The 121,896-nt window shown below is 44.2% G+C and overlaps 6 protein-coding genes and 1 long non-coding RNA gene across 10 annotated transcripts; 5 read left to right on the plus strand and 2 right to left on the minus strand.

The window, feature by feature from the left end:
- Positions 1-41,517: 41,517 nt before the first annotated feature.
- On the plus strand, positions 41,518-43,246 carry foxl2a (forkhead box L2a). Its single transcript, XM_089014038.1, has one exon. It carries the CDS (start codon positions 41,712-41,714, stop codon positions 42,705-42,707), a length of 996 nt encoding a protein of 331 aa, XP_088870164.1. The 5' UTR covers positions 41,518-41,711; the 3' UTR covers positions 42,708-43,246.
- An 8,481-nt stretch (positions 43,247-51,727) lies between these two features.
- Positions 51,728-76,572, plus strand: pik3cb (phosphatidylinositol-4,5-bisphosphate 3-kinase, catalytic subunit beta). The gene is given in 26 exon segments (XM_089013800.1): positions 51,728-52,027; positions 55,360-55,439; positions 62,169-62,364; positions 62,578-62,806; positions 64,556-64,776; positions 66,716-66,895; positions 67,691-67,858; positions 67,980-68,069; positions 68,747-69,001; positions 69,177-69,273; positions 69,356-69,486; positions 70,008-70,058; positions 70,720-70,908; positions 71,686-71,807; positions 71,948-72,091; positions 72,191-72,290; positions 73,015-73,211; positions 73,307-73,416; positions 73,500-73,578; positions 73,824-73,965; positions 73,967-73,992; positions 74,096-74,219; positions 74,334-74,479; positions 75,194-75,326; positions 75,415-75,581; positions 75,935-76,572. Coding segments are annotated over 23 exon segments (3,231 nt in total). The 5' UTR covers positions 51,728-52,027; positions 55,360-55,439; positions 62,169-62,205; the 3' UTR covers positions 75,553-75,581; positions 75,935-76,572.
- On the minus strand, positions 76,034-80,511 carry LOC148888857 (uncharacterized). Its single transcript, XR_016117170.1, has 2 exons — positions 80,377-80,511; positions 76,034-78,623 (listed from the first exon to the last, which is right to left on the minus strand). It is a non-coding gene; the product is annotated as an uncharacterized LOC148888857 (long non-coding RNA).
- Positions 80,512-80,650: 139 nt separating this feature from the next.
- On the plus strand, positions 80,651-98,810 carry LOC148888858 (period circadian protein homolog 2-like). Its single transcript, XM_089013804.1, is given in 24 exon segments — positions 80,651-80,802; positions 83,343-83,821; positions 84,987-85,079; positions 85,368-85,522; positions 85,665-85,786; positions 86,731-86,932; positions 87,765-87,816; positions 87,951-88,093; positions 88,715-88,793; positions 88,869-88,975; positions 89,087-89,240; positions 90,134-90,242; positions 90,331-90,589; positions 91,476-91,599; positions 91,670-91,809; positions 92,495-92,692; positions 92,839-93,072; positions 93,631-93,774; positions 93,777-93,969; positions 94,010-94,472; positions 94,781-94,955; positions 95,038-95,260; positions 96,061-96,211; positions 96,297-98,810. Coding segments are annotated over 23 exon segments (4,104 nt in total). The 5' UTR covers positions 80,651-80,802; positions 83,343-83,393; the 3' UTR covers positions 96,453-98,810.
- Positions 98,811-99,742: 932 nt separating this feature from the next.
- On the minus strand, positions 99,743-105,421 carry LOC148888859 (transcription cofactor HES-6-like). 3 transcript variants are annotated; one of them, XM_089013802.1, is made up of 4 exons: positions 102,924-105,421; positions 102,778-102,864; positions 102,570-102,651; positions 99,743-101,918 (listed from the first exon to the last, which is right to left on the minus strand). In XM_089013802.1, exons 1-4 carry the CDS (start codon positions 103,014-103,016, stop codon positions 101,539-101,541), a joined length of 642 nt encoding a protein of 213 aa, XP_088869928.1. In that variant the 5' UTR covers positions 103,017-105,421; the 3' UTR covers positions 99,743-101,538. The 3 variants fall into 3 exon arrangements, with proteins under 3 accessions (XP_088869928.1, XP_088869927.1, XP_088869929.1); XM_089013801.1 differs by having other exon boundaries at positions 99,743-101,924; positions 102,924-103,638; XM_089013803.1 differs by lacking the exon at positions 102,778-102,864 and having other exon boundaries at positions 99,743-101,924; positions 102,924-103,680.
- Positions 105,422-107,555: 2,134 nt separating this feature from the next.
- Positions 107,556-116,220, plus strand: cab39 (calcium binding protein 39). 2 transcript variants are annotated; one of them, XM_089013325.1, is made up of 9 exons: positions 107,556-107,781; positions 111,390-111,550; positions 111,629-111,793; positions 112,396-112,514; positions 112,596-112,764; positions 112,920-112,979; positions 113,073-113,138; positions 113,218-113,361; positions 114,156-116,220. In XM_089013325.1, the coding sequence occupies exons 2-9, from the start codon at positions 111,437-111,439 to the stop codon at positions 114,342-114,344; spliced, it is 1,026 nt and encodes a 341-aa protein (XP_088869451.1). In that variant the 5' UTR covers positions 107,556-107,781; positions 111,390-111,436; the 3' UTR covers positions 114,345-116,220. The 2 variants fall into 2 exon arrangements, with proteins under 2 accessions (XP_088869451.1, XP_088869452.1); XM_089013326.1 differs by lacking the exon at positions 107,556-107,781 and adding an exon at positions 107,968-108,436.
- Positions 116,221-116,532: 312 nt separating this feature from the next.
- Positions 116,533-121,574, plus strand: LOC148888861 (integral membrane protein 2C-like). Its single transcript, XM_089013327.1, has 6 exons — positions 116,533-116,750; positions 119,019-119,165; positions 119,273-119,461; positions 119,819-119,929; positions 120,465-120,615; positions 120,704-121,574. Exons 1-6 carry the CDS (start codon positions 116,658-116,660, stop codon positions 120,793-120,795), a joined length of 783 nt encoding a protein of 260 aa, XP_088869453.1. The 5' UTR covers positions 116,533-116,657; the 3' UTR covers positions 120,796-121,574.
- Positions 121,575-121,896: the final 322 nt, after the last annotated feature.

A 121,896-nucleotide genomic window follows, 5' to 3' on the forward strand; every position in this document is an offset into this window, starting at 1 on the left:
TCAATCTTAAACGAGATCCTGAAGGTTTTGTGTGTGGGGTGAGGGGGGAGGGGGGTGCGCCTGCACCCCGAGGAACACTCCATAGCCTTTGACATATTGTTAAATTGAAGAATGTTTGAAGTATGATGCAACATCAGCTGCTCTCACTTAGCTTTGAGCTGCTTTCCTTTGAAAAGTCCTCGCGGGTCTCAAGTTACCACGAAGACAAGCACTAGAACCACACTGTGTGTCTTTGTGTGTGTTTGTGCAAACTGGAATCTGCTTAAAATGGCGTGTTAATGTGGCTGTTTGACTGACATGCAATCTTCATGCGGTCCATTTGACCATTTCGGATGTGTGCCTTTAACATGTAAGAGCGGAAATCCACGATGCGGTCGAGATAAGGTCCACAAAATGTTTGGGAAATTTCTCGCTCACTTTAGTGCACTGGTGCTGTTGTGAATAATAGCCACGTGTGACGGGGGATGTTTGCATTGGTGGATTTCACAAACTAGGATTGGCTAGTCGTTAGCCAATCATAGTATCACTGGCCGCGAGTGACAAGAGCATACTGGCCAGAGCTAGCACATTGTCTCTGTGGCGAGCCGCACGAGCAAATATATAGTTGTGTTAATTTTAAGAGTGGTTTTGTCAAGCCAAAATGGCTGAAGGAGGAGAAGAAATGGATTTGGTTGCAGATTTACTCTTCAAGACGGACTTTTCAAGAATAGGACATCATTCACAAAGGTTGAACAGCTCCGAAAGCTAGCAAACAATATTGACATTTTACGAGGTTACCATGAATAGTAAAAATTCCAAGCGTTTACTGACAGTATTTCTTAAGTTATTTCCTGGCTATCGCAGCTGTGGATTGATTCAGATGTAGCACTACTGAAGGCCTAGAGTTGACATCCAAGTTGAATGAATTCCTCAGAGCATAGAAGGTGCCCCCCCCCCCTCAACCACATCAATCACTATATAACAAGCGTGATAATTGGTATTGTCTTTGACCTCTGACCTCGACACCGTAACCGGAGGCGGCGCCCTTGTCTTTCCACTCTGCGTGCAGGGTCGAGGTCTGGAGCTGTCAAAGTCCGTCACAATTCTCCAGGATAGGAAAAGGAAGCAGCACGCTTTGGGTTTGTTTATGGTGGAACTTAATGGATTCCCACTCATGCTGGCATGTGCGAAGGTCCACTTCCGTTAAGCGGCGGAGGTGGACGCGCGTGGTCAGGCGTGATGCCTGGGGGGGACAGGATGGGCACCCGCATATATGCCCACGTTGCTCGGGGCCCTTTTGCTCTGAAGCGTTGGCATCCCCAGCACAATGGAAGGATGTGTGCTATTGTTGTAGCTTGTGGGGCCGGGGCGCCAGATCTACCGCAGGCAAACGTCGAGGTTCCACACATGTGATGAGGCCGATGACTGACGGCAGAGTTGGTCGCGGCTGACCCCAATCTCAACCTGAAAGTTGAACTTCTCAGCGCCGTCTGTCACTTTGCTCAAGAATAAAGTTTTCGTGACAAATAATTCTGTTGGACTTGAAATGCGGGGGGAATCAAATGGCATTGTTTGAACTGTTTTCACTAGATTTATATTAACAGATTAACTCGTTCACCGCCAGACGATGTGCAAAAATGTGGCCGCTCCGGTGCCAGGGTTTTTGTCATTTTCACTCAAATTGCAGGACCCGCAGAATCTTGACTTTTCGGACTACATCAACATTCAACGCAGTGAAAGAAACCTCAGCCTCTCTTATTTCGTCAGAAAAAGTTAATTCCTAAATTATATGGTTATCTGAGCTTGAAATGGGGGCGGCTGTACAAAATGCAATACAATACATACATATTGCGCTTTAACAACAGCCGACTGCTGTAACAAAGCGCTAACACGGACAAAAGGCAAATGCTGCCCTCTCGTAGGAGGGAAAAAAACCATTGCCGGAGGTCTGACCAGCGCTTTATCGACACCCCCAGCAAGAAAAACCCAAACCAGAATAACATTCGGGCATGGAGGGTCTCAACGTCACACTTTTCAATTCCCAAATAAATTCGGGAATGAGTTCATAAAAATGTAATCTGGAACGTGCCAGAGCCAATCAGGCGTCTCACGCTCAGGTCAGCAGCCAATCACATTGCGGGGCGACGACAGGACCATGATCATGAACCTTTTACTCCAAGTCTCCTTCCATCAATGTATTTATTTTTTCCTGTCTTGGGAAAGTCTCCCAAGCAATTGTACTTTTACTGGTCCCGAATAAGAGCTGCCCCGGCCCCGCCCCCGACGCCGTGATCTCTCTGTCTGTCTGTCTGTCTCTTTGGATATTGGATATGCCTTTATTAGTCTCACAGTGGAGAAATTTACATTTCACAGCAGCAAATCCAGGACTGCGGTGCATTGGCATGTGTCCGAGCGTTGGGCCAGTGACGGCTATTTACATGAACGAGCGCAGAGCGGGCAGCACTGGGGCTCCCAGCGCTCCATGCTTACATTAAGTGAAATAGAATCAGTTGAACTCTCACCACTCAACACGTCTCGGTCTTTCTGTCTTCTATTGCAGCTCAACAATTTTCCTACTTCTATCTCTCACTTCTCTTTCCATGAACAGCGTAGTTGCAACATTTCTGTGGTATGAGTAGAAATGAAAAATGAACCATAATCTATTTATACATTTCTATCTATCTGTCTATTTATCACACCTATCTAGCTAGCCAGCTAAATATCTCGATATCTAGCTACCTAGTTAAATATCTAGATATCTAGCTAGACAGCTAGCTAGCTAGCTAGCTACCTAGCTAGCTAGCTAAATAATAATAATATCTTTCATTTTTAAGCGCCTTTCAAAACTATCAAGGTCACTTTACAGTTAAAGGATAGGTTTCTCTGTGGGATGCCGCGGCAGCCACACGCGCCAGCGCTCACTCAACCTGGAAGTACTTCAAATAGAACGGGAAGACAAAAGCCGATAGACGGCTAATAGCTTGCCAGTTGGATAGCTAGGCAGCCGGCTAGCTAGCTTTCCTCTTCCTTTGCTGCTGTGTTACTTCCGGGTAGAGTGAACGCTTTTGATTTCTTCTCTGAACCTGTTGATGATTTTCTAAAGCGAAGATGAGGAAATCCCTCCATTGCCCTTAAGCCGTTCCACTATTTTCTCGTGCTGTTCTTCACAAAGAGATGAACATTGCCCCATCTTTGCCTGTGACTCACTGCGCCAACAGGGAACTTCCTTTTAAGAAGAAGCATTTAATAGTCCCACAATGGGAAATATTTTACACTCCGTGAGGGCACCCACCTGTTCCCAGTTAGCCTTGGTTTTTATATCCAATAATCGATAGAGAGAAAGCGAGAGAGCGATTTTCTCCAAGTAGCCATTCTATTTTGTAAAATGGCTAATCCATGCATTTAATCCAACAAGACGACTTCTCCCTACTCTCCAGTGGCTGTCAATGGGCAATTTCAAGCGTTTCGGATATGTAAAAGGGCTTCCCAACGTTTTGTTGCAGTTCAGTAAAGCCTTCATATTGGGAATGTGTGCGCTTTTTGGCTTTGCCCCCTTTTTTTCAGGCCACTCACAAATGCCCTCTCTATCGGGCGGGAAAGACGCACTCGCGCACGTCCGCGCGCTTTGGCTCGCCATGACTAATGGCGTACATCTTGGCACGCACAAGCCGGGCTCAAAGGTCACTCGTGTGTCAATAAACAAGAGAAGCAAGTGATTGGCTTGACTCTGACCGAAAGCGTGACTGCGGCCCTCCTTTTGGCGCTTTTTCAAGGCAGGATGGAGGTGACATGATTATTGCACAACGCGCTCGACTTGCACCGACCGGCGAGCCAACGTTCACTTCCACTGCAGCAAATCTTCATCTGTTTCAGGGTTACTTTGCAATTGTCCCCTGATGTGAGTGGAGCCGAGGCCTTCCTTTGACCCTCTGGAGATCAATTTCTTGCCTTTTTATCCAACCGGTGGCTTTACCCACGGCTTGCTCCCCAAAGACAAGGATCGTGTTTCTTCCTGAGCCTTACACTGTGCTTGACCTCGCATGCATAAAATACACCTCAGATAATGGACACGGTTAGCCGCCTTGGTCAATTTGCAGGGTTGGATCAGGAAGTAGGTGGCCTGCTAAGCCTTCTCTGCTGGCCTAAAAATATCTGAATCACGGACTGATGTTAAGTCTATTTTGTCCATCAATTCTTATGGAATAATTCCAAATCGTCTTTCGGTTTCCTTTCGTGACTTTTCCCCTGTCGCGCTGCTTCCAGATGTGTGTTTTCGTATTTACGCATTTAACCAATCATATTTCAGCCATCATTTGTTACCAGGATCAGAAATCTACCTAGACGCCTTCACCATCATTTCTGCAGGCCCTGTCGCATCAAATGTGTCGATCAATGTGCTGCGCTGACCAATCAGATGTCGAGTTGGCAACCCAAAAGGGGTACCTGGTCAACTGGTCACTAGCCAATCATAGTTTGCGAAAACTGCTCTGATCACAAGCCACTAGTGTCAAGAGCATACTGGCTAGAGCTAGCATGGTGTATTGTAGCGAGCCGCATCAGCAAATACAGTATATTGCTGTGTTGATTTAATAGCGCTTTTGTCAAGGCTGAAATAGGAGAAGAAATGGATTTGGTTGGAGATTTATTGTTAGTCATTTTCAACATGGACTTTTCAAGAGAAAAATGGACATCTTTAAGAAAGGTGAGGTGGGTCAGTTATTTCCTGGCTAATGCTAGCCCCCAGTTGATTTGTAGTAAATCACAACACACTTTTTTTTTCAGTCTGGATCGATTTTGACTCAGCACTAGTGAAGGCCAAACAATGACATCCACTGCCTGCCGCTGCGTATCGGTGGTAAAGAAGCTCTGTGATGATTACATTTGTGTGCGACAGTTGTGGAACTGCCGCGGCTCTGAATTGAAGTGGATTTACGTGGGACAGGAGATGTGAGACGATCTCTTTCTGTCAATGGATGCTACAGCTTCATGTTTGTCGTTGTCCAATCCAATATACGAGACTTTGTATGTTTTGTACACGCTTCCATCTACAACGTCACTTCAGCATCAAATAGGCCTCTGTATCTATGATCGATGAGCTGAATTGAACATATCGGCAAGGTTGGGAAAGATCCGGCTAATTGCGCATTGATTGTTTACACCATCCTCAGACGTGCTGCGGAAGGTCCTTTATTTTGATTGTGTTTTTTTAGCCGTGCGGCTACATTAAATAGCAAACAATGTGTCTTTCTTTAGGTACCTTGAAAGGATGGAGTCCAATCTGATGTGGCGGCCTGGAAATTCACCAACCCGAAGACTGTAAGTAGATTCCGGTAGTCGGGAATGTGCAAGCATAACAAACACGTCATCTCCATTTTATTGAACACGTGTTGTTGCCGTGAGGTGTATATTATTGTTAATTAAGCCTTCGAACATTCTCGGCGCCTCACTTTCTCACAATTTACTTTGTATTCATCAAAGTTTGAAACATTTAACTTTGGCACATCCCTAAAACAATAAATTAGGCTTGTGAATGGAATGAATCAGCGAGCTACTTAAGAGCTGAGCTTCAGCCATTTTTTTTCCTCCGTTATGACTCATCATTATTAGGTTAATAGAATTTTTGCGGACTTTCTAGGGTACCATTTCTGGTTTATTTATTTTTTTTTCGTAGGTAATTGCTTTATATGACACAGATCCCAGTCAGTGTAGTTCTAAGACTTCAGCATGTGGCTCCCAATCTATTTTCACCCCAAAGGTCATCGATATGGATATCAAGGCAGGACATTTTATACCCAAACACCTCACCCCCCCCCCCCCCCCCCCCCATGAGATATTGAACAAAAGGGAATGGTTGTGCGACCATCAAAAAGCAAGCACGCCGATAATTTCCCAGACATCTGTGAAAAATGTAACCTTTCCGTTGCTCTCATGATGTCAGTTGGCCGTTGTGTTCAGCAGGGGATCGCGGCTAAAAGGCTTGCGAGGCAGCCAAGGCGAAGTAAAGACGCACGGCGCAGGAAAAGGGACACGGCGGCGTTGCAACAAAAGGACTTAGATATGCATCATTGGTTGCGCGCTCGCAGCTTGAGCCAATTATCGGTGTCATCTTGATCCAATTTAGCCGTGAGGGAAGGCTTGGCGTGCATGGCGCGAGGGTGCAAACCGTGGTCACTTAACCTGATCTGACCAAGAAATGAGCCCACCTCGCAACCGCTGTCACTCCATCAACACGCAAGTACAAGTTCTCGAGGTGAATTTTCCGAGAGGCCTCTCTCGACCGCTTTCTCCACTTTTGACCGGGATCAGATGCAACCACAACACCTTGACACTCGGACCAAAACCAAATGCAATGCGGACATTCCGCTCACACACACTTACTTACACCCTAAACTAAGAATGGACTCTGTCATAGCTGAAAGGTTGTTGACAATCTATTTTAGGTTATTGCTATTGATTGGCCTTTACTTGTAGAAATTTGTGCTTACACACACACACACACACACACACACACACCTCACAAAAGTAGTCTTTTTTAATGTTGATTCCTGTTTCCGAAACTAATATTCCAAATTAAATCATACAAGATGCGTTCTTATAAGCATAAAAAAAACTTAAAATGTAAATATTTCACAATAATACAATAAATAAATAAAACAATATCACAACAAAAAGTAACTTTATTTGTCTCACAATGGAGAAATTTACAATTCCCTTATTATTCATTGATTTGTTGATTTTCCGATACGCTTTATCCTCACAGGGGATATAGGTAACAGTTTATAGTAATAATAATAATTATTATTATTACAGTAAAGTCTCGTTATATCGATATCGGATATATCGATAGTCCCGGTTATATCGATATTTTTTTCGTACTCCATTGAATATCGATATAACGAGACTTTACTGTATTGTTATTATTATTATTATTATTATTATTATTATTATTGGATTAGCCTTTATTAGTCTCACAGTGGAGAAATTGGCATTTCACAGCAGCAAAGTTATGAAAGGAATGAAAGTAGAAAAACAAAATACAGGAGCTGCTGCAAATTATTATTATTAGTAGTAGTAGTATTAATAGTAATGATTATTTTTATTATCATGATTATTAGTAGTAGTAGTAGTACCAATTATATTTGCATTATTTTTAGTATTATTCATATTATGATTAATAATAACAATGGTTATTATTATTATTAGTAGTAGTAGTAACAATTATATTATTCTTAGTGGTGGTACTAGTAACATTAGTAAGAGTTAATAGTGACTATTAATATTATCATTATTATTATTATTTGTCGCAATTATTATTCTTAGTAGTAGTAACTATCATTATAATTATTTTTTAAAATAGGAACAATTATGTTATTGTTATTGTTAAGAGTAACAATTATTATTATTATGTAGATTGAAAACATCAATTGTTCACGAGTGATGAATATTTCATTTCAAATTTCATTCGTATCTTTACTTTAGAGAAAGATCTGAAACTCTGGTGAATGGGCTTCCATAAACTCAATCATGTGTGCTTGCAATTTGAAAGAAATTGATTTTTAATCAAAGTCACAATGACTACACATCTTAATAATAATAAATCAATTAATTAATAATAATACTAATACATTTTATTTCAAGCGCCTTTCAAAGCTCTCAAGGACACCTTACAGTCACAGACAAGGATAGATATATCTCTAATAAATAGAATACAATTACAAATAGAATACAATTGTAAATAGAAAGGAGAGAGATAGCGACACAGAAAATGTATTAATATTAAATAAGTGGCTTTTGAGATATGTAAATTCGTTTTACTCTGACCAGTGAGAGAGTAACTCTTTTGCATATTTGATGAGTTCAACAATTCATCCTAAATTTCACATTTTCACATCTTATTCAATCTTTTTTTTTGTATGCCGATACGCAGGTTTTATTGTGTAATGAAGATTGTTTTGATCGGAATGGCATCCATTTTCCCTTTCCTTTCATGTTGCATATTTGAGGTGCATCACGCTGGATGCTCGCAAAGTTGGACTTTTTCCCAATTGGAAATGACTTCCAACCACCGTCCGCCTTTGTATCAGCTTTCCATTTTTTCTTCTTCTTATTAGGTTATTAACGCAAAGCCCCGAAAGTATCTTTTGAAAGACGGGAACAAATTCAATTAGGGCTTTTTACTTGCATAGCTATCGCCGTCTAACTCCTGTCTGCTCCAGATTATTTCTGACACTAAAAGTCAGTGAGAGAACCCAGACCTGAAAGCTTAGACAACCTTGCACGCTGGACAAGGCTGGGGGGGGGGTCGGCTCGGGGGTGCCGGGTTTTGCAGCACATTACCTCTTTATTGAATTCATTATGATAAGGATCATAACCTTTAACGTGGGGTGAGGCTGGAGATTGTTTTTTTTTTCTTCTTCTTTCTTTTCCGAAGAGGATCGCTCGGAGCAATTTCTTTGAGGAAGGCTTATTGGATCTGTCAGGCGTGAACTCTGTATGGCGTGCTTTGCCAAAAGCTAAAGCGAGGTTGGGCACAGTTCGCTACGCTGATCCCGCTATGACGGCAACATGGAGAAATTTGTCCGACATACTGAGCGAATAATAAGAGGAGAGCGCCTTGTTTTGACGGTGCGGCGGTTCAACGGCTCGGAGGGGTCGCGCCGGGTTCTCCCGAGGTCTCGCGCCATCTCCACTCGAAGCCCAATGCAAAGCACTGCACGGGTCATGATAGTTTCAAGCCGCTTTCCCTTCAATCAGCACTTCCTGGCTTTGAAGCTCTTGCTCCAACTTTGAATTTGTCTTGATTTTGTTTTTCCCCTTCCCATTGGGCTCATCTTCACTCCAATTGCAGGACCCACAGAATAGTAAGTTTTAGGACACAAAGAAACATTACACTCTCTTCTTTAATCAGCAAAAAAAGAGTTAATTCCTAAATGATATGGGTCTGGAGTTATATGAGTTTGAAATGAGGGTGGCTGTCCAAAATACATGAAATATTGGTTGATTTCGAGCTTTCACAACAGCGGAAGCTGGAAGAAAGCGCTAACATGGAAGAAAGGGAAATGCTGCTCCCTTTTGCATGGAACACAAAAAAACCATGGCTTTATCGGCACCCAAGCATGAAAAAAAAAAACAAAACCCGTACAAATTTGGGAATGGCGCTCTGTCATATTTTCAATTTCTGAATCAATTCATCAATGGCGGTGAATGAATTAAAATATTTAATTGAGGATGACTTTTGCTGGTTGACCTCCAGGACAAGACATGAACGATTTCTGCAATACGTGTACATTGTAGGTATAACATAACATACGCAGTACTGTATATTCATTAATATACTGCTCAGTTTTGGCAACCGTCAATATGTTGAAAATCCAATGATATGAATTTCCTTTGGCACGAGGCATGTTTTGGGTTGAGAACCTGAACCCTAAACCATGGAGAAAAAAAAGTCTCTGTCTTCCCCTCTCAAGACCTTATTGGCTAACTTATCTCTCCATCTACAGTCCGTTTGAACTGATCTCCATTTTTCATCTGATGTCCCTGCTTGATTTTCTCTTGGTCGGCATCTTCCAACCTTTTTTCATTTCGCCCTTCAAACGGTTTGAAAATATTTTCCTTGGTCCTTTTCTATTTGGCTAGAGATATATATGTATATAACAAAAAAAAAAAAAAAAGAAAACAATAACTTCATCCTAAAATTAAACACATATTTAAAAGTAAACAAAATATACTTTGGGTTATTTTTCGACTGTATTTTCCCTGACCTGTACCATTTTCAAAACCTCCTAGCGCTCTAAATTGGACTAAAAAAAAACTTTGAATGAGAATAATATATATATATATATTTTAATATATATTGTATTGGATTGGCCTTTATTAGTCTCGTAGTGGAGAAATTGACATTTGACAGCAGCAAAGGAAAGAAAGTCGAAAAACAAATGCAAGAGCTGCTGTAAAGGATAAACGGTGGAGTTAGTTTTTGAGCTTCTTTTTGATATCCCATCCTGCTAACAAGCATCCGATGCCCGCTCCCTCCTCATACCACCACAGGTTGAGGGAGCCTCTCACGAATACCAGCATGGCTGACATTGTCCTTCCACTGAACCCGGTCCCACCTCCCAGATGACTAAACTAGGTCTCCATACACACACACACACACACACACACACGCATGCATGCGCGTACACAGCGGAGAAATCCACAAGTTCACACACGTGTCCTTGTCACCGATATCATGGATGGTGCAAGTGGTTATTTCCTGCTTCGCTTACACAGATGCACAATATTTATGCATCATGTTTACAACCAGTGACACTACTTTATCCACATTATTGGATTAGACAGGAATGTTCTTCAGATCCCGTATGTGCGTGTGTGTGTGTGTGTGTTTTCATGGGGGGATAGGTAGATAAGAAGACAATTGAAGGAGCGCCTTTTATTCATTACATGCAGACACACATGAATGAACATGACGGTTGAAAGGGCAACTGCAAGTGGTGCTTGACAAGGACATTATAAGCTAATAAATAAGTACATAAATAAATACATTTTAGAATACCAAAATAAAATGCTGCAGTGGACGAGGACATGATGAGAATACATACATACATACCTAAATTTAGAATAGCAAAATAAAATGCTGCAGTGGCTTAGATTTTTTTTTTTTACTTTTAACGTAACTTTTATAAAAGAAATTGTAATCAATATTCCAATTCTGTAATCCTCAAAATATAGCAAGTGAATAAACCCAGAGAGATTTGTAATGCAATTGTGTGTTTCCTTTCAAAATAAAATATTGTCTTTCTTTTTTTTATATTTGTACACTTTTTATGTTTCCAAAATTATCTTGGAAAAAAAAAGTCATTCAGAAGAAAAATAATAACAGACTTGAACCACAGCCATGAGCGTATTTTCCGGTGTATAAGGTGCTCCTATAAGCCTTCGTTTACTTCAAAAGATGATCCTGCGCCTTATGCACAGGTGCGCCTTATACGTTATGTGAAGTGATATTGTGCCACAACAGGTCTCGCAACTACGGTCAGCAGCCACAGACTCCATTTCCCCCTGTAGAAGAAAATGTGCGTAACCCCAGCCTCTACTGTAGTGCCCTTTATTTGGAAAACCCATATTTATATATTATATTTGGAAATCTTTTTGTCATTCATTGAAGGTGTGCCTTATACTCCACTGCACCTTATTAATGGAAAACATTTGAAAATCCACCATTCGTAGGGGGTGCGCCTCATACTCCGGTGCGCCTTATATCCTTGTAAAATAAAGTAGTTAAATACAAAAATTGAAAGCATACAAAACGTTTTACTGGTGTGTTATTCTCATCATGAGCTGCGTAACACAATCATAGACACATGTCAATAACATTATATATTCAGAAATAATAAATTGTAAAGACACTCCGCTTTTTACAATGTGTGGAGGGAGAAGAACACCGGAATAATTTGGTTGACATATAAGGTCCAGAGCACTATATGCAAATAAAAGGTGGTGGTTCTCATTAAAAAAAAATAGAATACCGTTTTTAAAAAAGGTACATTTTCAGTGGGACTTATTAAATTGTATCTTTGTAAATTGCTTTCGCTTAAAAAAAGCAATTTAACAGCCCTGAATGTGTGCTATAAAATCAATAAAATAATGGTTTGATCTGCAGAGAATGCAAACACCCAGGCGCAGATTGTTACATAAGTAGCCCAATTAGCAATGAAGTGAGTGCCTGGAGGCAGTGAGTCTCCATCATTCGTGCTTGTTGATGTTTTGTCAATCTTGCTGAGAGAAAGAATAAACTGGCCTAACCTTTTAATTGAGTGATGACATGATGATGATGATGATGATGGAGATATTGTTCAGTGCTCGGTGACGAGCCGCAGCGCTTCTTTAATGTCAGCCGTCTGTTCATCCTCTTCCTGTTTGCATGGATTTGCACCATTTACAATGAACGTCCTTATTTTGACCAAACTAACGGCACATTCATGACTGCACTTTTTTGTAACTTTTTGTTGCAGACACAATCAAGGGAAGATTTTTTTTACTGTTGTTTTAGGAATACAGTAAAGTCTCGTTATATCGATATCGGATATATCGATAGTCCCGGTTATATCGATACTATTTCTATGCACGCACAGAGAAAATTACATGCAAACAGGGTCGGATATATCGATAGTCCCGGTTATATCCATATTTTTTCGGACTCCCTTGAATATCGATATAACGAGACTTTACTGTATTTTAGTATTATAATTCAAATGACCATATTTTCCAATGTATAAGGCGCACCCCCAATGAATCGTGTATTTTCAAGCTTTTTCCATATACAAGGCGCACCTTCAAGAATAAAAACAGTCTACCAAATATAATACAGCTAACATCCGAGTTACGACCGAGTTCCGTTCCGACAAAACGGTCGTAAGTCAAATGGTCGTAAGTCAAAATCCATTCTAAATGGCCAACGTGACGTTGACACGACGGGATAGTATACCATGTCAATCTGTGGTTTTTAAGCAAGGTTTTCCATTGAATACTATGACATACCAAACTCTTTATACTTCATTTATAAATTTGATCACTTTTAGTGTCATTTTTATCATTTTATATCCTACCTGCAAAACTGTTTACTGTACAGTTCATTTATAAATGTTATACTTAGCTTTTAGTGTCGTTTTTATCATTTTATATTTCATATTGTTGATTTTTATTACTATATAACTGTACCTGTCATGTAAAATGGCTCTCCCTGCTAACTGCCAGAAGAGGTCGCCCGACAGATGTTACCTGTATATGTACAGTATATAAATTAATATAAGTTTTCCATATATTAGGCGCACCACATTATAAGGCGCTATAGTAGAGGCTGGGCTTACACACGATTTCTTCAAAATGGAGTCAGTGGCTGCTGACAGTAGTTGTGAGACCTGTTGTGGCTCAATATGACCTGACGCACCGGCCAGCGTATAAGGCGCACGGTCATATTTTGAAGAAACTCAAGGCTCTTGGGTGCGCCTTACGCACCGGAAAATACGCTCATTTGAAAAGATGAAAGTGTCAATCAAAATGATTTTACAGTCCAAACAATAGAGAAGCGTGTTTAAAAATGTGAAGGATTTATATATTTCTTTATTCGTTTGTTTAAGTTTGAGATCCCACTTTTAAAAGTCTGTTAAAGGGGAAGTACCTCAGTGGGATCGTCCAGGAGCCACATTCTGCAAAATACAAACAAAGAAACATAGCGGCCTCGGTGAAAGGATTAGAGAAGAGTTTGTTTTCTTTTTCCATGAGTCCCCTTGACACTCGTCCACATTTATCTTGACTGCTATGAAATACATTCTTCACTCTGGCAGTATGTTACACTTTTCATGTGACACTTTCTCCATCCGATCTGATACGAAGGACACAAGGAATAAAATCAAAAAGACAGTATTATGTTACCAAGATTTCATAGCTCTGCTATCTGAGCCAAAATGTTGTTGCCGCTTGTATCCAGCAAATTTCCCCACTTGTCTGTGAACAATTACTGTCAGCGCCACATACGGTGATTGACGATCAAGGATGCCTGACTCCGACTTCCTTCTCTCTTCATGTTGTGAGAGCTCCTGTCGGAGTGCTGCCAGTACAAATTTCTGTGATGGAACGCTGTCTCTCAGTCCCTAACCTCCCACTAATCCGATTGTTTCTTTCAATTCCCTTTGGAACTATACAAAGCATCCATTCATTGCATTTTGTTTGTGGTACTGGGACTGGTCGGCAGTAAGTCATAGGGAACATTGAGACAACCGTTCATACTTTTGTTCATCCACCCCTCAACCGTAGTGAGGGGTGGACGGACGGTTTAGTCTTCAAGGCACTTCACGTGTATGATGTTGCGGTGTGGTGAAAAACGACTCCACCAGATTGACCAAAACTGCCACTTGAGGTGCTACGATATTTCTTCACGGCAGTCATCGAAGCAATCCGTTGTTCTTCCATCACAGTTTGGTTCGGTGCCGCCACAAAAATGGACCAAATCCAATTTCAACGGACAGTTGGCGGAATAAAAATCATGGGCATCGCCCTACCCACTCTCAAGGACTTGCACACTGCAAGAGTCATGATAAGAAAATCCTACTGGAGCCTGTGCACCGTGCACAGGCTCCAGACAGATTCCTTGTGGCTTCTGCTTACTTGACCAATAAAGATGATTCTGAATCTGATTGTCACCCTGAAACCAGAACTTTGTGAAAGTTCAGCTGTTGTGCTAACCACTGTCCCACTGTCTTCTCCAGTGAAGCCAGTTCCCATTTCAAGCCATTTGCTTGAGCAGCAAAGGTTCGCACATCGCAAATGAACATTTTGAAGATGTTCAAATTCTCTTTGCCGCCAGGAAAATGCATTCAAGACCATTCAAACCGATTGCTGAGGTCTGGTGATCATCTTTGCTCCCTTTTGCAACCATGAATGAACCGAACGGAAAGGAACGGTCGCTAATGCTCACAAGCCTTCGCCGATGGACGGAGAACAGAGAAAGACTTCTTCATCACGGCTAGAGTTTGTTGTGAATGGATCCTGTCAACATACACCATTTCCCGTTTTTTCCCATGGGAGTGTCCCATGGGACTGGTGCAACTGGTTTATTGTCGTGTTGTTTCTGGCCCAAAGAGGACCATTCTCCCTATCGTCCAATTGGGAAAAACGTAAGCTAGGTCACAGTTTGCATTCAATCCATGCGGCGGAAAATCAAACTTGGCTTGTTGGAAATGTGGCTGAAGACGCTGCTCGGCTCACAGTGACGGTGAACTTTTGTTACCCTCTTCCAAAGGAAAAGCCTCAACAGAGCCGTAGACCTTAACCTGAGAATCTACTCTCGGGATACCTTCTTCATGTAAGAAATGAGCATGTATGGAAAGCATGTGTCACAAAGCTGAACAGGGATCATCTGAGGTCAAAGGAAAACTCCACCTACAGCATTTTTATGGATTCAAACAGCTTAACGTGCAGAATCGCTTCCAAAGTTGAGCTTTCTAAAGACGTTCTTATACCCACAGGATGAGACCGCAGCATAAAACATGACAGATTGTTCTCCTCGGAACACCACCATGATTTTCATTCCGCTGTTTCTTCTTTAATTTTCTTTCAAAATGTCGCCACGCATGGAAATAAACGTTGGATGGACGGCTTGTCACGCCAACTTCATACCTCACACGATTGAAAGGCAATCGGCACAGCTGTTCAATAAACTCGATCTTTCAATGTTTTCACAATCACCACAAGTGCAGTGAATGCGGAGGAGGTCCCGGAACCGCAGGGAACCAATGGCGGATCAGGATTGAAAGGATGGATGGGCGGGTGGGTGTTTGCGAGTCTATTAGAGGGCCACAGAGGAATTCTCAGTGAAACGGAGACCAGACGACTGACAAAGACAGCGCACAGCTGCATGGCGACACGGTCACTCAATTGCCTTAGACCTTTGTCAGCTTGTTTTTTTTTTTTTTTTTTTTTTTTTTCAGGGGGGGGCGGGGTTAATTTTTATATCCCAATCTTAGTATGATCATTTGTCAAATCTTTCCCAACCAATGTCTCTTTCACGAGTGTCACAATAGGCAATTATTCAAATATATAAATGAGTGTTTGTTTGGTTCTTTAATTAGAAGATAATATCCTAAAAATCATTCCAACAGACACTCCTTTATCTGAGCCACTTCTTCCTCACGTGGCTTGCCACAGCCTATCCCGGCCGTCTTCGGGCAGTCGGTAGCTGACACCCTGAACTGGTTGCCATCATTTCATAAGGCCCAGAGAGCCAAACAATTATCGACACTCACGATCACACCTCGACACAATTTGGAGGATGCAGTCAACCTGCTAACATAGAATCATCTTTATATTTATTGGCTAAGTGTGTAGAACACACAAGGAATTGGTCTTCGGTAGTATACGCTGCTCTAGTATTGCTGCCTCTCAGGAACAACTGAAACAATGTGCGAGGAATCCAGCAGAGCTAAAGTGATCAGTGGTAGAATAAAATCAGAATGAGGAGAAAGCGGTTTGTAAAATGGATGTATGGATGAATATTTCTCGCAAGCCAAATATCCCATTCATTTCTGAGATTGTTTGGAATTTGAATTTAGCAGCAGAATCACTGTCTGAGATGTAGATGCTGACATGTGACTGTATCATACAAATGTCGTGTTTACCTTGGCCCCAAAGTTTCAGACACAGTTGGCGAGAAGAGAAGATGAGAACATGCTGGAACGATGCCCGCAGTGTTTGGACAGTCACCTCTTTGTGTACGCGTGTGTGTTTGTGCTTCATGGAAATGTGTTCATTGTATTGTATTGGTTTAATATAAAATACAATATTCAAAGCAATCGTGCGGTGGACCTAATAACTCCACAATGCCATTGAGAACTCCAGCTATTTGCTAATCACGTCTTGTTGTCCTCCTTGACGAAGTGACAGCGAGGTTTGTCGCAACAACGCATGCGTGCCAAGTGAAATGCGTCTGTCGCCTTCATTGATTTACCGTCAAATGTTTTCCGCTTCTGATTGAGCAGCTTTGTACGAAGACAAAGTCAGGCTCCAGTCAACACTTTTTTTTTGTTTTCCAGCCCGCATTCTCAAAGTGAGAGGAGAGTGGGGGGGGGGGGGGGATTGCACCACACACGAAGAGATCTGTGATTATTTGCAAATGCCGCAATTTCCCACAATTCACAACCCACTGCTGTGGTTGGCCAACAATGTGGAGATGATTCTTGCTTTGGCCAAGTTTTGTAAATGCAACAGAATAGAAATACCATCACACCACAGGGGGTGTAACCCCCCCCCCCCCCCCCCTTCCGAGTCAAATATGTTTCAATGTTGACATGTTTGATGTTTGAGGTGCTCAATCATTGACTTATCGTTTATGACCAAAAACTAAGGTTCCCTTCTTCTGGTCTTATTTTATAAACATAGTACTGTAATGGGGGGCGAATGACAATATTATCAGTGATGAGTCGAGACAGACTGGGCTTTCATCACATTAGTGTCTGTTGGTTTCATTGATCATTTATTGGTGGAAAAATCGAGCAGGGATCAAAAGTAAGAGACAAAAAGAGAGCGAATCAGAAAAGCTTTATTCGTCCCACAATGGGGAAATTTGCAGTCCACAGCAGTAAGTTGAAAGGGGATGGCGTTTGGGAAAGCTTTACTTGAGCCGGGCGGGTGTGACGGCATTTATATAATGAAATGGAGGTTTTAGAAAATAAAACAATGTTTACAATGTGTTTGTATAGCGAATTCCCTTAACAGTGTCGACTCCCCAAGAATCGGCCCTATAGAACCCTGATCGAAAAGTGCGCTTAATAAACACACAAACTAGTGTCGGGCCGTGGACTTCATCGCTCGGCCTTCCGACTGAAAAAAGTCCACGAGAGGCTACCGTTAGCCAGGAAATTACTGACCCACCTTTATTAACGATGTCCATTTTTTCTTGAAAGATCCGTTTGCGTACTCGGCATGGCAGCCAATCAGAAGCCTGCTTCGTGCTTCCGGACTTTCCCGAGCGGTCGTGCGTTTGCGTCTCATTTTCCAAAGTAGATGCACAGAACCTCAGCCCCAGAAGAAAGATTCAAAAGAAGCTGACAACATTTATGACGCTACAAAACGTAAGCGAACATTATTTCGTGCCTGTCAAGTGTCCTTGAGAGTTTTGAAAGGCGCTTAGAAATCAATGTATATTATTATCAAAAGCATGGTGGAAAGAGGAGTTGACGTGGCTTGTAGCAGACGACGCAACGCAAACATTGCAACGTGCAACATGACGAAGAGTGTATGGACCAATGACAACTGGAGCAAAATCATCAGCAAGGGATATTCACCATCAATTAAGCAAAGGAGCATTTGTGCTAGGTACATCCTTAATTTAAAAAAAAAATCCTTCATACTTTTTTTTTTTTGCGATTAGTCATCTTATTGTGTTTCAAGTTGTGAAAAATAGGCTAGGCAACTTTATGGCCGGGCAGGCAACTTTTCAGAGTTGTCTGCCCTGGTGCCCGCTAACTTTTTCTCATGAGTTTCAGACACTGACAAAATATAATAAATTAGTCTGTGATTCCGATATTTTTAGGCCAGCAGAGAAGGCCTCGGAAGCCCTGACGGCCCGCCCGCCACTGACACATACGCACTCTGTCACAGTGCACGCACACAAATGCGGTTTGCGGGGTGTATGTTTGATTGATTGGCAAGCAGCAGAAAGGAGAGGAAGTGAAGCTGACACAGCACAACACAGCACAACACAACACTCAGGTGGTGTTAACACTCAAATGACAGCTAGGCTACACCCTTGCTGACAACCGTCGACAAACTCTTAACACTTTCATGGCGTGTCTCGTGACGGCTTGTTTCGTTGACTTTGTTTGCCGCTTGTGCTACACTTTAGTTCCTCCATTCGACAAATGATACATATTCACATTGAGAGAAAAAAAAAATAATAATGACAGTTGAGGACCGTTTGCAATTTGACGGGCGGCCATTTTAATGTCCTCGATTGATCTGTTTCTGTCATCCTTTCTTTGCCCACGCCCATGTTGGCCCCGTCTCAGTGGCTTTCGTTGAGTGCTAGCTTGCATCTGGTTCCTTCGGTCTTCTCTTGTTTCTCCAGAGTGTTTCTGCTGATCCCTGCAGCTCCCCAGGGGGTGTGTGGCTGTGTGTGCGCATGAACAACCAGGTGTCTGCTCTTTGAGCTGTGTCTATCAATTGTGTTGGGGGGGTTGGGGGTGGCCATTGCTGCTGTGCGTGTGAGAGAGAGAGAGAGAGAGAGCAGGAGCTGCCAGGGCAGTGTGACCAGGAGGGTCTGGGAGAAATTCCCTGCATTCTCAGGGATATGCATGGGATAAAAGGTCTCTGCTGCTCTGATGCACCTGGCGAGAGAGAGAGGGGGGGGGGCAAGACAGATAAAAGAAAGAGCTGAGGAGGAGGGATAGAGAGAGAGAAGATATACACTGACACACGGCACCCACACTGAGAGGGACACCAATTAACCTGAGTTGTAAAACAACACCATGAAGTTCAAAGGTCAAATTGTAAAATTGAACCCGAGGGCCACCTCCTCTCATACACACCAAGTCAAATTGAGAGAACCTCATATAAATGTGTGCCGACAACAAAACAAGTTCCATCCTGGGATTTTCCAATAAAAGAGATTCCCTTTCCAACGACATGTCAAAAACAAAAAGATTCCTCCATTTGGATGCATTTCATCAAAATTCCAATCCCAAAAACAACAGCCTCCAAATTAGACGGCGATACGGGAAAGTGTTTCATGTCATTTTCAGAGTTAGTGAAAGTGTGCGACGGAAGGTGTTTGTGTAATCAGAGCCCCGCTTGACAGTCTGTCATCTGTCATCGCGGCTCATCAGGAGCCACTAAAAAAATAATCAGGCACTTTGGCTCAGTGCCAGGAGGCCGCAGACAAAACATCCTGGCATTTACAGGCCCATCGCAACTCGTGGATTGCATTTATACGCTAAGCGCAAAACAATTGAAAAGTGCCTTTTTTTTTTGTTTCAGCAATGACACCAACCGCTGTTTGTTTTCTCGAGCGATGTGCTCCAATGTCAAGAGCATCCCTTTCATTTGTGGCCCATGTCAAATATCATATTTGGCATTCTTTTGATGAATGGAAGCAAAAAGCAATCGATATTTGATGTTTGCTAAAATCAACTCGTAGAAGTTTAAGGCAAAAATGAGCGCATTTCTATTTTCCTTTCATATTTACGTAAATAAGGTCCATTAGAAAAAGATGCTTGCGCCGCTGTGGGTGTAAACACAGCTGACTTGCCTTTCGAACAATGAAAGTGGCTTCTGTCATTAACATTCGGGGCTTTGACGAAGCTTCTGGCACGGAGGGTAAAACGCACCTAATTCAACGAGTCCGTTGTTCAGCACCACCGCAAGCAAGCAGAAATGATGACATTTCACTCATTCCTTGCCAGACGGTGTGCAAAAAATGTGTCCACTCCAGTGCCGGGGTTTTTGTCATTGTCACTCCAATTGCAGGAGCCACAGAATATTGACTTTTACGACTACATCAACATTCAATCCAGCGTAGGACATTTTAGACTTTCTTGTTTTATCTGGCAAAAAGTAATATGGGTCTGGACTTATCTGAGCTTGAAATGGGGGTGGCTGTACAAAATATTATCAAGATTGGTTGAGATAGCGCTTTCACAACAGCTGGAGCTGGAACAAAGCGCTAACATGGAAAAAAAGCAAATGCCGCCCCCTTGTGTAAAAGAAAAAAAACATTGCTAGAGGCCACAGCCAGCACTGTATCGGCACCCGAGCAAGAAAAAAAACAAAAGCAGAGCAAATTTGGGAACGGCGCTCCACGTCACATTTTCAATTCCCAAATAAATTTGTGAATGGCAGTGAATGAGTTAATCGAGCAAGTGTTGACTTGCGCCAGCCCACACTCCTGCTCTTTTGTTTTTGCTCTTCTTTGACTCCCCTCCAAGCGTTTGCGTGTGTGTGTGTGTGAATTTCTGCACATTCTTCTTCATGTCTGCGTGCTCACGTGCAGGTGTGTCTATGTGTGTATGTGTGTGTATATATACATGAGTGTGTGTGTGTGTGTGCGAGGTTTCTGTGACCTTGACAGAAAAAGGGTGAAAGACTTCCCAGACATCAAAGCGGAGTTAGCTGTCAAGAGGAAGAGGGCCTGATAAGTCCAGTTGGCTGACAATAGACTCAAATGCACACCTGGACTCTATGCAAAGGCACTGACGTGGAGAGAGCTGTGTAGACCCACCCGTGTAGACCCACTTGGTACCCCCCGGCATCCCCTTTCTCATGTACACACCTATACACGCATCCAGGGGGGTTGCATAAATATGCGTTCAACGCTTGCTCAAAATCATCTTTATTGGCCAAGTATGTCGAATTTGTCTCCGATAGAACAGGCTGTACTAGTATCATCATCACCAAAATCCATCTCAGACTTTCTCTCCAAAGCCTCAAATGTGAGTTCTGCCTTATTTCATGTTTGGGTGCCGATAAAGTGCTGGACATGGCCTCAGTTGGATTTGGATCCGTAGCGCCTGCCTGAGTGGAGTCGTTGGAAAAGGGTGCGGAGGGTTCCAGTAGGATTTTCCTCGCTCTTGTCTTTCTCATTTGGCTTCTTTCCGTCTCGAGTTTAGATTCCAACACAGAGCCTCTTCCATACAAACAAACACTCGATCGAGTCTGTAACGTGGACTCATTTCTTCCCCTCAGACATCTTGAAATGTACTCGTAGAAACAGAAGCAGTCAAGCCAAGCGCCACATCCCTGACCTATGAACGCGCAGGTGTCGAGGTCTTTGTCCCTAGACGTGTACGAGCAGCTCAGTGTTGTGACGAGCCCTCAAAGACCTCACTGTCACCTCTTACAGGTGGATCTCAGGAAACCTTTTGCGGGGTGAGGTACTCACTATCGCGTGTTCATGAATGTAAGTCTCCGGAAAAGCACTTGGAAGTATAATAGGATTTCATATACAGTCTTTATCCTTTTTTTTTCCAATGTGGAAAGCCATTGTGGATAAGTGTGTTTTCACTTAGAAGCGTAGTCATGGTCCAAATTAAACTGGTATGTCAACCAGGGCGCTTCTTAGCCACACGAAGGAAGTCATTCTGTTTAAAATGAATATCATTCGGAATGGGTCCTCCGGTTTTTCCTTTCCACATTCCAAAAACATGCATGTCAGGTTCATAGAACACTCTCAAATTGTGAGCATGGTTGTACATCCCAGTCTGGCAGTTGTACTCCCAAAAGACACCTGTGATCGACTGTGGCATGTCCTCGACTCAACGAGCTGAAAATGGATGGATATATAGTCACATGACAAGAAGTAATATCTCCTTGCAACACGTACGTAAACGTTTTGCATAATGTCCAAACGGTTTCCGTTCTACACGGACCCAAAAAGACTCGTTGAGCAGAGCCAAATGACTGAATCATCATATATTCAGTTTTGTTTTTTTGTTTGTTATTAGGATAGGATCTATCTTCTCATTTGGTACTTGCTCTGACTAGAAAATGGATACGCAGAATACATACAACAATAAAACCATGAATACAATGATAAATAATAGCTGATTAAACTAGACCGTGACTGCAATTTAATAACATGAACAACTGTATGTTAATATCAGCTAGTTTTACATTGCAACAATTGTTTTCATTGTGTAACCTCCATTTTGCTGAGAGCTTGTTCTTTTCGTCGGAAGCCAGGTGTTGTGTCTGATAATGGGCCTCAAGGTCTCAGTCGGTAGAGAGCTCAAGAGTGTGATAATAAAGAAGCTGGAGATACTTGAATTAACATTGACCTTCTCTGGCCTCTTACCGTATCGTTGACTGCTATTGCAAAGACCGAGATTGGGTGGGAGGAAGAAAGAAGTCACACAAGACTCTGAGAGAGAATGTCAATATGGAGAAAAGATAGGTTTGTCTGTCTGTGTGGTTGTCTACTTTTCTGAAGCCAGCTAACTCTGTCAATATTTTTTTGCAAAGTAAAATGATTGACTCAATGAGGTGTGTATGGTTCTTTAACTCACTACATGGAGATCGGTAGACTCAATAGCTAGCATACTAGCTAGCTTATAGCTATAGATTTGACAGTTAGCTAGATGGATGGATAAATTGCAGTTAATACACCTGTCTGGTGTGTCCTTGTGTCGGTGTTTTCACATTGATAGCTCCTAAATTAAAAATATCCCGGATTTGCTGTAAGTGATCCATCCATCAGTGAGTAAGAGTGAGAAAAGCCATCACCCTGCCTTGTAAGGTTATCAATCTAGATAGTCTATCAACACATACTGAGACCATATGCTCTGTGTTTATTTATTAGAATCAGGTATGATTGACCCACCGTTGCGCATAGAACATCTGTCAGTGACTTGCGGCACTAAAATGACTGTTGATGTAGCTGCTACAGCATTAGACTGAACAAACATAGGCGAAAGCCGCGGTCCTTCAGCATGGATTACTTTGAGGTCATTTCAAAACGGGAACAAATACATGCTGATGCAAGATGCCAAGTTACGTTCATTACAGAATGAGGCTCAACCCGATAATTACAGAGAAAACTCGATTCATCAAGCGGGTTCATTCATCAGGAGGTATTCATTCATATTAGAAGAAAAAGAAATGTTCCTCAGTCTGCTCAAGATCAAAAAAAGAACATTGAGGACGTGGTTAAACTTCCTCCTCTTTCATTCGGATTGAGGTTAACGCAATCTGTCAGCACCTCGGTCTGTGTTTATTATGAAAGGACTCTTTCCTGCGTTAGGTAAAAATAATCGTGTTGTCCCAGAGATGCATTTGACCGCTCGGGTCCACATTTGTTTTTATTGCGGAGTCTCTGAGGGGAAATGTTGGACACACTGTAGAAGACCAAGTTGAAGAAACTTCTGCTTTCTGGGGAAGAGTAGGAAAGGCCCACTCATTCCCATTTCATTGACCTACACACATAGCAATTGTTAGCCTCTGAACGGATTTTTTTTCTTTTAATTTCAGTGCCATGCACATGACGCTGAACAGTTATGACCGCTGTAGCCCACCACACGCATAATGAGGCGTGTTGTAGCGGCAAAGCTGACCTGCGAGCGGTAGCATGATGCGCAGGGAATTCAGACCTCTCAAAAACATCCAGAAGAAAAGAGTTGAAAGAAGAAATAAAAGCATCGAAGGCAGTGGTTCTTAACCTGGGTTGGATCGAACCCGAGGGGTTCAGTGAGTCGGTCTCAGGGGTTCGGTGGATCCTCCACCCCTCAGTCTAGTGTGCAGTAAGTAGGCCCAGTCATTGGAAGAAGGGTTGGTGAATGAGCATATGAAAGTGGTGGGGTTCGGTGCCTCCAACAAGATTAAGAACCACTGATCTAAGGTAACGGTTGTATTATTGGATGCAGTGCATATCACCCCTATGTCTTCAGTAGTGCTATGTCTGAATCAATCCAGGCTGCGACTGTAAATGAAAAGTCTAGTGTAATTGACTAGAGGGTACTGTTAGCTTAATAAATAGAAAGAAATGCTGTCATTAAACTGTTTGAGTTTTTACCACGAATGTGTGAATTCATGATATGGGGTCAGAAGTCGCTCTTTCACAAAGGAGAGAAAATTGAACAGCAGGATGCAAGTGGAATAAAATGCATAGTGTGTGTCCTTTAACAGTGGTTTCTCCACTATTAAAGGACGGTCTTAAAAGAAGCGACGAACGCACACACACTTGGAAATTCTTTCCTCTCAGCGATATCAAGTATGCTGAGCGACGTATTTAATGCACCTGTCAGCAAATCCAGAGCCCCACAAGATTTGACGTCCTCCCACGTGCACACTAGACGGGAGCTGTTCATCCCGACGGAGGCAAAGATGTCGGACCACGTAGGCCAATGTCAGCATTAGGGGAAGCAAAATATTTTCATTGCCGGAATATCTGTTTGTGTCAACAATCTGATAGGGCACTGGCTAAGAGATAGATAGGCTGTTCCCATGAGGCCCAAGGCCTTCAGCAGCAATGAGGAAGAAGGCATCGGTGGCAAAGCCGCTCGAATTATCGGGAACATTGTGAGTGTCAACAGCTCCAGTGGGACAGATACAATTAGGTCAGGATGTAGCGCACCAATGGTCGCGGCCGCCATTTGATTTTCACACGTTAATGTCGTTCGTTTCTGCTTGGGCTGCTTAGGCACAATTGTGATGGAGTCATGTTTGTCATTTCAATTCTCCGAAAGCTAAAATGACATTTGAGTTGAAAAAAAACCAGCAAATATACAGTAAAAATATCGAGTTTCTTTCAAGTTTAACTATTAACTCTTTGACTGCCAGACGATGTGCAAAAATGTGTCCGCTCCAGTGCCAGGGTTTTTGTCATTGTCACTTCAATTCCAGGAGACACAGAATATTGAGTTTTAGGACGGCATAAACATTCATTGCAGCGTGAGACACCTTGGATTTCTCTTCTTTCATCAGAAAAAAAAGTTAATTCCTAAATGATATGGCTCTGGAGTTATCTGAGCTTGAAATGAGGGCAGCGGTCCAAAATAAAACGTAATGTTTGCGTTCAACATTAGCTTGTAGTAGACGTGCACATTCCACCATGACATCCCTGATCCACTGCTGAAAAGGATGCTTTGCTCCTTCCCTTGTGGAAGGGAAAAACATCGCCAGAGGCCATGGCCAGCGCCTTATCGGCACCCAAAGAAAAATCAAAACCCGAACAAATGGCACTCTCCGTGATATTTTCAATTCCCCAATGAATGTGTGAATGGCGGTGAATAAGTTGACTCCAAAAGAGCATAAATTCAGTCGGATTAGCTTTTGCTAATTTAGCTTGCCCACTTGTGTCACGCGATCAGTCACCAATGAACCTTATTTGCTTTGCTATTATTTCCGTGTTACTATCTTCAGTATTTTTGTCCTTGGATAATTGGTTTTTTTTTCCTTCTCTTCTGTCTAAATTCTTGACTCCCACTCCCGTTTAAGAGAGCAAGCCCCCCCCCCCCCCCCCCCGTTTGTCCTTGTGCATGGAAAATGTGCTCTTAAATGACCCGCCGGCTAAAGTGAAGGACTCGCGAGCGACACAGTGTATGTTTGTTTGAACAAACCCCTCTTAATCCATCAAATAATGGAAATGTTTTCATAACAGCCGCTTAGGAGTGTGTCAGAAGGGATACGCTTGCCAGGCCTCTGCCTCTACGTAGATTAAGCATCAATATATATTTCTATCCGTCATGATTTTTGTTATTATTGTTTGTTGTGATAGTTTTTTTTATGCAAATGGGTGTTGGCTTTCTGGCAGTGTACCATCACATGAGCAATGAAATGTTGTGTTGTTTTTTTTTTCTTCAAAATTCCAGAGTGTCATAATGTATGGGTTGGTTCCTTTATAATACGCAGCCAAGATTACCCAGGATACTACTTTTCGCAGGACTGTAATGCAAAAATCGTGACTCCCTGTGGAACATTATTACCGCAATTATCCTTGATCAATATTCCTCTTCAATCGGCTTCATGCAACAAAAAGGGTGCAGAAAGTGTTTAAAGTGTTGAATTACTGTCTGTGTCTTTGCGTTGTCATATTATTTCTTATTTATTTATGTTTTTGTTCTTTTGACTTCAAGATGGTGCCGCGAGCGTGACTGCCTTTACAGCAGCTCCTGTATTTTGTTTTCTACTTTCATCACTTTGCTGCTGTGAAATGTACATTTCTCCACTGCGAGACTCATAAAGGCTAATCCAATCCAATTCGATCCAATAGACACATTTAAGCACTCAATTCGGACTTTCAGAAGAATTTCACATCTAAAATAGTACTGCTACTGGCTATATATTAGCTTAATAACTGTCTAGCTAGTTATCTATTAGTTAGCTAGCTCACTTTCTGTCTATTTGAGTTACTTCAGGGTTGAGTGAATGCTGGCGCATGTGGCTGCCGCTGCTCACCCGCAGAAAAACTTATCCTGTGACATTGAGAGCTTTGAAAGGCGCTGATCAATGAAATGTGTTGTTATTATTATTATTCCCGTACGATTGACTGGGATGTGTAAAAGCACACCCCATGCAAAATGTGTCATGTCTGAATTGTTTTTGATAAAGAAGTGAGCTAAAAGGCCAGACGAGAGCACAGCTCGTGAAGGTTTTAGCCTTGAGAAGCATTTGGAGAAGCAACAGTTGGCTCAATATCTGATGTGTGTGACAATCTCAACAAGCCCCAATTGGAAGAGCGCCGCTCCTGACAGGACACTGTCTGAAGTGACGGCCTTCAATGTGGAATGTTTCGCCTTAGAAGCAACAACGGCTTGGACAAATATTTGTGCTTTTCAAATATGAGTCATCTGTAGCCTCCATAACATCAATGAGAGCAAAGGGAACTGAAAGCCATGTCATGTGATTTGCTCCAATGAAGAATCTCAGGTTTGTGTCTTGAAAGACATAATTTGGCAGAGATGGAGCCATTTTCTTGACCAATTTTTAGTTTCCTCCATCAATAAAAGCGGCCACGTTGCACACGGACGATCATTTTTCTTCATTGGCAGGATGTCGGCCATGTTTGAAAGAAATCGTCAGCAGGCAGGCTCCCACCCACCATCGAAAGCCACGCCTGTAAAGTGAATAAAGTACTGTGTACAGTACACATATCGTTGTACAATATTATTAAAACAAATGATGAACTCATTCACTGCCATTGACAAATTTATTCCGGTAAAATATGACGTAGAAGGCCATTCCCAAATTTTTGTTTCTTCTTGCTTGGGTGCCGACAAAGCGCTGGCCATGACCTCTGGCAATGTTATTTTCTTTTCCACGGGGGGGCAGCATTTCCCTTTTTTTCCATATTAGCTCTTTGTTCCAGAGTCAGCTATTGATAAAGCGCTATATAAACCCATATAGATTTATTACATTATATTTTGGACAGCTGCCCTCATTTCAAGCTCATATAACTCTCGACACATATCATTTAGGAAGCGTTTACTCTTTTTTTTCTGATGAGAGAAGAGAATCTCACGCTGTATTGAATGTTGATGTAGTCCTAAAACTCCATCTTCTGTGGGTCCCGGAATTCAAGTGACAATGACAAAAACCCTGGCACTGGAGTGGACGCATTTTAGCACGCCGTCTGGCAGTCAATGACTTGAATACAAAAACACACAACAAGAGAAAGAAATTAACGGAAGCTGAAAGACAATTTGGGATTATTTAATAAAAATAGAATTAACATTGTCTGCGATTCAGATATTTTTAGGCCAGCAGAGAAGGCCTTCCAGTCCCTGAGGGCCCACCACTGCTTGAAAGTATCTTGAGAAAATGGAAGAGAGACTCTTTTAATAATAATAATAATAATAATAGTACATATCAATGTGTTTCCTATGAAGTTGTTCCTTGTCCGTAGCGCCAACGCGTAGCTAGCAGCTATCACGCACGACATGGCAAATCAGCGATGTGCGATGTGCCATGTCGTGCCACCAGCATGGCCCCCCCACAGTCACATTTCCTGGCCTGGCACGGCGGTCACTGCTGACTGACACCCTCCGCTTGTTCCACACACACACGGAATTGGAAATAGCCACGAGTGCCTCTCCTTTACGTCGCTTGCGCCGCTGCGTATCCTCTCCTCCCGTTGGTCTTGGGCTTTCTCTAATCACGGCTGAGACAAGGGCTCAGCTGTCAGAACAAAGGCCGATGTTTATTTTGGACACGGCTTTCATTTTGGGCGTTACTACGCTTGCGTGTGTTGGCCTTTGATGTATAACACACTAATATTTGTCTCAACCTTCCTTCAACAAAAAAACGCCTGGCCTTTGGCATAAGTTGGAATGTTTTCCTTCTCCGTTCCCAGTGCATTATATACAATCTTACGATTGATGGTAAGTTTTTAGTTTTTCTCATAGCTAAGCTTGAAATTTGGGTCCATCACCTTACCTTAGTTTAAGTGCCGTATTTTCGGATGTATAAGGGACGGGCACCCAAAAGCCTTCATTTTCTTCAAAAAATGACCCTGCGCCTGATACGTAGGTGCGCCTTCGATGTGAAGTTATATTGAGCCTCAATAGGTCTCGCCACAACTGCATTTTCCTCATTAGAAGAAGTAGTGCGTAATTGCAGCCTCTACTGTAGCGCCGTATAATGTGGTGTGCCTTCTACAAGTAACATCCAACTTACGACCGAGTTCCGTTGCGACCAAACGGTCATCAGTCGAAATCCATTCAAAATGTTGCATCAAGACTAAGAGGCTAAATGACTGGTAAAGCGTCCCCCTCTGGTGCCATCACGCGGTCCATTGCCGTGCGAGAGTGACATGCTGGTTGGCTGGCTGGTTGGCCAAAATTGTCCTACGCGTTGCCGGCCTGCTAGCGCTTTGCGGCGCCAGGCGTAGAATTAACATTTTTAAAATAGGGTCTCGCGGTCGTGGTCGTAAGTACGGGTGGTCGTAAATCCAGCCGGTCGTAAGTCGGATGTTATCTGTATTTGGGAAACTCTTATATATTGATATATTATTTTCGGAAAACTTTTTTCATTCATTGACGGGGCGCCTTATACTCTGATGTGCCTTCAATAATTTTTAAAAAAATAGGGTCTAGCGGTCGTGGTCGTAAGTACAGGTGGTCGTAAGTTTCGCCTGTCGTAAGTCAGGTGTCACCTAATCAGACTGTGTTTTGCGTCACACTTGTGCTTTGAACAAAAATAGGCTCATGAGAAATACAGATTTTGTTTGAATTTAAGCACATCAACAAAAGTAAATCATGACTGCATTTGTGATTTGTTGTAAGCCAGTTTGTCTTGCAGTCAAATCCAGAGTCCTTTCAATTGTTGATGTTGTCGACGGTGAATAGACGGGGAGAGATAAAGCTCTGTTACATGAGTCACACACATACATGCGCCTCTTCATCGTCTGCTGGATAGCACGCATGGGCTAGCATACAGAATGCATGACTTTGCGTGTGTGTGTGTGTGTGTGTGTGTGTGTGTGTGTGTGTGTGTGTGTGTGTGTGTGTGTGTGTGTGTGTGTGTGTGTGTGTGTGTGTGTGTGTGTGTGTGTGTGTGTGTGTGTGTGTGTGTGTGTGTGTGTGTGTGTGTGTGTGTGTGTGTGTGTGTGTGTGTGTGTGTGTGTGTGTGTGTGTGTGTGTGTGTGTGTGAAGGAAGATTAGCATGGGTGTGAAAAGTCTGACTTTTCATTTGTCTCCTGCTTTGTGGCCATTTCTTTTGCTCTGCACACAGAAAACTAGAAGGGAAGGGTGTTTTGTTGTTGTTACTTTCTTTCCTGAACACATCATTTCATAAAAATCATTTTTACAGTCACTGTGTACAATTTGTCGTTCTAAGGGCAATTTATTAATCCACATACAGCAATGTCAAGTCCTAAAATTAAATCAAAGAGCATCGTCACAATGACTAAATGATCAGATTTTATGCTTTCCACAAGGGGGCAATATTTCAAGTGTCACTTTGACGCTAAATGTTTTTATTGTCAACTGGCGCTAAGTTATGTGTCATGAAAAATACTCTACAGATTTTTAAATAAATGTGAAAAAGATGTTAATAGGGATGTATATTAAAAATAAAGATGCATATTAAAAAAAGTTAAGATGTATCACTTATAATATATAATCTATCATGTATCATCTATCATATATATCATATATCATATCTATAATATATATAAATATGTTTATACTATATATATATATATATATATATATATATATATATATATATATATATATATATATATATATATATATAAGAGCTACCTTGAAGTCTTTGAAAAGATATTTTTAATTCTAGATGATTTTTCAACACCTATCCTGCTGACTCCGAGCAGTCGACGGGGTACACCCTGAACTGGTTCCCAGCCAATTACAGTTTTGTCATTCACTCAGAAAGATATTGACGGGTATTGAAGGGGATGAAAGAAATAGTGATGTTATTTTATGATCAAATAGCTGTATTTAGTTTGGTGTTCAAAAAGACTTCTAACAACGCGGTCGTGACTTTTGATCGAGATCATCTCACCTCCACACACGCTGGTAGCCACCGCTGGTAATACCATACATGACCTGAAAAGGGCTGATAATTGCCGAGTGCTATTAGATGGCCAAACGGGCTTACTTCTTCAAAAGAAACATTAGCTGCCTTTAGGAAGGAGTGTGAGGGATTGGCGGGTCATCCGCAAGCACCAACCCCATCTGCCCTAATCTGCCAGCGGACCCCCACGGTCACACTTCTCCACCTGGCACTCATTACACCTCCTCAAATCCCTAATCCCTCCGTTTGTTTTCCCGGATAGAAACCGGGAAGAATAGGAATGGGAAGACACAGGTTTTAAGGGCTAGGAGTGGCGGGGTAAAAGGGGGGGTGGGGGGTGGTCTGGGTTATTGCTGAGATGACAGCTATTTGCCAGCATTGATCATTGATACCTCCAAGGTGTTGTTCTCATTTCAGTGGTAATGCATGGCAGGTTGCGGCGTGTACCACGTGTGATTGTGTGTGCGAGCGGCGGCTATAGCGATCTCTTTAATAAAAGAATTGTTTGTGTTTCTCCTGATTGGGAACACATTGGGCTTGGCTCTGACTCTGCGAGAGCCGGGGGTCTAGGGTCTAGGGCGGTCCAGGGGTCCCGTTCTCTGGGGGTGTCTCTCCTCAGAAGTCTGGTCTGTTCATGGGGCCGTGAGGGGGCGGCGAGGTCACCCCAGAGAGATGTCCTGCGACGAGATGACCCCACACTGCCTCTATCGGGGGGTAACCTTAGTACCTTGAACCCCCTCCCGCAGGGATATAATGCATATGTCCGCAAGAGCAGCCACACAGGGTGATGCGGGCAGAAAGACCCTATACCAGTGGTTCTTCATACGCTCACTCACCGAACCCTTCTTTCATTGACTGTGCCCGCTAACTGTAGATGAGACTGAGGGCTCGACCTCAGCGGCGGAGGATCCACCGAACCCCTGAGTCTGACTCGCCGAACCCCTAGAGTTCAATCAAACCCAGTTTAAGAACCACTGGCCTATACCCACCGATTGCTTTTTTGACGGAGACCCATTCGCGCTAACGGGAAATTTGGATCTCCTCCGGGAAGCGACTCTGATCAGCAAGGAAACCATCAACCAGGTCTGACTCTGCTACCTGTGTCGTTTCAAACTCTGTCCTTGCAACTCTGTTTTTGTTGGAGAACCCCACGTCTGATCGCGGTAGCCTGGTCGCATTCATGCCAGCACAGACGTTAAAAGTACTGTAAGAGGATAAGACTCAAAACATTCAGTCAAAGAAGGTCAAAAAATGGGGGGAAATAGAGAGGAAAACTGAGGTGAGAGATGTAGAAAAGAATCCACCACACCTCCGTGTAGCATGACCCACCAACACATGGACGACATATTAGATCACGGAGTTAACAGGCAGCAGCGGGGCTTTGGCATGAGCTCATGTGTTTGGACAGATCTGCTGAAGTTTTCAAACCGGTACTGGAGCCTTATCTGATCCAGAGATAAGGTCGCAGACTCCAGAATGAGAGGAAAATGCACACAGAGGCAACCCGTGTCAAGGAATAGCTTTTTTTTGTCTCCAGTGTGGAGACAAAAAAGACAATGAGTTAGTCTCAAGGGACGAATGTCCAGAAAGAATAATAAAGGTGGCAATGGACATGATAATAGCGTATTTCGCAATGGGTTGCCAAAATCAGTGGCGGGCCGTGCATATCAACCCTGGGCCTTCACTAGTGCTACTATCCACAGTCTCCTTCTGCTTTGAACGAACCGCTAATATGTAAAAAAGGGAAATGCTGCCCCCTTGTGGAAAAGAAGAACATTGCTAGAGGCCTTGGCCAGCGCTTTATCAGCACCCAAGCATGAAAAACCAAAACCTGAACAAATTCGGGAATGGCGCTCTACGTCCTATTATCAATTTGTGAATGGCAGTGAATGAGTTCAATTTGAGTCATTCAGTTTAACTCTTCTACATTTTCAGAGAAATGCCATAGAGTATAGTTGTCAAGTTTATTTATTTCATTATCAGAGAGAGTGGCTGCCTTTCCAGCAGCTCATGTATTTTTTTTCTACTTTCATTCCTTTCATCACTTTGCTGCTGTGAAATGTAAATTTCTCCACTGTGAGACGAATAAAGGCATATCCAATCCAATCCAATCCAATCATCTATAATAATCATCATAATCCTAATCATAATAAATTGTATTTCTAAGCACCTTTCAAAACTCTCAAGGAAGTCACTTGCCAGTGACAGGACTGTGCATCGGATGGCCAATGAGCAACTAAGGACAAGCTTGTTATTTTCAAGGCCTTTGTCAAGATTGGATCTTGATTGCATTTGGCATACGTGGTTGACATGGTTGACATGGTGCACATCTGCAATGTGGCGTCCAATTTGTGGCCAGCGCACATCGGGACCAACCACAACTGGCCTGTCCTCCACTTGCCGTGGCTTTGGTGCCCAGCATGATGTTGCTTCCTGCAGGAAGAGGAAAAGCAAAACAGGACATCTTCAGATCTGTCAGGGGAGTCGCTCGGCCATCTCCTTCTTTCTGTCCTCGCGGGGGGGACGGACCACAATGCACCAGAGGAAGTCTTCTCTCTCTCTCTCTCTCTCACACACCCTCCTTTTATCCCTCCACTTTTCTGATCTCACATTTGCTCCACTCTCCATGGGACATGTTCTCCTTCTCCGTCTCTCCAAATGTTTGACAGCTGCTGCATTGCTTTTTCTGCTATCAATGTAAGATGGATTCACCCATAAACAACCCACTTAACTCATTCACTGCCATTCACAAATTGATTCGGGAATTGAAATTATAACGTCGAGCCCCATTCCAGAATTTGTTTTCATGCTTGAGTGCCAATAAAGCGCTGGTCAGACCTCTGGCAGTGTTTTTTCCTTTCTCCAAAGGGGGCAGCATTTCCCTTTTTTCCATGTTAGCACTTTATTGCAACTTCAGCTGTTTTTCAAGCCCTATGTAAACCTCTATATAAACCATGATAATAATAATAATAATTATTATAATTATTATTATACATTTTATTTCTAAGCGCCTTTCAAAACTCTAAAGGTCACTTTACAGTCACAGGCTAAGTTTTAGTTTTTCAGTGAGTAAGCAATGGTGGCCAAACGCGCCAGCGGCCACGCAACCCGGAAGTAACTCAAATAGATAGAAAGCTAGCTAGCTAATAATAGAAATATTACCAGAAAGCTGCAGATGATCCTGATTTTAAATGAAATTGCGTGTACAACGCATGCCTCAACTCACATTTGAGTTCATGAGCGACAATCTACTGTGGCTTTCAATCTATTTCGATATTCATTTTCTATAGCGCTCGTCCTTGTGACCACAAAGCTGGCACTTATTCCAGCTGGAATTTGACAAGAGACTCGTTGGCGACCGATGGTGAGGCACCACTTGAATGAAACGGATTTTGAAGGAGTAATTAGTGCGCTCATTACAAATAAAACGGTTGAAATGCTCGAAACAACGGCAAGGGAAAAAATGGCGGTCATGATGTTCTTCATGTCGTATCTTTGTGGGTGGTTTTTTTTTTTCCCAAAGAAGTCAAAGATGCCATCAAACGTGTCTATCGAGTCAGTGTCAGACGCTTTCATGGCTGCGCGCTGGTTTTGCAGTTTGTTATTGTGGCCGAGCTGCAATTGAGGAGCTTTGGTTTGTGCGCTGCGCAACGTGCAATCTGAGCCCGCCGACAATCACACACTGTTGCTTGGCTCGACTCGGCTCGGCTTGCCTTGACTGCGGCGTGTGTCGATTTGTGGTTTTTGAAAAGTGATATTATTTGACTGGGTTTGAAGTCGTAACACTGGCTGCCTGACGTAACTTGTCTGCTGACGTTGAAATCAAAGCAATCAAGCATATTTTCGCTTTGGTTTTTTTCAAAGTGTGTCAATGACAAAAAGGCATGATCTTGGATTGGCATCTCTTCCAATATTATCAGACTTTCTAGAAAAAGAGAGTGGTTGTATGACGGATTGGCTTCATTAAAAAAATATCATAAATACATGAATGAATAAATAAATACAAAGATACATACATGAATGAATGAATAAATCAATGAATAAGTGAGTAAATAGATGGATAAATACATAAATAGAAAGATAAATAAATTAATAAATACATGAATAAATGACTGAATGAATAAAGAAATTGATAAATAAAAATATAGATAACATATGAATAAATGAAGAAATGAATATATGAACAAATAACTAAATTAATTAATTAATTAATTAATAGAAGGATAAATACATTACTAGAAAGATAAATACATTAATAGAAAGATAAATAAATAAATGAATAAATAAATAAATAAATAGAAAGATAAATATAAATAAATATGTAAATAAACAGAAAGCGAGAGATACATATAAAGATTGATAAAAAAATAAATAGATAAATAAATAAATAAGTACATAAATTAATGAATAAATACATAAATACATATAAGATAGAGAGAGAGAGAGAGAGAGAGAGAGAGAGAGAGAGAGAGAGAGAGAGAGAGAGAGAGAGAGAGAGAGAGAGAGAGAGAGAGAAATGTCGAGATTGAGTGATTGTGGGTAAAGTCAATCACTAATGGGCAGCTGGCGCTTTGTAAAGACTTGACTGAGCTTCTCTTTCCATGTTCTGGTCAGATAACATCAGCGAGCGGATTCATTGAAATCCACTTCCACTCTGTCGGCCCATTGGTTGCCACGTTGGGTGAGCTTTGTGGTTGCCTGGGCAGGCAGCGGTGCTTTTCCAAGGTGCGGGAAAACAAAAGAGAGAAAAAAAAGCAAGGAAACAGAGAAGAACAATGGACATGTAAGCAAAGCTGCAAAATTAAGAAAACAATTCCTTGCAAATGTATTCGGGAATTGAAAATATGACGTGGAGCGCCATTCCCCAATGTGTTCTGCTTTTGTTTTTTCATGCTTAAGGTGCCGATAAAGTGCTGGCCATGGTCACTGGCGTTGTTTCTTTCTTTTCCACAAGGCGGCAGCGTTTGCCTTTTTTCCATGTTAGCGCTTTGTTTAGGTTTCAGCTGTTGTTGAAGCGCATTGTAAACATGTATGTACAGGTAACATCCGACTTACGACCGAGTTCCGTTCCGACCAAACGGTCGCAAGTTAAAATGGTCGTAAGTCGAAATCCATTCAAAATGTCGAATAAAGACTCGGAGGCTAAAGGACTCACAAACTCCCCTCTGGTGCCATCGCACGGTGGATTGCTGTGCGAGAGTGACATGCTGGCCGGCTGGCTGGCCAAAATTGTCGTACACGTAGCCGGCCCGCTAGCGCGTTGCGGTGCCAGGCGTAGAATTCAAAATTTAAGAGAAGGGTCTGAAGGTCGCGGTCGTAAGTACGGGTGGTCGTAGGTCGAGCCGGTCATAAGTCAGATGTTACCTGTATTGCATTGTATTTTGGACAGCTGCCCTCATTTCAAGCGCATATAACTCCAAACCCATATCATTTTTAGGAATTAACTCTTTGTTTTCTGATGAAAGAAGAGAGTTTAAGGTTTCTAAAACTGTCATAAATGTTGATGTCGTCCTAAGAGGCAAAACTCTGTGGCTCCTGGAATTTGAATGAAAATGACAAAAACCCTGGCACTGGAGCGGACACATTTTTTTGCATATCTTCTAGCAGTCAATGAGTTAATTGATAAATAACAAACAAATGCAATGAATCGATCAGAGTGTGCTCGGAGAAAAATGCACCAGTCATCACCATTGGCTAATTTGTAAAGACATTGTTGATGATGACACGAGCAAAGCACCAAACTCTGCATTTCTGCACTGTTAATAATGATTGTTTTCCATCTTTCAATAGCGGACAGTGGTTGAAAAGCGAAAAGAGCGACGAGGAAGACGGCTCGTGAGTCCTGCGAGAGAAAATGAACGTTTTCAAGCCCTTGTTTGAATGTTCTCGCCGTTCCTTGTCAGTCGGCAGCTTTGATCTGTCTTGAGAGTGTCGGCTGGCAGCCATGTTTGTTTGGCCAGCGAGGTTGGCCTACCTGCGTAATTGCCTCCAACCAAGTGACTTGTTTTGATTTGCCCTGAAATCTAATCCTAAACTGGGGATCAAGGGGGGGGGGGGGGGGGGGGGGGTGAGGTTACTTGGGGACTTTTTGGGGAAGTTTGTGAGCCAGGCCGTGGTTGAAGCTCGTTAAGTTGGCACGGTGAAAACAAGTTCTTCGAGTGAGGAAGTGGACATGTCTTGGTCTTGATGCCTTTTTTTGGACACCCTGCCTGGCTATACATGGTCGGGTTTTTTTCCCGTCTAAAAAGGCCTTACTACACATGGTGGTTTTTTTTTTTTGGTGAAAAATTCCTGACTTGACTTGACTTTGACACCTGGGCTTGAAACATTTTGAGAAAAACATTTTTTCATCGCCGTATCGTATCAATTCTTCTTCTTTTCCTTTGGGCTTTTCCCCTCAGGGGTGGCCACAGCGAATCAATGTCCTCCATCTATCCCGGTTTTGTGCATCCTCTTCTCTCACACCAGCTACCTTCATGACCTCTTTGACCACATCCATAAACCTCCTCTTCGGTCGCCTGCCAGGCAGTTCAAGTAATCGCCATATCGCATCATACTCAAATAACTCAAAGCCTTTTACGACTGGTAATTTACCAACATTTTGACTATAAAGTCTTTTCAACGATATTTTTTGGTCCTTAGGTATAAAATATGTCATGAGAATTTCCCAAAAATATTTGTCTTGTGTTGATGTTTTTTCTGATATCCAAATTTGCTGGTTACAGATTATGATTTCCTTTTAAGAGTGATTGTCTTGTTTTGTTTGTTTTTTTCAGATGAGTAGTTTTGAAGCTGTATGATAAGAAGTGCGGCTATAAAATTAGAACATGGCCTTCAAAATAAATCAATCCAATCTGATGGGATTGTGGAGACTTTTGTTTTTGACATTGATTTTTGCTCTTCTCAGAATCATCTTTATTGGCCAAGTATGTAGAACACACAAGGAATTTGTCTCCGGTAGAACACGCTGCACTAGTATCATCGTTGAAAAAGAGGCACTATTTGGGTGACTGTTTAGAGAGTAAATGGCATGGGGGGGCTGTTAGAACCGTTTTAAATATCTGCTGGATTTGATGCGCGTGGATCGCTAGCGCTGGAAAAGGTGGTGGGCAGGATGCGGAGGGTCCGGTCGGATTTTCCCTGCCCTCGTTGGGATTCTTGCAGTGCGCAAGTCCTCCAGAGTGGCTAGGTCGCTGAAAAGGATGTTTTTTTTTCTTCGCTCCGTCCTAACTGTCCGTTGAAAGGACTACGATAAGGAGAAGCGATATTAGGTTTGATGCAAGTGAATGCAACGAAATGTCATTTGATGCAAGACAATCTTTCCCGGATGAAAGGAAGGAGGGATGAGAGGCAGGACGAGGGCAAGGGTAAAGGGTGCGATGGACCCTCAGCCCTCATGCAGTTCCTTCAACGTGGCTGCGCTGGCTCTCAAAAGAGATGAGAGAGCAAATAAACAGTGAGCGCCAGGTTTCCTCCTGCAGCTTGAAACCCCCACACAGATTAAGTTGGAGGGAGGGGATGAGGGCGCCTGAGAACACAAAACAAAAAAAATCACTGGACTCATTTGGGGAATGACTTTGGGGATGTTTTTTATATCAGGAATAATGAACTCATTCACTGCCAGATGAAGATGTGTCCACTGCGGTAGCAGGGTTTTTGTCGTCCTGGACCCTGCGCACCCTGCTCACCACCTTGTCCAGCAACTCCCTTTAGGCAGGCTTCTTGCCCCGGTCACCATTAACTCTCTAAACAGTAACCCAAATAGAACTGTCTTTGCAGTTTTTTCTATGATGCTACTAGTGCCGCGTGTTCAACCGGAAGGAAACGCATTCCTTGTGTGTTCGACATACTTGGCCAATAAAGATGATTCTGATTCTGATAGACAATGTCATTCTCTTCTTTTGCAAATCTGAGGTGACTTGAGTTCTCTCCACCCCGGGTGGTTTTTCTTCAGTCCCGACCTGACCCGGCGGATCCGTCCCTCCGTCCGTCCGTCCGCCGCATTCCACCCGCACGCGCAATGATAAACATCCGAGTTCCAGATCTGCGAGGGCAGGAAGTGCAAGAGGACAAGAATTCCCCACTTTTCAAATGATACGACGGCCCCTTGGCCGTGACGGCTGGCCTTTTACGTCGACAATTGGCTCGTTAGCAAGAAAATATGAGAGCAAACATTGCATTTTTTCTTTTGGATTTTTGATGCTGTCATGAAAGCCAACTCACTGAAATGGATTTTGTTCCAAAGGCTCCAAATCTTTGTGGAGTCCCACTTGATGTGTTCAATGAATACATTTGCCAACATGTATTTGTTGATGGACATTATTTATAATCATTATCATAATCCTAAAATACAAAACAAATGTTATTTTTCTGGTCTAGTAATAATAATAAGAAGAAGAATATATTCTTTTTAGAAGCACTTTTCAAAACTCTCAAGGATGCTTTACAGTCACACTCGAAGTAAGACGTTTAAATTGGGTGTAATAACCTTTTTAGATAGTAGTACTACAAGTAGTAGTAGCATTTAAAACTTAGAGAGACATTGAGAGAGAGAGAAAAAGAAAGAAAGGGAGAGAAAAAAAAGAGTGAGTGAGAAAGAGAAAGAGAAAAAAAAGAGAGGGACCGAGAGAGAGAAAGCAAGAGAGAGAGAGAGATCAATTTATCATCGTTCCTCGGTTCCCAAAAGCAATAGGCTTTAAATGTTCTGTATTGTTGGTTACTTCCGGGTTGAGTGAACGCTGGCGCGTGTGGCTGCCGCTGCTCACCCGCAGAAAAAAAAATGTCCTGTGACTGTAAAGTGAGAGTTTTGAAAGGCACTTAGAAATGAAATGGATTATTATTTATATTTTAATATGATGATGATGATACAATACAAACCAATCCATAATATTGATTTCTATAGCGCTTTAACAACAGCTGAAGCTACAACAAAGCGCCCAATTGGACAACTCGTATACCGGAAATAAAGCAGTCCTAAAGATCCTAGTTGTGTTTTAAATGTGATGAAAATCGACGGTTTTTCTAATGAAACAACAGCGAATTTCAAACTTGGTGGGTTTTTTTTTTTTGGGGGGGGGAAGGCATCGAACGACTTGACGGCTATTGGGAACATTCCACTCAAGGCTCGTCTTAGTTGGCGATTTGACGTTTGATCTGAAACGAAGGGCTTGAATCTGGCGGCGGTTGTTGAATGTTGTTGAAGAAATGATGGCCGTGAGCCGTTGACTCTTTGAAGAGGAGGAAGTGAAGCAAGCGGGGCGGAAGTGGCCAAGGTGGCGCGTCGTGGCTAATTTAAAAAAGGTGGCGCGTTGAAAGACTGAAAGCCTCTTCGACGCGTCGTGAATTCATTCGGCTGCCGAGGGCGCGCGCGAGGCCTGCGGGCCGATGACACGCAGGCCAATGCTGCTTGCTCCACCTGCACGCGCGCGCGCGGAAATACACTCCAGCAGGGGGGGGAGTGGGAGTGGGAGTCGGAGTGGGAGTGGGAGTGGGAGTGGGGCGCCTCATGCGTGGGTGGCCTGCAAAATGGACACTTTGCCGTCTTCTCTCCACGTCGTTCCTTGAACGGAACAGCGCCCGCCCCCTTTGAGTTCTCGCACTCGATTCGCTTGCAAGCAAGCAAGCAAGCAAAGCGGCTGAAGGAACCCAGTGGAAAGATTGGAACGTCTCTTAGAACCGCAACATCGTCCTCTTGTGGGGTTTTGTTTGTTTGTTTGTTTGTTTGATTGATTTGGGGGCAAATTGACCATTCATTTAATACTTGTTAACGATTTGTTTTTAGGAGCAAACGCATGTTTTCCATCCGAAAAAAAGTTCGAGAGTCATTTTTAACAACCCTCATCCCCCCAAAACACATCTCAGTGTGTTGCAACCACCCCTAAAAATCACTTTTAGACCGAGTTAAATGCCATATAAATCGACCACTGTCGTGGAAGTTCAAATAAATAAGAGATTCGCTCGATCCATTACATTGATTTAAAAAAAAAAACTATAATTATAACTATTATTTAAGGGAAATGACAATCATAAAGTTAGTATTTTAGTCATAAATTCATGACGTTGAGGCGATATTATTTTATATATATATATATATATATATATATATATATATATATATATATATATATATATATATATATATATATATATATATATATATATGTTGTTATATATGTGTGTGTGTGTGTGTGTGTGTGTGTGTATGTTTTAAATGGTATATGTTTGTGTATGTGTATATGTATGTGATATATATATATATATAATGTTTGTGTATGGTATATATGATATATATATATATATATATATATATATATATATATATATATATATATATATATATATATATACGCACACACGTGATAAAGTTTCGATTGGAACTGTCAGAAGTGGTACTCATTTCATGCATAGTGTTTAATTTAAAGGCAGCAGTTTGAGATATATTTCCTATCTATATTTTTCTATTTGTTAGTTCCAAATTCATATTGTTATTGTTTAAAAAATGATCACAATTCTCAGGTGTGCCCCAATAGTCTGATTTGAAACCGAAAGCTGCTCAACCGGTTTGCGTTGTTCTGCAACAACGATAAAATACAATTACTTCACACAAAATTGTATGTGTTGCAATATTGCATAATTAGTACTTTGTCGAAAAGTATTTGAATATGTTTGAGACACCAAATAAAACGCAGCCATTTACATGCGGTAGTTCATCATCATCATCATCATCATCATCAATAAAAATGATTTGGAGTCTGATCATCATCACGAATAATAAACAGTATGCTGAAAATGTCACGGTCGCGGAGACTTTTTAGAAGTGGACAAAAATGCCCAAAGGCTATTAGCGTCGCAAAGCTACTGAACGTAATGAAGTCGCTCTTCCAGAAACGTCGATTGAATTGTCTGTGAAAGTAGAGGCGGAAGTCTCAAGTGCGTAAATCACGACGCGCAACGTCGTTCAGTGCGGGAAGGCGGTCTGGGTGAGGACGAGGGTGGGCGAGGAAAAGGGATGGGCTTACCGAATCCCATCTATCTCACAACTCGACTTGCGTCTTGGTCATAAAGCAATTGTGAGGAGAGGGGGGGGGGTCGCCGAAGAGCCTCATGTGTGGCCACCTCCAGATCCCGCCAAAGAACGCCCGGCAGACACCGGGACCTCAGCGCGTCCGCCTTCGCGCTTTCGGAGCGGAGCGCTTTGCTTTCGCTGGGAAATGATGGCCGCTTACCAAAACCCGGACGACGCCGACCCCGACCCCGACCCCGACGCCGACGCGATGGCATTGATGATCCGGGACGCCGAGGAGAAAGAGCGACCGAAAGAAGAGCCGCTCCGGGAAAAAGCGTCGGAGAAAGCGGATCCGTCTCAGAAGCCCCCGTACTCTTACGTGGCCCTCATCGCCATGGCCATCCGGGAGAGTTCCGAGAAACGCCTCACCCTGTCTGGTATTTACCAGTACATCGTGGCGAAATTTCCATTCTACGAGAAAAACAAAAAGGGCTGGCAGAACAGCATCCGCCACAACCTGAGTCTCAACGAATGCTTCATCAAAGTTCCGCGGGAGGGCGGCGGGGAGAGGAAGGGCAACTACTGGACCCTCGACCCGGCTTGCGAGGACATGTTCGAGAAGGGCAACTACCGCAGGCGCCGCCGAATGAAGCGACCCTTCAGACCGCCGCCGGCTCACTTCCAAGCGGGCAAGTCCCTGTTCGGGGGGGACGGCTACGGCTACCTGTCGCCGCCCAAGTACCTGCAGTCCGGCTTCATCAACAACTCGTGGTCCCTGGGCCAGGCGCCCGCCCCGATGCCTTACGCGTCCTGCCAGATGGCCGGCGGCGGCGGCGGCGGCGGGAGCGGCGGCGGGAACGTCGGCCCGGTCAAGGCTCTGTCCGCCCCGGCCTCTTACAATCCCTACTCGAGGGTGCAGAGCGTGGCGCTGCCGGGAGTGGTGAACTCTTACAACGGCCACATGAGCCACCACCACCACCACCACCACCATCACCCGCTTCACCCGCACCACTCTCAGCCGCTGAGCCCGGCCGCCGCCGCGCCGCCGCCGATGCCGCCGCCGCCGGTCTCTTCCGGAAACGGAGCCGCCGGCCTTCAGTTCGCTTGCTCCCGACAACCGGCGGAGTTGTCCGTCATGCACTGCTCGTACTGGGAACACGAAAGCAAACACTCGGCGTTGCATACGAGGATTGATATCTAATCGGAGCTCCGACTCGGACCCTTGCGATCGTTTCCGGCGATTTTTGGGGGGACGACGACCACCGCGACGACTTTGGAGGTGCAGATGTTTAGAAACCGCAGTCTGCGTGGGTGTAAACGAGGGTCTCCGGGAGGGGGGGGGGGGGCGCATCGGGTCCCGCGACGTTTGGAATCGGACCGCCCTGCACGGGTATGATTTTGTTGTTGTTGTTGTTGTTGTTGTGTCAACTTGATTTCCATTCGGAGCCACAAATGACTTTTGTGACGGCGCGTATTTTGTCCACTTGACCAAAAATCGACAATTGCGACTTTCCCAAAAACATTTTGACCGCGCAAATCGGTTGTAAATCTGTCGCTCCCCCAAAAATGATTCAATTCATTGTCGTGAAGACAATTCAGGGTGTTCCATGTTTTGTGTTGCCCCCCCCCCCCTCTTGCCATATTCGCTCCCTCCATTTTAATTTCCGATGACGTGAAATCGGCCGGGAGCAGGTTTTGCATCCTCTTTTTTTAATAAACTTGATACTGTTTATTGTTTCATTCATCTTGGGGCCATGTTTAATTTTCATTAGCACTTTTCCATATTTTTTTTTTCCAGATTTGTGATTTTTTTTTTAAATAAACGTGTTTGATAAAATACGGCGGTGTTTTTGAAGCAATGTCCTTTAAAAAATAGACAAGGGCAAGCACATTAGCCGATTAAAACATTGACAACCCCAACGGGAAAAAAATGTCCATTTAAACCTTGCAAATAATTGGAAATGATGATTTTAATTTGCAGTTAAGCTTTATGGTCTTTTACGACGAGCGAGTTCATATGAACATAGATTTAAAAAAAAATCCAAATAAAATCAAAAGAGAGTATCAAAATGGTTCAAACAGGGGCTTAACTAACAATAATTTCACGATAGATAATGATATATCATTAACAATAATTAATGTGCATCAGACTGTTGGATAATCACATAATAACCCGGACACGTGAACAAAATTACTATTTTGTCTTTTTTTAGGTCTTTAAAAACGCTGATGGTCTCGTTACGTTATCAACTTGATATTTTTTTATGAATATCGTTAAAAAAGTTTCATTTGAACCCCGAAAGCATCACCTGGCTTTTTTTTAAATTCATTCACAGATGAAATTGCATGGATGGAAAAAATATGACTGTGCAAGTTGGAAGGCGGGCAAATTAAAACAAGACATAAAGCATAAATACATTTTCATCCATTTTCTAATATTCTAAATATCCGCGGTGGGTGAAGAATCACATTTTATACGCGAGAACGCTAAAGGCACAGCCATCACAATGGATGACAAATGATACAAAGGGGAAAAAAACAATACTGTATTAAACATCATCGGAATCATAATAATACTGGAATATTACATATAATAATAGCAATAATTGGATTGGATGTACCTTTATTCGTCTGGCAGTGGAGAAATGTACATTTCGCAGCAGCAACGTGATGTAAGGAAGAGGAAAGGAAAGAAAGAAGTAGAAAAACAAAATACAGGAGCAGCTGGAAAGGCAGACACTGTCGCGGCGCCATCTTCAAGTAACAAAAACTAAATAAGAAAGAATATGACGACACAATAAGAATAAAAATAGTCGTGGAATACTGATAATAGTAATAATAATGCTGAATACTACTACTAGTAATTGGGTATGATATAAGTGCTGCTCTCAGTGCACATGCAACTATTTGGAGAATCCGCGCGTGACCTTCCCATGCACACAGAAGTCATATCTATCCTCTGTTTTTTTTAGAGATGACCAGTAAAGTGACCGAAGGGACTGCATGGGCTGCATGTGTTGTGACATGCAGCAAGCCAATATACTAAACGGATAGTACTTGAAAGGCTTTGACCTTATTTATGATCCATCCAAATTTCCGTCGTGACAATTCTCGCCATGCACGTTTTCGATTGGAAGTCAACTTTTCGGCACTTTCTCAGCAATGTGGGCGCTTTGATGCACTTCAAAATGCTCATTTAAAATCCACGCGTGGCTTGTTTTGCGTGGTGCAAAGTTTGATGTCGTGCACGATTCACGAGGTTGTTTGGCTCACATCCGTCGGTTGAGCTCACCGTCAATTTGGCGCCCATGCAGGTGAAAAACGTCACACATCTAGTCACATATATAGGGATTCAACACACACACACACACACACACACACACACACACACACACACACACACACACACACACACACACACACACAAGACTCGTGTGTGTGTGTGTGTGTGTGTGTGTGTTTGTGTATTCCATGCAGGGGGGAAACTTTAACTTGATTAAATCGACGCTCCGTGTGAAGCTAGGAATAAGAGTGTGCACTCTTCATTAATTTGTTGTAGTCGACTTGTGTAACTTTGACAGGACATGGCATCGTTTCTCAAAACGCAGCGGCGGCGGCGGCAGGAAACGAACGGGAACTTTGGAACTCTTTGAAAATTTCACCTTTTGATTAAAAAGGTCTTTTTTTATTTGACCTTTTATTAAAAAAAGTTTTTCTTCATTTAAAAAAGTTTTAATATAGAATCATATCAACCTTAATATACATATACATTAGGATGTTTATTATATATATATATATATATATATATATATATATATATATATATATATATATATATATATATATATATGTGTGTGTGTGTGTGTGTGTGTGTGTGTGTGTGTGTGTGTGTGTGTGTGTGTGTGTGTGTGTGTGTGTGTGTGTGTGTGTGTGTGTGTGTTTCTCGTTTTACTTACAAAAGTTTGATTTTCAAATACAGTAGGTTATTATTATTGTTGTTGCAAATGTCCCCATTGTGTAACTATTACAGTCTTTTTGATGATGATGATGATGATTGTTGTTGTAGTGAATGCGTTGATCTGCCAAAAGAGTGTCTGTGCATTTTGTTGTTGATCCGATTCTCTGCCATCACGAAATGGAAGCAGCAGGAGGAGCAGGAGGACCTTCTGCATCCACGCGCACAAGGGACGGAGGGGGGGGGGGGGGGCACGTCGCATGCAGTCAACTTGCTCACATTTGCTGTTTTCTAAACAAGGCGGTGATAAGGACACGTTTGGATGCCAAACTCCTCTCTTAAAACAACAAAGACGAGCGCTTTTTTGTTTTTAAAGTAGACGCCATTGTAAATTACAACCGGGAAAGGGAGACGGCGCTTTGGAGCCTGTAAAAAACACCAAAACGAGCTATTTAGTCCGATAGCTGCGACGAGGCAACCATTGGACAAATTCGGGTTGCGCCAATGACAACATTTCATTGGCGGTTTTTTGTTCAGGTTTACGCAAGCAAGCAAAAGAAAGAAAGAAAGAAAGCTGCATACACGTCCTCGTATGTCATATGGCAAAGCATGCAGAGGATAGTCCGGTGAGCGCGTGGGGGTGAAGTGGAGGTTGACGTGCAGTTGACTCGCTCGGGAGCTCTGCGTGCGTGAACAATGGCCCTCCACGCAGGCGCGATGTCTCGGGGAAATAAACCCCAAACCACCTTCGTCACTCACATTTGCTCATTCATTCATTCATTCATTCATTCATTCATATGCACATTTATTTATTTAGGCATGTATTTAAGTATTTTTTCATTCACTCATTTATTAATTCACTTATGTGTGTATGTATGTATTTATTTTTTTATTCGTTCATTCGTTTGCTCATTTATTTATTTACTTATTCATTCATTTATTCACTCAGTTATTTATTTATTTACTTATTTATTTATTCATTTATTTATTCACCCATTTATTGATGTATTCGCTCATATATGTATGTATCGATCTATTTACTTATTTGTTGATTCATTCATTTATTCACTCGTGTATTTTTTTTGCTCCTTTATTTAGCTTTTTACTTATTTATTCATTCCCTCTTTTATTCATTAGCTCATTTATTTATTTATTCATTCATTCGTTCGTGTGCTTATTCATTTATGTTTTTATGTATGTTTTCGTACATTCATTTGCTCATTTATTTATTTGTTTGTTTGTTGTTTGATTTTTTGGTGTATTTCTTTAAATGTCAAATGTATGTATTAAATTTATTAAATGTATCCAATAATAAAATATTCTCTGGGTTTGCACGAAATTTGTAAAGGAGTCTTCTCTACATATTTTAAATACACTTAGAAATAAAAAGCACGCCCCGTCCCCCCACGACTCCTAAATTTAAAATATCGTGTGCTTTTGTTTGCTTGCCTTTTTGTTTTGTATTGTTTTGTTTTGTTTTCCGCCGAGGGCGAATGACTAAGCGTGATTGTATCCTTTGTCGCTCTCGTGCAGATGCAGATGACAGATTCCAATCAAGACGTCAAGACGACAAACGAGGTCAAGTCGCATCCGGGGCAACGACGCTACCCTCGCCACCCTAGTCACGTTTCCTTTCGTCAAGCGCGCACGCACGCACGCGCTCATCCTTCAATGCACTTGTACCCGCTCTCGTTCCGGTTGTGACAGCTTGCGATGCGACCCAGCCAGTCAGGTCACACTCGGCTTGCCCGTTCAAATACGTCTTTTCTCTCGTCATGTTTCACAACGAGGAACAAGCATTCACTTTATATTCAAAAAGAGTGTGTGTGTGTGTGTGTGTGTGTGTATGTGTGTGTGGGAAGGGGGAGGTCGCGAGGGGTCACCACTGTTTGCTATACATCTGCTCCAAACAGGAAAATATGCAAGCATTTGATTCACAGAAAATCCGGTAATTGTTTGAATCAGAACGAGCGTTTCTTTCCGTTGGCCTTTCTTGGACTTCAAATATTACAAGTTTCACTCTCTGCTTCTGGTTGAGTTCACTCGTGGAAGGATTTCTATTTATTGTGTTAAAAGTCTTCTAGACGCGACGATGTTAACAAAACGGCAGACTTCATTGTTAACGTCTAATATACAAGATATCGGTGGAGGACAGCCGATGCCTGCAAAACGTTCTCTGCTGGCCTAAAAATAACTGAATCGCCGACAGACGTTAATTATATTTTATCCGTGAATTCTTATGAAATAGTATTTCCAAATTGTCTTTCAGATTCCTTTCATTGCTTTCCCCCCGTCGCGCCGCTTCCGGGTGTGTGCTTTCGTATTTACGCATTTGAACCAATCAATTCCAGCCGTTATTTGTTGCCGGGGTCAGAAATCTACCTGGATACCTTCTCGGTCAGTTCTGCGGGCGCGGGAGTCTCTAACGTGTCGATCAGACCGTCGCTTTAACCAATCATATTTCGAGTCGGCAACCCAAAAGGCGTACCGACGTAGCAGTTTTGGCAAACTATGATTGGCTAATCACTCGTCAGTCATAGTTTGCGAACTATGATTGGCTCGCGACGTGCCGAGATTGCGGAACTTCTCCAACCGCGAGCCGCTCTTAACAATAGCGGTTAGCATACTTTATCGCTAGCGAGCTTCATCAACAAATATATTGTGATGATTTAAAAGGAATTTTGTCCATCCGCAGTGGCTAAAGGAGGAGAAGAAATGGATTTGGTTGCAGATTTACCGTTAAAGCCATTCCCAAGACGGACTTTTCAAGAAAAAAATGGACGTCGTTAAGAAAGGTCAGTTAGTTACATTGACGTGTTTCTTAGCTAATGATAGCCTCCAGTGGCCTTGTCGTAAATCGCACCGCACTTATTTCAGTCTGAATTGATTCAGACGTAGCGCTACTGAAGGCCTGGTGAAGAAATCCACCGTCCTCCACTGCAAGAATGTTTGTTTGTTGGTATACTCTCCCAAGTTTGTCAAAAGTGAACTTTGACTTTTAACTTATGTCTCAGGGGTGTAAGTCTGGAATGCGTGTGCTCACATGATATCCGCCGTCAGATGTTTTTTTTACGAACAAGCAATATACTGTATATTTATGTGAAAATAACATCCAAAATAGAATCAAATTTGCTATTACGTAATATGAAATTGAGTGCAATTTGAATCTTCTTTGTGGAAGAAACAACAGGCAATCCCATTCTCGACCACATTTAGTTGTTGTTTTTTTTTTTTTTTAAAATGACGTCTTACTTGCAAGCATTGACGTGCTGTTTTAAAAGTACATGAAAGAGAACACATCAGCTTTAGAGTGGAGGGAAATGAGATAAAATGCTTCCTCCCTCTTGATTATGAGCCGCAAATTGCTTTGTCGGGATTTCAAATGGCATTTGTTTTCCCATGCATCCATCGTGCTTGGACTGGGCTCTATTTTTAAAAGCCCTTTTCCTCTTTTCCATCTCCTAAAAAACTTCCGCAACCAGAAGCTATTAGGAGAATGGTTGTCCTGTTAACGTCCCGATTAATCAAGACTGATGTGAAGCCGCATCCTTACGGAGAGGAACAGGAAGGAACACCTGCTCTTCTTCTTTTAGCATTTTCATCGTCACGGTCCTGTCTTGTTTCTTGTATTTGTTTGTTTGTTTTCCAGGCTTCAGCCGGAGACTGGGAATCGACTCGAGTTAGTTCTTTGAAAGCCACGCCAACAATTTTTGGCCTTTTGGATTATTAAGCCTCGCTCACAACTCTGTCCTCAATCAATGATCTCGACGTTGACGAGATTTTTCTTTCCGCTCCTAGCCTTCCTTTGCCTGGTCATTCATCGCGTCTTTGATCTGGAAGTATTCTTGTTAAATACGCGCTGGATTCTCTTGTCCTTTCACTTGACGAGCAATTGATGTTTTTTTTTATGTTCCAAAAACAACTAGTGGGGCAATACAAACAATACAATACAATACTGTTTTATTTATACATGCAGTGACTGACTCGAATTGTTTTTGTTTTTCTTTTTAAAGCCTTGTTGTTTTATTTCCGAAAGCCCAAAGGAAAAGATGTTCCTTACCTTTTGCCGGAGCTTTTTTTCTCACTCACATTTTCTTGTTTCTTTTTTTAACCCGTTCACCGTGATTGTGTTTTACCAACACTGTACTTAGTTGCTCTTGCGATTTTGTGACTCAATATATTTTTGTCCAAGGCCTCTTATCTCTATCTCCACTTGTGGAATCTTGCTTCTGTTCAGAATCCTAGCAGTCACTTGACAATTGATCCACGGCGCACGGCTGCGGATCTCAATCTATTATTCCGTTGTAAAGACAAGACAAATGAATGCAACCTTCGGTGCCATTTTTATTCTATACCGATTGATATCGTCATGATGTATTTGTTTTGATTTGTACGTCACTATTTTTGTTGTTCACAGACAACGCTGTACAAAATGACAATACAGTATATATAGTATTGTATATCATACACCTTAACAAGGCCTGCCTTACAAGTGAGCTAAAAGTTATGAATATTTACTTCCATTCACCTTCATCATCAAATCAAACGTGCATCTTGCCGTACGCTTCTGTATGATGAGATAATGCATTTGAATCAAATAATAAGAGAGCAAAAAGCAACTGAATGGCATCAGGTACGCAAAATTATTATCAGACAATGACAAGGGTTAAACTTGACCCACGATTTTTTTATGATTATTTTTTTGTCAAACACCCACCACGAGACATTCGTCATGAAATTACAGAATGAGTCAGTGTTGGCTTTTCATTGTGGCCTGAACTTACTTTCATTGAAGGAAGTCACAGCGATTTATTTATTCATTGATTTGTTTGTTTGTCTGTTTATTGTTTGTTTGTTTTTTGTCATTTAGTCGCGGCTATGCTCACGACTGGAGTGATAACGGTTGATGCTATATACATATGTATATGTAGACCTCTACTGCCCTCTTGTGGCCTAACGTTTAAAGCAACCAAAGCGTGCGCGGTTCTCGGTTTACGGACTTTACGGACTTTACGGCTTCATAACCCCGACGCCAAAATTCAGGACGAATATCGAATGTGTTTTGTTTTACAACCCAGCCCAGAGAGGACAAATTCATTCACTTCGGAGTGAAGGGCCGTTATATCACAGTGAACCACAAAACAAAATGTTTCACCGTCTCATCGCATTATTACTTGTACAGAACACACTGAGGGAATACATGTTTTTTTTTCCTTATCAAAGCAGGACCTCAATGACCTATATTAAACCATAAAAGTGATTTATTTGTTTGTACATTCAAAAAAGTAGGTTAAATCACTGTAAGAAACACAGTGTGAACCCTTTGGTACTGCAAAAGAAATTACTACACTGTATTTATAAGCGGCGCGAGGAATAAGTGAGCATTAGTGTTGGACTAAAAATAGTTTGACGTGATATTACGTTATGATGAAATATAACTTGTCACTGGTTAAAGATGAAGTCGTAAAAGCCTAAACATCTTCACAGGTTAGTAGTCACGAAATATGACCAGAAAGAATAACGGAAATGACCTCCACAATAAAAGTATATACGTTTTTTTAATCGATAGTTTTTATGATATGACCTTCTACATTAATATTGGCAATACATTTAAATTCCAAAATGTTGCTCTAATGTTTGTCATACTTACACGACCGGTGGCGTTTCATGAATATTGGCACGTACATGTATCAAAGCACGACCACAATGACCGATATTAAACGAGAAACCCGATGTATTAAGTTGTTTGTACATAAAAATTAGGTTAAATCAGTGCAAGACTCTGTATAGTCTGGATGAACCATTTGATACTGCAAAGAAACCACTAGAGGGCACCAAAGTCTACTATTTCTGGACATCGCGCTATCATTCTAATGACACTTTTCATTCAAGTGCACTTTTACTGAACTGTATTTATAATCGACGTGAGGAATAACTGAGCGGGTCTGCATTATTGTTGGACTAAAAACAGTTTGACATGTTATGACGGTATGATGAAATATAACATAAAAGCGTCCAAATCTTCACTGGTTAGTGGTGCAAAGTCACTGTAAAAATGGCCAGAGAGAATACCGGCAAATGACCTCCACAATAAAAGTCTGTTTTTTAATCGACATTTTTAATGATAGGACCTTCTACATTAATATTCGTCATACGTTTAATTCCAAAATGTTGCTTTAATGTTTGTCCTACTTACACAACCGGTGGCGTTTTATGAATATTGGCTCGTACAATGTCGTTGTTTGTAAAAATCACAGTGACCGGAAGTGCAAGTTAGGACCCGAGGAAGAGGTGTGAGAGGAGAGCTGCTGCTGCTGCTGCTGGAAGGAAGAGCGGTCGGCGGCGGTGACGCTTCACCTCCGGCTACAAACAGGAAGCCGGTCCACTCAGTCCACGCAGTCCGCTGAGTCCACTGAGTCCACGGTCCGGATCGCCCACCCGAGTCGGTCGCCACACAACCGGCCAGATGGTCTCTCTTGCTTGGGACTTTTATGACCGAAGGTAGCCTTGCGGTGAGAGTGAAGAAGTTTCTTGAGACGACGTCCTTCCAAGAAGGTTGACGCAAGGTAGGTCAACGCTTGATCTTTTCAAAGTAGTAACTGCACACCGTGTCCTGTTGTTTCCTCGCGAGCGATCTGGAGTCACGCCAAAGTCGCACCGCGTTGGCAAACTTTGTCGCCAAGCTGCGTCAAAATTGATTTGAATTCATTTCAATACTCAATCCAGAAGAATGATCAATCTGGGCGTTTGAAGACGACTTGGTTTTCCCCATTTTTATGTCACTCGATGTGAACAGGACATCTTTGTTCTCTTTTCAGTTTGACTGTTTCATCATGCGTTAAGTTTTATTTTCAACTAACTCAAATTATTTGAACTCCGAATGCTTTCGAATAATCGGATCTCGATGAAGACTGCGTTGTGAAAAACAGAAGGATGACGATTAACCGATGGAAATGATTAACCGTCATCCCTTCAAAAATCAACCAAAAAAGGGATGTGAAACTTGTATTGAAGAGGTCAGCTATTCTGCCCGAAATTAGTTTTTAGAAGTTGGGCGGTCAACGAATAACATGTCAATTAACAAAACATATTTTGAACGAAAATTGGTCTAATTAATCGCTCAGAGCATTTTAATCTGTCCATTATAATTGTTTTTTTTTTTTTTTGGCATACAGCAGACAAAATGCCTGGAAAACAAAACACACAAACAAAAGGGGAAAAAAACATCGACATTTTAATTGGTTGTCCTTTCCATGAACTAATAGATTTGTAGCCTGGCTAATGAGCTCTTCCTGTGAAGTAAATGAGTCCAAGGCCACATCTCACAAAGCCTTAATAATAATAATCATTTAAACTATTGGATCAAAACTCTGGACAAATGTGAAAGGTGTCGAACCACCATGATGCAGTGGGCTGCGCATAGCTAGTTAAATCTTGTTCTTGTTTTCCTTTGGGCATGATACAGTAAAGTCTGGTTATATCGATAGTACCGCTTATTCCGATACGATTTCTATGAACGCAAGGAGAAAATTACATGCGCGCAGGGTCGGATATATCGATAGTCGCGGTTATATCGATATTTTTTCGGATTCCCGAGAATATCGATATAACGAGACTTTACTGTAATACTCCTATGTTTTGCTTTTCTACTTTCATTTCTTTCATCACTTTGCTGCGGTGAAATGTAAATTTCTCCACTGCGAGACTAATAAAGGCAAATCCAATCCAATCTTTGCCTTGACATTTTCTTGTTATTACCGTTTGAGACTTGTGTAACATCCTCCGAGAGCGCAGAGTGGAAGGGACTTGCTTGAGATGTATACATGTCCCTCGTTTGAGCCTTTCGCAATATCTTTTGCCTGGCAGGACAATGTCTTTCTTCTCAAGCCAATCTGTCAACATGATTTGATTGTCATTTTGAACGTGACCGACAAACACGATTGCGTATAGTAATACGCATGAAAAATGTGCCCAAAATATGACTGTCAGATAAGTGCAGGCTGTTGGAATTCTCCCTCCGCTAACAAAAGTACAGCAGGCCAATACTTGCCAAAGGAATGTAAGAGAGACCGACGGCAGCGGAAGAAGCAAGAGAGACGAGTGGTGGAGGGCATGCTACAATCCACTGAATGCGAGTTTGCGCTACTTGAATGAGCCAATTGGCCAAGATCAGGTGATGGAGCTTGAGGCACTTGCCTTTTCAGATGCCAATTAAATACCGCCATACCTCGGCTTACGGACGCTTTAGCTAACCACATTTTCCTCTTACCGACATGACATTTGCCAGAATAGCATCTTGGCGTACAAAGGTTTTTTCGGGGAAACACACACACAGAGCGAGCGCCACAATGAGCGATGTGTCGTTCGCCAACGAGCCGCTTCTCGGACCCTTCTTGTGTGTCCTAATGCGAGTGGAATGTGAAACTGGCTTCTATTTGCAATTTGTTTGACCAATCAATAGTAGAGGACAAATTGGAGGCGGAGGTAACTGAATTCTCACAGTGTGGCCTCAGCACAACTCTTGGAGAGTCTTCTTATTGGTTTTCAAGCACTCGTTGGTCATGGCTTGAGTCATCCCCCAAAAAGGTGCAGAATGCACAATTCTTTGGCCAGTCGTACACCGTCGTCTTCCATCGTCTGTCGCACGGTTTATAAAGATCGTCTCCTCGGGTTGTCCGTAGCCAATATTTTTACGACACTATTAGTTTGACAGACAATTCAACATTGAAATTCTATGCAAATTGTCTTTAAAAATAGACCGTTGTGGTTTGGAATGTCAACAAAGAAGGAGGAAATGTCAATTTCATCCTAGGAGAGAAAAATGAGGACAGACGGAGAGCTTTTTGGTGGTTTGACATTCCGCTAATCTTATTGACTACATAGTTTTTCCTTGCGTAATTTTTAGCCGTGAGTCCAAAGTGTGCCTGACTCTTAAGCCGTTAAACACCCCATACATAAAGTCAGCTCGGCGCAGATTTATTTGCTCCGAGTGAACTGAGCACTACGGCTCGGTTTGGTTGAGCGTTGAAAAAGCGCAACTTTGGATTGAAAAGAAACCTGAATTGGATTGAATCTAGGGCTTGCGAAAACCCAGATTGCACTCGACAGCTCTACATGTCTTAGCATTGGCGGCCATTGGAGAATAATGTGAGGTTTATCTTCGATGGGAAAAGAGTCCTCACATGCCAATCGAAGGCTATGTAAGCTTTAATAAGCATTTTGCATCTAAATACAAGTGTCAGCAAAAAGCGCCAATGCGTACGTGGAACTGTCGCGGCTTGGAATTGAAGCGGATTGACGTGCGACAGGAGATTGAGACAATATCTTTTTGTCAACGGATGCTACAGCTTCGCGTTTGCTTTCGACATTTAGCTTGTAGCACACGTGCACATTACACCATGAGGTCCCTGATTCACTGGTGAAAAGGATGCATTGATCCTCTCCTCATTCATCTAGAGCTGCTTTATATAACAAAGAGGGTGCAGGAAGTGCTTAAAATTGAATGAGTGAATGTTTGTGTTGTGTCACATTATTTGTTACAGTATTTAGCGACCGTGGCTGCCTTGACATCAAGCTCCTGTATTTAGCTTTCCTACTTCTTACTTTCATCACTTTGCTGCTGTCAAATGTAAATGTTTACACTGCGAGACGAATCCAATCCAACCCAAAAGTGTATTTGCATGATTTATTGTTGGCTTTTTATCGACTCGCTGTCATTTTTGACACTGGTAGTCATTTCCATGCATTTGGGACATTGGTCGATGTGGATTGCTTCACGTATTGTGTGACAATGAACGCAGTCCTACTGGCCATTTGTCGCTTGAAATATGCGTCAATAAGACTCCGTCAATTGAACCCTGATTGAGTCGTAAGTATTTTTCCTCTTCCCATCCCTCAGATGCAGCTTCCCAGCCACTCTATCGACAACCGCAGCCATCATCAGTGGCCTCGGATATAAGGGATTTGCGCAAATAGCAGGTAAGACGTGCCAAATATCTGCATCTAGGATACTTATTGTGATCTTGCTACTTTCTGCTTGTGAACGCGTTCAAAGAGGCGCCGACTTTGCTCGATTCCACAGAAAAGACTTTGCCCCGACAGGCAGAGAATGCGTGCGAGGTGGCACATGCTTCATGCCGCCGCGCTCACACTTCATGATTGCCGTTTGTCAATTCGAATGGAAATGTCTGTGTAAGCTCTCAGTCGTACAGGAGTTGTCCATCGAATGCTGCCGCACGCTCACAGCGTCCCTTTCTGAACTCGAATGTGCGTTTGTGTGTGTGTGTGTGTCGTTCATTGGCCATGTGGGGCCCTTTTGTCTGGAGCTGAGATGAATGGCGCTTTAGCAAGATTGCTGAAAGAACAAGACTGAACATTTTGCGCAGCGTTTGGAAGCTGCCCCCGATTCAATGCAGCCATTTACTCCATCGGTTTCACTGTGACACGGCATGACCAATGATTGATATTCAGTTGAAACTGGAATTACATTTACAGTATAGTTTCACCTATTTTTAAACTTCCTATTTTTAAGTACAGTCATACGTCAGTTTAGGAACATAATTGATTACCAGAAAGTGTGTGTAAGGCAAAGACAGTAATTTCCCACAGGAAACCATCAAAATCAGAACAATCCGTTCCCAGGTCCCCATAGAACATAATTTTCTACTAAATGAGCCTTAAAACTACACAAAATATACCTTATTTTATGTATAATAAATGTGATACGGTATTGTAATGAAAGAAATAAAGTGTATTGTATAATAAAGTCATTTTATTTACCTTTGTGATGGTCGTTGATGGCTTGATGGGATGTAGTGGGAGGAGGTGGGGAGGGAGTTACTGTTTGGAAGGAAAGTCACATTCCATAAGGACTGTAAGAAGGAGGGTTAGAAGAGAAAACATTGCTGCAGTAACAACAACAATAACCTTCCGTACGATGAACGCTCATTAGCTTTTCACAAACAGCCTTGTGTTTGATGTGTGTATTCTGCGACTCATCGTATTTGTTTGTCACGTTAACTACAGAATCAACTGTTATCAGTAATTGACAGAGCTTCTGTTGAAAATCCGGTTGTTTCCATGTACCTGTTGCTTGCGAGTCTGTGTGTACTGTACCGTAAGGTCCCAAATACGAAACCACCTGAGGCTGTTGAAATGGACACGGCAAAATACAGGAGGTCATGTGAGTGTACATAGTTTTCGTGGGAGGGTTGTGTGATATCCATGTGACCCCTGTGAGCCAGCTGTGTGTGTGTGTGTGTGAAAGGGGGTCGGGGGCCTCCGGGCCATGCTGGTTGGATTGTTTGTGTCCGAGAGAGAAACGTTGTGAGAGGAGGGGGGGGGGGGGCTGTCGATGGGTGAGGCAAGGGCAACACAACGGCAGCGTTTGTGCAGGGCACGGGACTGTCCTCGCTGGCACGCATCTTCACGTACACACACTTGGCCAAAACAGAGCCTTATTGTGGACACTCTTTACCCACTTTGCTCCACGCCATCACACTTACTACATTGTGTGACATCTTCACAAAACTCTGCCTTTTCTCTGAGCTCTCTTTCTCATCTGTCGCGCGTTCGTCTCTGCGAAATATACATTGGGTGAAACGTTCATTTCAAAACGTCTGTGACAACCCGTAGCTTTGTTTTCGATGCTGTTGTCACGGTAACATCGACCCTCGCTGTTCATGTTGGTTTTACAGTAGCAGCATGATAAGTGGCCGCCATCTTGGCGGGGTACTCGGATACTCGGACGGAATGACCACTTGCACACCTGTAAAATCCTCTATCAGGAAAAAAAAAATATTTGATGTGTTTCACTTCTCGTGCTTAAGTTGATTTTTTTTCCCCAGTCAAGTCATGCATTCAATAATTTGGACTGGATTGAATTGGATTCGCCTTTGTTAGTCTCGCAGTGAAAAATTGACATTTCGCAGCAGCAAAGTGATGGAAGGAAGAAGGAGAAAAACAAAATATAGGAGCTGCTGTAAAGGCAGCCACTTTCGCGGCGCCATCCTGAAGTAAAAAAAAAAAAACACTAAATAACAAATAATAATGAAATAATAATAATGAAATGTGAAATGTAAATTTCTCCACTGTGAGACTAATAAAGGCAAATCCAATCCAATAATAATTTTGGCCTATATGATTTTTTTTTTTTTTTTTTTTAGTTAAAATACGTCATTCCCCAAAGGCTCAATACGATTAATGGATAAATTCTAGCTTTGCACATTTTTTAATGAACTTGAGTTCTCACTCTTAAGAGCTGAGTGCTCCAAATTGACACCATTTCACAATTTCTTTCTTTCTTGCGATGTTTTCTTATTTTTTTCTGAATAATTTAACCACACGCATGTTGTGAAATGCTGATAAATAAAACCCAAAACACTCAACAACAAGAAAACATGCCACTATTGGTGAAGTTGTCCACACATTTGATAATAGATGTATTTCCTTTATATAATACGTAGTTGATGTTAAGCGCTTTGTTCCAGCTACAGCTGTTGTTGAAGCGCTATATAAATCCATATGAATTTGGGCACAAAGTGTATTTGTGTCTGAGCACACTGTATGTACTTGTCTCAAACGTATCCTCATCACAGCAACCATCTTGGGTGACGCACACACACACACACACACACACACACACACACACACACACACTCAGGAAGGAAGGAAGCAGTGACACCAGACAGGAAGTGAGTGACAAATAACAGCCGGCCAAAAAGTCCCCATAAGTCATTCATAAAGAAAGGATGAGAGCTGAATCAGAGGCTTGACATGTGTTTCGATGTTATACTTGTAACTTTTGTTTTACAAACATGTCAAAGTTGAGATCACAAATAATAAAGTTAACTGAGGTAAAAAAAAAAAAAAAATCACATAGGCCTCGCAGTCCTATATATCCTGATTGAAACTTCATGCTTGACACGAGACATTTTTTTCTGCATTTTATTTATTTATTGTTTTTTGTTCACTTCAAAGAAATGGCGATTTGGGTGGCGGTGGACCCCAAAAAAGCAGGCAGGAGAAAGCAGAAGTGTATATTTGACAAATTGTATTAAATAAAGTCAGCAGGAACAAAATCTCAAACGACTAAGTCATCAGAACAAAAAGGTTCAAAGTAGCAAACAAAACCATGACTACTTTATCGAGGAAGAGAACAAATCTAATCTTCTTTGTTATCTCACTGACACCCGAAAACAAACTGCTTGAAAGTAAGAGTCAAAATCTTTCAAGTCACGATTAAAAGCAGCAGTCTTATTTGTGACACCCAGATGAGAAATTGTGAGAGTCAATATTCGGGACAAAGTTTGGGTTCAATGACAGACATCAGAACGTCTAATATTGAAATAACAAGCGGGCTTTCCTTTATTGGCCCCGATGGTTGTTTGTCATTGTTCCGCTAAGTATTTCTTTGAGCTCTCTGCTGTCAACATGACCTCTGCAGAGCCTTGTGTTCTTTTTTTAGCACATTCCGCCTCCACACACAGTCACACTTTGCTGACACAAGCAGTGGCGATATTGCCGGACGTTTGTCAGCGCTCATTTACGGTCGAGCGAGCGCCTTGTTTGTTGTCAGCTCAATCACTTGTTGTCAAGTTAGATTTGGCACACCGTGGAAGACGAAACCGGCACAAGGCATTTCGTGACTGTGTACGCACACAAACACACGCTGTGTTGGGGATGTTTCTTTAGCAGTTCCGTACGCAAATGCTAAGTCAAGTCACAGTCATTTCTTTAGCAAAATAAATCACTTTTGGAGGGCTTGATAATAATAATACGTAATAATGCCTGTCATTTATAAGCGCCTTTCAAAATTGTCAAGGTCACTTTTCAGTCACGGGAGAAGTTTTTTTGCGGGTGAGCAGCGGCAGCCACACGCGCCAGAGTTCACTCAACCCGGAAGTAAATAGATAGAAAGCTAGCTAGCTAATAGATAGCCAGCTAGACAACTAGCTATATCACTAATAGATAGCCAACAGATAGCTCGCGAGCCGGCCAGCTAGCTAATAGATAGCAAATAGCCAGCTAGACAACTAGCTACATAACTAATAGATAGCTAGCTAGCCGACCAGTTAGCTAATAGAAAGCAAATAGATAGCCAGCTAACTGAACTCGAGCATATGAAAAAAAACAAACTTATTACACACTCCTCTTTCGGGAGAAAACATTGACAGGGCCGCGATTGGATTGGATTAGCGTTTGTTAGTCTCACAGTGGAGAAATGTACATTCCACAACCTATGGAAGGAAGAGGAAAGGAAAGGGAGAAGTAGAAAAAGTAAATACAGGAGCTGCTGTAACGGCAGCCACTCTTGCGGCGTCAAAAGAACAAACTAATATGACGACACCAAGACAAAGTCATTCAATCTGAGGCCTTTTTGTTGTACCATTTGACAAATGGGAAAAACCACTGAGGTTTCGTGAAACCCCAAAACCCCCCATGTAGACAAAGAAAACAAAGGACTCCTGAGAATCATCCAAATCCACTCATCTCAACTCAACTGCATTTCGAGAGCACTTTCAACCAACCACCGCTGCACGTGTACAGTGTTGTACGTGCACCAACTATTATATACACGACAATAAAGCAATACATCGGTCACAAAGACAGTAAAAAGCACCAGGGAGTAAAACTAAGACCTGGTCTGAATTCTACTGAGTCAAAGAGTACAAGTGAGTTTTCAAGATGGGCAGCGAGGGGGGCTTGCCAAACGTTCAGTGGGAGGTCATTCCGCTTTTGTTTTGTTTTGTTGCGGTTTTGGAGTTAGCCGCCCGTCCGTGGTTGATCGCTGCAGATGGACATTTCCCACCACACTCTTATCAAAGAAAGATATCCCCGAGTGTTTACGTGATTAACTCTTGCTTTTAGAAATCCATCTATATTCATCTCCGTGAAGCTCTCTCTCTGTCAAACCAATAACACGGAGCGTTTCAACACACCTTACTTAGTCTTTCTGCCATGGTATTCTCCGTGACCGCGCTCACCTGCGTTTGTGTGGGTGTGTAGATGACACAGAGAGGCACAGAGTGCCGTGGCATCCCAGCATGAGCAGACACTCATAAAGCCGTCTTGTGTAAAACTGTCATTCAAGAAGCCTATCATTAACCAGGCCAGACTTACGCATGCACGTCTTGTTCAAGTACGCTTTTGTTTTGCGGGGAAAAAACAACAACAAAACTCTCTCTTTGACTGCGTAATCCTGCACTCTGAGAAAAAAAAAGTCGCTTTATTTTTATTGCATTTCTAACTCACGCAAATGATGTTGGAGGTTTTCAGATGGTTTCATCCAATAAATACGACATACTAGTGCAGGGGTTGGGGACCTTTTTGACAAAGGAAGCCATCAAAGCAAAATGTTTGAAATGTTTTTCAGTGAGATCCACACACACACCTGCACACAAATGCAAATACACACAAAATGTATTACAATAATTTTGTGATAATACTCACCATTAATATGAATGAATGTTTTCCCGTTCCTTATGATTGGTAAAAATCCAGGCAATCTTTTGTAATGAAAGTCAACTTACCAGGTCCATACGCAAAGTTACTGCTAGCTACTCTGCACACTGCTCATTAGCTTGCAGGCTTGCTTTCTGCTATCTCTCGCAGAAGTATATTGACGCTAACGTAGCGTGGGGCGTGTCAAAGTGCCACTGACATTTGAGCGTTTCATCGAGGATATTGTGTCATTGTCAATTAGAATCACGATAGAACCGCAAAGACGAATCCGTCGGTACATTCAACCTGAAGTGTGCAATACTTGTCATCTTTTTTTACTCATCTGCTTACTCGAAAGGCGGTGTTTAACTCTTTCAACGTCAACGGCCACCTCGGTCAGTATCATCCAATCAAAATTGCACTTTCAAAATCAACGACCGCCTAGGTCTGTGTCATCCAATCAAAATTGCTCTTTCACCCAACCCAAACAGGAAATGAAAAGCAAAAAAGTGAGAATATTTCGTTTTATCTGCGAGCCAGATGCAATCATCAAAGTCGCCATATCTGGCTCAAGAGCCATAGGTTGCCCACCCCTGTCCTAGTGTATTGCTGTGTGTGTTTATCGATGCACGCGGAGACACTCTAGAGAGCTTCACTGTGTTGGAACGACACACGAGCACGGACTTTTGACATGATCTTCCATTTGTACGGTGGATAATGGCGAGTGCTCTTCAGACAACAACAGCTCAACTGCTGCGAGATGAAGCACTTAGCTTGGAGAGGGAAAAACATTAGAGACAAGAAGGCCCGTCCGATTGAGCCGAAATGGACCTGCGGTGAAGTTAATGTGCAGGACAAGCTGATGAGGGGGAAAAAAAGGCCGGTGGAAGTGCATTGGTTGAAGAAGCCGCGGTAAGATTTCCACTTTGCGCCACTCGGGAGAGATCCACACGTGTGTGTGTTTGTACTCTCTTCGAGGTTTTAACGTCAACCCAAACGCATCATTTGGTGACCTACGCTCCTCTTCCGTCTCCCCGACTGTGCCTTTTCACTCTTGCTTTAAGATGCCATCTGCCTCTTTTGATGGTTGTGAAATGATACCGAGCCATGTTTACCCTGACCAACATTGTGTTTGAAATGCCACTTGTTCTTGACCTATTTACTACCGGTACTAATAAATGTATTTGTGCCAGATATGAAATGTTTACTTTGATGGCACCTGACCAAAAGGAGCTTGAAACGCATCGTCCTTGCACTGTTGGGCAGGTCCTTATGGTTGAGGTGGTGCGTGGCGCGCCTTGCCATGCCTCCAGCAATGACAGACTTCCTGGACATCTGGGCAGACCACTCGCCCTTAGCTGGCCGTGCCCCGGACCAAATCAAGGTGGACTTCCTTCTTCCCACCGGGATCTACCTTCAAATGGACGTTCCCCGCGACGCTACCTTTCAACATATCAAACAGGTAAGAAGATTTCTTTGATTTCCAATGTGTTTTTATCGGATTCTATTGCAGCAGTTGTCCAATTGCAGATGATGCTCAGTCTTACCACGTTTTCTCTTTTCTAACTGTTCATAAGAAAATCCATTATAAAAAAAAAAAGCAGACTCTTTAAGACTCTGCTGAATATGTCATCTCTAATGACTAATGAATGGATGTGACTCGTCTTGCCTGTAGCTGTTATGGAAGCAGGCTCAGACCTTCCCGTTGTTTCCTGCCTTGGGCGACATGGAAAGCCACATGTTCGAGTGCATCAACCAGACGGCCGTCCACGAAGAACTAGAAGACGAAAGCCGGAGACTCTGTGACGTTCGGCCCTTCTTACCTGTCCTCAAGTTGGTCGCCCGCAACTGCAGCCAAGCCGAACGGCTACTGGATTCCAAAATAGGGATACTTATTGGCAAGGGTAAGACACCCTTGATACGTTCAAGCTCTTACACACATCACTCCCGTGTCTGATTTCATATTCTCTAGTCACTTTAGACTGTATCGTTCATAGCAATTGCCTTTTGTCAGTGTTAGCGCTTTGTTACAGCTTCAACTGCATGTTGTTCAAGCGCTATATAATTCAATATGTATGTCTTGCATTGGATTTTGTACATTCCCCCCCCTTTCAAGCTCATATAACTCCAGACCCATATCACTTAGGAATTAACTCCATGTTAGCGCTTTGTTACAGCTTCAGCTGTTGTTAAAGTGCGATATAAATCAATGTGTATTGAATTGTATTTTTTTCTGGCGAAAAAAAAAAGAGAGTCTAAGGTTTCTTGCGCCGCATTAAATGTTTGTTGGTGGTCCTAAAATTCAATATTCTGTGGGTCCCGGAATTGGAGTGAAAATGACCAAAACCCTGGCACTGGAGTGGACGCATTTTTGCACATTGACTGGCTGTGAATGAATAAATGTCTATTTTTTTAAAGATATTAATTTTGCTCCACTTGGCAATTGTGTCTGGATCCAAAAAAAAGAGGGTTGAATTCCAACCTACAGTCAATGGAGATTATTGTGTTCCTGTTTTCTGTACCTGGAACTTAAGTGGAATAAAAAACATTTCCGACAGTATGTAAGTCTGGTGTAAAAGTAGGTGAGGCGGAGCACAAACATTCCATCTAATCCAGGCGTCATTCGGGAGTTTAATGGCTATAAATATCAGCGTGTTGTTTTCATTGGGAAGGGAGGATTGGATTGTGTTGAACCTCGACACTAAAATGGACTGATAAGCTTTCATCAAACAAACAGCAAGTCTCTCTGTCTGCCATTTAGTTCCAGTTTATTTTGAAGGCGATGGCTTGTCCTTGTTTGATCGAAACTGAGTTTGTGATTGGAACACCGATTCATATGGTTGTACACGAAGAGGCGTTTGTGGCTCTCAAAGTATTCATTTGTGATATGGTGAGCTCGAAGCGGAATGTATCACATGCATACGCAACAATCTCCATTGACTGTATCTTGCTATTGAACTATTGCTCTTCTTTTTGTACAGACGCAATTGCCACGTGGAGCGAAATTCATTTCTTTTCAAACTCATTCGCTGCCAGACGATGTGCACAAATGTGTCCACTCCGGTGCCAGGGTTTTTGTCATTGCCACTCCAATTCCAGGACGCAAAGATTATTGAGTTTTAGGACGATGTAAACATTCAATGCAGTGTAAGAAACATGAGACTCTCTTCTTTCAACAGAAAAAAGAGTTAATTCCTAAGTTATATGGGTCTGGAGTTATCTGAGCTTGAAATGGGGGCAGATGTCCAAAACACAATGCGATACATCCATATTGGTTTATATAGCGCTTTAACAACAGCAGAAGCTGGAAGAAAGCGCTAACATGGAAAAAAGGGGAATGTTGCCCCCTTGTGGATGGGAAAAACATTGCCAGAGTTCATGGCCAGCGCTTTATCGGCAACCAAGCATGAAAAAAGTCAATCCAAACAAATTCGGGAATGGCGCTCTATGTCATATTTTCAATTCCCGAATAAATTTGTGAATGAGTTAAAAATGTTAATTGACATGAGGCAGGGGAAATAATCCATCTATCAATTTATTGACTGTATTTTTGATATTATTATGATTGATCATATGACTTGCTATATTCTTAGCAGTTGTGTTTTTTTTCCCTCCGCTAAGTGCAATGGCTTTTGTTCCACATTGTCTCGTAGGCCTTCATGAACTTGACGGCCTGAACGACCAGGAAGTCAAAGATTTCCGCAGTAAAATGTCTCGCGTCAGTGAAGAGAGAATGCAACATCTCCAGACGATGACGTGGACAGAGTGGCTGCGCGCTTGTTTTTCACCACAACTCCAGCCAACCATCAGCAACGACGCACTGGATGGCCGCTCGGCTCACTTAAAAGTCATCATCCACGTCGACCAATCGCAGGTATGAAGTGTGCGAGTCGTGCTTCAGAAGGCTGTGGTGCTATATTCACAACTTGAAAAGCGTGACGTGTAGCGCCGTGCCCGAATTTCTTTGGCTTTTGTTTTTTTCTTCTTGTTTGGGTGCCGATAAAGCACTGGACATGGCCTCTGGCAATGTTTTTTCACTTCCGCAAGGGGGCAGAATTTCCCTTTTTGTCCATGTTAGCGCTTCAGCTGTTTTTAAAGCGCTATATATAGACCAGTATGTATGTATGTATGTATGTATGTCAAAGAAGAGAGTGGAACGTTTCTTACACGGCATTGAATGTTGATGTGGTCCTAAAACTCAATATTGTGGGTGGGGGCTACAAATTGAGTGAAAATGACAAAAACCCTGGCACTGGAGTGGACAATTTTTTTCACATGGTCTGGCAGTGAATGAGTTCAACTAAAACCCTGTTTCAGTTCATGTTTCAACGGAACTTCCATTTACAGTGATACCTCGGTTTACGAACGCTTTAGCTCACCAACCTTTTGCCTTACGAACATAAAATGTGCGAGAATATCATCTTGGCATACGAATGTCAGATAAAAAAATAACTCAATAAATAACCATGACTGCACTCTAAGACGTCAAATGATGCAAAATAGAGCTGATTTTTTAATCAACACAGTGGCTTTTTGCTGCTGAATATCATCATATGACTGCAAACTGAGAAAAATGTATAAGTCATGTGACCAAGCGAAATGGGTCAGAAAGTATTCCGGCAGAATTGGACAGGGAACTCTGTGTCCTCAAATCCTGCCCGTTGTCCAAGATTTCATGTCACTTGTTTGTTTCTTGCTTTGGGCACATGTTGTTTTTGTTTTTTACCCAAACCTTTGTTCATGACAGTATCCTTTTTTCAAGTAAAAACTTGTCAGCAAGTCTTATTTTGGAAACCCAGCAACAATCGGCGTAACATGAACAGGAAGTGTGCTGTTGTTATAAAGTCAGCAAGCATCATTGTTCATAGAGTGATTTCATGGAGGCAGATGTATTTGCTAGCCATGCCCATGTAGCCTCTGCTCTCTTTTTTTGTCGCTGTCGTCAATTAATCGTGCGCTATGCGACGCATTATCCCCAATACTGTTTTGTTCATTGATGCAAATGCTATCACCGGGAAAGTACAATTGCATCTCGGGAATCGGGTCAGTACTGAGCTATAGTTAGAAGACAACACTAAGCCTCCCTGTTTCATTCAGAACATTGGCCTAACTACACACATACACACACTTGCCATAGGGTGTGCATCAAGTCAATGACTTAACATTGTACTTTATAGTACAGGATATAAGAAAAGTGTCATGTCGTCGTTCTTTTCAGTTTGTACAATTTCAGTTTGACAGAATATTACATATTTTGTCAAAATTGACAATGTAGAACTAAGTGGCAGGCCATGCACGTCACTCCTAGGCCTTCAGTAGTGCTACGTCTGAATCAATCAGCTGTGAGTGTGGTGTGATATTACTACCCGTCCACTAGGGGGTGTTGTTGGCGAGGAAATAACGAACTTGAACTTGAGAGAAACTTCAGAAATAGTGTCATTAAATTGTTTGAAATTTGACTGTTAACGTGTAGATTCATGATAACCTCATAAAATGGCGGTATTATTTGATATTTTTGCTAGCTGCGGAGCTTTCCAATCATAATAACGTCCATCTATTCTTGAAAGGTTTGTCTTGAAAATGTACAGTATATCTGCAAGCATCCTTCAGCCGTTTTGGCTTGACAAATTGCTATTAAATCATCACAATCATTAAATTGGCTCGTCACTAGCTCGTCTTTAGTCTGCGATTCAGATATTTTTAGGCCGGCAGAGAAGGCCTTACAGGCCCCGACGGCCCACCACTGGTCCAACTACAGTTTGTGTGTGGTTGCAATGATAAATACAATTGTATATTTTGATGTTCTCCTAAAGGATTCCGCCAGTGTGAAAGTGCCTGCATCCTGCACCGCCGCCGAGTTGATGGAACTGGCCATAAGGAAGTGGTTGACCACTCATGGGCATGAGGAGGAGACACGGGGAGGACAGTATGTACTCCGAGTCAGCCATTGCATGGAGTTTCTCTGTGGAGACCATGCTCTCTGTCGATACAAGGTCAGTCAGTGCATTTTCATCGGGTATTTATTATTGTACGTTTTTGGGGAGAAAATATCATTTATTACAGTGGTGCGAAATTAACTCGTTCTTCATTGGAAAATATTGTAACTCAAGACACGTTTTTCATGAAAATGCATGAATCCGTTCCAAATGTTTTCTCAAGCATAAAAATGCATCCAAATATGTCATCAATACATGTTACAAAGACATTAGTGCACAATAAACAAGAGTTATGCATAATGTTAAAAACAAAGAAGACAGTGACATCAAATGTTTGGGGAACACCAGGAACCACAATTCACCACATGGGGGATTATGAATTGAACCCATTCACTGCCAGACGCTGTGCAAAAGTGTGTCCACTCCAGTGCCAGGGTTTTTGTCATTTTCACTCAAATTGCAGGACCCGCAGAATGTTGACTTTGAGGACGACATAAACATTCAATGCAGTGTAATAAATGTTAGACTATCTTCTTTTATCAGATGAAAAGAGTTAATTCCTAAATGATATGGGTCTGGAGTTATCTGAGCTTGAAATGAGGGCGGCTGTCCACAATACAATACAATACATATTGGTTTATATAGCGCTTTTAGCGACAGCTGAAGCCGGAACAAAAGCGCAAATTTGGGCATGACGCTCCGTGTCATCTTTTCAATTCCTGAATGCATTTGGGATTGGCAGTGAATGAGTGATTGACATTTGAAAGGTTTTCCAAGCAAGTCAAACGGCTGCAGAATGGAAGAGATTTCAAAGCGTGCTTTTCCATCTTTGCTTTGCTTTGTTGCGTGTAGTACATCCGCACTTGCATGCAGGCCAAGGAGTGCCCGCACCTTACCCTGGTGTCCTCCAGCACGGTCAAGGCCATGTTTGAAAAGGAAATCACTGCCATTGGCGCAGTGATGAGTCGCAAGTCGTCCAACCCGCCTTTGCCGCTCCCTCCCAAAAGAAGGCTTCCCGCGGTCAGTCAATCCAGCTCAAATCGACTTCAGATTGAACAGAACGAGCTTCGTGTGGCACTCCCGCAGCCACATTATGTCTCACGTATGAGATGAGATTGTATTTGTTTCTGTGTTTCGACAGCAAGCGCAGACTTGCGTGTGGGACGTGACAAACCCCTTTAAGATCGTTCTGTTGAAAGGCAGCAAGGTGAATGCGGAGGAGAATGCCAAGGTAAAGTCTTTGTTTTTACTTTTTGGTACACATCTATTGCAGTAATATACATTGTCAAGATGTCTCTATTGCATTGGAGTTTGGACAGCTGCCCTCATTTCAAGATCATATAACTCCAAACCCTCATGATTTAGGAATTAAGTCTTTTTAGGATGTAAGAAGAGAGTGTAAAATTTCTTTACGACCACGACCTCCAGACCCTATTTTTAAGATTTTAATTCTACGCCTGGCACCGCAACGCGTATGACAATTTTGGCCAGCCAGGCAGCCAGCATGTCACTCTCGCACAGCAATCGCCCGCGTGATGGCACCAGAGGGGGGAGTTATTTAGCCTCTGAGTCTCCATTCAACAGTTTGAATGGATTTGGACTTCTGACCGTTTAGTTGGAACGGAAGCCGGTCCTAAGTCGGATGTTACCTGTATTTAAAAGGTTTCCAAATATAAGGCGCTAGGCTGGGGTTAGGCCCGACTTCTTCTACAGGGGGAAATGGAGTCTGTGGCTACCGACAGTAGTTGCGAGACCCGTTGCGGCTCGATCTGACTTCACAAACATGGCGCAGCTCTGAATAAGGTCATCTTTGGAAGAAAACCAAGGCTTTTGGCTGCGCCTTATACACCGGAAAATACAGTATGAATCGGTTGAATGAAAGCAAAGTGTGTTTGTGATGGTGCCCAGGTCCAAGTGAGAGCCGGACTTTTTCACGGAACGGAGCTGCTGTGCAAACCGGCTGTGAGCAGCGAGAGCAACGGGCGCTCGGAACACACGTGGAAAGAAAGCACATTAGAGTTTGACATCTCGGTCTGTGACCTGCCGCGGATGACGCGCCTCTGCTTCGCCATCTATGCCGTGATGGATAAGGTCAAGAAACAGAAGTCGACCAAAAACGCCCATCCCAACAAGTACCAGACCATTCGCAAAGCAGGGAAAGTGGTAAGTCGTCAGCAACTTTCCGTGGTTTGGATTAGCATCGATCGATCGATCGGTGGGTGGGTGGTTGACGGCGATCAGCTTCATCTTGGCAGTCTTTTCTGTGGAAACGCGAGCGTCGAAATGACTGTCGCCGCCCCGTGCCCCTTTGACTCATCACGCCGTCTTTGTGTCGTAGCACTACCCCATAGCCTGGGTTAACACAATGGTGTTTGACTACAAAGGTCAGCTTAAGGTGGGAGAAATTGTCCTTCGCTGCTGGTCTTCATTTCCTGGTATGAAACTCGACTCGTTTACGTATCGTCACGCCGAGCTCGCTCGTTCGGTCGGCGACTCATTTGATGTCGTTTTGGACAGATGAACTTGAAGAGATGCTCAACCCCATCGGAACTATTCAGGCCAATCCCTACACCGAGAACGCCACCGACCTGCACATCTATTTCATAGAGTACTCGCCGCATCCCATCGTTTTCCCTCCTTTTGACAAGGTCAGACGCCCAAATGTGCTTTTTCACATTTTGTGACATTAGAATCACACAAACTTTGCTTTATTTTATTGAAAATTTGGATCTGTTTGTGTATATACAGTAAAGTCTCGTTATATCGATATTCTCGGGAGTGGGAAAAAATATCGATATGTCCGATCCCGCGAAATGTAAATTTTCTCCTTGCGTTCGTAGAAATAGTATCGTAATAAGCGGTACTATCGATATAACGAGACTTTACTGTATGTTACACTTTATGATGCTCCATTACACTTGACAGTTATTTTGGCCAATTATTTGCAATCTCAACTAAAAACATTTTCAATTAAAAACAACAAAACAAAAGGAAGAAGAAAGCGGTAGAAAAACAAGGAGGTTGGAGGTTGTTGGGTGGCAAAATGTCAAAGAGTTCAGGTGCTTTTTCAGGGACTATACTGTACTTGTTATTAGGGTTATCTGATATCTGAGTGAGTATGTCTGTCATTCATTCATCAATTCATTCATTGATTCATTCTGGTTTATAGATCCTGGAAAAGGCTGCAGAGATTGCCAGAGCAAGTGACTGTGCACCTATGGTGAGTTCATGCGCAGCAGGTGTATTTGCATGAATAGTCAAACCTCGCTTTGGCAATGTTTCAGTTCTCGTCCAATTTGGTTTTCAACCAAAGATTTAAACAACTGAAATTCTGTTCTCAACCCAACAGAGCGCACCAAAATGTGCTCTAGAATCAAAAGTGCTGTTTTCTAGACATTGAACGGATTAAACATTTTTACATTGGTTACAATGGAAAGTGATATTTCGGTTTTTAAATATTTTTCTGGAATGGATTATGTTGGAAAGCCGAGGTATCACTCTATAAAGATGACAAAAGCAATGGTGCTATTCAATAATAATAATACATTTAATTTACTGGCGCCTTTCTGAACACCCTGGGACACTTTATAATAAAACAACAAGACGTCGAACAATAAAAGCATGAATAAAATGATAACTAATGAAATAGTTGATTAAACTGGACCACGAATGCAAGTTTAAACAGGAGGGTTTTGAAAGTATTCAAGATGGCCCCTCCCTCCTTTGGGGCCATTTGTTAGCTTGTTTTTTAGAACTGGCACGTTTGTCTTCATCTACTGCAAAAAAATCGCCCATTCTGACCCGTTTGTGCCATCATTGATGGCAAGTGCAGTTACCGTTCCATCCAATTGTACTTCTTCCCCCGACCTGGTTTTCTTCAGGGCCGCGGCGGCAAGAAGTTCCACATTGAGCTGAAGGAGATCATGGAACGGGATCCTCTCTCCCAGCTGTGCGAGAACGAGAAAGACTTGATCTGGACGCTACGCTACGACTGCCGAGAAAATTTCCCGCAGTCGCTGCCCAAATTGCTGCTCTCCGTCAAGTGGAGCAAACACGAAGACATGGCCCAGGTTTGCCCAGACAAACGCCACGCCACGCCACGCCCGCCACATGCCTAACTCTGTTGAATGTTTTTAGCACTCTTTGAAAAGACGAATGTGATGCCATCATGACAGCGTGGGGAAAGAAATAGAAAAGTGAAGATGCGCAGACTGAAATCTGAGTTTAAAAAAAATACTAACACCTAATTTTGCGTCAGACGAATGTAGAAGGGTTCAAATTAACCAACAAATATCACCTATTCAAATTCCTCTGCAATTACTTGGAAAATGTATCATTGTGAAGGGACCTCTCAAACGTAAATAAATACGATACATATTGACATATTTACAGTCTGTAATAAGAATAATACATTTTATTTCAAAGCGCTTTTCATCATACTCAAAGACAATTTACAAAAGTTAAATCAAAATAAAATAGAGCGCTTTAACAACAGCTGAAGCTCTAACGTGCTCTAAAATGAAATTAAAACTGACACTAAAAGTTCTACAATTTATAAATGAACTATACACAGTTTGGTATATGATAGTATTTAATATAAAACGTTGCTTAAAAACAACAAATTGATATTGTATACTATCCTGTCGTGTAAACGTCTCATCGGCCATTTTGAACGGATTTGGACTTACAAACAAATAAAAACACAAAGTGTATTGTTTGTTGTATTAACATGTTTTTAAAAATTATAAACAATGATCGATATTTTTCTCTGCTAGAGACCAAACTGAATCCTAATTAATGGATGTGAAAAAGAAGTCACTTGAATCGATGTGTGTGTGTGTTGTCAGTTGCAAGCACTGCTTCAAATTTGGCCCCGACTATGTCCGAGAGACGCACTGGAGCTTCTGGATTTCAATTACCCCGATCAATATGTCCGAGAGTACGCTGTACGCTGCTTGTATGATATGAGGTAAGCAGAAGTAGTCTCCCAACTTGTTTCTTGATCTATTATTCATTTGTCTCTTCCTTCCTTGACTTTTCGATTTCCAATGCCATCCTGTTTGTGTGCGCTCAAATGTTGACTCTTTCTCTTTCTTGCTTCTTGTCAAGTAACGAAGAGCTGTCCCAGTACTTGCTTCAGTTGGTGCAGGTATTGCGCTACGAGCCCTATTATGACTGCGCCCTTACCCACTTCCTGCTGGACCGAGCCCAAGGAAATCGCAAAATAGGCCACTTCCTCTTCTGGCATTTAAGGTATTGTTTGTTGACCTTCTGAGGAGCGATGTTTGTTTTGATGAAGTGCGCCGGAAAGTCAAGACGTGAATCTTTGTTTGTCTATGCTCCCACCTATAGGTCAGAAATCCACATGCCTGCTGTTTCAGTTCAATTTGCCCTCATGCTCGAAGCCTACTGTAGAGGCAGTATCCCTCATATTGAGGTTTTAAAGAAACAGGTAGCTCGGTTTGTTTTTTGCTTGTTGTTTTCCGGTGGCGGGCCATGCAAGTAACTCTAAGCTAGCTAGGCCTTCAGTAGTGCTACATCTGAATCAATTAGCTGCGAGTGTGGTGTAATATCACTACGCGTCCTCTAGAGGGTGCTGCTCGCCAGAAAATACTGTCATTAAACTGTTTCATTTTTTACTCTGAACGTGTGGATTCGAGATAACTCCATACAATGATTTGCTAGCTTCGGAGCTGTCCAACCTTTCTTAATCTATTCTTGAAAATGGTTTTAACAGTATACCTGCAACCAAATCCATTTCTTCACCTTCTTCAGCCATTGCGATTGAGATCTTTTTAGGCCAGCAGAGAAGGCCCCGATGGCCCGCCACTGTTGTTTTCACATCTTTCACAATAGCAATGTAAACATATCCTTAATATTCAAAGCGGATTTATTTTGAAAGTCATTATTAATGTACTCGAGATGTCCTTGAGAGCTTTGAAAGGCGCTTAAAATGTAATGTATTATTATGATTATGATTATGATTTCTCAAGTGGATAGCGTCAAAGTTTTGGTGATAGTGATAAGAGCATCAGCCCTTTGCCATCTGGACGGTCCCCAGGAAGTTGTCCTTCTTCCTCTTCTCTGTCTGTCACGCATCAACCACTTCCTGTTTTGAAGAGTACACGTGTTGTCTTATGATTATATTGCTTTTGCGCACTTTTTTTTGGAACTAGGTGGAAGCCCTGAGTAAGCTAAAGACGGTGAATGAGCTCATAAAGGTGGGAACCGTGAAGAATGCTCGGGGGAAAACCAAGGAGGCCATGTTGACCAAGGAGGCCATGATGACTTGCCTGAGACAGAGCGGCTACTCTGAGACTCTGTCTGACTTGCACTCGCCTTTAAATCCAAATATCCTGCTGTCAGGCATGAAGTGAGAGCGCAACCTTTCAGCTGAGCTGAAATGCCTCGACTTTTTTCAACGTGCTTTCATCCTTTTTTTGTTTTTTGTTTTTTTTTTTATGTCAGCGTGGAAAAGTGTCGCTACATGGACTCCAAGATGAAGCCACTCTGGATTGTTTACAACAACAAATTGCTGGCGGGAGACACATTGGCAATCATCTTCAAGAACGGGGATGGTAGGAACTGTCACCAAAGGGGTGGACCGTATCACGGTCAGACTTTCTTTCAATGTCATCCATCTCTTTTGAACCCCACACAGACCTCAGACAAGATATGTTGACGCTACAGATTTTGAGGTTAATGGATTTGCTATGGAAAGAGGCTCATCTCGATCTCAGGTGAGCGCGTGTCCTTTGCCATTTCAAAATGACATTAAAGTCAATCACGATCGCACAGCTTTGTAACGAGCTCGCTATCTATTTGAGTTATTCTGGGTTGAGTGCACGCCGGCGCGTGTGGCTGCCGCCGCTCACCCGCAAAAAAAACGTCGTCCTGTGACTGTAAAGTGTCCTTGAGAGTTTTGAAAGGCGCTTAGAAATGAAATGTATGATCAAGAATCCTAAAATGTACTTGATTGCTACAGGATCGTACCCTACGGTTGCCTAGCGACAGGTGACCGCGCGGGCTTGATTGAGGTTGTGTCATCGGCCGACACCATCGCCAACATCCAGTTGACCAGTTGCAACGTTGCAGCCACCGCTGCTTTTAACAAGGATGCTCTGCTTCAACTGGCTCAAGGAACGCAACTCTGGGTACGCTCGTCTTTGATTGACGACCGACGTGTCTTATTCTATCGCTTTGTTTGTTTGTTTGTTTCCTGAAAAGTACACGTACACGTTTGTTGCATTTCAACAGAGATGCTCTGGATCGGGCCATTGAGGAGTTCACCCTGTCATGCGCAGGCTACTGCGTCGCCACATACGTTCTCGGGATTGGCGACCGCCACAGTGACAACATCATGGTCCGCAGCACCGGACAGGTTCGGTCGGGGGAAGAAGAAAAAGTTTTGACGCGGCGGCACCTTCTACGCAAAGTCATCATAATAATAATAATAATAATAATGGCTCTCTTTGTCTTTGTTTGTGCCCGTCAGCTCTTCCACATCGACTTTGGTCACATTCTGGGCAACTTCAAGTCCAAGTTTGGCATCAAGAGGGAGCGCGTGCCCTTTATCCTCACCCATGATTTTATCCACGTCATCCAACAGGGCAAAACTGGTTACACTGAAAAATTTGCCAGGTCTCTTTGATTCACTCCAAATTGAAGTCCATCGCTGCCAGATATGTGCCTTCCGCGAGGGGGCGGCATCGCCCTTTTTTCCTCCATGCGGGCACTCGGTTGCAGCTTCAGCTGTCGGTTAAGCGCTAGGCGAGATTATTATGGATATACATAACCGCCACAAGGTGGCAGAAAAGACCGTGATGAGATTGCACCGTTTTTATTATATGTAATAATAATAATAATAATACATTTCATTTCCAAGTGCCTTTCAAAACTCTCAAGGTCACTTTACAGTCACAGGATCAGTTTTTTTGTGGGTGAGCAGCGGCAGCCGCACGCGCAAGCGTTCACTCAACCCGGAAGTAACTCAAATAGATAGAAAGCTAGCTAGCTAATAGTTACGTAGCTAGCTAAATAAATACATATGAATACATGTATGACATTTGGTGCGAGTGTCTCCATTTTTGTATTTCAAACGTGTCCAAAAAGAAAGCGGCATCACTGTTAAAATACGTATTTGTCTTTTATTTTTTTAAGTCATCATAAAAATGGTGGTGTTGGTGGTATTTCATATTGAAACGGATTTGATTGCAGTGTTTCAAACAAAGAATGAAGTTTAATTCTTTCAATGCGTGTGTGTGTGACGTATTTTGCCAGCTTTTTTGCTTGATGTTCAAGCTTTCCGACTTGGTCCTAAATCAGCACACTGTGCGTGTGACTCCATGTTGGCAGCTTCCGTCAGTACTGCGAGGAGGCTTATCTGATTTTGAGGAAGAACGGGAACCTCTTCATCACCCTCTTTGCTCTCATGCTGACTGCCGGCCTGCCCGAGCTCACTTCAGTCAAAGACATCCAGTACCTCAAGGTGAGCGGCGGCGACGACGCACTTTTGCAACGCTATCCTTGCTCACGTCTCATTCAAAAATCAAACGCCCCATTTCGCCCCCCGGCAGGATTCCTTGGCACTGGGCAAAACGGATGAGGAGGCATTAAAACAATTCCGGCAGAAATTTGACGAAGCTTTGCGGGAGAGCTGGACAACCAAAGTCAACTGGATGGCTCACAATGTTGCCAAAGACAACCGTTCCTAGGAGACCGCGGGGACACCTTGAAGGCAAGGGTGCGTCCCGCATCACCACATTTATGCCACATATTGAAAATATGACGAGGAGTGCTAGTCTCACATTTGTTTGGCTTATGTTTTTTCATGCTCGGGTGCCGATAAAGAGCTGGTCATGGCCTCTGGGAATGTTTTTTTTTTGTTCTTTTCCACAAGGGGGCAGCATTTCCCTTTTTTGCACGTTAGCGCTTTGTTCCACCTTCTGCTGTTGTTAAAACGCTACATCAACCAATATGGAACATTTTTGCACATGGTCTGGCAGCCAATGAGTTAATTTTGGTGGACTTGATGGGCATTGGCTGTAACCACCCCCCCCCCCCCTCCCCGTGTGCATATTTTTCTTTTCCTCGCAGGACCATCATACCAACGGGAAGTCCAGCTGGCACTCGGACTGTAAGTGTCCCCCATTCTTGTGGTTAATTAAGGAGATGTCCTTTTTTTTTTAATCCTCCTCTCGTCATTCCACAATTGACGCAAAGTCAGCCTTTTGGTTGTAATTTTTTTTCCAATTACTTTGAAACACTGGAACATTTTTGAATTTTTTATGTGTTATTTTTTCCCCCAAAATCCCAATCAAGACCAAAACAATAGTTCCCACAAAGGCGATCCATGTTTTTTTTAGGGGCCTCGACGGGGTGCTAATTTTAAACCCGCCACCTCAAGGACAATTGTGAGAAAGAAACAATGTCTCACCGACTTGATTGATGAATGTGGAACTTTTTCCTCGCTCTGGTAGCAGTTTTGAAATGCGTGATTGTCATTTTGGCGAACCCCTGCCTCCGTTTGTCTATTTTGTGCAATATCCATCATGGTGTGTAAACCACATTGACGTGTGCCATCACAAAGCACGCTGCCATTTTGTCATTTTTTAGCGCTATCGTTTGCACCACCATTGATAGAATCGGACGCTGGATATTGTCAAGTGTACAGGATTTTAGGATTGTTTCTTTCTTTTTTTTTTTTTTTATAATTAAAAGTTGTTTTCACCACTGCTGCATTTCCCTCTGTGGTCTGTTATACATCACGTGGGGGCTGGTGTGCTTGTGGTGTCCAGTTTTGTGGAGCTGTTGATCATGCAAAAGGTAAAGAACATATTTTATAACTCTTAAGCAGTACATATTTAGTCTTGTATCGGCCACGGATCATAACAAGAACAAATGTGCCTCAATAAAAATGTCTGTCCATTGAAATAATGTATATGGTCCAGTATAATTGGTGGTGAATGCAGAATAATATTCAACTGAGCGTCACGTGATTTTTATTTTTTTAGCTTAGCGCATTTTCCGGTGGTATAAGGCGCACCCCCGATGAATGGTGTATTTTCCACATATAAGATGCACCAGACGATAAGGCGCACCTTCAATGAATGGAAAAAGTTCCAAATATAATATTTAAATAGATAATACTTATGATACTTGTATTTTTTTTTTTTTTAGAGATGTAATCTGCAATATTAAATAGTCTTCCTAGCAAGACTATAAGACGTTTAGTTGTTATAAATGTATTCCAGAGGTAATGAGAGTAAATGCTGTTTTTGACTCTTTTGTTGTATTGAGTGTTTTGGTCACGCTGAACATTGATTGGCTCATTTGTATTGGAGGCCACTGTTTGCTCAGTCGCTGTCACCTGCTACTGATGATCATCAACTTACACCATCATAATAGAAGCGTGTAGACGTCAACACAATTGTATCAATAGCTTCGTTGTACTAAGTTCATCCTGTCTACTTGACTTCTAATTTAAAGCAAATTCTTTACTTACAAACAGTGGAGGTGTTCAACTAGCTGACACGTTTCGGCGACTACTTCCGCCTTGGTCAGAGTGTCACGGATGTTGTTGTGACGCGCCATTTTCAGAGAAGGCTCGAGTCATCCGCACCGAAGAATTTCCCGGTGTAGAAGGCGCACCCAAAAGCCTTAATTTTCTTCCATTGAGCCACAACAGGTCTCGCAATTAGTACTGTCAGGAGTCACAGACTGCGTTTCCCCCCTGAAGAAGAAGTAGCGCGTAGGAGGCTAAATGACCGGCATACTCTGGTGCCATCACACGGTCGATTGGCTGCCTGGCCAAAATTGTCAAGCACGTTGCCGGCCTGCTCGCACGTTGCGGCGCAAGCAGGCGTAGAATTCAAAAGTTCAAAAATAGGGTCTGGGGGTCGCGGTCCTAAGTCAGATGTTACCTGTATTATATTTGGAAAAGCTTTTTTCATTCATTGAAGGTGCACGTTATCGTCCGGTGCACCTTATATATGGAAAATATTTGAAAATACAGACGCTCCCCAACTTACCAACGAGATCCGGCCGTTCGTAAGGTCAATTTGTTCGTAAGTTGCTTCAGTGCTATATTTAGTATGGAATGTATATTTAAGGCATATATAAGTATGTTTAATGTGGATATCAGTATGTTTATAGCTTGTATAAGTAACCTGTATTGGTTTGGACTGAAAAATAACCATTTAATAAAAGATATGCTCGATAAAGACAGGTACATGTACAACTGGAGACAATACTACAAAAACGTTGGAATGTAGCGTTGTTCGTAACTCGAATGTTTGTAAGTAGGGGAGCGTCTGTACACCATTCATTGGGGGCGTGCGCCTTATATCCCATAAAATACAGCGATAAGAATTGTCAAAGTCAGCTTTCTTGTCAAATATGCTAATATGCATGACATACGGCACAGATGAAATGACTGTCCTCTCGGACCAAGCGTGCAAGGCACGTAGAATGACTTTAACAAACATAATAAACATGATTTGCCGGGAGAGGGGGGTCATTGTTAACAAATGACCTGAGACTTGTTTGTTTGCTCTCTTTTTCTAAGCTCCATTTGAACTCGTCAGAAATGTGCACCTCCATAGCAGACTCGGTCGGCATCCTCTAATAACCGGCAGAATCAGAGGATTTCTGGTTTGCTAATCAAGACATTGGGGTGTGCCTTGTCAAGCTTGCCATGTGCCCACGTGGTGACTCACTTGTTGAGAGAATTCCTCCCACCTGCAGGCTCGGATGTCCAGTCTCTCGCTCTAATGATGTCATCTTGCTGAAACCAGTGGAGAGAGAACTTGACGTTTCTCAGCGACAATAGACACAAGTTACAATACTTTTGTCTTCATCTTTTCTCCCCACCTCCCCCTCCCCCTTTTTAATTGCTGCCGTGGACTGCAAATGTCCCCATTGCGGGACGAATAAAGGTATTCTGATTCTGATTCTGTAAAGGCGGCCACTCTCGTGGCGCCACCTTGAAGTCAAAACAACAGCAAATAAAAACAAAGTGACACAACACAAAAGATACAGGCAGCACTTCAATCTTCAGCATTTTCTGTTCACTCTTTGTTGAATGAAGCAGTCCCAGATGAAAGAAAAGAGGCTCCAATTGTCCTTTTCACCAATGGACCAGGGACGTCGTAGTGGAACGTGCACGTCCGCTACAAGATAAATGTTGAAAGCAAACACCAAGCTGTAACGTCCATTGAGGAAAAGAGATCTCCTATCCCACGTATACTCCGCATCAATTCCAAGCCGCGGCAAATCCGAATGCGCATGGGCGCTGCGCGTCGACGTCCCTGTTGGCTGGTCTCCCTTCACAGCAGCCAACTTTGCAAATGTGATGATGCTCCTACGCGGACGCCTGGGGATTTTCCACTCAGTCGTCACAAAATCGGAAGCGATAGATCCCCCCTCGTGAGCCCTTTTGCCACATGACCTGCATTTGTGTATTTGTTCCTCATGTCCGCGTGATGCCTTTGGAAGCGGAAGGTGTGCGAGAGTCATCCTAAACGCAGGCTGGCTGACGGCAGGGAAGCTTGTCGAGCAGACGCCGGCACTTACTCAGCGAGCGGCGGGCTCGATTGGCGCCATTGACTTTCTTGGCTTTCATGCGGGTGTCAAAGGCGGCGGTTGTGGTGACTAGCGCGTCGTCACGTGAAAACACACGTTCCCCTCACGGCTAACTCTTTTCCCTACGTTCCTTTTCCATCGAGGCAATATGGACGACAGGATGCCGCACGCATCATCAAAGGAAACAAGCATTTGTCGTGAAAACGAACACGCGGGAGAACATCTTGAGCTGTCTGCTGATCATTCTTACTCATTGGACACGTCCTTCACTGCCAGATACGTACGTGCAAAACAAATGTCTCTACTCATGTGCCAGGGTTGTTGTCGTGCATTTTCAGGACCCACGCAATGTTGACTTTTAGGACTGCGTAAACATTCAAAAGACCGTTCGAAATCTTCGACGCTGTGCTTTCATCCGACAAAAAAAAGAGTTAATTCCCAAGTTAGATGCGCTTGAAATGAGGGTGGCTACAATACAATACATTCATATTGGCGATTTAATAACGCTGCGAAGATGGAACAAAGCGCTAACAAGGAAAAAGGGAAATGCCACCCCGCCCCCTTGTGGAAAAGGCCATGGCCACTGCTTTATCGGCACCCAAGCGGGAAAAAAAAAACAGTTGGGGAATGGCGCTCGACGTCATGTTTTCAATTCCCGAATTTCGTTTTGTTTACATTGTCGGGCGTGACGAAAAGGCATTCAATTAATTTGAAGACACATCTCATCGTGGATCAAAACTGTCAACGTTTGAAATCGGTGTCTGTGGACTTTTCACGGCGCAACTACTGACTCGCTCTCCTCGTTCTCCATCTACTACCGTGGCGATGCGTGTTTTCGGAGCTATAACGAACACGGCGGTAGGATGTTTCCAATCGTTTGGAAGGCACGTCACGAAACGGTGAAAAGATTAATAAGCAGTCATCGGCGCACTCCACTGGCGGTGTGAAAGTCATACTTGATGTCTTTCCAGGTTGTAGCGGGTTGTTTGGGAGCGTCGACGAGCGGCTCGACACGTAACGTGGGATTCCACGTGCGGAGGTTGGCTTGTTTATATAAAATGATCGGCAGGCCTATCGGACAATGACATTTGCTTTTCGGAATGTCGTCACGTTTTCCATGGAAACCCACATTTTTCGACCAATTGCGGAACGGCGAAGGCGGGCTTACAATTGAGGTCGCGCCGCGAGCTCGCCGATTGGCCGCTTGCGTGAAAACCGGAGGAAACCGGGGGAGGGAGCCCGTCTGACCGCCGGTGGCTGACTGACTTCTCCCATTGAGGACGACCGAGCTAGCTTTCCGCGCAGCTTCTTGTCGCCTTTCGCCTTCATTTACGAATGACGCAAGACGCATCCATAAAAGGGAACTTATTGTGATCAACCGGGTGAGTCGGTGCTTAAATTCCTCGTCGCGCACAATGTAAAAGCGTAAAAATAAGTTGCATAACTAAACGTGTTCTGCGCATGCGCGGCCGTTTCGCTTGCTCTACTTTTTGGACTTTTAAAAGGCAAAAATGACATTTTATCACCGCGTGAATTCCCACGGAGGCGGTTGGGCTCCGTTCGCACGACGTGAGCCGTCTGGGTTTATCCAAATGTTCTTTATACGTCTGTTTTTGGGCAGGAAGGGTCATTTTACATAACTGTGTCAGTGTACCGTGCTGCGGATTGCAGGTCAACGTGTGTGGATTGTGAATAGCAGGTCAGTGTGGGTGAGGGGAGAAAATCACCTTCTTTGGGTTTTTTTTTTTACCCATTTACGGTGCTTTAATCCTCCATTTTCTGGCACGCAATTGAACTTTAAAATGTTACAATGCGAAATCATCGATGTCCCGTCAATATAATCTGACAATGACGTGTTTGGTGGCTAGCCTTGATGACACGAAATGAAACATGAAAATGTTGGAAGATAGCTGATTGAAATGGGCCATTCTGCCGCCGCGTGACGGCAAAATGCTCAGATTAGGAATGATTCAAGTGTGTGTGTGTGTGTGTGTGTATACTCGAATGTGTGTCGAAATTGTTAATGTGTGTGTGTGTGTGTGTGTGTATGTATACGTACTCGAACGTGTGTATATATGTGTGTGTACATGTGTCTATATGGGCTTTAATATGTGTGCGTGTGACTGTATACGTGTATATATGCAGTATGTGCCAATAATGTGTGTGTGTTTTTAACAGTGGTGTTTACACGCACTTTGCATTTGTTTTATAATGCAGGAAGCCACTTAGAGGGATGTATCCATATAGTTTGTATGGAAATAAATGTAAATGTTAAATTGCTTAAAAGTTTGTAAATATACAAAGTCTTTGGCTAAACAAGACGCAGACGTTTGTAAATTTGTGTTTGTGGGACTTTGACTTTTATTCTGGAAAATGGTGTCATCAATGTGCCGAGAAAGTAACGGTGGCCGATGATGCATTTGGTTTTCTGAAACAACAGACACTAAATTGGAGCTGCATTGGGTCCAAATCCATGTGACCGCCCGCCCGCCTGCAGCAGCAGCAGCAGCAGCCGTTGTTGTATAATGCAGCTTGAGCCTCTTGAGTGATGATGCAGAGCTGCAAAAGCGCGACACTACACTACACTACAGTACAGTACTTTCATGATGTCATTGTGAGAGTTATGCAGTTGTGAGCTCGTTCCAAGTGGACGCTGAGGCTTTTTCCTTTGGAATGTTTTTTTTTTTCTTTGTCATTGGTTGTGTGTTCTTTTTGGGAGTGCAAAGTTTTATCCATGTTCTTGTTGTCTCTGAAATCTTACTTGATTGTCTGCCCTTTTTAAGCAGCATCTCGTGTTGTTTTGTATCAGATTTTTAGACAGCCATACCAAGGGTAAATTTGATTATTATTATTATTATTATATGTTGTTGTTTTTGTCTTCTTCTGTTGAATGTACCGTACCATGTTTTCCTCAATTTTTTTTTGTGGTGTGAGAGACTGTTAATTTGATAGACAGTTTATGAATCATTTGATTATATTGGTTCATGTTTGGGTGGATTTATAAGTTTCAACAATGTACAATATCATACGTTATACATATGTTATGTATTTATTTATTTATTAATTTGAGAGGAAAGGAGAGTGTTTGTTACCGATTTGCTAACACGGCCGTAACCTGTTGACAAGGGTTGCTTCGGACTGCCTATTGGCTGCAGCCAGTAGGCGCTTTACTCTGATCGCAACTTCGGAGCGTGTCAAAAGCAGCGCGGTCTTTGGTTGCTTGAAAGTGATTGTACAGTGATAGCTCATCTTACAAACTTCATTGGTTTGTGCGTAAGGCAAAAGATTTGTCTGCCAAACATTTAGTTCCCATAGGAAACCATTAAAATGACACTAATCCGTTCCCATAAAACCTCATTTTCTTCTAAATAAGCCTTAAAACTACACTTAAAAAATATATCTTATTTTATGTATAATAAATGTGCTATGGTATTGTAATTAAAGAAATAAACTGTACTGTATAATGAAGTTTTTTTATCGACCTTTGTGATGGTGGCTGTCAATGGATGGTAGCAACGGTCGACTTAGCGTAATGGTACTGGGACACACCTCGTTGGTATTTTTCGATGATCTCCTTCCTCTGCTCGACCGGCATTTTCTTTTGTGTCCTCTTCGGCTTAACACGAGCCTGTGGTGGGGTCTTTTTTGCTCCCGTAATAGCAAAAGTACTCCACTTGATAAAAAAAAAACACGCCTGCACTGAGTGCACTCAGAGGAAGCGGGTGTGGAAAACTAGTCCGCCAGCCACCGTGGCGCTGTTCGACCGTGCGGTTTGGTGTTCATCTGCCGAAAAGTAGTTGGGATCGCTCGCAGTCATGACCACTGACTTTTTCATGACAGGTTTCTCTTCACCGTTATTGATTGCTGCTTTCTTTAGGCTTGGGCGTGACCAAATAAATGTCCACGTTCCCCTTTCGTGTAGGGCTTCCGTTTGCGGTTGCTGACACGAAGAAGGCAACCTCGACCCCATTGCATGTCAGAGAAGAGTGACCGTCAGCCTTACCGCTATTCCAGCCCGGACGGGCGGCAACGGGCCATCCTTCAAGCGGACGGAGGAAACGTCTCCGCCGTCGGCCAACTGCACCTCATGGCCAGCAGTTGCGGCAGGAGGGACGGGGGCGACGCGGAGCCCGAGTTGGCCTTGGCCTCGGAAGGGAGCGACAGCGGCCAGGAGCACCCCGCCTCGCCCGCCTCGCCCGCCTCGCCCGCTTCCCCGCACGACGAAAGGAAGCGCACCCGCTTGCACGAAGACGCGGAGATGGCGGGTTCCAGCGGAAGCGGGACGGAATCCCATGGCAACGAATCGCACGGAAACGAGTCTCAGGGCAACGAATCTGTGGGCAGCTCCAATGGAAATGGCAAGGATTCGGCGCTCCACGAGTCATCGGGAAGCAACAAGAGGTGAAAGAAAGCACTCACTCGTGGCAAAAATGTTCCGGCGTTTTTCTTGAAGCGCACCATCTCGCCGGTGGAAGTACGGATCATTACATGTAACAGACGCGGCCATTTCCCTTCCGTGAGTCACGGCTGCTAAAGTGTCTGTCCGCCCTGTTCGCGTTGAAGATGACGGCCGTTGCCGCAGACAGAATTGCTTTGATTCACCAGCAACTTGATTCGACTCAACGTCTTCAAGCGGTGCCTGTGGAGTCGCCCACTATTAACTAACAGACACTTTATTTCTCCATCACGTCCACTTATCAGCCGGCCCGACTGCCTTGTACCGATGCTTTTGCAATTTGACATTTAAGAACGTTGACTTCCTGTATTGACTTTGGATGCTGGACAATCCGTTTGGATCGTGAGCGTCACACTGACTTTTGACAATATAAACAACCTAAATGACGACAACATATGCATATGCACAGTTCAGCAACTGCATTTGCATATCCTCACATTTCAGTATTTTATGAATATTCCTGTTTTTCATGAAAAATATCTATCAGTTTTTAACTCGTTCACTGCCAGACGATGTGCAAAAATGTGCCCCTGCCAGTGCCAGGGTTTTTGTCATTTTCACTCCAATTCCAGAATATTGAGTTTTAGGACTACGTAAACGTTGAATGCTGCGGAAAAAAAGCTTAGACTGTCTTCTCATCAGAAAAGAAGTTAATTCCTAAGTCATATGGGTCAGGAGTTACTTGAGCTTGAATTGGGGGCGGCTGTACAAAATACAATACAGATGCTCACCCACTTAGGAACATTCAAGTTATGAACGACGGGACATACAAACATTTTTGCTCTCTCTCCGGTACATCTCTTTCTGGAGCATATCTTTTATTAAATGTACAGGTTACTTATTCAAGCCTTAAACATACGCCTTTGACATACATTCCATAGAAAATATAGCAGTGAAGCAACTTAACGAACAAATTCAACTTCGGAACAACCATTGGGAACATATCTCTTTTGTAAGTTGGGGAGCGTATTGATTGATATAGCGCAAGAAAAAGCAAAGGCCAATCAAATTTGGGAATGGCGGCGGCGAAAAACAAATTGGGAATCCGTTTGTGCGCGGTGACTTTTGGGCGGGCCTACGCGGTCACTAACGTGTTGTCGAATGTTGTAGCTCCAACTCTCACAGCCCGTCGCCACCCAGCAGCTCCAACGCCTTCAGTCTGGTGAGCTCTGAGCAGGACAACCCGTCCACCAGCGGTTGCAGGTACGTGTGCGCCTTCAACGCATTCGTCGCTCCCCAACTTCAACTGCACGCCAGCTTGTCGTTGCTTAGTCCCGTTTGCGTCCCTTTGCTCCTTTGGCTCTTTTGATTCGTCCGCGTGCACTTGTCACTCACGTCGACTCGCCTCAGCGCTAGCCGTCGTCGTCATTTCCTCCGCCGCTTTAAACATCCGCTCAAGTATCGCGTGCCAGTATCGCTGAGACTCTTTTCTCTCTTTCTTTTCTTCTTCTTCTTCTTCTCTGATGCACGTGAATTTGTTTGGCTCTGCAGCAGCGAACAGTCGGCCAAAGCCAAGACGCAGAAGGAGCTTTTCAAAACCCTGAAGGAGCTGAAAATGCATTTGCCGACGGAGAAGAGGAGCAAGGGCAAGTCCACCACGGTCAACACGCTCAGATATGCTCTCCGGTGTGTCAAGCAGGTGAAAGGTAAGATGCCATCTCACGTGGCTCGCTCAACGACAACGGCGCCAAATCACAATTGGTTTTGAGAGTTGAGCAAATGCCGTCCTGCGCCAACTTGTACAATGACGGCTTTATAGTTGTTGTTTTGTTCATTCTCCCTTTCCAGCCAATGAGGAATATTACCAGATGCTAATGACCAATGACAGCCAACCGCCTGGCTTTGAAGTGCCGTCTTACACCATTGAGGAAATCAACAGCATCACTTCTGAATACACCCTCAGAAACACTGTAAGTACTTTGGGCTTCGTGTGGATTAGTTTGCCATCGAATGTTGCCCTTGTACAAAATTGCCACGGCCTTTTAGATAGTTATCAAAGGCGGGCCGTGCATGTGCGCTCCTAGGCCTTCAGTAGTGCCACGTCTGAATCACTACGCAGCTGCGAGTGCGGTGTGATTTACCACACGTCCACTAGAGGGTGCCGTTGGCCAGGAAATAACTTGAAGAAATGTAGGAAATATTGTCATGGAACTGTTCAAAGTTTTACTATGAACATGTCGATTCGTGATAACCTCATCAAATTGGAATATTTGCTATTTTTTTGCTAGCTTCGGAGCTGTCCAACCTTTCTTAACGATGTCCTTTATTTTTCTTTAAACGTCCATCTTGAAAATGGCTTTAACAGTATATCTGCAACCAAATCCATTTCTTCTTCTCCTGCGGCCATCGTGGCTTGTCAAACCCGCTATTAAATCGACACAAAAATAGGTTTGCTTTTGCAGCTCCCTACAGATACAGTGTGCTAGCTCTGGTCAGTATGCGCTTATCACTAGCGGCCACTGATACTATGATTGGCTAGTGACTAGCCAATCATAGTATCAGTGCCAGCGCCTTCCAGTTGGCCTTGGGTTGCCAACTTGAACTCTGATTGGTTAAAGCAAAAGTTTGATGCGGCAGGGCCTGCAGAACTGATTGTGAAGGCTTCCGGGTAGATTTCGGGACCTGGTAACAAATGATGGCTGGAATGTGATTGGCTAAATGCTTAAATACGAAGGCGCACAATGAGGGAAAAGTCTGTGATTCAGATATGTTTTGGCCAGCAAAGAAGGCCTCGCAGGCCCTGACGGCCCACCGCTGATATTTATAATGATGTCTGTTCTGTTTTGTTTTTTTTTTGCTGATGTTTTTCTTTTGAAGTTTCTAAGCGTCCAGCAATGCACTTTGTGTTTTCCAGGACATATTTGCCGTGGCCGTGTCACTCATCACGGGAAAAATCGTTTACATCTCGGATCAGGCTGCGACCATCTTAAACTGCAAGCGTGAAGTGTTCCACAATGCCAAGTTTGTGGAATTCTTGACCCCTCAGGATGTGAGCGTGTTCTACAGCTTCACCACGCCGTACCGCTTGCCTTCGTGGAGCATGTGCACCGGCGCAGGTAACGGCAATTTCCAAAGTGGTCCGGGGGCGTTGCGCTTGAACACGTTGCCGCCATCTGCCACCAACGGGCACGTTGAAACCCAAATCTCACCGCCTTCACACATGTTTCAAAAAAAAGAAATCATCCATTTTCTCCCCACATGAGCCACCCACCCACTCACACATGCCCGCCCGCCCGCCCGTCCGTACACACATAACACATATTTGATTTCCAGGAGCAATATAACCCACACGGACAGACACCTGCCACACTGTTTTTTGTATTAGATGCTGTTTATTCTGGCTATTCACATGCCCTCCATAATTCGTAGCATTTTTTTAAGCGTCTCATAAATATGTCTATTTTTTTCAATCATACCGGACCAAAATAAACTTTTAAAAAGAGACAAAAATGTAACACTTAATTTAAGTGCATTTAGGTGAGAAAAAAAATGCCATTAATAAATAATGAATTGACATAAAGTCAACAGAAGAGCGTCTAATGTAATTTTTTTGCAAGATGGGAGAGTCCACAAAGAGTGATTTTTGCCCATTCCTCTCTGGATTGGATTGCATTTCATATCTGCAAAGTTATGGAAGGAAGAGGAAAGGAAAGAAAGAAGTAGAAAACAAAATACAGGAGCTGCTGGAAAGGCAGCCACTCTGGCAGCGCCGTCTTGAAGTCAAAACGACAGCAAAAACGTATTTCTTCTTTTCCTTTTGGCTTTTGCCTTCAACGGGTCGCCGCGGCCAATCGGTGTCCTCCATAAAAGAAGGACAAAAAGAAAATAGCAAACTGAGAAGACAAAGACGCAGTCATTCAATGTTCTCCGCCCATCTGCCTTATTCAGAGTCGTCTCCCACGGAGTGCACGCAGGAGAAATCCTTCTTTTGCCGCGTCAGGTGAGCGAGAGCGCAGAGCAGCACATTTTATGATTCATCGATTTCTGCTCCAACAATCAGAGTGCAAATCTGCTTGTTATTGGAACGGAACAAAACTAAACTGAGATGCTTCCGTACGTGCGTATGTGTTTCAGCGGTGGAAAGGAGCACTACGGGGATGTCCAATATTACCCTTTCCGCATGACTCCTTATCTCATGAAAGTCCAAGATGCAGAATTGTCTGAGGAGCACTTCTGCTGCCTCCTGCTGGCAGAGAGGGTCCATTCCGGCTATGAAGGTGAGAGGATTGGCCCGTTATTACGACAGTCATGCCAACTTCATTGCTTCCCACAAAGTGTGTGGAAGGCCAAAAGTTCATCTGACAAGCACAAGAAACCTCTTGATGATATCCGAGTGAAGTTGCCGTGCTTTCCTCTGCGATAATACCCTTCCTCGCACTGTCCCCTGCGAGCTGCTTTTCATTCATCCAAATCAACAGAAGTTTTTCAACCTCTTCTATTGCCTGAGACCGTTGCTTACGAAAACACCCTTAGCCACACGTAGCAATGGTCCACTTAGCATACCGGTAGTGGGGCGCGACGTCACACAAACGCACACCTCGTTGGTGTTTTTCCATCATCTCCTTCTTCTGCTCGACCGTCATTTTCTTTTGTGTCATCTTTGGATTAACGCTAGCCTATGGTGGGGTATGTTTTGTTGCCATAATAGCCACTCGATAACAATCCACGTCTGCACTGAGTGCACTGAAAGAAAGTTCGTAAACTAAAGCGTTCGTAAGTCGAGGTATCAGTCTACTTGACAGATTTGACAAGGTTCATTTTAATGATGAAAAATGAACTTTACCCCCCCCCCCCCCATCCGTGATTGAAGCATATCTCTTTTTTTTTTCTCCCGGTAGCACCCAGAATCCCCCCCGACAAGCGCATCTTCACCACCACACACACGCCAAACTGCGTTTTTCAGGACGTGGATGAAAGGTGAGTAAGACGAGGCCTTTTTGTGCATGACCTTTTGTCGCTTTTGGGGAAAAAACTTTGTAAATCTCCCGTCAGGGCTGTCCCGCTGCTGGGTTACCTCCCCCAGGATTTGATCGGAACACCCGTGCTGCTCAATTTGCACCCTAGCGATCGGCCTGTCATGCTAGCTGTGCATCGCAAGAGTAAGTAGGCTCCTTCCTTCGTTCATTACCACGACGACATTTCTGTCCCCCCAAAAAAAATGTATTTTGCAAGTGGAGCATCTCACGGGCTTTGTTTGCCTTCACCGACAGTTCTGAAGTATGCCGGTCAACCCTTTGATCACTCCTCGATACGTTTCTGTGCAAGAAACGGGGAATACATCACAATTGACACCAGTTGGTCCAGCTTCGTCAACCCCTGGAGCCGCAAAGTTTCCTTTGTCATCGGCAGGCATAAAGTCCGCATGTACGTTTGTCCGCATTATGCCTCCCTTTTTTCATGGCCAATTTAGATTTTCAGCACCAAATCTGCCAACATTACAGCATACTAATGTGAAAAATTTCACTCATTCACTGCCAGACATGTGAAAAATGTTTCCACTCTCGTGCCAGAGTTTTGTCATTGTCACTTGAATTCAAGGGCGCGCAGAATAGTTAGTTTTAAACAGTAATGTTGTGCAAGAAACCTTAGATTCTACCGGAAACAAATTCCTTGTGTGTTCTACATACTTGGCAATAAAGATGATTCTGATTCTGGAGTTATCTGAGATTGAAATGGGGGCAGCTGTCCAAAATACAATGCAATACATACATTGTACATATTGGTTTACGTATATAGCGCGTTAACAACAACTGAAGCTGTAACAAAGTGCCAACTTGGACCAAAGGCAAATGCTGCCCCCTTGCGGAAGGGAAAAACATTGCCAGAGGTCTGACCTGCACTTTATCGGCATCCAATCATGATCACCCACACACAAAAAAATATCCTGTGACTGTAAAGTGTCCTTTAGAGTTTTGAAAGGCTCTTATAAATTAAAATGATTATTATTCTTCAAGAAACAAAAGCCAAACACATTCGAGAATGGCACTTTACGTCATATTTTCACGAATGAGTTAAGAAGAGCATTCGATAATCGTGCCTTCAGTCCTTATGTTTCCAATTGGTTGGGCAGTCAATTTAATAGCAAATCGATATTTATTATGGATATCCAACGCATCATATCGCATGAATCGGGTGCGGAAATTTGCTTGCGCCACATCTCAACTCTATATTGTCATTGCATAGATAGCATGGACTAATAGAAGTGGGCCATTTTCAAGATACACGCTTTTGACTGACGCGTGCGGCTTTATTTTCAGGGGCCCCGTGAATGAAGATGTTTTTGCAGCGCTGGCTTTCAGTGAAGGGAAGACGATGGACTCCGACATCCAAGAAATCAGTGAGCAGATCCACAGGCTACTCTTACAAGTACGTACGCGAGCCACGCCACGCCACGCCACGCGCTTTCTGGAAACACACTTCCTTCAAGTTGTCTAAATGACGCTTCTATCCTTAGCCGGTTCACAACATGGCATCCGGCGGTTACGGCAGCAACGCTTCCCACGAACAACAGGCGAGCAACGGCTCGTCCGGCGAAAGCAACGGCAACGCCATCGGCGAGGAGACGGGCAAAGCCAAGCCCGCCAGGACATTCCAAGAAATTTGTAAAGGAGTTCACATGCTCAAGAACCAAGACTCCCAGCTGTGCCTGCGCTCCCCTCCGCCGTCACCGGCGCCGTACCCGCCGTCCAAGGCCGAAAAGAAAACCGCTGACGGTGAGCCGACTTCAATCTTTTTGCATTTGAAGCTTCGCTGGCTTCCCTCCGTTCAAGTGGTGCCATTCAAGAGACCAAAAATTGCGTTCAAACACGTACCGGACTGGGTGCCTTCAATTGAGGAAAAATCCCAACACGGATCCGACAAGACAAGTTCCTTCCGCTCAAGTGGATTTTTATTTTGAAATCACCTAAATTAAACATCTCACTATGTTTTTTTTTTCTCGCTGTAATATCATTCATATTTTTGTATAAACATTATACATTGTCAGAACACAAATTCAAATTCTTTTTTTTTTTTTTTTTTTGTGCTAAATTCTATTTTCGACGGCAAAAAAAGCCACAATGCTCTACAACAAAGAACATACCGCTTACATCCGACTTACGGCCCGCTCGACTTGCGACCAGCCGTACTTGCGACCGCGACCTCCAGACCCTGTTTTTCAAATGTTGATTCTACGTCTGGCGCCGCAACGCGCTAGCAGGCCGGCAACGCGGAGGACAATTTTGGCCAGCCGGCCAGCCAGCAGTCCTTTAGCCTCCGAGTTTCTATTCAACATTTGGAATGTGTTTTGACTTAGGACCGTTTGGTCGGAATGGAACTCGGTCGTAAGTCGGATGCTACCTGTACTTGATTATTGCTCGAAATATGTTGTAACTTGTTCAAAGTATTCAGGTTTACATGTGAAATTTTGTTCATAAAATTGCGCAATGAAATATTACACGCGCGCGCGCGCGCATGTATTTTTTCTCAGTAAGTAAGGAAGGAAAAATGGAGGCGTTACTAAGGTCACAGTGTCTCGCAGGTTGACAGGTATGAATGATACTAGTTGCGTATTATGTGTCGTTCTGACATGAGCTTTGCATTGATTTTCTGCAACGACAGCGTTACAAAAGAGCCCAGTGGTGCGTCTGAAGGATTCGGCACCGAAAGACATGGATGAATTCACCTTTAAAGACCAGAGCGTCTGCTCCTACCAGCAGATTAGTTGCCTCGACAGCGTTATCCGGTAAGTCTTTTGTCTTGTGTGTCATATTTGCATTGAAGATTTACACGAGTCTACGGTACCCTTTTTGCAGCTATCTGGAGAGTTGTAACGTCCCCATCACGGTGAAGAGGAAGTACCAGTTCTCTTCAAACACCACCTCCTCCAACTCGGATGATGACAAAAAGTGTACAGAGGGCGCCGTCCGCCGAGCGCCTGCTGGTTCAAATACGGGTATGTGTTAATCATTTAAGGAAGTTGCACACACACACGACACACACGGAACAGTTGACAAAATTCCCAGATTGCCGTGGTTTTTTTTCGGTTCTTGGGTAAAGTACACGTTTAGAAACAAGTCAACAATGTCTTGAAAAGTGAGCGTATTTTCCAGTGTCCCAAAAAAGCCTTGATTTTCTTCAAAAGACAACCCTGCGCCTTATATGGATTGGATTGGATTTGCCTTTATTAGTCAACCCTTTATTAGTATGTGAAGTCATATTGTCTTATGTTTGGAAAACGTTGCTATATTTATATGTTACATTTGTTCTTTTTTTTTCATTCATTGAAGGTGTGCCTTATAGTCCAGTGCACCTGACACACATTGCCAGAGATCTGGCCGGCGCTTTATCGGCACCCAAGCACGAAAAACCCAACCTCAAACTAATTCTGGAATGGCGCTGTAATTTCTTAATTGAGAATATGGAGGAATTGTGTGACTTTTCACAAGGGGCTCAGATATCACGACCGCTGGATTAAAAATATGGCCGTATAGACGCACGCGCATTGGATGTTGCAGCGCAGCAAGAAGACTTGAGAGAGTTCCCTTTTTTTGTTTGTTTCTGGGAATGCAAGCTCTTTTCTTGGATTTTGCCACCAACGATGTGTGACTCGTCCGTCCGTCCGTCCGTCGTCTTTTTAGATTCTTTGATGGTCGAGGCCCAGCCTGGATTGTCAAACACGAAAGCGCTGAAGAAGTCTGAAGCCGCAGCGGTTGGAGCGCCAATGGGAGCCCTTCCTTTAGCCAGCAAGGCAGAAAGTGTGGTGTCAATCACATCTCAGTGTAGCTATAGCAGCACCATTGTGCACGTGGGAGACAAGAAGCCTCAAGCCGAGTCTGGTGAGTGGGATACTTCAACTTACAAAGAACCTAATCGCAACGTAGTGGTTAAGAGAAGGAGAGAGTAAGAGCAGCATAGGGGTAGGAAGTAGTTCATTGCCCTGCTCCGAATGACCGACGGCTCCCAAAAATCCGTGTCTTGGCAGAAATGGTTGAGGACGTGGCGGAGAGTCCGGCCGTCGGCATCGTGGTGTCGCCGCTGAGCCAAGAGAAGGAGGCCTACAAGCGCTTGGGGCTGACCAAGCAGGTGCTGGCTGCCCATACGCAGAAAGAAGAGCAGGCCTTCCTCAGCCGCTGCCGACAACTCTGTAAAGCCAGGACCTTGCGCAAGGAGCGTTCCGGACACCTGCGCGGGCACAAGGGGCCCGGCGATCCTGAAGGTAAGCGCCCCCCAAAAAAAGAAGCCTTTCTCAACCGCCACGTGACTTGCTATCCTCGCTGAAGTTGCGCCTTTCAATCGTTTTCACAGCCACTTTGCGCAACTTTGGAACCTGAAATCAACGCTTTTTTAGTCTGATTTCTTTGACTTTAGTCTGATTTTTTTATTCCTCTAGCTATCCTGCTGACTGTCTAGCTAGCTAGCTAGCTATTAGCTATACAGTTTGCCTGCTGGCTATATATATATCGCTATTAGCTAGCTTTCTATCTAAAATGAATCTGAATGACATGTTTGACTTGAATTAAAATAGTTTGTTGCTATATTATACAAATGGATTTGAGTCAAATGATGGTTTTTCATTTGCAATTGAGAAATGTCACGCTCCAATGATACATTCATTGGACGTGATTTCTCAATTTTGGTTGATTTCAATGCGTTTAGTCGAGTTGTGCAATTTGGAAGGCGGCCCCCATTTCAGAGCTTTTTTTGAATTTGGTACGATTTCATTGACGACATTGCCTTGAAATGTGCGTAACCTCCGAATGTGACCCGCCGTCAGGACTCCGGGTCGCCGCCAAACAAGGCGGCGCTCGACCAGAGACGACGGCCAAAAAGGGCAACCGCAACAGGAAGTCCAAGAAGCCCCGCGTGAAGCACCCCGAATCGTCGGACAGCGCCGCGTCCGACCGCAGACCCCGCCCCCCCTGCAGGGCCTCAACCAAACGTCGTGGTCCCCGTCGGAAGCGTCCTTGTCCGCTTTCAGCGCGTCCTACCCGGCGGCCACGGTGCCCGCCTACCAGCTGTACCCGCCGGCGGCGGCGCGGGTCCCGCCGCGTCTGGACCCCTCCCTTCCCGCCGGCTTCGTGGAGGGCCAATGCGACCAAGTCCCCGTTCAGGCCGCCGCCGCTCCTTTCGCGGCGCCCGCGGTGACACCCGGTGACGCCCGTGGTGACGCCCGTGGTGGCGCCCGTGGTGGCTTTTGTGCTCCCCAATTACCTCTTCCCTCAAATGGGGGCGTTGAGCCAAATGGGGGCGCCTCCCAGAGCGGCCTTTTTCCCGGAGCAGACTTTGACGCCGGCGCCGTCGGACGGCCGGCGGCCCTTCCAGAGCCCGCAGCCGGCGTACGCCTTGCAAACGCAGGCCGTTTTCCCCGCGCCCTTTGCGGCCCAGGCGGCGTATCCGCCGGCCCAGGCCTTCTCCTACGCCCCCAAAGGTTTATGTCCGGAGGCCAGGGAGGGGGCGGCCTCCCGCTCCTCCACGCCGGCCTCGGCCGCGCTCTTTGAGTCGCGCTGCAGCTCGCCCCTGCAGCTCAATCTGCTCAGCATGGAGGAAGGCCAACGCTCGCTGGAACGGCAGGACGGCGCCGCCGCCGCCTCGGCCAAGGCTGAAAATGTGCAGCTGGTGAGAGACGCCTTTCGTTCATTCAACACCACAACAAAAAAAGACACTTTTTCATTCATTGAAGGTGCGCCTTATATATGGAAAAAAAAGTTTGAAAAGACACCATTCGTTGGGGTGCGCCTTCTACTCCGGAAAATACCATATTGACTTTTGTCAACTATAATTCAGTCCTGTAAAAGAAAATGAGTCCGATTTGTAGCTGACTCTCAACCTCCAAAACTAACTTTCCAATCAATCGATCGACATGAAATTGGCTCTCCGTGGAGCTTTGTCGTCTTATGTTTTGTGTTGTCACTTTTCCGCCGCAGGTGAATTCTCCAGAGGACGGCGCGCATAGCGACGCTCACTCGTCCTCCTGCGACCTTCTGGATATCCTCCTTCAGGAGCAAGAGGACTCTCACTCGGGAACCGGCTCGGCAACCTCCGGGTCCACGGGATCGGGATCCCGTTGCAACGGCTGCGGTACGTCCGCAAGCGGAACAGGTTGGTCCACCTCGGCCCATCCGAGCGCCTTTTCAAGGCCGCCTTGAATTTGAAGCCAAGGTTTCCCTTCGACTCTTTGTAGGAAGCAGCAACACAAGCAAATACTTTGGCAGTATCGATTCTCTGCAACGTGAGCCAAAGAGCAAAAGCAAAGCCAGGACGAGAGGAGAAGGCCATTCGGACGGCGCCACGTCGGCCAAAGGCGAGGGCGAGCGTTTCATCAAGTATGCTCTTCAGGAGCCCCTTTGGCTGCTGATGGCCGACGCCGATGACGAGGTCATGATGACGTACCAAATGCCGTGCAGGTCAGTCCATGGCAACAAACGCTCGCTCCGGGGTTTTTGTCACTCTCACACGATACTGACTTTTAGGACTACATCGACATTGAGCGCGGCATCCAAAAACCTCTCGTCAGCTTTCGTCAGAAAAAAAAAAAGAGTTAATTCCCAAGTGGGACGGGTCTGGAGTTATATGAGCTTGAAATGAGGGTCGCTGTCAAAAATTCTATGCGATATTGCTTTATAGAGCGCTTTCGCAACAGTTGAAGCTGGAACAAAGCGCTAACGTGGAAAAAAAGGGAAATGCTGCCCCTTGGGGAAAGGTAAAAACATTGCCAGAGGCCATGGCCAGCACTTTATCGGCACCCAAACAAGAAAAAAACTAAACCGGGACAAATTTAGGAATGGCGCTCTATGTCATATTTGATACGGGTCTGGCGTCATATGAGGTGCAAGTGGCAAATGCTGCCCCCTAGTGGGAGGGAAAAAAAACGTTGGCAGAGGTTTGACCGGCGCTTTATCGGCACACGCCTTGATGCCGTCTCAAGATTTGAAAACAAATCGTGAGATTTTGAAAAGAAGTGTAAAATGTGAAGGGATGCCAGAGTTATACGCTCCCTCTTATGGGTGAGCAGCAGCATTTTGGACCAGCTGGAGGCGCTTGATGGAGGATTGGACGACTCCAAAGTAAAAGCGCATTACAGTCATGGAGCTCAGATGGGACAAAGGCACCAATGAATGAATGAATGAGAAAGGAGAAGTTTGATTTGAGCTACATGTTGTCTTTCCTTCAAAGACGGAAGGTGAAAACTTGACTTGATCCGCAGGGACATTCAGAAGGTCTTGCGTGAAGACAAGGAACGCCTGAGACAAATGCAGAAGAGCCAACCTCACTTCTCCTCAGACCAGCGCCGAGAACTCCTGGAGGAACACCCTTGGATGAGAAGAGGAGGACTACCCGCGGCCATCAACGTCAAGGTCCCGAAAACTCATTGCCGGAAAATAGTTGACGCGTACCGTCCGTCCGTCCGTCCGTGTCTGACGCCACCTTGTGTCCATTCAGGAGTGTCTGTACTGTAAAGACGCCGCGGAAGACCACATGGAGGAAAACCTTCCTGAAATGGACATCGGGGAGATGGGCGAGGAACTGAGCCAAGAATGCCAGAAGGCTAAGAGCCAATCGGAAGAGCCTCAAGCCAAGCTTGATCCCGGCTCGTGAGCCATTGCGCTAGCGCCGTTCCGGCGTTCTCAGCGCATCGGACCCTTAGCGCGCTCAGTCCTGAAACGCAGATGAACTCGAGCTGTGACGCTTGCGCGGACGCTGTGAGAGCGCGAGCGAGCGGTACTAAGCGATCGCCCGGCCGGCAGAGCAGAGAAGAGAAGAGAAGAGAAGAGAAGAGAAGAGAAGAGAAGAGAAGAGAAGAGAAGAGAAGAGAAGAGAAGAGAAGAGCCTTCGTGCTGCGCAACTGTCCCAAGTCAGTCTCGGCTACGTCAGTCGTACAGTTGGAGTGGTCCGTCCGGGAAAAGGTTTCTTCAACCGTCACTTGGGCTTCCTAGCTAGCCAATGGCTAATGAGGTGAAACCAGATCCGGGGATAGAACAATAGAGGGAATGGGGACCTATCGGACGGAGGCCATTCGGGACGTAGGCTTAGCAGCAGAACTTGAGTTCATTGACGAAGCTAGACGTCCGACACCTTTCAGACGACGGCTGAGGAAACCTTTTCCTCCATCAGTCTTAGCTATGAAATGTACACGTGTACCTGTTATTTAATCCTCCTCTCCGCTAATCTGATTTTTCTGACAGTTCATCATATGAGCACTCAAAAAACTTTTAGAAATGACTCGATTGGAGAAAGTGACAAGTAGTTGTTTTTTTTTGTGGGTGCGTGCGTGCGTGCATGTACGTCTCGGACCGTCGCGTAGCTACATTTTATTCTTGACACTCAAGTCGTCAGCCAAGTGCAGTTGAACTGCCACTTCAGTCTTTTTTGATTTTGTAGTCCACCGCCTCAACCGCACCAGGGTTACTTAAGCTACTGCCAAATCACTTCAATGTGAACATTATATGTATGCTACACCAGCAGTGTAGATGACGTCATCCGCGGGACCAAATACCGTCGCTCACTTTAGTCTCCGGGCCTAAAAATGACTCTGAAAGACGCACGACGTGGTTGACGACCGCCCGCGACGACACACGCCCAAAATATAAAATCCGTAGGAATTGAAGAATACTTTGTACTTCAAATGATATATATATTTTTTTTTTTTTCATTTGCGACAGTCAATGTTTTCCAGTGCTGTATTCAACCCTTGTGTATTCTGTGAATACAGAAAAATGCAACGAATGATGGGACCGCGGGAAAGAAATAGGCATGGAATCTTTTTGCCACACACCTTTTATTTTTCCAGTGTATAAGGCTCACAAAAAAATTGAGGTACACACACTTGTACTCACTTGTGTATCGTGTAGAGGTAGCATCCGACTTAAGACCGACTTCCATTCCGACCAAACGGCCTTAAGTCGGAATCCATTCAAAATGTTGACTAGAGACTCTGAGACTAAATATGACTGGCAGACTCCCCCCCCCCCCTCCGGTGCCATCACACGGTCGATTGCTGTACGAGAGTGACATGCTGGCTGGCCAGACGGCCAAAATTGTCGTACGCGTTGCCGGCCCGCTAGCGCGTTGCGGTGCCAGGCGTAGAATTAAAATGTTAAAAATAGGGTCTGGAGGTGGTGGTTGTAAGTACGGGTGGTCGTACGTTGAGCTGGTCGTAAGTTGGATGTTACCTGTATAAGAATGAATGAGCGAAACAGGTTCTCCAAAGATAATATCCAAATATGTAAAAGTTTTCCAAATATAAGGCACTTGACGTCGGGGGCTGCTGACAGTAGTTGCCAGACCTCAATTTGACTTGGCATATAAGGCGCAGCGTATAAGGTCATCAAATGAAGGATTTTGGGTGCGCCTTATACACGGGGAAATCTGCCATTTGGCATCAAGTAAAGAATGTGATGGGTTTGGCACCCTGGAACCAGCTCGGGTGCACAAATCACAAGGCGAGAGAGACCCAAACCCAAGGACGTCTCACTGATGACTTTTCTCATTTCTTTTCATTGGTTTCCATCCAATATGGAAGTCCATTTCCGTGGTCCTATTTGGCCCGTTTGGTTTGATGAGGAGATTTTTGGCCGCTTTGCTGGAGATGGACACTGGCCCCGCCCGTGTCACGTTACTACTGTGAACAATGAACAACTGACTGCCTGCAGAACTGTGTGCATTTGGACCATACGGAAGCGAGGGAGGTACAAATCCATCGCAAATGGGAACAAGGACAATATTTAACGCCTTACTCATCAAAGGAAGTGAATATTGAATGAATTGCACTTCTTTGGGAGGTTGCATTTACAGACGCGTGCGCTTACGTCATGTCCATCCGTGTGTGTTTTGTTGAATCTGGTTATTATTCAATATATATATATAGTGCCGTTTTGTGCATTATTGTATGTAGGGAATCTTGCGTTTGACACTTTGTTGGGATATGTTGTAATAAAATGACAACAACTATTTAAACGGTTGAGAAAGCAATTGTGTTGTCCGACAAATTCAGATTGTCCTCATTACAAGCAATATACCTGCGTGTGTGTGTGTGTGTGTTTGCGGTCCTCACTCCTGCTGTAATTTCAGTTACAAGTCCACTTTCCATTGCTTTGTTTTTGAAAGAAGTTGAAGTCGGAAACATAGTTTGGGTGACATGCGCTGTTCAAATGTAACACTCATTCTTCTCTGAAGTTCTCAGAAAGTGTGGTCCTCACTCCTTATCTGGAGTTAAGACGTTCAAACAGGAAGGCGTGCGTGCGTGCGTGCGTGCGTGTCTTTGAAGAAGCCGAGCCGAGCCGAGCCGTTCTCCTTCCCCAAATTGTTTTGAGCTCTGCGACGCTTTGACGCTTTGCTGTCAAATGGCCGCCACGGCTTTGATGAACGGAGCTCCTTGTGTGTTTCCTGTCACTTTCACACCCCTCCACCCAGCCAGCCAGCCAGCCAGCCAGCTAGCCAGCTAGCCTTCCTTGCTAATGACTTGCCTTGGATACTTTGAAGACTGCAGTCTGATTGATTCTCTTTTGAAATCTTCCCCCATTCAATTCCAGCAAATGTCTTTTGCTGGCAATTGTTTGGCTTTGTGGTCTGGACAAAGACGGACGGCGGTGGCTGCCTTGTGATTTTTGCCTCCATCCCGACAACGCAGACAGGATGTCACGCTTTTTTGTCAATGAGCTGATGTGAGAAGAGGCGCGACACAAAGGAAGAGGATGTTTTTCATCACAACGCGCACTCCGCTCCAGCGACCGGCCAAGCAAGGCCCGTGCGCTTTCACTTTTCCTTTTCGAGTCTGTCTTTCTTTTTAGCCACTTCTCTGAAAACAAACAAAAAATGGACTTTTATACAAAAAAAAAAAAAAAAAAACAGGTCAAAAGCAAGAGTAACATTGAACAGCTCGGAATGGATTGGATTGGATTAGCCTTTATTAGTCTCGCAATGGAGGAATTTAGATTTCACAGCAACAAAGTGATGGAAAGGAAGAAGTAGAAAAACAAAATACAGGCTGCCGCTCATCTTGAAGTCAAAACAACAACAAAAATAAATAATAATCTGACAACACAAAGAGAGAGTCATTCAATCTACAGCACTTTCTGCACCCATCTTCAAAGCGTCCTTTTCACCAGTGGATCACGGATGTCACGGTGAAACGTGCACGTCTGCCGTGAGCTAAATGTTGAAAGCAAACACGAAGCTGTAGCATCCATTGAGGAAAAGAGATGATCTCACATCTCCGCTTCGATTCCGAGCCGCGACAATTTTCTTGTCGTCGCGGGCTCCTCAAGCCACGACGCGGCTCTTAAATCGTTTCCGTTCAGATATTTTATTGATCCGAATGGTGCTGACAACACGTTGTACAGGACAGATATTTCCAAAGTACATTAAAATGTGCGTATTTATATTCATCAGAGGCTCTGCCAAACGTACGTTTTCTACAAGACTTGCTTCGTCCCCATCCAAATTGTATATAGACTACATGAAAGTTATTGACATCAATAGGGGTTCCTTTGTCCGTCCAAAGTGTACGTGTTGTGATGGGGCCGCAAGCCCCGCCTTCAAGGGAAATGCCTCCATTTTGGTTTTGATTTGAGAGGTCAACGTTTTGTTTTGTTTTGTTTTCATTGATTCCGAATCCATTGAGAAATCCAGACTTGGAACTTAACAGGCTTGAAAAGCTCATCGCTTTTCATCAGAATCGCACGTCGTACAGGAGTGCTCCATCGAGGAAAAGGTTTCTCCGGCCGTAATCTATATAGGGCCAGGGTTAGCAGCACAACTTGAGTTTGCTGACGAAGCTCTTCGGATGAGGAGCGAAACGTCCGACACCTTCAAAGAAGTACAGATGATGGCTGAAGAGACATTTTCCTTCAGAGTAATAATACTAAGACTCATAAAAATGTATTTCTGAATGACGGTTTGGGTTCAGCAAATATTTCTTTGACAGAAACATTGTTGAGATAAATTACATCGGTTGTTATAGTTGGATCTCACAAACGGAAAAAAAGAGAACAACTCTCTGAAAATAGATGTGCTCCAGTACGTCTATTCACATCACAAGTACTACCAGCAAAGGTTTAGTTCGCTGACGAAGCCTCTTAGATGAGAAGCGAAACGAAGTACAGATGACGGCCGAAGAAACCTTTTCATTGATGTGCTCACGTAGTCAAAACAATGTTGAAATTGGTGTCAAAACTACAAAAGGGACATGAATACGTTGTCGGATTTAAAAACAATTGCCTGTGCTCGGTTTTAGGGACACTCCTTTTTGTCATCGGCGTTGCAATCCGGACTGCTTGACGGTCGGACCCCCCACCCCAAAATAAAAAAAAAACGTGTTTTTTTTTCATGCAGACGACTTGCAAACAGGCACAGGTTGCGCAAAATTGAGGTTGAAATCCTGGACGTCGCAATGAGCAAGCATCCGTGCTAACCGCTACGTCATTGACGTGCCTTGGAAGGAAAATCCATTGCAAACGCAATCAGGAAGCGCAAAATCCAACTTGTTGCTGGCATCTTCATTGATTGGACTTGACTATTTCCCGAGTCCAAAAGCAAAACCCAGAATGATCCCATCCATCCATCCATCCATCCATCCATCCATCCACAGTCTCCCGTTTGTCGTTATTTTGTGAAGGTGACTTGCGGCGACCAGTTGGAAATCCACAGGAAGAAAAGTCCGTTTGTTTGTTTTTTTGGGGGTCTCCTACCAAGGTCTCCACATGGACCCGGAGTAGGCGGCGGTAGGCGTGGCCAAAGCTTCCCCGCTTTCCAAAGTGCTCCGGTTGCGCTCGCCGTCGGTGTCGTCCAGATCGGAGCACGAGTCCTCGCCCGACGCGCCGGAGCACGCGCTCCTTCCGCCGGGGGACGCTAGCGGCGGGTCGCCGGGGGGACGGGCCGCCAGATCCGTCAGCGCGTCCCGCAGGTGCTCTCGGCGGAGGGGCATGCGCTCCAGCAGATGGTTGAGCAGCCGGGCGGCCACGGCGGCGTCGACGCCGGCGCAGGTGGACACGAACACGTGGACTTCGTGCATGCATTGGATGTAGCCGGCTGCGAAGCGCTCGCTCGCTTCCCGCCGTAGTGTGTCTGTTTCTGTTGGAGAAAAGGAGGTTAGGGGATAGCGACGTCGCTGCTCCCACGTCCACCGGACTGCGATTTTAAATCGTCTTAGTTCCAGACACATAGTGATAGTTTGACACATGGGTGGGAACGTTGAGGCCCGGGGGCCAAATCTGGCCCGCCGCCTCATTCTATTCGGCCCGTGAAAGCACATCCATTTTGTGACATTTCATGACCTCTTCTGGCCGTTAGCAGGCTAAGTAGAACATTTATAAATGCACTGTACACTAAACAGTTTGCTATACATTACAGGTACAGTTATACAGTCATAAAAATTGATCATACTAAAATATAAAATGATAAAAATGACACTAAAAGGGAAGTATGTATAACATTTATAAATGAACTGTACACTAAACAGTTTGGTGTACATTCCAGGCACAGTTATACAGTCATAAAAATCGAAAAAGATAAAAATAACACTAAAAGTGATCCAATGTATAAATGAAGTGTCAACAGTTTGGTATCTAATAGTATTCAATAGAAAAGGTTCGATTGACATCCTGTCGTGTCAATGTCACCTCGGCCATTTTGAATGGAGTTTGACATACGAACCGTTTTGTCGTAACTCAGATATTATTTCTTTGTGGAATTGAATGATATGAATGAAATCCAAACCTTGCGTTCTGTTCTTCAAGACGCCCTCCACCTTTTTCACCGTCATCTCCAGCACCTCCGCGTTCTCCATCTTGGAGTGCAACTGTTACAAAAAAAAAGCCGGCGTCGTCGGGGGGACGAAGGGGGGGAGTTCACAGTAAATTCTGCATGTTAGTGTCATTTGAGTGAAGCGAGGCGCGTGCGCGCGCGCGCGCTGGCGCCTTCTCACGTCCGTATCCGCCAGCAAGCTCCGAAGCTCCTGCAGACTGTCGTTGATGCGAGCTCGCCTCTGCTTCTCCACCAGAGGCTTCCTCGTCTGCAAGACATTTTTTTTTCAAACTCGGCGTCGCAGGCTCTTCTTTCCTTCCGGCCTACCTTTCTATCCACCTTCCGGATGCCTTCGTCGCCCTCCTCGTCGTGCACGCCCAAGTCCAAGTGGCTCTTGTCGCGCCGAGCAGAAGGCGCCATGTCGCTCTCGTCGCTTGTTGGCTTCGCTCTTCTTCTTCTCGCTTTCCTTCCGCTCGCCGCTTTGCGTTGAACGCGCGATCCGAGCGAGACGCGCCGCTGTCGCCGGCCGACTTGTTCGCCGCCCCTATTTATAGCCCTTGATTTCCACGCGAATGGGGGCGAGCAGCTCGCGCGGGCGGGGGGCGACGGGCGCCGACTGGGCGCGCTCTGCGGCGGCCAATAGGCGACGAGGAAGAGCCTCTTTGTCTCTCCGCCTCGGCGGTCGAATGGCAACACTTTGCCATTTTCGCTTTTTCCTCGTCAAGGCAACCGTCGCTTCGTTTTTACGCCCCGCCCCCTGCCCGAATTACGACTTGAAAAAGTGCCCTCGAGCGCTCGCTCGCTCGCTCGCTCTCTTTTGTTCAAAACAAACCATTTTCCACTACAAGAGTCTGCTTTCCTTTCTTTCATTTGCCGCCTGTCCTGTTGTACTTTTCTTGTGTGTCAAATACTCAAACGTACGCAAATACATATATCTGACACACAACACACACATAGATGGATAGACAGCTAGCTAGCTTGCTAGTTAGGTAGATACTTGGAGAGATCCATCAAATTTTGACATTCACATGTGTTTTGCACTTTATATTTTACTGTTTAGTGATAGATAGATAGATAGATAGATAGATAGATAGATAGATAGATAGATAGATAGATAGATAGATAGATAGATAGATAGATAGATAGATAGATAGATAGATAGATAGATAGATAGACGGATGCATGATTTGGGACCCATGGCAAGAGCGACCATGCTATGTGTTAGTTGTCATGTTGAAGCTCAAGAAAGAGCATCATTTCAAAATGAGAGGCAGATTGCATCTGAAATGTGAAATGTCATCATTTCATGATGACATTTTGTTCATGTCATTATTATTTTTTGTTTTTAAATGAGCATCTTTCCAAGCAAAATGCAAGGCAAAGTGAATGGTTGCTTGTTCTTCTAATCTATTGTATCCGCTTGAATTTGATCAAGCGTACCTGATTGTCTGTCTGTCTGTCTGTCAGTCGGCCTGAAATGGTTCCACTTTGTCGCTGGGCGGATGTAAGGCGATGCCTTGGGTTGGCAGCTGCTGCTGTTGCTGCTGTTGGCGGGCGGGCGGGCCCCGGTGGCCCCCGGTGGGCCCCTGGGCCCAAACACAATCAGACGGGGGGATTAAGGGCCCTCCCTTCTCCAGAGAAAGCGACAGGTGTTGAGCTCAGCCTGCACGCCGCAGCTCCTGATTGGTGCGCAACTATTTCCCACACATCAACATCATCAACATCATCGTCATCTGGCGCCACTTGCGGAAACAAATACGTAGTCCGGCCAAGCCAGAGCTCTTTGTTTCCCCCATTTGTCAATATTGTTTTAGTTGCGCCGTGTACTTTCTTTGTGATCAACCTTTGCTAATAGCTGCCGGTAGAAATGATGACCATTTCAAACAAAAAGACGTACATTATTTACAATGATTACAAAAAAAAACCACTAAGACGAGCGGAAATGCAGGCATTTTACCGACCGCGCATGCGTACTTGATGCTTTTTATCAGCATAAAACAAATCGATCCGATGGAGGTGCTTTTGCTGGAGGCAAAATGCTCTTTGTCGGATCGCTTCGCAAGCTTGCGCCCGCCGTCAGAAATGGTTCCATTGGCGGCTAAGTCAACGCGCGCAACGATCTAGAAAAGTCGAAGGAAGCGTCTCAGACCTTCGAAGGCCTTTGACCGGCTTTGGCACCTCGCGACCCCCCGAGGCCGCGCCGCATCTTTCCAACCGCGCGGACCAGGACGAGGCGGCGAGCGAGCGGCGTCCGGGCATCGCGTCTATACGAGACATCAGACGAGTTGGTCCAATAAGGCGCTGACGGAATTCACCGGGGCCGCCGCATCGCCGATGTCCTCGAGGGGGAGCCGCGGTGCTCGCGGCGTCCCAAGATGGCCGCCGCCGGGCGCTCGGGCCGCTCCTTCCCGATGGCCGCACGCCGACTGACCGGAGTCGGGACGTCGTCCCCGACGGCGGCGGACGGCCGGCGAGATTTTTGTCCATCCGCTCGGTCGCGAAGTCGACGCGCGCACCGGACGTCACCCGCGCTCGTGCCGGATCTCCGCTGGGCCTTCCATTTCGGGAGGGAATGTCTGCTGACGTGAAATCTTCAACTCAATCATACATGGATTCGGGAATTGAAAATAGGACGTAGAGCGCCATTCCCAAATTTGTTTGGCTTTTTTTCATGCTTGGGTGCCGATAAAGTGCTGGCCATGGCATCTGGCATGTTTTTTTGGAAGCTTGTAGAAATGAGGCCACAAAGCAAGAAGAAATCTTCACATTGAATTGAGCGCTGTGGTTGTTTTGCCTCTCACTTGGACGACGGCAGCTTTTTCCACTTTGGATTGCTGTTGAGAGAAACTACCGCAGCTCCAGCAAGCCACCTTTGTTGTTTGTTTTAATTGGCTCGCGACCTGCTCCTTTTTTTACTCGCATCAAGTCTGAAGGCGCCGATCACGGCCGCCTTGAACTCATCCAAACAATTGTTGATCCTCTCTCGTCGTTTCCTCTCAATCAGAGGTTTCGGCATCTGTAAAGCGCATGTCCTACATACTTGGCAATAAAGATGATTCTGATTCTGATGACGGAAGATACACACACACACACACACACACACACACGCACACAGACGCACACACACACACACACACACACACACACACACACACACACACGCACACACACGCCTCCAGGAAACAACAGACCAGTAACGCTTTTTTGAATGGACTAATAAATAACATAACGTATATGGACAGATAGACAGACGGACATAATTAAATAAATAAATAAGAGGATGGTGAGATGGATAAATAAATAAATACCTCAATAAATGTCAGATATGACACAATGTCGGTTTGTGTCTTCATTCAATGATGACTGCAGTTGTCATCCACCTGTTGAATGGTAACGAAGCCACTTTGAAGGGACGAATCTCTAAACTAGCCCCCCCCCCCACACACACACAGCGTCCATTTTCTGAAGGAGGGAGCGGCTGACTTTGTTCCATCAAATGTGGAGCATCTGCTGCTAACGGTTCAGTTGAGCAGATGTTCCACTGAGCACATGGCCAACAATCGTCGGAGCCTTGAAATGGGGGCCACGCGCCTGCCAGGCCAATGTTGGGGCGTGGGAACACAAGACCAACAAAGGCTTGCATTCATGCTAGCTAAACTAATCAGCAGGGGGAGAGTACGCCCCCCCCCACACACACACACACACACACACAAGCACACAAAAACACACTCTTCGAAAAAAAGGGGAGTGGACGTTGAAGCTAACGCAGAGGAGCCTCTGGCAAGGTGAAGCGCAATCTGTCAGCTTCATCTCCATTTCTTTCTTTCAATGTCAACAAACTCAGACGATTCACTCATTAATTCCGTGTGTGGAACAACAAAAAGAAGAGAATGAGTTCAGTTCAGGGTGTACCTTGCCTACGACCCAAAGATTTCTCGGATGAGCCTCCGGTATGACCTTTGTGAGGATACCCAAATCAGAAAGTCTATTAGTGGCGGTGGCTGGCCATCGCTAGGCCTTCAGTAGTGCTATGTCTGAATCGATCCAGACTGAAAAAAGGGTGGTATGATTTACTACAAGTCCACCGGAGGGCGCCATTCGCCAGCAAATAACTGACCGACCTTTTTTAGTGATGTCCGATTTTTTCTTGAAAACAGTACATTTCCAAACAAATCCATTTCTTCTCCTTCAGCCATCGTGGGTTGACAAAATCGCAATCTATTTGCTTAGGCAGCTCGCTACAGATACATTGAGCTCACGCTGGCCAGTATGCGCCGCCGCTTATCACTAGCGGGTAGTGACGCTATGCTTGGCTAGCGACTAGCCAATCACAATTTGCGAAAACTCTGTTTCCGGCGCCTTCCGGCAGGCGTGCGTTGCCGACTCAAGCTCTGATTGGTTCGAGGCACAGTTTCATCGACATTGATTTTTACGCGACGGGGTCTGCTGAAATGCGATTGTGAAGGCGTCCGCGTCGATTTTTGACCCTGGTAATAAATGATGGCTGAAATGTGATCGCTTCAATACGAAAACACACCTGGAAGCGGCACGACAATGGAAAAGCAATAAAAGGAAACTAATGTGGAATGATTTCATAAGAATTCCTTGACAATTCGTCTGTGAATCTGATATTTTTGGGCCTTGCAGACCCCGACGGCCCACCACTTGTGGATAATTGTGTGGTGCCGTGATCCTTTCAGACAAATAATTTCCCAAACATTTTCTAGAAGTGTTTATTTTCATAAAGAAATGAATACGTGTATTAAAAACGGATGGTTGGATTCGTAAATAAGCAAGAAAAGAAAAAAACCCAGACAATTTAGTCAGGGTCCACCCCCCCCCCCCCCCTCTCTAAAACACGTAGTTTGCGGTGACTTGTTGACGAAGTAATTGCACCCTCTAGCGGAGAGGAACAACAAGTGCATCCGGATGAGAGGCCGGAAGGGGGCGCGCGAGACTCGGGACGGCGACAGACTGACGAGCGGACTTTGCGCTCCTGTTCGGAGCCAGATAACGGCGACGGACGCAGCCCATCCGGCGCTTGTGGGCCTCTAAATTTCAACTACAGTCGGGGGGACACGACGCGCGAAAACAAAGCCATTTTTCTTCCTAGTCAGCCCCGCGTTGCCTCGAATCGACGTGACGAACTGGGGGGAAACGAACGAGCGGAAGCGCCGTTCGCGAGGTAAGAAACTGCTGCCTTTCCGCTTTTGGGGAGGTGATATTGTCACGTTATCTAACGCAACAGTTATGGCGTCATCCCTAAAAAAGGGTTGGACGTTGCTGACGTTTATTTGCGTCGTGAGTATCGCAGCGCATCTTTTAGCGCGGCTGTTGTTGATGTCAAGCGCGGGCTCGATTGTGCAAGCGGTCGCCATCAGCCTTTGACCAGGCCCGGCCGGCTATGCTATGCTAAGCTAGCGCCATCAAACCACCGCTGAGTTGTTGATTTACAGCGCGGAATAACTATCCCGCGACGCATTTGAACACCTTTTGTGCACTCCGAAGGAATAAAGGATGTGTTTTGGAGTCGGGAGGTGTGTCACGGCCCCGACTACACGCGACAACAAACGCACGCACGCCTCTTTCAAGCCAGCGGTTTAGGGAGCAGTGATTGCAACGTCAAGGGCCGCACCGCACCGCACCGCTTCGAAAATCGATGAGCATTTTGTTGACAAACCAGGCACAAATCGTACCGCGGGACACACGTGTTGCACGTCTTGAAGTGCCTTACGTTTGCCACGCCACGCCACGAATGAAAGGAGCGTCGTGCCAGGCTGGTACCAAGTTGGCAGGCTTGCGCTCATCACAAAGCAGGCGTGCTTGGACACACATTTCAGGTGCTCGGCTAAATGTTACCCGCAGCTAAATTAGCTTTCAGCTCTTTCACCGTCCCTTTTTTCAACGTTTTCAATGAAAAACGCCAATCAAATACAGACCTAAAAAAGAAATCAAAAGTTTGGCTGTCTGCGTGATGAACAAGTCCTGGGGGGAAAAAAATGATCATATACCGGTATAGTTAATGCTTTATCCATTCCAGTAGGTGGCGGCATTTCCGGGGCTATTCTCGCCCATTCAGTTTCGATTCTCAGAAAGACCCGGATCACTTGCATTCCTTTTTTTTTTAATTTTTGATTAGCATTTCTTTAGCTAAGCTTCATTTCCTTTCCTCGCCTCGCCCACACTGAAACGTGAGTTAAGCAGTGCTGTTTTGCACAATTACCGATATCCAGAGTTTTCATTCAGTGTTCTTCATATTTTAATTGATATGCATTCCATTGTCAAGAAATGATTTTTATCATGGACGCATGTGTCGTCCGTCACTTACAATGCTTGGTTGATACTTGCCGAGAAAAAGCGAAACAAAATTTTATAGGGATTTTATTTGAACATTAGGGCTGCGCGTTATACACGTGTGCGCGTTATCCTCTAATAAATACGCTGATAAGACAGAGGTGCTGGGCGGGGCTGACAATCACAAAGCCTTCAATAGTCCCGCATTGTGGAAATGTGATCATTCGCCACCAACACATTGTCTTGTATTATTATTATTATTAGAAATGTTTCCCCACGTGAATAGTTTTGAGCAGTAACGCGCGCAGTTATTGCAGCAGCTGATAGAAGCCGCCGTATGTGATGCCTTCCTGTTTGCGTCACAGATACCGAAGCAGAAAGGCAGAAAGGTTAACAAGCATTAGTCAGGGGTGAAAGAGGGATTTGGCCACCTGGCAAACTTGATGTCTTAACAAATTATTAACTCATTCACACATTAATTTGAGATTTGAAACTATGTTGCCATTCCCGTTTTTGTTCAGCTTTGGTTTTTTTCCTTGTTTGGGTGCCGATAAAGCGCTGGACATGGCTGATATAAGAAGAAAGTGCGTTGCATCGAATGTTTATGTAGTCCTAAAACTCAACATTGCGTGTGTGCTGGAATTGGAGTGAGAATGACAAAAACCCTGGCAATGGAGCGGACACGTTTTTGCGCATCGTCTGGCAGTCAATGAGTTGAGGATGTCATATTAAAGAACCTTCTTATTCTGGACTGGTGTGTAAATATGCATTTGAATGCTTTCTCGTTACAGATTTTAGCGCGAGTGCGCAAACATCTGTGTTGTCATTGTCCATATTGTTCATCAAGTTTATTTGATGCTACGTACACATAAACAAGTGGGCGTTTCACGATGGCCGACAGTGCGGGTATCCACAACCACGAGTTTCTACTTCCGGTTGTTTGTTCTCCGTGAGAAGGACATTGACCTTGAGCCTGCTATGAGTCATGCAATGAGTCACGCAAACCTCATATTGCTTGTTGATGAGAAGGTTTCTTCAGCCGTCCGTCATCTGTACAAATGTGAAGGTTTGGGACGTTTGGCCTCCTATCCAAGAGGCTTCGTCAGCGAACTAAAGTCTGACTGGTCGTATCGGCCCTATTTATATATCCCTCATGTCCAGCCACGGACACAGCTACGATGGGTCCCTACTCTCAGTTTGGGGGAGCAGAGGACATATTGCTTGTTGTTATCTTCCTTTTCAACAATTATCTCTTGTGGTCCTTTTTGAAAAATGACAACAAACAAGCGGTTTGTTTGAAGCGAGTTTCAAGTCAGGGGATCGTGTCGATAAGAAACCTTGTTTTGCAGCTCCTGTTAACGAGCAGCTGTGAGATAACGTTGTCAACAGCTGGTTGTTCCTCGCAACGTAGACATTAACACAACTAGCAGGACTCTGATGAATTATTATTGTTGTCATTAAATATGTTAGCACTGTCGCGGGTTTGTTAACATTGAAGCGGTTCTTGTCTACATTCACAGTTGATTCAAAACATTCACATTGTCTTGTTTGGTAGCTGACTCGAGGATCTGGAGCCAGGAATGCAAACTCCCCCTTCTGGTGCCATCGCACGGTCGCCATTTGCTGTGCGAAGAGTGACACGCTGGCTAGCCGGCTGGCCAAAATTGTCGTCGACGTTTCCGGCCTGCTAGCGCGTTGCGGCGCCAGCCGTAGAATTTAAATGTTAAAAAGAAGGCGGTGGTCATAAATGGAGCTGGGCGTAAGTTGGATGTTACCTGTACTTATATATTGGTTGATATAGCGCTTTAACAACAGCTGAAGCTGGAACAAAGCGCTAACATGGATAAAAGGCAAATGATGCCCTGTCGTGGAAGGGAAAAAAATATTGCCAGAGGTTTAGCCAGCGCTTTATCAGCGCTCAAGCGAGAGAAATCAAAACCTGAATAAATTTGAGAATGGCGCTCGACGCCGTATTTTCAATTCAGGAATGAGTTTGGGAGCGCTTGCGCTCAGTTGTATTGCTGATGTCAACGCAAGTATTTGTGGAAATGGCCCTGACAAGATTCAACCAGTATTGGGGATCAAGGAGGCGTTGAGCTTGTTTTGCCTCTTGACACCTGAGGCAGCTGTTTGGAACAATGCTGATTTTCAAGGTCCCTTCAGGATGTTTCCGTTGAATCCGATGAATTAACGCCCGCAACCTTTGACACACTTTGATTATGTTGCCAGAGTTGTATTTAAAACGCTGTCCAAACGGTATGCTGATCTGAGGTTTGTCGCTCCTTACAGACATCTTATTGTTTGTCTGCTATTAGCATTTTTTCGTTAGCTTCCGCGCTAACGTGTCCGCCGTCACGTCTGCATGGAATCACTTGAGAATCCTTTCAATGACTCACACGCGGTTTTGCAATTATCTTCAACGTGTTGAAACACGTCACGGGCAGAATGCGACGTTGTAATTCCTCTTCTATCCTTAATACTTAATACTTGATCACTCAGGTGGACAGCACGCCCGCCCAATTTGTCGGTCGCGGTAAGCCACCGCCATGCCGTTCCCCTTCGGCAAGTCCCACAAGTCGCCGACGGACATCGTCAAGAACCTGAAGGACAACATGACTGTGCTTGAAAAACACGACATCTCGGACAAAAAGGCCGAGAAGGTAGGCTGGATGTCACGTCTCGGATCATGTCGTCACGGCGTCGCAAACTCAGGATTCGCGCGCATCCGCTTTGATCAGGCCACGGAAGAGGTGTCCAAGAGCCTGGTGGCCATGAAGGAAATCCTCTACGGGACCAACGAGAAAGAACCCCAGACGGAAGCGGTGGCCCAACTGGCTCAGGAGCTTTACAACAGTGGTTTGCTCAGCACGCTGATCGCCGACCTGCAGCTCATTGACTTTGAGGTAAAAGCTTATTGAGCAAAAACAAGTTGCCGTTGCGTCAAGATATAGAAATAAAAGGCTGCCAAAATGTATTCGATCCAACCTGGGCGACGCCCACCAGATATTTAGGATCCATCAGCTGGTAGATAGATTTATTTTTTTTTTATTTTTTTTTTGGGGGGGGGACGCTCGTGGAGTAAAATAGTAGAAATATTTGGGAACACCAACATGATTATCAGCTGAATCCAATGGCGGGCCGTGCATGTCAATCCTAGGCCTTCAGTAGTGCTATGCCTGAATTAATCAGCTGCAAGTGGGGTGTAATTTACTACACGTCCTCTAGAGAGTGTTGTTGGTCAGGAAATAACTTGTGACGTGAAGAAACTTAAGAAAGAAAGACTGTCCTTAAAGTCCGTCTTGAAAAATGGCCTTGACATTATATCATGTCTTCTTCTCCTTCAGCCCTTGTGGGTTGATAAAACCGCGATTAAATCAACACCAAAATGTATTTGCTTACGCAGCTCGCTACAGACACGGCGCGCTAGCTCTGGCGCCGGAGTGGACACATTTTTTGCACATCATCTGTCAGTGAATGAGTTGATATGCCTTGTTTCCCCGCGCAGGGCAAGAAAGATGTAGCTCAGATCTTTAACAACATCTTGAGACGTCAGATCGGCACTCGGACGCCGACGGTGGAGTACCTGTGTACCCAGCAGAATATACTCTTCATGTTACTGAAAGGGTAAGGGAATAGTTTGTGCGTGTGCTAAATTGCCTTTTCAAAGAGCTGACGGGAAGCGTCGCGGTCATCGCGCCCGTGCAGGTACGAGTGTGCGGAGATCGCTCTCAACTGTGGAATCATGTTGAGGGAGTGCATCCGACATGAACCCCTCGCCAAAATCACGCTGTCTTCGGAGCACTTTGATGACTTTTTCCGCTATGTGGAGATGTCCACCTTTGACATTGCCTCCGACGCTTTCGCCACTTTCAAAGTAAGGACGCCCGCCGTATTGCGATCGCGCCATTCATTTAGTGGTCTTCTCGCTGTCGTACTTGAACTTAAAAATGAGGACTTCCAAATTGTGACTATAAGATCAGACATTGCCACGCCAATGCAAGTCTAAATTTGCTCCCAATTTGATTGTAGGACCTCCTTACAAGACACAAGCTTCTGAGCGCAGAGTTTCTGGAGCAACATTACGAAAGAGTAAGTGTGCCCGCGTGGTTGCGAGCTGTGAAAGGACATGAAAGGACATGGTCGCTGAGGGGCTCGCTCGCGTTCTGGCTCTTCTCTCTGTAGTTCTTTAGCGAATACGAGAAATTACTCCATTCTGAAAACTACGTGACAAAAAGGCAGTCTCTCAAGGTAAGCGAGCATCTGGCGGCGAGCCATTTCCCTTGTTTGTGTGACGGATTGTCCACTTTTTGGTTTCTTTCCCCAACAGTTACTGGGAGAGTTGCTCCTCGACCGGCACAACTTCAGCATCATGACCAAGTACATCAGCAAGCCCGAAAATCTCAAACTCATGATGAATTTGCTACGGGACAAGAGCCGCAACATTCAGTTTGAGGCCTTCCATGTTTTTAAGGTCAAGGGAACCAAAACACTTGCGCGGGCAACACAATCGACTGGAGGAAATTATTTGCAAAAACAACCACTGCGTTGCACAGCATTTAATAAAAAAATGAATCAATGAATGAATACATAAATAACAGTAAATAAACACAATATTTAAGGTACACACATAAAATAAATAATTACATAAATAAATAGGTACATAACTAAATAAACAAATAAATACATATAAATAACTAACAGAAAATAAATAAAAATACACAAATAAAAATACATATATATATATATATATATATAACAGTAAATACATAAATAAAAATAACCAAATATACACATACAAATAAATGAATAAATAACAATAAATAAATAATAAATAAACTGCACGAATAAATAAGAGTAAATAAAATAAATATACAGAAATAAATAAATAACAGTAAATAAATACAATTAAATAACTAACCATAAATACATAAATAAATAGAAATATATAACTAAACAAACACAAATAAATAAATAGATACAATAAATAAATGACAAAATACCAAAAAAATGTAAAAGGGGGTGGGGGGGGGGCAGATCCATCCACCACCTTTCATCCAAGATATGTTGGAGACCAAACCTGGCCCACATAATAATAATAATATTAATACTTTTTATTTCTAAGCACCTTTCAAAACTCTCAAGGACACTTTACAGTGACGGGATAAGAATTATTATTATTTTTTTTTTTTTGGGGGGGGGGGGGTAAGCAGCGGCAGCCATTCGTGGCAGCGTTTTGAACATGTGCTTCTGTGCTTCTGGCGTCAGGTGTTTGTGGCCAACCCGAATAAGACGCAAGCCATCCTGGACATCTTGTTGAAAAACCAAGCCAAGCTCATCGAGTTCCTCAGCAAGTTCCAGAACGACAGAACGGAGGATGAACAGTTCAACGACGAAAAAACCTACCTGGTCAAACAGATCCGGGACCTCAAGAGGCCTGCACCGCAGGAAGCTTGAGGCGGGCGGCCAGGGTGCCGAGGACAACTAAGGGGGGGCGGGGCCATCATGTCTTGACCGCTTAACACTTGCCTAACGGACCCGTCGGTTGCTGCTGCTGCTGCTCTTCTTCTGCTTTCTGAACAAGAAAACTTCTTCAAAACAACAACAACAACAACAACAACAAACATAGTCATGGGAAGTTGCCGGCCTCTTTAAGTGAACATTATGGGCAAGGCTTCCATCTGTTTTCCAAAGAAAACAGTAGCTACCGCTGCCGCTTTCATGCACCTTCAAGCACATCTGGTCCAATAACACCACCAGTCCATTGTCAACAACAACATTGTCCTTGAGCCAGAAGGTAGCCTTCATAGGAAGTCCGGATTTGGTTCCTACTCAAGACTCACTCACTCACTCGCGCCTTGGCGCGCACATCCCCGCATGATGACGGACGGCCTCTGACTTTTGTGACGAAAGTGCTCCGGGAAACAAACAAACCAACAAACATGGTGGTTTGCCGCGGAGCCCAGAGCGGCTGCCGTGCTCGGTGGTCAGACTGACTGACGGGCGGATGCGGCAAGCCGTGGCTTCATGCGATGACATGCGTGGGGCTGAAGGCTTATTCAATGAGCGGCTTGACCTCCCGTGCGCCGCCGCGTCCAATGACCCTGCAGGGAAAATCTTTGGGTGAGGGAAGAGAGATGTCAAAAGTCCCCTCTGGATTGTTTTGGTTGGACGGGGAGAACACGCGCATAGGCCCTTGAAGATTTATTTTATCAAACCTTAACATAGGAATACAGGTAACACCCGACTTACGACCACCACCTCCATTTTTAACATTTTAATTCCACGCCTGGCACGGCAATGTCTTGGATAATTTTGGCCAGCCGGTCTGCCGGCGGCATCTCACGCTCGCGCAGCAATCGACCGCGTGATGGCACCAGAGGGGGGAGTTTGCCAGTCATTTAGCCTCCGAGTCTCTATTCAACATTTGGAATGGATTTCCACTTACGACCGTTTTGTCTGACGAACGTTTGGTCGTAAGTCGGATGTTACCTGGATCATATTGGTCTTTACCTTCGACATCGCGTTCGTGGTAATCAAATGACTTTGGAAACCCATAGCAAGACCGATGTCAATAGTTTTTACATTTCATTTGACTTCTGAAATGGTTGCTGGGTTTCCTACGTGTCACCCAAACGGCAGCTTCCAGTTTGCTACCCGACTTTGACAAAATGTACAAAGAAGGCAAAGTATCAATCTCATTGCTGGTCGGATCGCTCTCGCATCACTCCGGGATTGGCAAGAAAAGTTTAGATGAGCCAATTACCTGCTTACTAGCACACTGAACATGAAGAGGTGAGGACGCCAAGGGATCCCCACTTCTCAATAGCAGCCATTTTGGATTTCACGCTTCATTCTGAACTACCGGGGTCTTTCTTAGGCGACCCCGGTAGCTTTGCTATATCCTATTTTTTTTTTTTATGGTTGGATTATGAATCCAATACAATTATGAGTGTTAAGCGGTTGTGGCTATGCTAGGCTAGGACACTGGGTGTGATGGTTTGTCGGCACGGGTACTTGGGCAGACCTATGAACGGAATTGCAGTGAGTTGACCGTAGTCCACAGTCTGGAAACTATTTATAGTTCAAACAGGTCATAAAATACCTGGAGTGCAGGCAACAGCACTGCTCCCGGGCCCTCCGTGCACATTGCTCCCAACACTGGCTGCGCACTGGCAAGCTTCGAATGGCATCGTACTGGACTTGAAATGTTACGTTGAACTCAGCTTGTGTGCAGCTTTTGACACAACCAACTTCATCAGAAAACGTTTGGGTGTTTTTGGAAGTATCAAAGTCCTGAGCCAACTAAGAATAAATGAGACTAAAGTTTGAACCCCCTCTGTCTTCTAACGTGGCTTATTATTATATGGCGGATTTTCGTCCAACGTGGGTGGTCCTGGTACCCATTAACCGCGCAAAACGAGGGATTATTGTACAGTATTTTGAAAGGCAACGTCCGTATGAAAATAGGTGGAGTGATGGATAAGATGGAGGTGGCTTGGTGTGGTCGCGGGATAAATTAAGTTGTTCAATAAATTTGCGGTGATTGAAATGTGACCACAAACCGTAAGAGTGGGAGTAAAAACGAGAAGATTGCCCTTTAAGAGCGAAGAACGAGAGAGGCTAAAGTAGCCCACTTCCGGTAGAGAGCAACAAACAGAAAGCGCTTGAGCGTCGAGAACGCGGCGCGTCTCGAAGGCGAACGTTTTGTTTGTGACAAGTTCTTCGACGAGATCGACGCAGCAGGCACACACACACTTGACCAGAAACATGGTGAAGATAACTTTCCAGCCTGTCGCGGGGCAGAAAGAAGATAAAGAGAACAATGGCGACAAGACCGAAATCCTCATTCCCCACCCGGTGGTGAGTTCACGTTCCTTAAGGTCTTTCTTTTTAATCGTATTTCTTCTGTTATTATGAATGGCGCTCGTTGTTTTAGTCTAACGCGGGATACCGCGTCATTGTGAGTCTTGACGTGTCGCAATATCGCCATCGGTTTAACTACAAAACCAGCCAGGGCTGTAGTGACTTCCTTTTTTAACGATGCGTTCATTTTCGCCTCCATTGATTTCGCGGCAACCCATCGGTGGTAGATTATTTTTGAAAAGGACAACTCGCTAAACCACTACTATGTAGCGGTATTGATATCGACGTATTGAGTGCAGTATATCTATGTGCCGGTGTCTGTCGCGACTTGAAATAATCCCCCCCCCCCCCCCCCCAAAAAAAAATGTACATGGTATTGGCGTCTGCAGGATAGGACCAAAATGCAGCATGTTTTGCTGACAAAATGGCAGCTGCGGTTGCCTGCGGATTTTTTTTTCTAGTGTACACAAGGAGAGCGAGCGCTGCCGTCGTCGGCTCGTCCCCCTCAACACTTCAGTCTATCCTTACACGGAAACGACCAACGGGGAATAAATATTGAGAACCCGGAGCGATTTGCGTGCTTTCTCGACTCCCAAACGTGTTTTCGAGAAACAAGCGGGTGGCGTCACGTCACGCTTTCAGCCGGTGTGAAATAAAATCCTCCGTCTCGTGGAAGATGAGAGAACACGAAGAGCTTCGTGGAACAGAATGCCTTCACACGTACACAGTTGCGTCCTCGTCCTCGTGCGATTTCCTTCAATGTTCCCGTTCGGTGTCACCCATTCGGAAACGACGTGTCGGCAGCACGTCTTGTCAAAGGCGAACTCTACTCGAGTATCGACGGAAAACAAACAAACTGCATTTGGCCTTAAATGACCCTTTAACAAGTGAATCCCGACTCAAATGAGTTACTACATTATTTCCTACTTAACTCATTCACTGGCAGACGATGTGCAAAATTGTGTCCACTCCAGTGCCAGGGTTTTTGTCATTGTCGCGCGAATTCCAGGACCCACACAATATGGAGTTTTTAGACACGGGAAATTACGGTAATCTGGCACCCTTGCACCTTGAAGTCTGCTGCATGCAAACAACTGGACGACCGGCCCAGCCCATACCGTCTCTAAAAATGGAAAATGAATGTTAACTAGACTCTTGTATTTTGGCAATGTGTGTCATGGGTACTATTTCTGTATTTAATACATAAATAACATAGGATGCATTATTAGACGCGAGGCTGTTAAATGGCATGCAACCTTCCCTCTACGCCGGAAGCCGCACCAAGATGATTCTTTTGAAATCATTTTGAATCCACTTCCTGTTAGCTGATTCCACTTTTGTATTTCATTTCCCTTTCTAGGACGACTAATGGCGACTAAATGGACGTTTTGCCATCTTGTGTAATCAATCATTTGCAGACCAAATACTGCTTCAATTGAAAGTACAAATAAAGTGGGAAGACGGGGAATCGCTTAAAAGAGGCAGGCGGCCGTTGAATTCTTGTCAAGACATCCCAAGGTGTTTTTCGTGCTGCCATTAAGGAAATGCATCACAGACGCACGTTTTTTAGGGAGTCTGTACTTGGCGTAATCATAACTCTGCGCTCTTCAGATTGTAAATACGTCGCTCGTATTGAGACGGCTCAAATATTCCTCTTTTGAGAATCCACTAACTTCCATTTTGACTCAATTGTCAAAAGTTCAGATTTGCCGTTGGACTCGTAGGCGGCTCTACTCCATAGTGACACCCCGGCAAAAATAAATGCGTCAATAAGAAAACCGGATGGATGTGAGTGGTGCTCGCAGATGGACTGTGAGACTGGAGGCGTCCATAATGGATTCACACCGCCGTGTCTCAACTTGAGTTTACCCTTGCCAAATACACTCATCGTTTCCTCAGCTCCACGCAAAATTAGTCATCAGGGATTAGAAACAGCCAATAGCTAATCGCTAGCTGGCTAAATAGCTAGTGTTCGGTTAAAATATTACACGCTAATATTTGCATGAACAGTTAATTTTAAAATGGTAAATGTTTAAAATGGCTAACTTAATGTACTTATTTCCTTCACTAGCCAGCTAGCAAGGTAGATAGCAAATGGATAGCTAGCTAGGTAGCCTGCTAGGTAGCCAGCTAGATATACAAGGCGCAGCATCATCTTTTGAAGACACTGAAGGCTTTTGGGGTGCGCCTTATATACGGGAAAATACGCTAGCAGTTTCAATACGTGCGTTTTGTTTGTTTGTTTGCTTGTTTGTTTTTCCCCAGGAGGAGGAGGATGAGCTTGTCCTCCCTTTGCGGCCCAAGAAGTCGCCACTCAACGGGCTGTGCTGCCTGACCTTTGGCCTGGTCGTCTTCATGGCCGGCCTGGTCCTCTCCTCCATCTATGTGTACCGCTACTACTTCGTACCTCACGTAGGGCCGCCATTTTGTCCATTTGTGACTGCAAAAATGTGCGCTTCAAAAGCGGAGGTTGCCGGACTTTGCCAAGCCAATTTGTGGCCTCGTGTGCTTGCAAACAGGCCCCGGAGGAGAATTTGTTCCATTGCAAGGTGGTTTACGAGGACTCTGCGTACGCACCGCTGCGTGGGCGCCAGGAACTGGCAGAAAACGTGGGCATCTACTTGGCCGACAACTACGAGAAGATCGGCGTGCCCGTGCCTCATTTCGGAGGCGGCGATCCGGCCGACATCATTCACGATTTTCACAGAGTGAGCAAAGCCCACTTTGGATTTCATTGGGAGTCCGGTGACAAGTTGATCCTCCCTCCCGAGGGCTCCTTGATCGGGACGGACCATCTTGTTGGTCTTCACGTTCTCCTTGAAGGCGCATTCCCTCCAAAATGTCGTACTGCTTTAGGAGAAAGAAAAGTCACGGCACAGATCCAGCCTGGAATAGTCTGTGGCGAAAAGCTGCCAAGAAACTGTGGATCAACTTCAGCATGTAGAAAAACTAATCCTGTGACTGACTGTAAAGTGACCTTAGAAATGACATGTATAATTAGTATTCTTCTTCTTCTTCTTATTTGGATGATCTTGGTCTGCATTGAGCGTGTTGGCTTTTTGCAGGGACTGACCGCCTACCACGACATCGCCCTGAATAAGTGCTACGTCATCGAGCTCAATACCACCATTGTCATGCCCCCGCGCAACCTTTGGGAGCTGCTCATCAACGTCAAGGTAACGCTGCATTCACGAGTTCACCGGCTACATCCTGTGTCATCGTTGCATTATTTATGTATTGCTTAATTGGCCCAACTTTCCCCACTGTGGACACCCCTCGTGATGTTATTTAGGGGCAGTCCGGGTGGCCTTGCATACTGTTGCTTCATGTCAACATAGTGTGTGTGTGTGTGTGTGTGTGTGTGTGTGTGTGTGTGTGTGTGTGTGTGTGTGTGTGTGTGTGTGTGTGTGTGTGTGTGTGTGTGTGTGTGTGTGTGTGTGTGTGTGTGTGTGTGTGTGTGTGTGTGTGTGTGTGTGTGTGTGTGTGTGTGTGTGTGTGTGTGTGTGTGTGTGTGTGTATATACAACATGGTGCACACCTTTGTAAAATGGGGAACTTGCAATCACAGTGCACTGTTCAGTACATGAAATACTCCTTAAAAAAAGCAGTGGTCCGGTCTGTATGGCAGATTGCCCCCTATCAAGCGGATCTCGGTGCCGAACGAGCCTATTCCCATGCGCCGCCTTTGTTCTGTTGTGTTGCGGTCCTGCAGAAAGGCACCTACTTGCCTCAGACTTACATCATTCACGAAGAGATGGCGGTGAGCGGCAAAGTGCACAACGTGCGCCAGCTGGGACCTTTCATCTACCGCCTTTGCAATGGCAAAGACACATATCGCTTGAAGCGTCGCGTCTCCCGCAGAGGTGGGCGACACCTTTCGACCCATCCGTGATTTTGATCCGGAATTGCCGTCCGACGTGCCGGATCTCTGAGCGCTTTTCTCTCTGGCAGGCATCAGCAAGCGAGCGGCAAAGGACTGCCACCGCATTCGTCACTTTGAGAATACGTTTGTGGTGGAGACGCTCATCTGCGACGCAATCTGAGCGGGACGCTCGCAAGGTGCGTCGCGTCGCGCCACGCCGCGTCCCCGCTCGCCTTTCCGGCTCCCGTAGCACCCTGCGGATTCAATCGTCTTGCACTTTAGACACGCTGTCTTGTCCTTTTTCCGTCCCCTGCTTCTTTACCGCCTTCTCCCATTATTTGTCCCGACAAATGACGCAATAAGAACCTGCAGGTTCTCTGGCGGGATTTCCACGCAAGCAATTCTTTTAGCCTTCGGGAGTAGAAGGATGCTAGCGTCCGATCTACCCATTTGTTGTCAAAGTGACCGGTGTGTTTTTCCTGCTCTGGAGGCTTCTCATTTGTGGCCTTTCCTATCACGCTTAGATGTACAAAAGGTCTCAAAAGGTATCAATATTACCACAATCTTTTTTCTTCTCGATCTCTACTGGAAAGATCAAACTACTGAATAACTCGTTGCGCTTGTCTCCTTTTTGTTTGTTTTTTGTTCGCTTCGGCTCGTTGCGTCTTGACTTTGCAGGTAAGAAAGGGCGCCGTGTCACAAAAACATGGCCGTCAAGAGCCATTGATTGATCGATTGATTGAAAAGAGAGGTAAATCATGTCGTCGTCTTCTCTGTTCCCGCGGCGCTTCGCACGATGTTTTAGCTATTTGCAAAATGTACAAAGCCTTAGTCCAAACTCAAAGACTGGACTAATGTTACTCCGAATAGAACAGATGGGTGCATATTATTTGGATGTTTGCTACGTTATTTAGCTGTATATAACATCTTGTCTGTGAATTAAAATTGAAAAAGACTCGATGGGTGCTCGATGTATTCTTTGATTTCAATGTCCAACAAGTTTTTGGGAATCTTTTCAAATCGTCCATCCATTTTTTCTGATTTAGGTCAAAGCCTCTTCCAGCACTATTTAGGCGGGGGACAACCTGAACCGGTTGCCAGTCAATCACATGGCACGCGTAGCTGAACAACCATTTGCGCTCACAATCATACCAATTTAGTATTCCGTTAGCCTATCGTGCATGCGATTAGATTAGATGATCTTCTATTTGTCTCGGTGGATAAATTGACATTTCACAGCGGCAAAAACAAAATACGGGAGCGGCTGTAAAGGCAGCTACTC

The sequence above is a fragment of the Hippocampus bargibanti genome, linkage group LG14 (assembly GCF_051943395.1).
Source record: "Hippocampus bargibanti isolate YZ-2025 linkage group LG14, ASM5194339v1, whole genome shotgun sequence".
In the NCBI taxonomy this organism is placed as follows: Eukaryota; Metazoa; Chordata; class Actinopteri; order Syngnathiformes; family Syngnathidae; genus Hippocampus; species Hippocampus bargibanti.

Coding starts and splice junctions, on each gene's coding strand:
- foxl2a (XM_089014038.1), top strand. CDS start 41,712: ATGATGGCCGCTTACCAAAACCCGGACGACGCCGACCCCGACCCCGAC.
- LOC148888861 (XM_089013327.1), top strand. CDS start 116,658: ATGGTGAAGATAACTTTCCAGCCTGTCGCGGGGCAGAAAGAAGATAAA. Junction 119,930..120,464: donor AGCTGCTCATCAACGTCAAG/GTAACGCTGCAT, acceptor GCGGTCCTGCAG/AAAGGCACCTACTTGCCTCA. Junction 120,616..120,703: donor GCGTCGCGTCTCCCGCAGAG/GTGGGCGACACC, acceptor TCTCTCTGGCAG/GCATCAGCAAGCGAGCGGCA.
- cab39 (XM_089013325.1), top strand. CDS start 111,437: ATGCCGTTCCCCTTCGGCAAGTCCCACAAGTCGCCGACGGACATCGTC. Junction 112,515..112,595: donor CTCTTCATGTTACTGAAAGG/GTAAGGGAATAG, acceptor GCGCCCGTGCAG/GTACGAGTGTGCGGAGATCG. Junction 112,765..112,919: donor ACGCTTTCGCCACTTTCAAA/GTAAGGACGCCC, acceptor ATTTGATTGTAG/GACCTCCTTACAAGACACAA.
- LOC148888859 (XM_089013801.1), bottom strand. CDS start 103,016: ATGGCGCCTTCTGCTCGGCGCGACAAGAGCCACTTGGACTTGGGCGTG. Junction 102,865..102,923: donor TCCGGAAGGTGGATAGAAAG/GTAGGCCGGAAG, acceptor AATGTCTTGCAG/ACGAGGAAGCCTCTGGTGGA. Junction 102,652..102,777: donor GCTTGCTGGCGGATACGGAC/GTGAGAAGGCGC, acceptor TTTTTGTAACAG/TTGCACTCCAAGATGGAGAA.